Raw genomic sequence first — 120,956 nt, forward strand, 5'->3', positions numbered from 1 at the left:
AGTCATCTCTGAGTATAGGTTGGAAAGGTAGTGAGCAGGAACTTTGGAATTAAAAAAAATGAAAAATATTGGGAAGATCTTATAGGGCACGAAGTATACTTATATATCAGCTTAAATGATTAAAGCTGTATTTTTCCTGGTATCTCTTTATTACAAACTTTTTCTGCTCATTTTTCATTTTTGGAGGTTGATGGAACCAGCATTATGTTTTGATGATGATCTTAGCTGATCTCAAACTTTCTTGCTTTGCTGGCATCAGCTTTTCAACCTCTATTTAAGTATTACAATGAGTTTTATATCGGGCTGCTCACCAAGCAGTTTCAAACTTGAAATTGTACATCTCTTTCTCCTGTCTAATCATCCTAGCAATTTGAGAGCTGGTCACTTTTCTGTAGAGGAAATGGTTAACACCGGGACATTGTTAACTCTTTATTCCTAGCTTTCTGATCCTGCTAGTTCCAGCCCTCACATCTGTCCATCATTATATTATTTGTTCAAGGAAGATTATAAGTGTTATGATTGATGCTAAGAATGAGCCAGGCATTCATGTTGTTAATATTTTCATATGAATTGGCTGGATTTGGGAGCTGGAATGCAGTTTTCCTTTGTTTTTCACTTTTCTCTGATTTTGGCATATTAAAAAGTGCAGGAAAAAAATCCATATTATCAGGGAAATTACAAAATGCTAAGGAAAATAGGGAACAGAAAGGGCATGAATCACCACATAACTAAAATGCATATAATTTTTCATGTAAATTTTCATAAACGAACCCCAAACTATTTTTTAAAAACTGCAGAAATAGAACTTGAGCTAAAATTACACAGATGGGAAAGAAGTTATGGAAATGAAACAGATATATTTACTTATTAAATAAATGAAACAGATTTATCTATTTGAAGCATGTGTACACCAAGGGCACATGAACCCCTATTCTACGTGTTTCATCTGTTCTTTTCCCATCCCTGTGGCATCTGCCAGCCATTTCCATAGGTATTTATGTACGTGTTCTTTCTATTTTCCCCATCAGTCTTATTGCAAGGTTTAATAATCTCCTTTTATTGTCTGCCAACATTGTTAAGAGTGAAACATGGATTTATATACTATGTGAAAATAATCTGAAAAAAAAATTAAGTATTTTTAAATTCAGGTCACAATAGTAGTAGATTTCTTGTAACAGCTGAGACATTGACAAAAGACTGGTATTTTCCTGATTATTCTCTAATGAATATAATTCCTTGGTCAGCTCCATCAAGAATAGTTTAGTATGCATGCAATCCATTTATCAATTTGCTTTGTGGACATTGGTAGGATTGTATGAGCTGCAAGACATTTAGTTATTCTGAACTTTAAAGCTGGGCATTGTAACTTGCTAGGGATTGGGTGTCTTGCTCTTTTGACAGGTTTCTTTTAAAAAGTCTGCCAATCATGTTTTTTTTTTTTAAAAAAACTGCTATCTCAGTAGGTAAGAATGTTTTGAAAGACCTTTTGTGGCACTCCCATTTATTTCTTAAGTGGCAATTTGTTGAGGAACTACTCTTTTGGCACAGAAGTGCAGAATTGCACATAGTTGTTTTCCACAGAACTTCCAAGAAACAACTGGGTTTTTTTTATCATTCACCCAGAAATGTAATTTATGGGAGATTTGGCATCAAACAGCATTGTGTTGCTGTTTCTTGTGTTAGGTTGGCAATTGCTGCAAATATGAACCATGCCTTTGGCCTCTTGATCTTCCAAGAATATTCTGCGGTGGAATTCATATAATACCAGACAAACCACTACTTTCCAATGCTGGATTATTTAAACTGTTTTGTCAATATACTGAACTACCATCGCTATGTATCTGCAATGCTCCCAGAGTCCCATCTGAGCAGATTCTAGCTCAATGCAAAAGCATCTACATACCTTACAAGGAAACAATCCCATTTCAGTCTCTGACATGATTTCCAGATAAGAAGGAGGTTATGTTCACCTATTTATTTTCCATTGACCCAGGAATGATATCATTGCATCTTTACATGGCCTTTTTTTAAAAAAAACTTCTAGTTTAACTGTGGCACAGGAGAAATCCCTATGAAAATAATTCTGCAATCATAAAATGGGAGCTTGGGGCCAGTGATTCCCTATTGGTGGGACTTCGTTAGGTACAAAGAGTCAGGGTAATTTGTAAAGTTGCAGCATAGAAAATTTATTCAATCCTCTACATAAGAATCTGGTCAATGGATGGTCAGCACTACTTTGATGCTAGATAAGAGTCAATGTAATTCAAGGGGGGGTGGACTTTGATCTCTTGTGGCAATACAAGGACTCTAAACCAGGGGTGAAATGCTTCCGGTTCGGACCAGATCACCCTATCTGGTAGTGATGGAGGCGGGTGGTTTGGAGAACCAGTAGCAAAAATCCCTGTGCCCCCCCCCAACCAGGCCCAGCTGAGCCACGCAATCATCAGAGGCTTTTTTTTTTACTTTTAAAAACATTTTTTTTGATGGAAGAGGTTGTAGAAAAAATGCTTTTAAAAGTAAAAAAAAAGCCTCTGATGATTGCGTGGCTCAGCTGGAATCGTCAGAGACTTTTCAAAGCATTTTTTTCTGCAACCTCTTCGGCTGAAGCGATTGTAGGAAAAAAAATGCCTTTAAAAGCCTCTCTAACGATCCCAGCTGAGTTGCCTGATCGGCAGAGGCTTTTCAAAGCATTTTTTTGCAACCTCTTCGGCTGAAGAGGTTGTAGAAAAACTGCTTTGAAAAGTTAAAAAAAAAAAGTTGGCCACGCTCACCGTCACATTATCCCCCCACCAAGCCACACCCACAGAACCGGTAGTAACAAATTTTAGATTTCACCCCTGCTCTAAACTGATGACATGTTTAACCCAGCTGCCCAACTCTGCCTCTCTTCCCCTACAGAATGTTACCTTTGTCCAACCTCCTTAACTACTCTTTTATCTACCAGGAAGCTTCTCTAAGCATTGAGCTATGATCCATTATGGACTTTTAACTAAGTTTAGGATTCCCTGTCCAGACAACCTGTCCATACTTTGACCAGATGTGAGGCAATTTGATCAAGAGTAGGTGGGTGATGCAGAACGAAATATTTTACAAGAAACGATGCCTGCATGATTAGATACGAAGAGAGAAAAAAACCACTAAGCAAAGACAGATCCTTCTTGGGACCATGGCCAGAATAACATCCAGAAGGAAGCAGATGTGATGCAAAGATCAGTGCGCCAGCCAAATGTTAGTTACTGCCTAAGAGCATACTTGAATTTCTGTTGGGGAAAAAAAGTGGAACATTTTCACAAACTCTAAAAAGGTTATATAAGCAGGCATGTTAGCAGAACTGTGATACTGTACTACTTATATTGTAAAAATAAGTCATTTACAGAACCAATAAAGAGAGAGCTAGTGGAGCTAAATATATATATATATAGTGCCAAAATGAGAATCCTTCTTGGAGGTGATGTCCGTTTAGATGAAACATTTAAATTATGCATATGCTTTGCTGTTGTAACATCCATCACCCCCCCCCCCACTCTTTTGGCAAAAGTTAGTGTAACAGAACAAAACAGATTACACATAGACATGGATACAATACATGGGCTTATTGAAACATTGCACCCCATTTAATTTACTGTTTCAATTCTGTGAGGAATTCCATTTTTCATTTTCCTTTCCCACTTAAATGTTCTCTGAAGGTGCAAAGGTTGTAGAGATAAGCAGATGTAAAGGAATCCTACAGCTCTTTTGTTTTCCACCGCTCCCTTCTGCCATTTGTTTTCTTGATTCATTTGCAGTTTCCTTTGAGAAATATCATGGAAAATTCTCCCCCCCCCTTCTGGTCTGTCCAGCTCTTGTGGGGACAGCAGCACAAGAGGCTGACTGGGATGGAGAAAAAATATATTGCGGCTCATCAGCATAACTCAAGAAGCAGCTCTTCTGTTGACTTCCATTACAATTTGGTCTGTAGGGTTGCAAGAATATCACATGCCTTAAGCAGAAGGCCACAGGAATTTGGTCTCCCATAGTTAATTCTTAGGACTGTAATAATGAAGTTTTGCTTCCCAGAGAAAAGACAGATTCCATAAACCTACCCAGCCAAAAAATAAAGCATGCATTCCTCCTCCTCCTCTTCCATTGTGATGAAGGAAGCCACAGAATCACTTGAAAGTGAGATGGGCAGCATATAAATTTAATAAACAAAGATAGAAGAAAAACACAAAAATCTTACTGCAAACCCTCTGGCCAAGGTAGACAGAGTTGGGTCAGAATAACTGTTCTTTTTTAAAAAACCAACTTTGACTTGTCACTCCTTTTTAAATTTTATTTCTCATTGACTCCCAAAGAGTTTAGTGATGCAGCAGGAGCAAATGAATAGTTGGTGCTACTTCTCTCTATGGCTGAAGAACCTTCCTAGAGAAGCCCTTTTTCCCCCAACCAAATCTTGCAGTCCTCTTCAGTTGCCTGCCACATAGCCCCAGATTAACTGAATAAAAGAGTTGGAAAGGACCTTGGAGGTCTCCTAGTCTAGGAGTCCCCAACCCAGGGCCGCAGCCTATTTGGAATTGGTCCACACGAGTGGCTGACAACTTTACTAGTACCTTCTGCCTAGGTCTGAGACAGGGTCACTGGCTCAAGATCATGAAGACAGCTCTATAGTCAAAGCAAGACTAGAACTCAGTCTCCTGATTTCTAATCCAGCCTTAACTATTGGACCAAACCGACTCTTATAGGTAGCAGAAAGAAATGCCAATCTGGAGTTATTTGAATGCTTCCATAACTCCTGATATGCTCATCCTTGAATCTAGTAGTTACTCTAGCTGTGACTTGGCAACATGTTTTATTACAAGCCTGGGAACTCCAAACTACTTCCCAGGTTTTGTCCTTCCTACACATAAATCCCTTCCATATAGAGACAAGTTCAAGGCCACCCTAAGGTTTTTTTGTAGCCCGCTGAGAAAAATAACAAGATGAGGCCAATATAATCTACACAAACCACAATGACACCAAGCTGATGACATTTGCAATGTGATGTCTTCACAGGAATGCTGCCCTTGCATACTTCCATCCTGATGTCTGGCACAAATACAAAAGTTGATGTTTCCACTGTGCCATTCTGCACATTTTTCATTTGCTTCCCTGGCCTGCCACTCATTCAATGGATGCGTGGATTTTCCTGATTCTTTGTACCAAGACAAAGGAGTCAGGAGGTCGACTCTTACATCATCAATATTGACAATAGGAAGGTGTCCAGTGCCACACAATAAGATAGTCTTGAGGAGTGATTTTTCAAACTTGGCAACTTTAAGATGTGTGGACTTCATACAAAAGTATGAAGGCTATTGCTTAACGCAATAAGTAAGCCGCCCTGAGTCTCTGGAAAAGGGTGGCATATAAATCGAACCAATAAATAAATAAACTCCTAGAATGCCTTGTTATGATCATGCTGGCTGGGGAAATCTGGGAATCCACACATCTTAGAAGGTGTCAAATTGAAAAACACTGGGTTAGAGGGTGAAAGCCAAGCTGTCTAGCAAATGCCTCTTTGCTCTTCCAAATATCTTGAAGGCATCATTGTAATGTAATGTCCTTTATGTCAGTATGAGGAGGCAATTTCCTCAGCTATTGTACAACACTGGAAAAATTTCCTCTCATCTATAGGTCAGCCCATTAATAGACTTATGTTATATATTTCCTGCTGTGTAAATGATACTTGAGAACTACCATTACAATTTTTACCCTTCTTACGGGAATGATTTTAGCATGAATGAATAGTTGGTTCTACTCTCACTGTGCAAGACATTACCCTTCTGATAAGATGTTGTTCTGCTGCCTAGTACAGGGAAACATGAAGGGAAGTGTGAGGAAATAAGTTTTGTAGTCTTCAAATTCCCAATGTTTAGTCTTAAAATTGCATATAAAGTCCATGACCGAAGACATTGCATTGATTAATAATGAACCTGGCTCAGATTCATGTACTATCTGATGTTCTAATGAAAAGGAAACTTGAGGAGGAGGAGAGGGGGAGGGGAATGGGTTTTTGAATATATCAACACAAGGCTGAGAGTAATGATCTGCTCCATAATTTTCCTTCAATTGCATCCACCACAATGTTGTCCAGACACTTCATAAGCATTTGTAACTTATCGTTCTTGTACAAGATGGATGAGAAGAAATAATAGGGAAGTGAATGGATAAATAAAAGCCTTAAAACCTGATATCTATCTATCTATCTATCTATCTATCTATCTATCTATCTATCTATCTGAGATAGATATACCGCCCTGAGTCCGAAAGGAGAAGGGCGGTATAGAAATTTAAATAATATCTGTCTGTCTGTCTGTCTGTCTATCTATCTATCTATCCATCCACACCTTCTTTTGGGCCCCACCTTAGAGCTTCCTGTCCTGTGAAAGAAATGTATTTGGATTGGTTGTTAGACTCCCATGGGGCCATGCAGGGGTAACTTTGTAGGTTGTCTTGAGTCCCAAGCTTGGTTGAATCTTGCTGGGTGATGTACTCTTACCAGCAAGATTCTGTGGTGAGATGGGTAGAGGACTAATCCTATTAAGTCCTGAGGGTGTAGGTAAACTGGCCCAGCCTTTTGTCTTGTATATAGGATGGCCCAGTCTTTCTGGAGCTATTAACAAAGGTGGGGGCTGCTTTCCAAGATCATGTATCTCCTTTTCTCATCCAGGGCGGTATAATATTCTGCCTTTTTAATATTTCCTAGAATATTTCATTTTTCTAGAAGGGTGGTTGCTAACTTTCTACACAACCTTAATAATTCCCAATCCTTCTGCCAATTCAGTTCTGATCACACCCCTTTTTGTAGTGTGCCATCAACATTAGGATTAGCCATCCAGATTTTGGGGGAAAAAGTCTAGTTAAACTTGATGTGGACCCTGAGCTAACCGAAAATTGTATTATTTTTGGTTTAGCAGTATGTTTAATTATATTCCATATGCAAAATCTAGCCTTCTCTAGCCCTTCAAACCTGGAAACTTTTAGTTTACTATAACTTAAAGGGTGATAGTAAAAATTACTATAGCCTACGTATTTGAATTTGCTAAAGAACCAAAATCACAGGGGTACAGGACTTTAAGAAGAAAACAAAACAAGTCAACAACCACGATTAAAACAAGTCAGAACTTTGGCCTAGAAATTTAGCAGGTTCTTCTTGTTTTACAGAGTACTTTGCAAGGTTGTTGTATGGATAAAAGTTTGGGCCTGTTATGTTGTCCTTTAAAAGAGGAGCAATCCAAATGCAACGAAATGAATTCCGAAAACAGAACAGAAAAAGGGAACATCGTGTCCCTTGGTGTACTTTTGCCTTTCACATTTTTAAAAACTTTTGCCTTCAGACCTACGACTTTCCTCGCCTGCAGCCTCTCAATTAACACGGCAAGGAAACCTCCTCCGCTTAGCAGAGCCATTGCTTTGGACGGCTGGTCTCTTTTGGTTGATTTTGCGATGGAGAGATTCCCCAGTGATCACATCATCGTAGATCGATCGATCGATCGATCGATCTCTGGGCGATTCTTGTCCCCAAAGGAACCCGTCGCCGCCGAGCGATCTGTTCCTGCGTCTTGTTTCGTTTACTTGACTTCACTTGAATCCACGGAGGTTGCAATGGCGCTACCGGCCAGCAGGAGGAGACAGGAGGCCGCCGAGGCGGCCCCGAGGAGAGAAGCGGGGGAAAAGGCGATGAAGAGAAGGGGCGAGCGAAGACGGCAACGGAGGCGAGGCTGATCTCTGCGAGTGGGGAAACCAGAGGGGGAAGCGCGGAGGAAGAGCGCGGTCTGTGCACCGGCCCGTCGGCGTCAACTCCCAGCCACCTTCTGCGGACACCGCTTCCTAACCTCCCCCGTTTGGCAGCTTTCAAGGCGCCCCTTGGCCCCTTGCGCCCACCGGCTCCATGGCTGCTTCGGCTTCACGGATCTTTTTGCTGACCGTCGGGACGCTTCTGGTGCTCCTCGTTGCCTTGCTCCACTCTGCCTCCCCAGGTACAGTCCCCGCTTCAATTCTCTCGACGGCGCCCTTTTGGAGAGGGAGGGAACTTGGGAGCCCCCTGGGGTAGTTTGTGGGACGTTTTTCTCTCTCTCTCTTTCCTCCTCCCCTCCGGTTGAATTCCTCAGCATGGCACCCCAGGATGCGTGGGACTACAGTGCCAATGCTCCCCAGCTGGCTATGTTGGCCAAAGGAGGACGGGAGTGGCGTATCTGGAGGACCGGCGCTCAAGACAGTCGCACTTCCACCCTAGGAATATACCTTGCGTGAGAAATGTCGCGCTTCCCAATTCTTATCACCCTCTCTTACTCCGCAACGCTCTTATCTCCACCTGCTTTGGGGGGGTCTTGTCAGCCAATTGGGATTCCTGGGTTTTTTTTTTGCAAAATTCTGCTAGCCTGGACTTTTTTTTTTTTTTTTGGGCATCCCATAGAATGAACATGCAAAAGTGATTGGCCAGCATTGTCTTCTTTTTCTTTTAAAAGGGGATTGATAAGAGCATGGCTCTCCATAAAGTTTTTGTTTTTTTAAAAGAAAACCTCCTTAGGAATGCAATGGAGCAGGGGTCTCCAACCTTGGCAACTTTAAGCCTGGAGGACTTCAACTCCCAGAATTCCCCAGCCAGCAAAGGTTTGCTGGCTGGGGAATTCTGGGAGTTGAAGTCCGCCAGGCTTAAAGTTGCCAAGGTTGGAGACCCCTGCAATGGAGCTAATGTTTATTTGTGTACATGGGATCACAGCTTAATACACACGCACACACAGACTACACACACATTCTCACTTCTCCAAAGCTCAGATCTCCACCTCTGTAATCCTTCCACGTCTGTTTTGGTTGTGCCAGTCCCAACAGAGATGCCAAACCTGACCCAGTTGTTCCTAAGTGTAAAGCAAACACAAAATACAAACTCTTCCAAGAGGAACTCAGGGAAGGTTCTGAGCTGTTTATAATGCAAAGGTTGCAATTCAGGGATAGCATTCCTCAGCGAATGCTGCAGGGTAGATTTGCAGTAACTGTGCATAGGCTAACTCCAGAAGAGAAATGCTTCGTGATTGGAATTAAGATTTGAAGGAAATAATAATAATAATAATAATGAAACAGTAAGGAGTGACTGAGGGAGAACTTGCCACGCATGCTGTTGGAGAGGATTTCCAGGGTCTGGATTGTTTTCCCCTGCTCAGAATGTTCCCCCTATCATTTTTTAAAATAAAATTACGTATCATTGGTACATGTCATTGGAAAAAATTGTCTAGAATGTGTAAAGATACTTCAAAGTTGTATTGGAAGTTTAGCCAGCAAGAAAGATCTTTTATCATGTTTGGTGGATGTGCAAAAGAGCTAGAAAGGTTTGGATTCGATTACAGACATTAATTCAGAAGATTTTTAAGAGGTATATACAACTGAAACTAGTGGCTTTTCTTTTGGGATTGATTGATAAACCAGTTCATGGAACTTCGTTTTTATATATGACTCCTGCAACAAGACTATTATAAGGACAAAGGAGATAAGATTTAATACTACCCACGATGGAGGAATGGATGGCAACTCTGATCAGAGAAAAGACATTATCTAAGTTTAATGCTGACTGGAAACCCCTACAGACTTTGTGTGAAAAGAGGGGGAGAGGGAAATGAAATTGTGACATATGGTTTTAATGACTTGGGGAAAAAATAGATTGTAGAAAAAGTCATGTTGTAACCATGAGTAAGAAGTTAATTTATAATTGTTGTAAAGAAAATCAAAATCCTATTTTTCCTTCCTTCCTTCCTTCCTTCCTTCCTTCCTTCCTTCCTTCCTTCCTTCCTTCCTTCCTTCCCCCCTTCTTCCTCCCCTCCCTCCTTCCTTCCTCCCTCTCTCCCTCCCTCCCCTCCCACCCTTCTCCCTCCTTCATTCCCCTTTTCACTTTGTCTTTTTCTTTCTTTTCCTCACTTTTTTCCTCTAGTATATAGTTCTTGCTAGTTTTTTAAAAATAAAGTTATATGTATAAGAAAAGAATGTTCCCCACCTCCCACTCTTTTTTTTTCTATTTTTGATCCTTTTGATCTGTATATTAAAAAAAAAAAAAGCATGTACTTTTCTCTTGCAGGGAGGGCAGAAATGGTAAGTAGCTGTATATGCCCATACAAGTTGAGCTGGGAGTAAAGTACAGGAATTCCTAGTGCATATTTGCCCACAGGGCCAGTTCCTTGCCACGATATGATGATAGGGTTGTTAAGGTAGGGGCTAAATCCTAAGCAAAACAGAGTGCTTGGAAGCAAATCCCTTGAGAATCAAGGAAACATCAACTTGAGAAAATACAGTAAGTTCATGATGTCAGGTTGGAAAGTTGAAACAAAAACGAATGGGTCTTGTTGAGTGGTTTCTCCTTTCCCAGGTTTTGAATATCAGCTATTTCATGGTGGTTAAAAAAATGCACTGTGAAGTATCTTTCATATGGCATAAATTGTGTCAATACAACTGTGGTTGTTTCCAGCAAGATGCCTTAGATCATAAAGGTAGGTGTGGCAATTCCTGAAGAGTTCCCACTGCATTTTTTTCCCGGGGCTCTTCTGTTTCTTTTGGAAAAACAACAACATTGCAGGACAGTGGCTTCCAGGGAGTGGCTGCTGGAACAGCCTAACATACTGTAATATGGAATGTCCTGTCCAGAAATTCCACAGTTAAAGCACCTGCAACTCACTCAGAGGCCATTTATTGGTTCTCAGAGCATATATATATATGTATTTCTTCACATTATTCTTCGATCTGTATATGTTTGGTCTTTGTCCAAAGTCTCGTGGTGAACCTCAGCTTCGTTCCGTTAACCCAGTTACAACAACTGGATGCACAGATCAGAGAATAATGTAGACAAAACCAATTGGATGAGCAGGGATTTTATTTTATTTTTTTTGTCTTTGCTGTTGTATAGAAACAGTCACAAGATATTGAAGGTGTTGGTCATCACCTTTAAAGCGCTCCATGGCATAGGACCTAGTTATCTTTGAGACCGCCTGCTGCTATCGATGACCTCCCACCGACCTGTGAGCTCCCACAGAGAGGGCCTCCTCGGGGTGCCATCAGCCAAACAATGTAGGCTGGTGACTCCCAGGGGGAGGGCCTTCTCTGTGGGGGCACCTACCCTCTGGAATCAGCTGCCCCCAGAGATCAGGAGAATCCAGGACCTCGGTACCTTCCGCCGTGCCCTTAAAACTTTCTTTTTTCAGCAAGCTGGGCTGGCTTAACGTATTTTTTAACATATTTTTAAATATTTTTTAATTGGTTTGTTATCTTAAATTGGGGCCAAATTAATATATATCCTTTTAATTGTTTTTAATGTTTGTATTGTATGTTTTTATCTGGCTGTACACCGCCCTGAGTCCCTCAGGAGAAGGTGCGGTATATAAATTCGAAATAAAATAAATAAGAATAAAATAAAGGTGGAACAGTTTGCCTGGGATAATATAATTGCTGGCTCTATTCTGTTCAGTTCCAAGTCAGTTCTAAATGAACTTGTTATAGGTCAGGGGTGTCAAACTCAAGGCCCGTGGGCTGGATCCGGCCCATTGGGTGCTTAGATCTGGCCCACGAGGCTGCCCTGGAAACGGTGAAGGACTGGCTGACAGTACCTCTGCCAGCAAAAATGGAGCTGGGGAGGATCATGCACTGCCCTCCCGAGCTCCGTTTTCACTGGCAGAGGGCTGCAGGAAGCCGTCACAGCCGAAAAACCAGGCCACCATAGGCGCCCCCAACACGAGTGATGTTGAGTTGGCCATACCCACTGCAGCCATGCTTACCCCGGCCACACAACCCCCCCCAAGGTCAAACACAACCTGATGCGGCCCTCGATGAAATCGAGTTTGACACCCCTGTTATAGGTAATCTTCGATTTACAACTGGTTGCTTAGCAACCATTTGAAGTTATGACCTATCTAAAAAAGGGGACTTAAGATCTGGATCCGAAGTTTCAATGGGCGCCCCTCCCCTGTAATCATATAACTGCACTTTGGGCTCTCAGCAACATGGCTACATTTGTGTGTTGCATCCTGTAGTAATGTGACCAAGTTTTATAACCCAACAGCATTATGCAAAACTGGCAAGTTGTTTCTGGTTTTCGGCAAAAACTGTGCCCATTGTGATCCATTGATTTGCTTAACACCTGCTGCATTTGCTTAACGACCGCCGCAGAAAATGTAAAATTGTGACTGCCCCGTTTGTTTGACTGTTAACAATTTACAATGGTAATGGGAGGGCTCTATTACAGTCATAATCCAAAGACTCCCTGTACAGGTAGTCCTCAACGTACGACCATAATTGAGCCCAAAATATATGTTGTTCAGTGAAAAATTCGTTAAGTGAATTTGTCCCCTTTTACAACTTTTCTTGCCACATTAGTTAAGTGAATCACTGCAGTCATTAAATTAGTAACACGGTTGTTAAGTGAATCTGGCTTCCCTATTCACTTTGCTGGTCAGAAGGTTGCAAAAATGACTCCTGAACACTGCAACTGTCATAAATAGGAGTCAGTTGTCAAGCATCTGAATATAAATCACCTGACTGTTGGGATGCTGCAATGGTCATAAGTGTGAAAAACGATCCTAAGTCACTATTTTCAGTGTCGTTGTAACTTTGAACAGTAACTAAATGAACTGCTGAAAGTCAACAAATACCTGTACGCGCTTGGAAAGAATTCTAGAATTTCAGAAATCTGGAATTTAGTTAAAGGACATCTGCATGAATAATCATTGCTTATATTCACCGTGACATTTTTCACCTGAGCAGCCTATCTTGGTCTCATCTTTCCTCGCCAGCTGCCTTCCAGAGTTGTAATTCTTAATCTCACATTTAGAACAATACTTAGCCATGCTAACCAGGAATGATGAGATAATAGTCCAGCACATCTGTAAGGCCAGTCTACAGTCAGAAGGATAACAGCACAATCTTATACAGGTAGTTTTCAACTTGGAACAGTTCATTTAGTGACCGTTTGTATTTACAACAGAACTGAAAAAGTGACTTGTGACCATTTTTCACACTTATGACCATTGCAGCATCCCTATGGTCACATGGTCAAAATTCAGATGTTTGGCAATTGTTTCGTATTTAGGATAGTCGCAGTGCCCTGGGATCAGGTGATCAGCTTTCGCAGTCTCCCGACCAGTAGAGTCAATGGGGCATCTGGATTTGCTTAGCAACAGTGCCAAGAAAAGTCGTCAAATGAGGCAAAATTCACTTAACCAATGTTTTGTTTAGCAACATAAATGTTGGGCTCAATTGCGGTTGTAACCCGAGGACCACCTCTACATGTCCACTCAGAATTAAACTCTGTTAAGGCAAACCCACACAGTCCCATTGCATACTAGCTGTTTCCAAAGGACTATGCCCACATCCCACCCTCTCAATCTCATCGACCACCTGCAAATCAGATGGTCCAAGCACAGCTTTAGATACTCCACTCTGGAAATCACTTTTCCACCTCCAGATGTCGCACATAGTCAACCAAGGGCACACCGATATGCCTGGGAGAGGTGACGAAAAATGTGCTATTTGCTGAGCTCTGTGTCAGTACATTTGCGGCTTCGATTGGTTCTGCCAGTTTCCTGCAGAGCTGCACCCTTTCATCTGATTCTTGACTGATCTTATAGATGTGCTGGACTATTAGCTCATTGTTCCCAGTTAGCATGGCTAAGCATCATTCCCAATATGAAATTAATTTTACTTTTTATGAGCCACCCCGAGTCCTTCAGGAGAAGGGTGGCATATAAATTTAACCAAATAAATAAATGAATGAATGAATGAATGAATGCATCTCTGGAAGGCAGTTGGTGAGGAAAGTTGCAGTAGACCAGCGTTTCTCAACCTCGGCAATTTTAATATGGTGAGGAAAGTTGCAACCGACCAGTGTGGATTTCAGCTCCCCAAATTCCACAGGCAGTGTAGGAATTCTGAGAGCTGAAGTCCATAGATCTTAAAGTTACCTAGGCTGACCCAAGGTTCTTTTTCAGGAAGCAACTGGACTTCCTTGCTTTCTCTTTTGAAGACGTTTCGCTTCTCATCCAAGAAGCTTCTTCAGCTTTGATAGGCTAGTGGGGAATAGAAGGATTTATATTCCTTGCAGACAGCTGGTAATCTGAACACCCTTTGAATGGTGTGGGAGTAGGAATGGATTTCCAGAGGAAAAATTGCAGACTACAGGAACCATCAACAGTACTCAGGTGACCTTGACGACACAGATAAATCTCCAAGCGCTTCAACGACCCTCTAAAAGGATGTAAATGACCAACTGTCTGCAAGGAATATAAATCTTTCCATTCCCCACTATCCTGTCAGAGCTGAAGAAGCTTCTTGGATGAGAAGCGAAATGTCTTCAAAGAAAATAGAGCCTTGATAGTACAGTGGTTTAGTGCACCCTGTTATTAACACAGCTGCCTGCAATTTCTGCTGGTTCGAATCTCTCCAAGGCTCAAGGTTGACTCAGCCTTCCATCCTTTCTAAGGTAGGTGAAATGAGGACCCAGTTTGTGGGGGCAATAAGCTGACTTTGTATAAAATATACAAAAGAATGAAGGCTATTGCTTAATGCATTGTAAGCCGCCCTGAGTCTCTGGAGAAGGGCGGCATATAAATCAAATTAAAAAAAAAAAAAAAAAGCACCTTAGGACAACCATGATCTGGATCGGGGTCTCCAACCTTGGCAACTTTAAGACTTATGGACTTCAACTCCCAGCTTTGCTGGCTGAGGAATTATGGGAGTTGAAGTCCACAAGTCTTAAAGTTGCCAAGGTTGGAGACCCCTGATCTGGATGACTGAGGATCTCTACAGACTTTTACCTAGGTTGAGAAACATCCCTTATTGAATATCTGTCCTTGATTTGCTTGAAGGAAATGTTAATGAATGAAATACAAGTAGTTCTCAATTTACGACTGGTTGCTGTTCAAAGTTATGACAGACACCCCCCCAAATAAAGGTATTTATAAGCCCAGATTCAAAGTTCTAATGGTCAGCTTGTGCATTTTATGTGCTTGGCAGCTGACCTGCATGTATAACCATTGACAGCATCCTGCGGTCATATGACCATGATTTACAACGCATTTGCCAAAAACCAGTGTTTACAATGGGCTCACTTAACAACTGCTGCATTCACTTAACAACCACTGCAAAAAGGTCACAAAATTGGGCTTGGCCATGTAATGACCCCTTTAGTGACAGTCACAGCTTATGACCATAGTTTCAGTCTCAATTGTGGTTGTAATTTGAGAACTACCTGTAGTTTTGAGAAAGGGATTAAATCCTTGGCCATTTTTTCTTTAAAAAATTGTTTGTTTTCTTTCTTTCCGAAAAATGTGAAAGTTTTGCCAACTCTCGTAATGAAACATTCCTTTAATGAATAATTGCCCCATTAAAATTTATGAATGAAATAATTTTCAGGAAGAAAATACAGCATACTTTATTTTTGGATGGTGCAGGCTGTAGCAAAAGGTTCCAAATGCTGGCATGCATTGACATGTAAGGGAAAAGAGAATTTTCTAATAACATTCCTTCCATAGCAGTTTCCATAACTATTGCAATTAATATTATTATTATTATCGTTGCAATTACTGTTTCTAAAAAAAGGAAAAATAAAACATCTTGACTATTGGAATGTCCTTTTCTTTGATTGCCCATCCAAGTGGCAGCCCCAATCCAGTGTTTCTCAAACTTGGGCCACTTTAAGAAGCGTGGACTTTATACTGCTTGGGAAATTTTGTGAGTTGAAAAATCTATTCATCTTAAATGTCTATGGAAATTCTCAGTCATCCATGTCATGGTTGTCCCAAAGGTGCTTTTTCAAGAGGCAACTGGACTTTCTGGTGTTTCTTTGAAGATGTTTCGCTTCTCATTCAGAGCTGAAGAAGCTTCTTGGATGAGAAGCGAAATGTCTTCAAAGAAACACCAGAAAGTCCAGTTACCTCTTGAAAAAGCACCTTTGAGATACTCATCTTAATGTTCCAAGTTTGGAAAAACACTACCTTGGCCTATCTTGTTTGATCTTGGAAAGCTAAAGAGGATCAGGAAATCCAAGACCTGTAAACCAGATTGAGAAAATCAGGGAAAAGCAACATTTATGACTCTGAATCATGTTCACCCTATTAGAGGCCCAATTCCAGTGGCAGAGACTGTTCAGCACTTCATGACCTAGTGACCACAAGGGAGCAGTAGGGGATAGGTAGAGAGTTATGGATTTGCTCTGTGTCACCTCTGTGTCTTTTGCTCTTCTTGTTTTAAGAGATGGCTAAACTCAGAAAAAGAGGAAGAAATGAGAAGAAGCTCCTGCAAGAGAGTGACTTTGGCTCTTGGCAACTGGCTGGACTAGTATTTGCAATTTTCTTGGCAACATTTTGGAAATAGTTTGCTCTTGCGTCCTTTCCAAAGCTGAGAGAGAGTGTCTAAATCCAGATCATCCAGCTGGTTTCGTGTTTAAGGTGGGACTAGAACTCACAGTCTCCTGATTTCTAGCCTGGTGTCTTAACTGCTGCTTAACTTGGCTTTCCAGATGATATTACATAATTACATGATCTTTAATCCTTGTGCTCTTTGCAAGACTTTAAGAAGGCAGATCCTAGCAAAATCTGTTAAATTTAACAAACTACCCTATGAAAAATTACACAGTAAAGATCAGAAAAGGTCATCCTCTGGAGTGACTTAATTCAGGGGCTTTCCAAATCTCTCCAAAATGGAGCAGCCTTTCTGCCAGCCAGCATGAATCCTATTTCTGAAGCTTCACTAGTATTTGGAATGATGTATGGTTGGGTGATCTTTGAATAAGAACCGTTCAAGAGCTTGAACAAGAGAAGAGATTTTTGATTGAAACATTTAACAACTAATCTTAGTGAATTACTAAGGCTTTGTGAAAAGGAAAGGAAAACAACAGTAGTTTTGGATCGGTCTGCTAAACAACGTTGTTACTGAAGCCAGGAGCAGAATATTGAAAGGGTCTTAAAGTTACATTGGATTCTTATTATGAAAAATGGAAATTTTCTGCTTCTGCTACTATTTACTTTATTTCTGTACTCTATTCATGTCCTATATTGCAATTTCCATGACTTTGGAGTTTATTGACTATAAAATAGAGCAAAACAAAGAATCCTTTAACTGGCTTTAGATTCATCTTTTTCCAGCTTTAAATATTGTTCCAAAATTGCAATGCTTCTTGTCTATAATGTACACCCTTTTTTATTTTCATGCTTTAAAAGAAAAGGATAGGAGAGAAAGAAGTAATGCCACTGTCCTTTGTCCGACCACATCATGGTTTTTTCATTAGCTGTACAGCACATAAAAGCCTTGGCATCGAAGCTGGGCACATGGAGAAGCTATTTGAAATTTGGAAATAATTTAGGTTTTTTTAAAACAGATAAATATTTTCAAATTTTGTTTTGATGGGTACTTAAAATCCTAACCTACATCTTTGTTTCAAATTTATGACTTTGCTGATGGCAATGAACTTTAAACTGATCCCACATTAGGTGGTGGCGTAAAGCCAGCCTGGTCTAATCAAAAAGCTAAGCAGAATCAGACCAGGGTAATGTTTGGATGGAAGACCATGAGGAAATATTAGGAATATAAGTTTGATTGAGGCAATAATATAAAGTCAAGCATGACTCAAAGGAAGGGTAATTTGGAAGGTTCTCCTTCACTGAACATAGTTAATGTAGGTGGGATGGTTTCCACTGGGCAAGAAAATCTCCAAGATATTAAACTAGAAAATTAAATTACATTGTGCAGTTCTATGATTCTGTCCTTAACAATGGGTAACCCGAGGCATCTGTCTCAGGCAGGCCTTGGACCTCTTTTTAAAACTCCTAACTATGCAAATGTCTCACTAAAGCCACTGGCTCCCCAGAGTTTTCACTTCACAAATGACCAGGCTCAAATTATCCATTTTGGCTACATTATGTGAAGACCTAGCTCTCTAGAGAAGGTTCAGATTTTTGTAAAAGATGGAAGGAAAAAGAAGAGAGTGTCCAGCCACAAGGAGGATAGACTCAGTGACAGGGGTGATGAGTGTATTGTCGAAGATTTGAAAGACCAGGTTAGAGAAAGATTCTCAGGAAGAAAATTTATCCATGTTGTCGTGAGGAGTTGAAAACAATGGCACATAATCAATCAATCAAAATCACAGTATATTTATTTCTCCTCTCCTTCAAAAAACCCGGTCTTTCTTTCTTATGAAAAACTGCGGAATATAACCTTAAATTCAGTGGACAATATCTGTCATTTTCTTAAAACATTTTATCTAAGAAATTTATTTTTGTCTTGAAAACTTATAACACAAAATATTAGTTGTCTTTCAAAGACACCGAAGAAATCTTGCTTTGTGAAAAACTGTTTTCATAAGTCTCACTTTTATAAATAAATAAATAATGAAATGTAAATAAATACATAAAATATCGAATGAAGTATTGAATAGGGTGCATTTTTAAAAAATTTAAATACTGTGACATATAAATGCATTATTGGGTAAAACATGTACCCAAATGCATTAACATTCATGCATTGTGAAAGTAACTTCAGGTTTTCTATGTTTTAAACTAAAACTTGGCTTTAAGGAAACAACCTTCAAAATTATCTCTGTAAAACTAATGGTTTTGTGGCTACTGTAAATAGCAATACAAAAAGGAACAAAATGCATGTCAATTTACATTTTACAAAGATAATTTTTTTTAATATATAATTTCCTTATTTTGATATTTTATAGTTTGGACTTTGTCAAAGGAGGATGTTTCCTAAACCTTAGAAAAGTTGCATCTGCTGATTTGTTGGTTGTGTTTGCTGTTAAAAACACAATTAAGAAGGATGTTAGATTTCTTCATCAAGTGCATGTTAAAGCTTGAATATGTGTTCCTTGACATTTTTTCAGATTTCTGAGAGAATGTTGGCAAGAACCAGTGGAAAATCCAACTTGCACGGTAGAGATGGAGTGGAAAACCTTTCTATAAACATGAATCTTTCTTAGGTGGGCAAAAAATGTCTTCTTGCAACACAAATTGGAAGAATATTTTGCAGTGTGGTCTTATCATCATAACCCAACATGGTCTTGAGGCTTCTGTAAAATCTGCAATGGCACATCCTTGATGGATAAAATGCTCTGATGTTCGTTTGCCCTTCTGAAGTCTGAAGTTAGACTTTTGTCCATTAATTGTTTTGGGTAAAGTCTTAGGGAACAATGTTAATTTTCTTCTAAAAGGACTTGAAGGAGAACATTTTATAATTAATTTTGCTCGACACACGAATGTGCGTCACTGAACACACAATATTATGCCTCTTCTTTCCCCCCACAACAGCAACGCTGTGTGGTGAGTAGTACTAATTAGAAAACTTGTGGATATATATCAGTGGTGAAATCTAAAATTTGTTACTACCGGTTCTGTGATTGGTCCATCAGACAGATTTGATATACTGTGAGTCTCATCCACTAAACAATGCCATGAGATGGGAATTAGGAAACCTACATTCTCTCTCATGGCACCTGCCCCTGTAACAGCATCTTATTAGGGTTTCCAACGACCCCAATCTTGTTCTTTTTTGGAAAAGCATCATTGAGCTGACTGTTTACCCAGGATGTGGGTTAGGATGGGATGTAAACTAATTTTGCGAGAGTTTTTATGACTGCTTCTATGGAATGACCATTTTAAATGCCTATGGCACCCAGAATCACTGAGAGCTGGATGCCTTTAGAAATATGACTTCTTCCTTCCTTCCTTCCTTCCTTCCTTCCTTCCTTCCTTCCTTCCTTCCTTCCTTCCTTCCTTTCTCTCACTCACTCTGAGATGATCTGAGGATGCAGAATCAGCATATGTAGTATTCACCCATGGCAGCGGTCAGTGTCTATTTACCAGCCTAGACAAGACTTGATACAGAGAAGCAAGCTTTCTGAGTTCTGTCCAAAATACAGTGCCAAATAAATGGATGGATTATAGAACATACAAAAAGAATTTCAAGACATTGAAATTACTTGATTTACCAAGGAAAAGTTTCATCTGGTTTCAAATATGTTGGACATCTGGAATTTTTCAGCTACTATTAGTATTATATCACAACAAATATATGTTGTAAGGTTCTGGAGTCAATAAAAAAATTATGAACCAGAAGGAGTTATCAGCACTTAAAAGATATGACAGCCAGCTGGATGTATTGATTAAGGTACCAGGCTTGAAAACAGAGGCCGTGAGTTCTAGTCCCACTTCAGGTACTAAGTTATTCTCTCTCAGCTCTAGGAAGATGACATGGGCAAATCACTTCTGAAGTCTCCCCTAAAAAATCTCGGAAGCTTAGCCAGGCAGTTGCCAGAATTGAAGACTGACTTGAAGAGGGAAAATAAATAGATAGCAGAAATGTAATTTATTCATGGACTGAAAGATATATTATATCAAACAAAGTATTTTTCGACCAGCTTTGGGCCTAGTAACTAGTAATAGGGAAGGAATTAATTTCACCCATTTTTTAACCTAATTTGAATTACTGTGACAAATGGAATATAGTTATTCTTTGATCCAAATATGATCCAAATATGTATAGCTTTCCTTACTGTTTTGGAGACAACTGGCTCAAAAATACCATGCAAAACCATGTATATTAAGAAACATTAAATACAAAATAATACAGAATAAATGTTGCAACAAAGCATGTGTTGTTAGAGGTGAAATTTTGTGCTGTTTAAAATTGCAGACGGATGGAAATGGGATGTCACTGATTTATGAATTAATTCATACTTGATTGACACGAGTCAGTGATTACCTACTAAGAAGGCCACAGGCCCTGTCACTTCCATTATTATTACGGTTGATCACACAATCAGCAAGACATTTGGATTGGATTTTGCATTTTTGTCCATCTATTGAGTCCTTCTCAAGGATCTGGGATAGGCAGATGTTGCTTAATAATATTAAATGTATTGTTGCAGGTTGTAAGCTCTTCCAAGTAAAGCTGCCTGTTGTAATTGATGGATGGTGGTTTTGTCAGTGCCTATAGTGTTCAAGTGGTGCTCCAGAAGTTTTGGAATTGCATCTCAGGTGCAGTATAGTATAGTATCAGCGAGTATTAGTACTAGCTTTGCTTATTTTGCCAGTCATTTTATTTCTATTTGCAGTGGTTTATATTTTGTTTGTTTGTTTGTTTGTTTGTTTGTTTGTTTGTTTGTTTGTTTGTTTATTGCTTTAATTTATATGCCGCCCTTCTCCGGAGACTCAGGGCAGCTTACAATGCATTAAGCAATAGCCTTCATACTTTTGTATATTTATACAAAGTCAGCCTATTCCCCCCACAATCTGGGTCCTCATTTCACCTACCTTTGAAAGGATGGAAGGCTGAGTCAACCTTGAGCCTGGCGAGATTTGAACTTGCAGTAATTGCAAGCAGCAGATGTTAATAACAGTGCTTTAGTCCACTGTACTACAAGCTCTTATATCTTTTATGATTCCCCCCTCCCCCCAGTTCTTTCTCTTCTCTTCTGCTGTCTCCAGGTATTGCAATGTCCAATTCTCCAGACCTTTTTTTTTGTTGTTGTTTTTCTTATCAGCAATTGTTAAGTGTGGAGTGGTGTGTAGCAGAAGCTTGCCTGTTTGAATTCTAAAGTCCCAAAGCATTTAGCTTCTTCATTTTCTCTTCATCTATTTTGTGGTCCCCCAGTTGTTGCTTGCAGGCATATGGTATTTCTTGCAGATATTCCAATACACCATTGTTGCAACTTCGTCATGCTATTGTTTGTAGTCAGTTTGTGTGATATTCTTGCAGCAGCTAACTACTGTAGATTCTTTACCATTATTATTTTCAGAGGCAACATTTGCTGTCTGTTATGGTCTTCTCAAGCCTGGCTTTCTATGCATTTGTTCTTAAGTTTTAGTTTTGTGCAGTGAGAATTAGCCCCTCTTTCTTTTTCATCAGCCATCCTGCTCTTAGCTATTGCCAGGTCTTGTTATTATCTCTGTTGCCTGCTAGTTTTTATACATGTAACTGGCTATGTAATATTTCATTTTGCCATATCTTCATTTGGTATTTCTTATAGACCAGCTTGGTTTCTTTGGTATTCAGTAAACCTTCATTTTCTGAATCACCTTCATGCTTTAGTTTATATCACAAGATGGCAAAACAAAATGTAAACCTGCAGTGAAGGGTATGAAGATCGGAAAGAACATAAAGCGGTATTCTAAAGTCTAAGATCACCTTCACTGCTACATCTAATTGGCTCTATGTATCTCTGTGCAATTTCATCTTTTCATCATATAGCCCTCAGCGCTAGAACCAGCTGTGAAATGCACTTACCTTTGCTACCGGTTTGGAAATGTGAGCGTACGCGCCTCTTCTGCGCATGCGCAGAGCATCAAAAATGGGATGTAATGACATCCCGGTGGGTGGGTGGAGCCTCTCGCTGCCGGCCCTACTGGTTCGTGCAAGCCGGATAGGTCCGGTCGGATTTCACTGCTGGTGAGAACCCCTGAGATGTATATAGGACTTGCTTCTGAGCTTGAAAAACAACCAGGAGGAGAAGATACCATTCCATGAAGAAGGTCCACAAGCATAGGAGAGCATGTTCCTTCTGGCTATGAGGCTAAAATCATAAAAAGATCTCATTCTTAGGGAATATTTCTTTGCATGATATATCATTGGTGTTTTGCAGTAGGAGCCCTATGAATGGTGATGCTAGACTTCTAGCAGCTATCATGAGCTGTTCTCCACATGTGTGATACCTTTGTGAAGTTTTTCCCCCAGCATTTGGTTTTAGCTACCAGTTTCCAAAATGAAAGTTTCCAAGATTCTTCAAGAGAAGACTTGAGAGTTATAAACCTGTGCTTTTTTAGTTTATAAGATTAGACTGCTTCTTAAAATAGATTATTTCATCTACTCTTGTGGAATTATTCTGTGTAGGCCTGTTCCACAGTATTCACTATATTTAGTATTCACTGTATTGAAGCAGTTGCATTAATACTGCAAGCAGGGTGGATAAAAATCAATGATTTTTTTTTAAGAAATCAAAAAAATCAGATTTTTTTTATTTAAATTGGATTTTTTTTATTTAAATTGGATTTTTTTATTTTTATTTATTTATTTTTTTATTGAAAAGGTTTTCAAATACAAATTTTTCCCCCTTTTTCCCCCCCCTCCCCCCCTCCCTAACCCCCCCTCCCCACCCTTCCCCCCCTGTGACTTCTTCGTAACAAAAAAAAACCCTAATTCATAACAGATTACTTACTCCCTCCTCAAAATACTGACCTTTACTTACTAAAAGTATTATAAATCCCCCTTTATCCATACATTTCAGAAAAGAAGAAGAGAAAAAAAACAAAAAAAAAACAAACACATTATACTATAACTATTATAAAATAACTTCTAATTTAGCATAATAGTGTTTTATATCTATACATTATTGCAACAATTCAAAACCACCTTCCACTTTAAAACTATACGATAAGTCCTACTTTAATAACATTTCAAAGCGGGCTCCCCATAAAATCTAATTTAACATTTATTCCACTCTATCCATTTCCTCCACTCCCCTAAATGTATCACTTAAAAATCCCTTTTCTTAAACTAATCAGTCTGTAGCTAGCTTATTCACCCAGTGTCTTACAAATTTACCATACACAACAATTCTTGATATCTTTAATTCACTGCCCACACTACTTAAATATATATATATATATATATTCCATTATATCTAAATAAAAAAAGAAAAGACAATAACTTTAAATTTATAGTCCATATAATATCTTCTTGAAGTCTTTCCACTGGATTGTTAAAACCAACATCCATAATAGGGTAACATAGCTTGCTGATGCAACAGTTTATTCAAGATCTCCAATCATATCTGCCCCCATCAGTAGTAAACATCTTCTTATATATATAAAAGTAAAAACAACCACCCGAGTGACATTATAATTATATTCCATATAATAATAATTGTGGGTTTCATCAGGATTATTAATTTCCATCATCGTATTGGGTAACAACCCGATCTTCTGCATGTCCCAATGTGATTCTCTTGCCTTATAATTCAAGATAATTATAATATATTTATCAACACAAAAAGAAGTTTCAAAGTAGATAATTCAAAACCATCAATTTGAGGCTCTTTCCATGTCCCAAAATTACGGCAATGCAGAGATCTGCCACTATCCTCAGGATGATATTGACCAATATGTCGCCTCCTCTATGTTTTCACATAATCATTCATATTTTAAAATCACTGGCTTCACTGTTGCTTGGGTTAGAAATTTCTATTTTTGTACAACCTATTTCTTTTTTTGTTTTCTTTTTGTGGGTTTGACTTCCATCCTAATTTTTTGTGTCTCGCATTTCTTTTTTATCCCTTGTATATCCTCTAATTGGTTTCCATGCTTGTCCTTGCCTTGATAAGTCATCACATTAAAATCAGATGGCACTTCTCTCAAATTTGTAGATAATCCAGCTGGGGTATCCGATAAATCCAAAGGCAATTTATCTGGTACAGTCTCTGTCTTTAGTTCCAGCTCCTTCTGCTTATCCTGTATTATATCTGAAGACGTTAAATTCATTTTCAACCTATTTTGATAAAATTCTTCCGCTCTTTCAACAGTATTTAACTGGTATCTTTCTCCTTGATATCTCAATATAATACCAACTGGGACGTCCCACCGGAATTGAATATTTCTCCTTTTTAACTCAGACACCAGAAAGCCAAATTTCTTCCTTTCCATTAATATCTTAGGTGGGAGTTCCTTGTAAATCCAAATCTTTCTTCCATACAATTGCAAATTAGAATTGAAGGAATTTTGCACAATTTTATTCCTAATTTCTTTATCTGAAAAATAGATTACCACATCTCTAGGCAATTGCCTTTGCTTGGCAGTCCAAGAGTTTATTCGATAAGCTCTGTCAATCCTACAAAACACTTCCTCAGGTTGAATCTTTAAAATCCCAGCTAGAAATTCAGAAGATATTTTCCTTAAGTCATCTCTGTTATTTTCCTGCAAACCTCTAAGTCTTATTGCATATTCTGTGAAATTATATTGTATCTTTAGAACCTCTTTTTCAATCCTCTGTTGCAGATTTTCTACATTACCAGACTTTTGGTCAGCATCCATTTTAAATTTTTCTTCTGAACTATAATCCTGAATATTTAACAAATCATTTTCAATTTTTTGAATTCTATTGTCCAATTTATCTTGAATTTCATCCATTTTTGACTCTAGTAAATTAGTATTTGTATCCAACCGAATCATGAATTCTGACACTTTTAAAAATTTTTGCTGCAAAAAGTCAAACTTGGATTTCACCAATTCCTTAGTTTCCTGCTTAAATTTTTCAAGTTGCTGATTCACAATCTCATCCCTTCTTTCAATCTCCTCTAAGAGAAATTCTATTATATTAAAATCAGGTTTCTGGGACTGAAGAGTTAAAACTTGTTCCTTTAAATTCTTAGTGGGGGAATCCCCCCCACCTATTTGTTTGTCTGACTTCACAAGCCTCAGTGCCATGTTTCCGCCTAAGCAGGCTTTGTTAGAAGAAAAAAAAAAAAAAAAACAAGACAAAAGACTTCCAGCCAGCAACAATGCCTCCAGGGGAAAAAGAGAAAAACAAAAACAGGAGCGGAGTTTTGTCTACAAATGTAGCCAGTGGTATTTATTCCGCTACATTGTAATAATAAAAAACGGAAGAACTTTCCCTCTCAAACTCTTCTCCAGCCGCGGCAGACGCCATTTTAAAAAGAAACTTTTTTCCTCTTTCTCTTCCTCTATTCTCTTAAGTAATTTTTAAAAGATAAGTAAAATACTTGCGCTTCAGTATTACAGGTCCAGCTCACATTTTCTTTGAGTAATCTGTCAAATTCGCAGGCTTGCTTTTGACGCCTGGCTCTGCATTAGCAGAGGTCTCCCAAAGCCCGGAGCAGCGGCTGGGGATATGGGGCATCTCATCCGCTCCATCCCAAAAGTAAAAGAAAAACTTTTGGGACTCTGCAGAGAGTTCTACCCACCCCTGCCGGCTCTATCTCCGTTTCCTCATGGGAACGGAGTTTTTTCGAGCCGCCGTTCCGTTGTGAAGGCGGCTCTGACAGGCAGTGGAAGCTGACGATCCCAAAGGAACGTCTGGCGGCGGCCAGCAGCAAACAGGACTTCCTGGATTTTTTTATTTTTATCGAATTTATTTTAATAAAAAACTTTTGGGGTAAAAATCTATCGTAAGATAGTTTTCTATTTAAGATACACAAATAATTTAGTTTATTCGGCATGAAATGGAGCTTAGTTATGTAGCATGAGGCTGTATATTCTGCAGCACTGGGACTATCGGTGAGTCAACAGTGGGTCAAAGGAGTAGCAGAGATGACAGTTGCTCTTTAACAATTATGATTTAAATCGAGTTGATTTAAATCAAGCCTTTTTACTAGTGTTTTAAATCATGATTTAAATTGTGATTTAAATCAACTCGATTTAAATCAAATCCACCCTGACTGCAAGATATTCTACGTCGTTTCTGATCTTCTTATCTTTCACCACAGGTCTTCATTCCGTTTTGTTTACTTGTCACATTAAATATTTCTACTTTTGAAAATGTGGTGGTCTCTGTGAGTCAACAACTATTGGAAGGTGGTTAGGTTGGCTTTCTAACTTGCTAGCTCTACAGTTTTTCTGAGTACTGGGTGATCTGAGAATCCATTGGATCAAATCCCTGAGCTGGCAGACCTTTGAATCTAATGACTAAATAGCTGTGGTATGGCTATTGAGTGATTTAGATTTTTAAGGAAGAAGGTATAATTGCTCTTTTCAGAAAAACAAATCTTTGGGAGAAACAGATGTACAAGTGTGGTTTATAAATAAAAGCTGGAATAAATCCCTTTTCTTTATAAAATAAGAGATATTTTTGACCTAGAATACCCTCAATAACAGTTTATAACACCACCCTGCAATTACTGTGGCAATGTAAACTGTGTCTGCTTTAGGCATGTACTGTATCTGCACTGTAGTGGATGGATGGTGCTAGAGATCTATAATGTCAATAGCCTTAGGAGCCTAAGTGATCTAGTGATATGTCTGCTAAGTGACCTTAAATTACTGTGGGTTGATCCATTTCTTCTGTCCTACGATTCTTCTTGTATTGGCACATTTTTACTTAAGGGTACATGCCACTGCATACGAGGGGGTTTGCGCTATGTAAAAATTCATAGCATTTCAGTTCTAAGTCATTCTCTTTTCTTCTCTTCCAACCTATCCTTTTATTAATACTGTTTTTCCCCAAAAATACAACCTATTCAAAAGTAAAGCCTAGCCCAATTTTTTTTGGATAGGCCTAATATAAGCCCTACCCCCAAAATAAGCCCTATTGAAGTAGGTGTGCGTGGCCAGCACAGGAGGCAGCCTTTCCCTTCCCTGGTCACCTCAGGGCTGCTCAGCCCCTTAATGAGAGCCTGCAAATTAGCTGAGCCGCTCCGGCCGCTGCCTCCAGTAAGTGTGGCTGCTTTTGCAGCCGCAAAAAAAGCCAGAGGCCAAGCGATGCACGCCACATGCCTCACGCCCTCCTTACCTAATGGTGACAGTCACAGCAGGCAATTCTGTCCACAGAACAACTGCCTTGAGGGACTGCTCGCCCTGCCCCCACCTCATACTGGTGCATGGGGGATGTTAAGGATATTGTTGTTGTGTTACCAACCAGCAGAGTGTAGAGCACAGAGAAACGTTGCTGAGAGCAATGAATAAGAGATGTGCAAACTGGTTTATCAAAAGTTTACTTTATAGTGAAAAAACAATCTCATAGTCTTTAAATCAATCCAAGTCTTTGCCAGTTAAATCAGTCCAGTGATACAAAAATTCTTCTTACCACACAAACAGTAGTTGGTTAGAATAACAAACTCACTCTGGTTCACGAACCACAATGGTAGCAGATCCATCCAACGATGATAGCACAATGATAGCAACTCCACACACTATGGTAGCTTATCATCAACTGAATATGTTATAGTACCTTTCTTAAATATGTTTACAACTAGTGATTATCTAATTACAGCATGACTCAGCATTACAATGAATCAGCAGTAAAACTTTAAAGTCACACAATACATATTCATATTAAAGTCACAGAACACATATATTGCCTGGACAACTTGTTAGGCTCAAACCATATCCTAACATGGGAAAAAAATAAAACTTCCGAAAAGAAGCCCTAGTCAGTTTTTCGGGGGTCAAAAGAAAATACTTATTTTCAGGGAAACACGGTATTGTGGTGATTTGCTCTGAAGCCAGTACAGGACAGAGGAAATATTGAATGTTGAGTAAAGAAGTTCAGGTTCAAATCCCTGTTCAGTCATGAAGGCAAGAACATGACCTAGCCCAACTCATTTTACAGTTATATGGACCTCCAAACCTTGGTGCATAACAAGAACTTTCTAAGCTTTCTTTGCTTTTATTGTATATTTCATTACCTAGTGTAATTTTGTGATATATAGTGAATTGAAAATTCAGTTTGCTGGCTGAAGTGGAACAGAAATGGTACACCCATTACTGGGTTTAACATTTTTCAAAGGTTGTTTTGGACATTCATACTCCTTTCCTGCTTTCATCTTCCCCTTGTGGTGTAGTCTATAGCATGTCGGTTCAGCAAGTTACATTATCAAAGATTTGTTCATGGCTTAATTTTACTGTAAAAATGGATACTTGTAGGCCACTGGGGTTGATATCTGCATTACAGAATGACGTCCGTGTTCATCTCTGCAGCAATAATGAAGCTTATTCTTCAGAAGTAGTTTCTGGACAAACAAGGTAGAAACTATACAGGTTTGATAATTCCATAAACACAGAGATAGTACAACAATTAGCCACCTGAACTTTCAAAAGGGAATAATCCTGGTGATGCAGCCTATGGAAACTGTGGCAAGTGGTTCAGGACCCAATGATATTTCATATTCACAGTATAAAGGCAAACTGTTCAGAGTTACTCATGCCCTATTTTACTCCCTAATGGATTACTGTAACATGCTCTGTGTGGAGCCGTCCTTGAATTCTGAAGCTTCAACTGAGACAAAATGCAGCAGTGCAGGGAGTTATGTGTGACCTTTAAAATTTTACATGGATTGGAGCCAGTGTATTTGAAGGACTACCTCTCCCCAGTCACATCTATTCATCCCGGCAGGTCAGGTAGGAAGGGCATGTAACATATCTTGTCTGCTAAGGAGTTCCATCTTACTCAGGAGCTGAGCCTTTTCTGTTGTGGCACCTGCCCTTTTGAACATTATTTCCCCTCTCCTGAGTTGACATTAGCCCTGATCCTATTGACCTCCCAGAAAATTCTTAAACTGTTGTTTTTGCAGAATACCTGGGAATGCCTTGGAAACAGGCAGCTTACAAGATAGCTATATTATGAGTCTTTCAACATCACCCCCATGACCTAGCCTATATTTAATTGTTTTTAGTGGTTATTTAAGACGTGCTTTCATTATTTTGTTTTCTCCCAGAGTCACATTCATGACATAGACAGCTATATAAATTTGATAAACAAACAAACTGGTGTCCTCTATAGTCTGGTCAATATGGTAAAAAAACAACAACTCCCCAATATATATAAAAAAACCCCTATCATACTATACATTGAATAGTATCCCAATTCTACTGAAGAGACAACACTTAGGGTACAGTGCAGAACAGGTGACATTCTACCCTACTTCTCACCTTAACATCTGTCTCTTGAGACAGCTGTTTTACTAATGATTGGGTTGCCTTTGTGTTATAGGATGTTGATGAGATAGATATAATCTGTGAATGTCTAGAGCTAATTCTTAGTAAGAAAGGATAATTCTGTTCATGTTGGTTTCCCTAATTTCTTAACATACTGACTTCCAGTCAGTAGTTTGCAAATTTGGCAGAAAAAGCTTAGATCAATATTGATATTGATGCTCTGATGTACATATTTAATTCTATTGCTGGAAATTCACATTTTTATCTACAATTGTCCTAATGTGGGTGTTTTGTTAACCAGTTTTTCTATATGAAAATACATTGCTTTTTCAATTTTTGGACTTTGAAGAAGCAGGATAGAAAGAGTGTTGGCATTTTTGAAATTTGGTATTGAAGAAGATTCCTGAGAATACTACGGATAGCCAAGAAAAACAAACAAATGGATCATTGAAAAAGTCAACTCAGAGTTTGAGCTCAAGGCACAAATAACCAGGCTGAAATTATTCTACTTTGGACACATTATGCCTTGTTCTCTGCAGAAGTCTGTAATGCTGGAAAAGGTGGAAGAGAAGAAGATGGACTTGGTTACAGTGGTGATTGGAAGACCTAAAGGACCAAGTTAGGAATATATTGCCATGAAGAAAATCTGTGTTGCTAAGAATCAACACCAAGTTATTGGCAGAGCACTGTGTTTTCATATATACTTTCCCTGAATGCATGTTTTAAATTTTCAAATATTTTGGAAAGTTCTGAATGTAGATTTCAGCTTATATGTGCATTCCAAGTTCTACATATTTAGTGGAATATTTTCCTAAAGACTCTGTTCAGCAAAATTTCTCTTCCATCTTTATTTCTGGAACCTCCTTCTAATTTCATTTCCTATGATTTGCTGCTCTTTCCTCTTTCTTATGTAGTGACTAAGAAAAAGGCTTAAACCCAGGAGAAGATGCAGGTCTGAGAGAGAGACAGAAACAAGTGGTTCTTCTCTCATCTGTCAAGCAGCTTGATCCATGGTTCATTGGGGTGGGTAGGAATGCCATGTCTTAGATACCAGATTAGCAAACAAATGCAATGGGCAGTAAATCCACAGGGAGGAATGTTGAATTTATATTTACTGACAAAGAAATAAAGGGAGACTAGTATAGGTCTATTTCAAGCTATTTAGCTCTCATCAGCTAGCTATACCCTTCTGGGATTAGAACCCGGGTTACTTACTGTATTTTTCGGATTATAAAACACACCAGACTATAAAACACACCTAGATTTAGAGGAGGAAAACAAGAAAAAAATAGTTTTTGGCCTCCACATGTGCTGTTTTCACCCTCCCCAGCCCTCAGAAGTACTTTGCAGGCCAAAAGGGGGCCTCTTTTTGGTGAAAACGGGACATGTGGAGAGTAAAAATGGGATGTGCGGAGGGTTCGGGAGGCCAAAAACAGGCCCATATTCAGTCTATAAGACGTACCAAAATTTCACCCACTTTTAGGTGGGGGAAACGTGTGTTTATATTCCAAAAAATATGATACATATTAGGTAGATGTATTAACCTCTAAGCCACAGGCTTGCCTTGCTTTGTCAGCTATACCAGGGAAGAGATTAAGGTTCTTAATTTTTCAACACAAAAATAGTTTGTCGCGAAAGCAACTGCCTGCGAAGACTGCTGTTTGGGGCTGAAAGGTGAAAGTGGAAGCAGTATGCTTCACCCCATAATTGGGTCGACCAGATAGACTGATAGACTGGTCTCACCAGGAAAAAACACTTACAGGGAGGATTGCATATTAAGACCCACTATACAGTAGTAAGCTTCATCCTTTCCCTTTTTAAAAGCCTCCAAAGAGAACTAGGATAGAGAAACAAATCCTTGTCTATAGCCACATTTGTTTTAAATGGATTACTTTCCATATGGATTTTTGGCTGCTGTAGTTTTTTTCATGCCCTCTGTCCCACGAAGAGTCTTTATACTAGTTCCAGTTGGAAAAGAGTGTCTATAACTGGTGCAGAAGAAGCTGATCGATTGCAGACTTCCTTCCTGCCAAACCAGACCAGCAGAAGTTCAATTAAATTATGTGGCCGGTAGCAATGTATTCAGTCTTTGTCAAGGATCAGTAATAAGTCTCATTTATTGCAAAGTGAAAACCAGGGAGTTACAGCAGGATATGAAAGCGCCAAGCCCATAGAACTTTCAGATATGGCTATTTAATACCATAATAGAAGGTTGACCTAATAGAGTTGCCAGCAAAATTACTCTTTAAGAGGATTCACAGCTACTGCTAAATCCAGGTGAGATATATATTATGAGCCATAGCATCTTTAAATTCAGTTTCACTGGCAGATGAGCAGGTTTATTGCAAAATCTCTGTGGGTTTTTGGAGGAGTATCAAATGGACTGATATTTAACAGTCTGCCTGTGGAACTCTAGTTTTTCAAACTATGCATCAGTTAAAAATCTTACTGACATTTTTTCTTGTGTGCAGAAAAGTCAGTAATCACTTTTATGACTGATCTGCTTGCCAGTTACATGGATACAACGGTGGTTGAGCCACTTGCCAGGAATTTTTTTAAAAAATTAAGCTGCTAAATGTACACACCAATGGTTAACTGGATTCACATGAATTGTACCCCATGGGAGTTTCAGAATATTTGCTGATGTGCTAAGGAGGGAGGGAATGTGCACATTCTTTTAGGCTTAAGGAGCACTTAGTTTTTTGTTATATTTTCCAGGAAAAATAGAGCTTTTCCACATGGAGCATTTATACCAATCTAGTATCACCTCTCTGCTGTTCTTTCCCATGATGTCCTCCTTGGCAGCTGAGTTCAGCCCCACCCATCCCCGGCTTTGTTCCAGGTACACAATATGTGCACTGCAGTTTCATCAAAGGAATCCTTTACAGTAGTGGCCCCCCAACCTTTTGGGCACCAGGGACTGGTTCCATGGAGAGAAGTTTTTCCATGGACTGGTGTCTGGCGGGGGCGTGATTTTGTGTGCTACCTGCATCCTGTGGATGGGACTTTGCTTATTTGCATGGCCTGGTTTCGGGCATACTGCGGCTTTGTGCCGCTTCATGGACCTGGGGTTGGGGACCCCTTGCTTTAGAGATTTGGTACTCCAGATCCTGTGCAAACAGTTTAAGGCAGGGCTAGATCTGGCCCGCGGGGTGCTTAAATCTGGCCCACGGGGACAGCCTGGAAATAACAAAGAACTGGCCCCCGGTGCCTCTGCTGGCCAAAACAGGCTACAGCAATCCGGCGGCCAAAAACAGGTTGCAGGGGGCATTTCCAGCCCATTTTTGGCCTTCACGGTGTACAGCAATCTGGCGGCCGAAAACAGGCCACGGGGAGGGTGCACAATTTATATGTTTTTTTCTCAGCCCCATGCACTCTATCTTCCTTCCTGTTGGCTGCTTTACACATGATTCCTGGTTTCATCCAGTTTAAAAATATGGAACAAGCCTAATACAAAGAGTTTGCTCACTTATCTGTGGCTGTAATGTAATTTGCTTGTTTTTGAATTACAACTGGATTGTGTTATCTCCCCCATAATGGTTTGTAAACAATATAGTGAGCCTAAAAACTTATAATACAGAAGGTGATTGGATGTAGGATATGGTAGTATGCACAAGCTGTAAGATTTTTTTTAAATGCAGTATGTCATGTGAAAATGTCCAGTGGTTATTTCTAAATTGTGATTTACTGTGTAAAGCACAAATGGCTGAATTTACAGAACACACAGAGTCAAAATCAAATCATATTATGACTGGATAGTGTGCAAATCTGGCAGATAGAAGGCAGCTTTTGTCAGGTATGCATAAAACTCAGTGAAGTCAGTGAGATTTAGTTGTGTATCTAGTTGTAGTCCAAATAGACCTGGAAATGTTTCCAGCATGCATATTTTCTGAATCTTTCTAGACATTTAGCAATATATTGTGATGATTTTGTTGTGTTGTACAGTGTTCCTCTTTACAATGGATATCTGGAATAAAATTTTAATGTTTTCAAAGAACTCTTTTAAAAATGAAAAATGGGAGGGTCAGCTAAAGTATTCTACATAGAGTTAGAGTTAGAGTTAATATTTCAAAGAACAGATTCAACAGGGGAAAGGGAAACCTGGGCTGATATTGCCCAAGCAATAACAAAGAGCATACAATTTTGTTATTTGGGGATGGAGAAATGGCATAAACAAGGCAGAACGATTAATACATGAAGAAGACAAAAAAGGAGATATGAATTGTTTTGTTTAAAAGTATTTTAAGGTTCTAAATGTTAATTTATCATTCAACCCAGTAAGTATAAATATAATAACCTAGATTTTGTTTAGGTTGTCTTAACTCCTGACTAGGTGGCTCAGTGGCTAAGACACTGAGCTTGTTGATCAGAAAGGTTGGCAGTTCGGCTGTTTGAATCCCTAGTACAGGTCTCCTGTGTGAGCAGAGGGTTGGAATAGATGACCTCCAAGGCCCCTTCCGACTCTGTTACTGTTTAATTCACATTAGGCTTTTGAACATCTTTGTTCTGACAATATTATGTACAATATTCAGATCTGCTCCTGTACAAAAGAGTCAAGGCCCATAGCAGCTGGGGACTCTACATGTCTTTAATCTCTAAATTATGGAATTGAGACTATTTGTGCCAGAAAGTAAGTCTCCCTTTGTCTGGAATAGCTGTTTTGAACGCAAAGGGGAAAAAATGCATCTTGAGCCTATGTCAAACGCCCACCATGGCCACGCCCACCCCAACCACGCCCACCCGGCCCTCCAAGGTCAAACACAACCCTGATGTGGCCCTCAATGAAATCGAGTTTGACACCCCTGGTTTAAGGGATCAGGACGATCTACATTCCTTCTTTTGCATACAGGTTAATAGCAAAGAAGAATAAAGATCATACTGAATATCTTAATAATTGCTTCATGCCTTCCAGAGGTTCAGGTGTGAAAGTATGGATTTAAAGTTGGCTTGATGGATTCTGTTTAAAGGCAAATCCCTGATTACTTTACAAAGGTAAAGCAGGGAAGCTGTGTAAAGCGTGAGGATTTTGGGTGGGAAAAGGAAGAATTTGAATAGCAGAAGGCAAACAAGGTCTTGTATTGATGCCTAATTGGACAAATACACTGAAGGAAGTGAACACATGGCATAGGTTCTAAGACAGAGTTTCCCTGCTTGGCAACTTGGAGTGTAGATTGCAAGACTTGGTAAGTGCTATTCATTTTATCCGGTCCTGGTTTTTTTTTTTTAGTGTATGGTTTTATGGTGGAATTGGATGTATTTCTTCTAAATCAAGGGTGAGCAATTATGGTCCCTTTACGACTTGTGGATTTCAACTCCCAGAATTCCCGAGGTAGCATGGTTGGCTCAGGAATTCTGGGAGTTGAAGTCCACAGGTCATAAAGGGGTCATAGTTGCCCATCCTGTTTTACATAAATATGTGCATTTTTGTTTGTTTTTACCTGAATTTAAGCCACCCACCTTCAATGTTTGGGATTGCCTATAAATAGCCTTTAGTTGAATAGCCTTTTCAGTTTAAAACAATATGTTTGTGCTCTTTTCTTTTCTCTGGCTACACTACATATGACTTGCAATTTTCCTACCGCTTAATTTACCATCACTGGTTTCCACATCCAGATGATTGAGCCCTTTCAACTTTGCTCCACTATTGCAATATCTTAATGGCTTAGATCTTGAATTCATTATATTGCCTCTTATTTCATCTCTATTGTGTGTGCTAGTGTTTGTGACTATCTACTTGCGGTTAGAAGTTTACATGTCAAATCTTCTCATTAACAACCTGGGCTGGTGATGGGTTTTTTTCCCTTCAATTCATGTGGTTTATTTCTGTAGCTCAGCCAATTTAAATGCATGCCTTGACTCTCAATTGCTCTTTTTTTGGCCTTTTTTCATTGTGGTTTTTCATCATTTGTACAATATTTCAACTAACAGTTTTATTATGGGAAGTAATGGTATGTGGATATATGCTTGGCAAATACTGAAAATGCAGCTAATGTATCTTGGGAGCTGTTGTAGATTACAGACTCACCATATAACCGGTGTTTACTTAGATTGCCTTTAGTTACATTATACAATGTTCCTCAAGTAAGTCTTTTGTTGCTGTGTAAGCACGTCGGCTCACTCTTATGTATTTTGTAGCATATCAGAAATGTATTTGGTTCTTTGATTCTTACATTGTGCCAAAAACATATTGGTGCATCTGGGTACTATTGGTTCCATCTGAGCATGCATGCTTATTTCATAGAGTAGACATGTTGGAATGTCCCACATCAATCTTCATTTATATGTATAAAATAACAATTTATTCTTCTTGGAGGAAAAACTACTCCTTTTTTACTGTTAATTCTTTGATATCTAAGAAGTCTTTAATTTCCTATTCTGAAAACCTGATTTTGTGGCAGCTGATTTTTATCATCTTAACAGACGCTTCGCTTATTTCCACCAGTTTCTTTTCAATGATTTGGTCATTTGGAAGTAACTGCTATTCTAGACTTTTTCTAATGTTCTTTTCTACTTAAGATAGCCAAATATAACTGGACAGCTACAAAAACAAGCCTCTTGTCATGTGACCAATTAAAGCCAATTCATACTGTATTTTTCAGGACTCCCTTGAACTGATCTTGTCTTCTAAGAAAGAAGGGGCATGTTCAGATAGTTTTCTTGGCACAATACAAAAGTGGTTTGCCATTGGCTTCCTCTGTGATCACTATTCCAGTTGTCAACAAATCCAGTATCGACTCACAACTTTCCAATTTAGCTTGCATCTTGGGATTTCATAACGGTGGCGCAGTGGTTAGAATGCAGTATTGCAGGCTACTTCTGCTGACTGCCGGCAGAAGAAGTTTGGCAGTTTGACTCTCACAGGCTCAAGGTTGACTCAGCCTTCCATCCTTCCGAGGTTGGTAAAATGAGGACTCAGATTGTTGGGGGCAATATGCGGACTCTGTAAACCACATAGAGAGAGCTGTAAAGCACTGTGAAGTGATATATAAGTCTTAAGTGCTATTGCTATTGCTATTCAGGAAACTAAGTACAAATTAAGAAGCAAAACCTCCTCCTTCTCCAATGAGATCTAAGATGGTTGACTAAACAGTGCCACCTCTGTGACTACATATTTGAAATATATCAAGTGTACACTATGGAATGCTGTCCTAGGCACAATAATGGTTTGAAAACCTTGCAATAGGTCCCATGCTCACAGGGAAGACATGTTGGTTGAATGAAGTTGAATTCGGGGCAGCTGCTGTGAACTACAAACACAATAAACAAAGCACCTACCATATCAGTTATCCAGGTAGCTCTTCTTAGTAACCCAGCAAGCTCTTCTCTTCTTCAATATATTCCACCAGAATACAGTTGTTGGTAAAGAACAGAGCAAATGAATAAACAAGCTAAAACACAGTCTAAAAATTTGCAACTTTTTTGTAGTGTCTCTATTGCCTAATAATCTGAATTTGGGAAAGGATGGTTGTGATTCAGTGGGACAAAGTGATGTCTCATATGAACCTTCAAAAAAGATCTGTATAATATGTTGCATAGTTGCAAAACTTTTTGTGTTGTATTTAGATATCCCCAGGGGTAGCTCTGATATGGACAGTTTGAAATCCTGGGACTGAAATTATCTAGAACTATATCAAGTAATTACAAATTTGCAGATTTTTAAGATCTTTAATAAGAAATAAGGCAAAGTAATTAGAAGTGGAACTGGTTATGTCTGATATTTCTTTTTATCTTATTATATATCTTATTTTCATTATAGCAATGTAAAAATTGGCAATTATGCAGTTAATAGCAGGTTTCGTGTCTTCTAAGAGAAAATTCATGTGGAGATATGGGACCTTCCTGGAAATCTATTTATTAGGGCCAGTAAAAATAGACCTACTATCTCTGTAAAATGTACAATGTAATAATTCATGTGAAATGTTTTTTCTTTGTCACTACACAGGCAGGTGCGCTTGATTTAATGGGATTGTAGAGTATCTGCCTTGCAATGTGAGTTGTAAGCTAATTGTGCCTGGCTTTAAAGAATGCAGTTCTCAGACTGGCGAAAATAAGGTTCTGAAAATATTTTGTTTGTTCCCAAACGCTCTGATTTATCCAATTTCTGCCATGGAGAGTCAGCTTGTTAATTTGTTAATGCCATATATTGTATTTCTTGGGTGAGCAGTTACTTAGCTTCCTAGGGCAGGGGTCAGCAACCCACAGCTCTGGAGCTGCATGCGACTCTTTCATCCCTCTGCTGCCACTCCGTGTCACTCAAAATATGTGTCACAACCACACCCACAGGTACGCGATTTATTGAGCTTTTCGACTCCTGGTAGGCCAAGCATGGATAAATCCAAGAAAAGAAAAGTTTCAGAAGTAAAACAGAATGTTAAATTCAAACACATATGCTAATTTTGTGGCCGCTCAAGAAATAATCAGGCACGGGAAGGGTTTTGTGGCTCCCGGTGTTTTCTTTTCTTCGGGAAATGGGTCCAAATGGCTCTTTGAGTGTTTAAAATTGCTGACCCCTGTCCTAGAGAGTTTAGGAATGGTGTAGAAAATTCATATAGTGCTAACTCCTGCTGTACAGCCTGTTGCTTGGAGAAGCGAAATTATCTGTGAAAATTAAAGGGGTCAGTCCAGCTGAAAAAAACCTGGTTTTGCAACCAGGAGTTTATCCCTATCTTCCAGGCCCTTACCTGGATTTTGGACATCCCTCTCTCAACTTTTAATTGGACATTTGAAGTTCCATTTGGTGTAGTGAGATTTCAAAAAATGTGTTTGCATTACTTCTAGCACATTTTTTGTATAAATTCTTACTTCTGCACTGCAGTGGATTTGGCTTCAGAGTTTGGTGCCATGGGGATTTCTACACCTTCATCTGTGTAACAAAAAAATGTTTAATACATTTGAGGATCTTAGGACTAACTGCACTACGTGATCGGAATTCCAGATGTCTGTCTTTGATACCCTGAAATATTTAAAAAGCAGCAGCCTGCTCTATTTGTATCCTTCTGCTTTCCAGAGCAAAATTCTTGGCAAAAACCACTAGAATTGTTAGTTTGGTTTGGTGAGCAATTTGGAAATTTGATTGATAAATAAATAGATAGATAGATGATTGATAAATAGATAGATGATAGATAGATAGATAGATAGATAGATAGATAGATAGATAGATAGATAGATAGATACTGTAGATAGATAGATAGATAGATAGATAGATAGATAGATAGATAGATAGATAGATAGATAGATGATAGATAGATAGATAGATAGATAGATAGATAGATAGATAGAGAGAGAGAGAGAGACAGACAGACAGACAGACAGACAGGATAGATTAGATAGATAGATGATAGATAGATAGATAGATAGATAGATAGATAGATAGATAAATAGATGACAGATAGATAGATAGATTTCTCTATTTTCATTCAAACCCCCATGTTAGCAGTTCCTTTTTCAGCAAATGAATACTACAATTTTGAAAAGTTGATGTTTCAGTGGACGCAGAAAGAATGCATCAGAATAATTGTTTACTTGCGTGTTTGTGTGTTTTTTACATTTTTTTAAGAAAAGAAAGTGCCAAACAGACCTTTCAGAACACGCTTCCGTTCATCATCTGGCAGGTCGTCCATTCAGTGGAGACCATCCCATTCGGCAAACTCAAGCCCGCGGAGATACCCAGGTTATCGTCATGGATATGGGGAGAGCAACAGGAAACTGAGTTTTAAATCTCTGCCAAAAGAAGAAAGAGCCCATTATGCTAAAAAAATAGGTGTGTGTCTATGTGAAAGATTTTGACTATCTGCTTGCTGTTCTTACTGTTATGTTGTTTTGTATTGAAAAAATCATTTTATATCTTCTCCTTGATAATGCGTTTGTAATTTCATTCACCTGAACAAATGATTATATCTACTACAATCAATATTATGATCAATCATAAAATTGATTGTAATGGTTCTAAACTGCAAAGGACAAAGTTAAGCCAAATTTCTTCCCTGGCCACCAAGCAATAAAATTAACAATGTTATGTTATAAAAAAGAGAAAATATGATGGGGCACTCAGAAAGGAAGGCACATACATTGCTAATAAAAGACTTGATTAAAATTGCAGTGACTTGAAAGAAGAGGTATTTTTGCAGTGTTACAACTAAGTGAAACATTTGCAATCCAAGTTTATTTAACTTCTAACTTACATCCATCAGAAATAAATATTGGCATATATTGCTAACTATTTATTAAATGCATTAATTAGTTGGGGGTAGACGGCACTCATATCATAAAAATGTAAATAAATGAAGCTTCAGGTTGAGGCTTTTTTTTTCTTTTCTTTTTTAAGTTTTAACTGGAGCTTCACCTCAGAATGCTGTCCCTAAAAATGATATGTGAGGATTTGACATTGTTTTACTCTTACCATGGAGACCCCTGGCCATAATAGCTGACAAAATTGGTACTAGTGCCTGGTCTGACTGCAGTTTTTGTCAAGGGCAATCAATTTTTTTTTTAAATTTTTAAATGTTTAATTGGTTTGTGGTTTTTTAAATTTTGGGCCAAATTTATATAGATTTTAATTGTTTTTAATATTTGTATTTCATGTTTTTAATTCTGGCTGTGCACCGCCCTGAGTCCTCAGGGAGAAGGGCGGTATATAAATTGAAAATAAATAAAAAATAAATAAAAAATAAAAAATTACAATTCTTTGAAACAGAGGCTTTCATCCATAAGGGGCCAAGCACTGTTGACATTTAATCTTTGCAGTAATAAAAATATTAAAATAGTGTATATGTTTCTTGTTATGTGCAGCATCTGAATCAGTATATCTGGTTTCACCACATTCGAGGAACTTCCAAGGTCGGACTCAACCGGTACATCAGGTTGTATTAACCAAGAGGAAAGTCCCAGGTAAGTTTGGAAATCAGTGTGCAAACTGGAAAGTCTTTTTTTTGTTGTTGTTGTTAGTTGCAAAATCATGTCCGACCCATCGCGACCCCATGGACAATGTTCCTCCAGGCTTTCCTGTCCTCTACCATCCTTTGGTGTCCATTTAAGATCACACCTACTGCTTCAGTGACTCCATCCTGCCACCTCATTCTCTGTCGTCCCATTCTTCTTTTGCCCTCAATCTTTCCTAGAATTAGGCTCTTCTCCAGTGAGTCCTTCCTTCTCATTAGGTGGACAAAGTATTTGAGTTTTATCTTCACAATCTGGCCTTCTAAAGAGCAGTCAGGGTTGATCTCCTCTATGACTGACCGGTTTGATCGCCTTGCAGTCCAAGGGACTCGCAGGAGTCTTCTCCAGCACCATAGTTCAAAGACCTCAATTGTTTGGCGCTCAGCCTTTCTTATGGTCCAACTTTCACAGCCATTGGCAAGTCATATTATTGTATAATGATTTCCTTTTTTTTTTTTTTTGCTAGAAAGTGAAACTCAAGTTAACACAAGGGAAGACAATCTAGTGACCTTGGAATATATTGGAATAATGACTCTCAAGAAATTATCTGTGTTGCAGCCTCAGTTCCTCTGGAAGCATCAATTAGGACAATTGCTATTCAGAAGTTGGAAGTGGTAGATACTAGAGGCAAAGGATGGCTTTGTTCACTTTAAGTGAAAAAAAAATCTTTTGTCTGCAGAAATTTTGTAGCTTGTTTAAGCCTTCAAAGCAGTGGTGAAATCTAAAATTTGTTCTGTGGGCATGGCTTGGTGAGGGGGTAATGTGACTGGGTGGGCATGGCCATTTTTTTTTTACTTTTAAAACCATTTTTTCTACAACCTCTTTGGTGAAGAGGTTGTAAAAAAATGCTTTCAAAAGGCTCTGACGATCCCAGTTGAGTTGCCTGATTGGCAGAGGCTTTTTTTTCTTTTAAAAGCCTCTGCCAATCAGGTAACTCAGCTTGGATCGTCAGAGGCATTTAAAAGAAAAAAAGCCTCTGCCGATCAGGCAACTCAGCTTGGATCGTCGGAGGCATTTAAAAGAAGAAAAGGCTTTTTTTCTTTTAAAAGCCTCTCCCAATCAGGTAACTCAGCTTGGATCGTCAGAGGCATTTAAAAGAAAAAAAGCCTCTGCCGATCAGGCAACTCAGCTTGGATCGTCGGAGGCATTTAAAAGAAGAAAAGGCTTTTTTTCTTTTAAAAGCCTCTCCCAATCAGGTAACTCAGCTTGGATCGTCAGAGGCATTTAAAAGAAAAAAAGCCTCTGCCGATCAGGCAACTCAGCTTGGATCGTCGGAGGCATTTAAAAGAAAAAAAGGCTTTTTTTCTTTTAAAAGCCTCTGCCGATCAGGTAACTCAGCTTGGATCGTCAGAGGCATTTAAAAGAAAAAAAGCCTCTGCCGATCAGGCAACTCAGCTTGGATCGTCGGAGGCATTTAAAAGAAAAAAAGGTTTTTTTTCTTTTAAAAGCCTTTGATGATCCCAGCTGAGCCGCACAATCATCAGAGCTTTTTTTTTTTACTTTTAAAAGCATTTTTTTGGCCGAAGAGGTTGTAGAAAAAATGCTTTTAAAAATTAAAAAAAAAGCCTCTGATGATTGTGCAGCTCAGCTTTGCATGGGGGGAGGGGGGGCAGGGATTTTTGCTACCGGTTCTCCGAACCAACCACCTCCATCACTACCAGATCGGGCGATCCGGTCCAAATCGGGAGCATTTCACCCCTGCTTCAAAGTCTCTTATAAACAGCTTTGATAGTTAATGCAGGTGCTGTCTGGTTATACTGACTATTTTTTACTCTTTTTTTTTTTTTTTGCTTTTATCTCATATTGTTATATAGTAAATCATCCGGAGGCTTTTGTAGAATACTTTGCTGAATAAACAAATAAATGTGTAAATAAATAAACGTTTTTCTTAGAATCAGTTAAATGCTGCCACAGCAATTTTTGGTGGTTTTAGAAAAATGGGAGGGAATTTGATATTTTTCTATTCTTGAAAGTTAAGGAGGAGGAGAAAAGCCAATTCAAACTCTATTTTTTCACATGTTGGATTCTTAGCCAATAGTCAGAATGCTGACTCTTTGTCTAGAGGAATTTGGAACTAATCTCTATCCCAGTGACTATGTAAGCTTCTCTCTTCTTAAAATCAACTTCCATATTCATGTCCCAAACACTCATAAATCCCGTTGTCTCATTTCAGAGGAAGATGAACTGGAAGAAACGAAAGATATTGCTGTTCGAGTCATGTCCTCTCACTCAGTGCTGGTCACATGGACAGATCCCTCCAGTGAAAAGCAGAAAAGACCCATATCCTCTAGGTACTAGGCATTATCTGGGCTCTTTACATAGGCTTGCGATAGGAATGCCAATTCTAGCTTGTTGCTTGCAGCTTTGGAAATCTAGCATGGCTGGACAATACTTTAAGGAAAAACAAATCTGACTGATTTGTTGCCCCTTAACCACAGAGCCAATATGACTTTACAGTCCTAATGTCATGTCCAATATACCTACAGTAATTGGGTGTGTAAACTCCATTGTGAAGTTTTTGGCAATTGTCTTAAACTGGAAGTATTTCTTCCATGCAAAGATTCTTGTGAAGCACTCTTTAACAAGATTTGTTGAGTTTAAAGGGGTAGGCTTGCAAGAATTTCAGCAAGTCAACAGTATCTAATTTGAAATCATTATCTTTTTTAAAAAATATTTTTCTTTATACATTTTTCTTTAACATATATAAGTATTTAATAAACAGTGTATTGTCTGGGTTATTTTACATATACATAATAATAGTAATAATAATAATATTCTTTACTTGTACATAATAGTATTCTTCCAACTTCCAATGTCTACTTTTACTATTGGTAGAACAAATCCCAAGTATAAAAGTATTTTGTGTCTTCTTTATCCTTTATCTTTAATGTTAACCTATTCATTTCTACATAATCTAATTTTTTTTAATTACATTTTCGTCTGAAGGAGTTTCCTCATTTTTCTAATGTTGTGCAAATACAATTTTTGCTACCATCAAAACATGCAATATTAAATATATATTCCCTTTAAAATATTTTTGTCTGGCAAAATACCTGACAAAAATATTTCTGGCTTTAAATCTATATGTTGCTTTATCATTTTCTCTAACCATGTATGTATTTTCGTCCAAACTTTTTTTGCCTTTGGGCAAGTCCACCACATATAGTACGAATTCGATATCTAGGCTAGCAAAGATGTTTAAAAACATGTCCGCCAAATGTTGGAAATGAAATCATTATCTTCTAGTACAGGGGTCTCCAATCTTGGCAACTGTAAGACTTGTGAACTTCAACTCCCAGATTTCGCTGGCTGAGGAACTCAGAGAGTTGAAGTCCACAAGTCTTAAAATAGACCTGTTCTAGTATATTAAGTTGCAGTCATGTAGACTCTCTTAGTTTATCTTTAACTACTTACTATGAACTTGTGAACAGAGTTTTTTTCACTAACGGAAAAATCTGCAGTTGACTGCTTACAAAGGCATCTCTTGCTGGATGGCTGTAATGTGAGAGGTTCAATAGTCATTAAACTGAGTTTCATTCTGAGATTATTCACATCCTGAATATTCAGACCAAGGGTTGCTATCCGAAGTATTTGCCAAGTTCTTCAAAGGTTGGGTGCGTTGTGTATGTAAAGCTGTGATATTTGAACCCTTGCTATTGTGCTTTGTTTTTAATGATTCTGGTTAATCCTGCATTCTTCTGTCACATTATTTCTAGGCAGTACACTGTCCGTTACAGAGAGAAAGGGGAATCGGCAAGGTGGGATTACAAACAAGTATCCAACAAGCGGGTCTTGGTGGACAAACTAATTCCAGACACTATGTATGAATTTGCAGTTAAAATCTCACAAGGAGAAAAGGAGGGCAAGTGGAGTGTTTCAGTTTACCAAAGAACCCCAGAAACTGGTATGTATTAAGTATTAATCAAAATTGTGCCTGTAAATCTTTTCTGGAATTGTTAAGGTTCCTGTCCAAAAAACAAATAAAATCATCATGTTAAGGTACTTTTCTTAGCAACAATATGAACATGATTTGCCATTACTTCTCCCAGGATGGGCTTCTACTTTCTCAGTCTGGCGTACAAGCTCAGCCTCTGCTTAGCCTCTGTTTTAAGATCAACCAAAGTTGGCTAAGAGGTGCTACCTAGTTGGGCAAAGCAGGCATATGTTTACATGATGTCAGCTTGCTTTTAATTTTCTCCATCTTTAACCAATAGAGCTGCTCCAGTAATTTCTCCATGAAAATAGCTCTCTGGGGCCTTTCATTGGCTATCCGGTCTGTCCTATCCACAAAGCAGCACTATACTGACATGCATGGATGGCTTTAGAACATCTCGGAATTGTTTATACTATACTGTAAAAGGGTGGCATGGAAAGCAAGCAGTGAAATAAATGGGAGTCCACCATCCATATTGCTTCTTTCAGAGTCCCCAGCATTTTGCAAATGGTGGGCATGTTTGGAAATTGAAGGACATGGATTGTGGATGTTGTAAATAACCACCAGAGGGATGCTTGCTGTCTCAGTGAATACCTGCTACATGTTTATAATCTTGCTCCAGAGCCTCATTTAATCAGAATGCTGTTTGCCACCCATCAGCCCCAGTCCATCAGAAAGTCCCCTAGTCTTTAACTAGTGTCCTATTCCTGGCATGAGGGCACATTTCCAAATAAAAGCAGTAGGTTGCAGCCATCCATCACTTTTGTTTTCTAAGAAAAGTTGTGTGCTCTCTTCAGAGTCCAGAGGAATTACTGGAAATAAAAAATTATGAGGCAAATATTTAGGAATGAAGCATCCCTGTGTCATATGAAGAAAGATGTGAGGCAGGAAGCCTATCGGACATTAAAGGAAGTGTTTATTTATGAGTCTTTCTCTCTCTCTCTCTTCCTGCTCTCTCTTTCTCTCTCTCTCTTTCTCTGTCTCTGTCTCTCTCTCTCTCTTTCTCCCTCTCCCCTCCCCTTCTCCTCTCTTCCTTTCCCCCCTCCCCCCTTGTCCTTGTCCTCCCTCTCCTTCTCCTTCTCATGACTGCTATTTATTTTACAGCTCCTGCTAGTGCTCCAGAAAACCTCAATGTGTGGTCAATTAAAGGCAAAACTCCTACTGTTGTGGCTACCTGGGATGCCCTTGCAGAAAGTGAAGGAAAAGTCAAAGGTAAATGGGGGAAATAAATCAGAATAAATTAGAGAACTTTATGGGCAGATTTTATTGAGCAAAAAACAAAAAAAAAGATTGCAAAAGCAGAAAACTACAGGCACAGTCCTGATCTAAATCAGCAAATTGAACAGTGCATTGCCATCTGATTCAAAAGCTTCTCCCTTTTTCAAAAGCTTCTCCCTTTTTTAGGGGGGTGCTAAAAACCTGAAACAATATTAGCCATTCATACAGTTGTTGGGGGAGATTCATATGCCGGAAAGCGAAAGACAATGGTTTTATTTTGAGCTCTGGTATCTATAATCTAGGTCAGGATGAGATCACCAGCTTTAGGATTGCAATCCTGAACTCCCTGCCCCTCTCCAACTCAAGTGTCAGCAAGCTAAAAATGAAAAAACTTCATGGCATGCCACCAACAAACTGATGTAACCTCCCCCACCCCCAGGAAATAACCACTTCCACCCCAGGACCCAGCCCTAAGCACAATGGCACAACAATGGAAAGCCAGGACTGCAGCTGGTTGTGGAGTTTATGGCCCACAACACAAAGCAACAAGGAGAAGTTGCAGTCACTTTGTGTTCAACCACTACAGCGTGGAGATGCAGGGTTAGCAAAGAGCCAACTTCCCATTCTAGGCATGGAGACACACTTTCAGAATTAGGTGACTGTGAGAAAGAGGGCAAGACAATCAAGTTGAAATGCAAGAGAAATGGGGAAAATTTTTTCATTCGTTTCTTTCTTTATTCATTCATTGATTCATTCAGAATCTGAGTGGGGATTTCCTTTTAGAGTTTTCAAGATTATAATTTTAAATTCAGACTTGCATTTCTGAAATCCATGTGGCTCTTGCTTCTTTAGTTTGCCAGTTGTATGGGGCTTGAGTCCATCCTTAGGAAGGACCTGCAGTGCCTAGCCAAGATCAGCAAGTTGCTGGCCCACCTGCCCAGGTGAGGTTCCCTCCACAACTCTGGCCTGCTCCTTCCTTTTAATATCAACTGATATTAAAATTACATCGAGCTTAAGTACTTACAACTAGCTAGCAACAGAATTGGTTCATTCTGTAATCAGAAACTCCTTCCGGGTTTTAACATCATTCACATTTTTAGCTATAAAAATGAGAAGCCAATTATAGAATGTTCTATGTCCTGTTCAATTTTCATGTGCAATCTGTTCTTTGATTGTTTGTAACTTAGGTGTTGGCTTTGTAAAAGCCATAAAAGGATGCACAAAATTATTTATAAATTATAAATTACGTTTATAATTTAAAAATAATATCTAATCCAATAAAGGCAAGCTGTTGCTAATAGGTATCAATATTATATTCTGTTAGCTGCAAAATTAGCTCTTTTCATATTGCAAGATCAACATGAGAAATAAACAGAAGGCAATCTTTAATATGGAAAGGGGAAACTGTCATTTTAAGAAAGTTATAAGACAAAAATAAATAATGCATAAATATAAGGTGCATATTCATTAGTCTTATTATGATATTGATGGATTGAGAATGGTAATTCCATGACTTGAAGTTTTATTCGAATAGTTAATTAATGTTGCTCTCTTGCTGTTCAAGTTTCCTAAGATTTTCTTCATATGAATTCTGAACGATAAAACTACAGGCTATAGGGAAATATTACATGGATGAATATTTTTTTCCCATACAGAGGGAAAAGATTCTGCCTGATGAATAAAGAACTGTGAATGAAAACCAATCTCCCTTATAGTTTCTTCTTTCTAGTGTTCCAAATGCAATTTTTTTCTTAATAAACTTAATAAACTTGAAAAGTCATTCAGTCATGCTGTATTATAAATTTGTGAAAACAAGTTCACTTAGCATTGTTTATTTCACAGAACCATTAGCAATGCTAATGCAAGGCTCTTGTGCAATCAGGAATGCAAAGGGAAGAGCACTTTTCTAATGAGGTAACACAAATTAAGCCTTAGAAAGTATCCTAGATGTCACCACTGGTGGCACAATCCTTGTGCATCTTTAGTCAACATGAAGGTGTCGTCTTTGTTTTGGTTTTAGTTAGTTTCATTCATTTTGTATATACAATAATCTTTTCATGCTTAAAATAGCAGTGGCAGTATCCTTTCTAAAGCACTGGGCAAGTGAATATGTTCATTTTAGTGTATGTTCACCTTATATTGATATATACAGTAGTAGCCAAAATTGTGGAAATCTTTTGGGAAAAGTGTATTTTTGAGGTTTGATGGCTAATAACACCACTTTTTTTTTTTTTTGAGTTTCAAGATAATCATATTCCACTGCTGGAATGGCCTGGGAATGGCCCAGACCTTAACCCAATTGAAAATTTATGGAGCCAACTAAAGAAACTTGTTAGTCAGAAGTGACCCAGCAATAAACCCCAGTTAATAGAAGCAATCATTCAATGTTGGTTTCACATTATACCAGCTGCAGAACTAAAAGACTTGGTTCACTCCATGGGAAGATGTTGTAAGGCCAGAATTCATGCTAAAGGTTACCCAACTAAATATTAACTGACACGGTGATAATTTTTTTATATCTCGTTTCTTCTATTTGTTTCACTTTTCTTCTTTATACTGTAACTGCTATTCTAATAGCAAATCCTTCATAAAAGTTATTGCATTACACTCTTGATTACAATTATCTTTCCATTGATATATAATTTTATGGTACTACTTCCCCCCCCCCCAAAAAAGTGGTGTTATTAGCTAGTTTTAGAAAATGCACTTTTCCCAAAAGGTTTCCACAATTTTAGCCACTACTGTATAGTACATACAGATAGTTGTCGACTTATGATCACAATTAAGCCCAAAATTTATGTTGCTAAGTGAGAAATTTGTTGAGTGAGTTTTGTCCCATTGTACGACATACAAGTTAAGTGAATTGTTGCAGTTGTTAAGTTAGTACACCGGTTATTAAGTGAATCTGGCTTTTCCATTGAAGGTTGCAAAAAGGGATCACATAACCCCAAGACACTGCAACCGTCATAAATATGAATCAATCACCAAGCATTTGAATGTAAATCACATGACCGCAGCAATGCTGCAACAGTCATTAATGTGAAAAATGGTCATAAATTACTTTTTTCAGTGCCACTGTAACTTTGAAATGTCCCTAAATGAACTATTGTAAGTCGAGGACTACCTGTATAGGATAGTATCAATTATAATGCACTAAGTGAGTGAATCTGATCATCTTGTTAATCTGAACAAGTTCGTTCTTTCTAAAGCTGGGCATTGGAATTTCATGTTAATGTGTGCCACTATGTAGGTACATGTATATGTATGTGTATCAATGGTGGGTTGCCCCCGGTTTGCACCGGTTCTATATAACCGGTAGTAAAACCGGCGGGAGGCTCCACCCACCAACCCCGGCGTCATCAGAATGCATCACTGATGACCCCAACGTCATCAGTGGCCCCGTTGTGAACCAGTAGTAAAGGTAAGTAAAACCCACCCCGATGTGTATATATGTACACACACATATTCACACACTTGATACATTCTTAGTACACACACAGTGTTCATTTTATACTAATATATTCAGAACAGATTCACTTGCCCAGGACATTAGAATTGACCACAACAGCTATCTATATATAATGCAATATCTTTTATACCCCAGCTTTTGACTTGACGTGCATTGCCAGTGTATTAATTTTAGTAATGCACGTTCTAATTCATCCTACCCATACAGTCTTTCCGCTGGAAACAGGATTGTTTTCAGTTTCCTCCTTCCAACCGTCTGCCAAATTGTTTCAGAATACATTCTCTCATACGCTCCGGCACTCAAACCTTTCGGCGCAAAGTCCATTTCCTACCCGGGAGACACCACATCTGCTTCAGTGGAGGGTCTGCAGCCTGGAGAGCGCTATATTTTCAAAATCCGTGCTGGAAACAGGAGAGGCCAAGGCCCTCAGTCGAAAGCCTTCAGTGTCGCCCTGCCAGCAAGTAAGTACAGTGCCTCCATTGTTCACACCCTTCTTGTTTCCTTTTTAAATTTATCACGTCTCGATAATTTTGGAACAATCCCTGCTCCTTTCCAGATGATTGAATAGTTTGAGGAGTAGGCGTAGGAAATCATCTAAGTCAGATATGGCTCTTAAATCTCTGTAGCCCCCTCTCCCACTAATTTCAGACCCCTTTGTTGGCCTTGGAGGTTTTTAAAAGGGAGACAGGTAAATGAGGTGATAAAAAGAGGAAGAGTGAAAGCAGCGAAGTGGACTTTGCCTATATAATCAGAGGGGTGCTGCTAATATTTAAGAGCTAATTGCTGGCTGCAGCAACCATGCTGCTCCATCGGACATCTGACTGATGTATTAGGCATTGAGGCTCATTTCTGCTGCCAACTGGCTCAAAAGATTTTTTTTAAAAAAAATTAACAATTGACTCTCCCAAATCAGCTCCTGTACACCCTTACTAATGCCTTGCCCACTACTGGCTTCAACTGTACCTCTTTTTACCAGGAGGTAACTGTACCTCCAGCACATAATCTCTGAAGAATTTTTTTTTTTTTTGACAGAGCAAAACTTTCTCATGCAGGCTCATTCAGCCCTTAATTGGATGGATCCTAAAACATATCCTTTTAGGCATCAGATTCTGCAGGGATTTTCAGTTAGATTTCAGAGTCTAGATGGTGGCAGAGGTTGGGCATATTCCATTGGTTAATCCAATTAAGCTATCTCTGTACCATTTCCATCTTGCCCTGGGTAATTAAAATATAGAATGACTGTCACAATCAGAATGTTCAGAAACAAATTTATGTCATCAAAATGTTTTCCTTTGTTTCCTGATTCCAATGTTTGACTATATTCTCTAAATTAATATCTGAGAGTTATATTTGAAACTGATTGATACTTTTACTTTGATAGTGACCATATTGCGTGGCGTTTAACGTCAGGTATAATTTCTAAAAGGACAGCTGATGGCATTTAGTTTGTCCCAATGCTGAGTAACTGACATTTCCCCCCTCCCTTACTCTTCTCAAGAATAAAAAAAGTAATAAAGTCTAAAAGTCTTTAAAAATTGACGTTAAGCTAAATTTTCATGTCCAAAACACATATTTTAAAATATTTAATTAATATTCATATCAGCTTTTAATTTTAATATTTTATCATAATTATTATTTTAAAAACTATCTTGTGATAATTACAATGCAATATGTTATTTCTTTCTTTTTCTTCCTTCCTTCCTTCTCTTTCTTTCTCTTTCTCTCTTTTTCTTTTCTTTCTTTTCTTTTCTAAAATAATTTTTTATTTTTTTGTTCACTTCTCTCTTGTCTCTTTGTTTAGCCAATACAGATGAACTGAAGACAAATCAACAAACAAATATTGAAGAAGATCCAGTTTCTGATCCCAAGAATAAAGTTTTAGACAGTTCAAAGAAAGAAGCAGAGCTGAAAATGGCTTCTCATTCTACAGAAGACATGGTTGATTCTGTCAAGGCAATATCAACAATGCAACCCAAAGTTCAGAATGTTAAAGGGAGTGCTAAGTCCCATTCCACCATTAAAACTGCACACACTTTCACATCCTCAGATAAAGCACTTCACAGGACACGCACATTAGTAAGGGCACGGCAAACAAATACTGATAAGCCATCTTCTTCCATTCCCAAACATACAGAGGATGAAACAAAGAATCTAGGACAGGACAGACCTAACCTCTCTCCTGTCCCTAAAGCTACTTTAGATAATTTGCCAATAGATAATGAAAATAACAACCAACTAGACAATCTGGAGGATAAGCCAACAATGTTTCCTGGAATTCCAGAAGAGAGTCAGTCAGTTTTACTTTCAAATAAACAACTGTCTGCATCTCAGAAGACAATTCATAATAGACCCACCAAATTGCGTGTTCCTTCTATATCAATTAAATCTCCCTCACCAACGGCAGCTGCAAAGTCTCAAAATCATTCACATCACTTCTCTTACAAACTAATTACGCCTGATACCAGTGATAGTCCTGATAGCGATAAGAGCAGAGGAACAGAAAAAAGAGAGCAGAAATTAAATTCCAGGGCATCTTCTCCTCAGGGAGGTTCATCTCCATCTGTGCAAACAAAGCCTCTCACATATGCTAATCGCCATGCATTGAGAGATCCAAAAATAACTACCTCTGCTGTTTCTGCTGCTGCTACCCATACTTTACCTCATTCACATGTTTTATCTTCTGATAAACATAAGTCCAAGGGAAGAGAGAATTCTGATGATAGTGAAAATGAAAAGAGTGAAAAAGAAGGCGATGAAGAAGACAAACAAGGCTCATCATATTCTAGACCAAATTTTAGGCCCTCTTCAGGTCTAGCAACGTCAGAACGCTTTGATTTATTAAAATATAGATCTGTTATTACTTCTAACAGATTTGCAAATAGAGCTACTAATAATCATGATGCAAGAATGCAAGCACCCAAAGATCCTTCTGCTACACAGTCTTCCAAAGTTCATCCTCAATTTAGTTCTCGTTTAGCATCTGGCAGTAGTAGTCTTAGGTCTAATTTCAATATCAATAAAAAACAGGGAAGTAAAAATGAAAATCCTCTACCATCCACTCCTCTCCGTAGTTACTCACCACCCATTTCTAAGCAGTCTTCTTCAGTAGATGATTTCAAAAGGAAATTTGTGGTTGAAACTAAGAGTCACCACAGGGTTATGCCTACTAACAAACCTAATCTTGTAAACACCCAAGAAAATAACCATAATCAAGAAAAAGGAACCACAGATACATATTCCTCAAGAGTATCTACAGAAAAATCATTTCCTCGACATTCTCCTACTTCCTGGTCTCAACTTGATGACCTCAAGATCAAGACTACATCTCCTAGGACAAAACAAACACCATCTTTGTCAAAGAAACCAAGCACTGCTTTATCCCGTAAAATGGCAGAATCCATTCGTTCCTCAAAAGCATTAACTGATTGGGCACAAATCCGATCCTCCTTAAACTCAAGAAGTGATCTGACATCGCTTTCAAAGAATGACAAAGAACTTACTGATAATGACAGTTCAGAAGACAAGGAAACAAATGTTAAAGAGGAACAAAGAGGATCTCTTTTAACACCTGCCAAAGAAGTTCCCATATCTAGAAGAATACCTACATCTTTGTCTCAGGGAAGAACTCGCTCTCTTTCAAAACATTTTAATTCTCGGTTTGATAGAACTGATGAAAGATCTCCAACTCAGTTGTTACCAGAAAAACAAGCTGGGTCAAGGGATATAACTTCTACCGAAGTTACCTCTGATATGTATAAATTGCCTTCATCTTCCCAAAGATCTAAATATGTACAGCCAATATCTACCTCTTCCAAAGACACAATCAGAGATTATCAATACAGTAGAGAAACTTCTTTGAAACAAACTCGCCTTTCAGAGCCCCATTATCCATCTGGGTCTAGAATTTCAAGTAGGATAGCATCCCAAATAAACAAAAAGCATGGACTTTTCCAACCAACCCCTACAAAACTGCCCTCCTCAAAAATACATCAGTCGGTTTCAAATAATGATGATGATTATGAAGACTATGACCAATCGGATGTAAACAAAGATCCTATTTTGTCTTCATCAGCCAAGACTTCACAAATTTCTAACAAACTGAAATCCTTGCCGAAATTAAACTTGACTTTGCCACACATATCTGAATCTGTGTCTTCTCATAGTCACTTGACTTCTAGTGTTTCTCCAACACATCCCTCAACTTCTCCCTCAGTGCCTCCTATTCAACGAATACAGAACTCAAGATTATTAAATCCTTCTCAACGACATCAGTTTCGATTTCCTCATAGACAAGGTGAGATAAAATTCATAACTTTCTATTTAAATCGAAAGAGAAAAGTTTTACCTTTGGGCTGTAAGAATCTCATTAGAGGAAACTAGTTTGTTTTGGAGCCATTCTCTTAGTTTTGTGTCATAAAGATTTGGCAGTCCTTTTGAACATATGCACAGTTCTTCCCACAGATATCATGGAACTGGTCTTTCACTGAAAATCATTTTGTCATCCTCTCTCACTAAGAAAGCCATATTTTTGTCTAGGAATCAATAATCATATTAGATAGTCTTGATTCCTGGTAGATGGGTGTTTCTTATGTTTTTTAGATGTTTCATATGCTAGGTTAATTAAAGAAACTTATTTATTAGAAAGCACATAAGTTTTATGTATTTAGGTAGTATACAGAATTGTAAAGCAAAGCAAAATACAAATACAATGTGTAAATGAACACTAAAATAGTACTGGCGATATGAAACATGCAAACACACTTTGTACAGACATTTATTAACCCAATATGATTAGATAACCTAAGTTAAGCAGTGTACTGTATGTATACCTGAAAGACACATTTATGCATAAATACCATTTATGAAGGGTATTTTGTCAAGTTGAAAAGATTTGAGTTTAATGCCGTGAATTGTAATTTTGTCTCCAAATGTTTGAATGCTGTATGTTTTCACCATGTGTGTTTTTCAGGTAACAGTGGGAGACCCAACCTGAAGACAAAAACAGATCCAAATAATAAAATAGTTCCAAATAATAATGGAAAACGAAATGGACAAAAAATAATAAGTGGTCCGCAAGGAGTAAAGTGGGTAGGCAGATCTTTTAAAATATCTGAAATATTTAATTTTATGTTCCTTTGAGTTGGAGGACATTTCAATCAACATACTGCTTTTAGATTGTAGATCTTGATCGAGGGTTGGTGCTGAATGCCGAAGGGAGATTTCTCCAAGACTCCCAAGGAAAACCTCTCAGAGTAAAATTAGGCGGAGATGGCCGCACTGTCGTTGGTACGTTGTATTCTGATGTTCTACGGTATGATTAAGGCTTATTTTGTCCAATAAACTTCCCAAAGAATTCTACAATGTGATAAAACCTGAAAGTAAATAAATTATTGGTTTTCTAACTTGATTTATATACCTGCCCATCTCACTTTTATGTGGCTCTAGGCAGCTTACAATAAAACAACTGAGAATGTGAAATACAGGGAATCCTTGGTTCATACAGTGACTATTCAAAGTTACAACGACACTGAAAAAGTGACTTGTGACTGTTTTTCACATGACTATTGGAACATCCCTACAGTCATGTGATCATAATTCAGATGCTTGGCAACCGAGTCATATTTATGATGGTTGCAATGTCCCTGGGTTATGTGATCACCTGTTGCAACCTCCCGACAAGCAAAGTCAATGGGGAAGCCAGATTCACTTAACAACCATGTTACTAACTTAACAACTGCAGGGATTCACTTAACAATTGTGGCAAGAAAAGTTGCAAAATGGAGCAAAATCCACTTAACTATCTTGCTTAGCAACAGAAATTTTGGGCTCAGTGGTGGTCACAAGTCGAGGACTACCTGTAATTGAGAATCAAAATAAAAACACATAGCAACTGGGCATGATCTAATTCATCATCCATACAACCAGGTGATGGGCTCTAACTCGTGCCCAGGGATCCTGGCTCAAGCATAAAACCAGGTTTTCACAGCCTTTAGATTGGATGGAGCCAATCTAAACTTAGGGGCAATGGGGACAACAGCAGAAAAGGCTCTCCTTCTGGGCTCTGCCAGCTGTCACTCTCTAGCTGATGGCACCTCTTCCTACCAGGGGTGAAATCTACTTACCTTCCTTACTGGTTCAGAAGTGCATGTGCGCATCACATGCGTGCGCAGACCTTCTGCGCATGTGCAAAAACACATTATTTCCTGGTTAAAACCAGGAAGTAATGACACTCGGGTGGGTGGGCGGAGCTTTGCTCCTCCATCGCTACTGGATCACTGAACCAACGGCCAAGAACCTACTGGACCGGGCGATCTGGTCCGATCCGGGAGCATTTCACCCCTGCTTCCTACCAGATTGGATAAGACAGGTAGAAACAATCATGGAGTGAGATAGCTCTGTAAATAACCTTGTCCTAAGTTGTAAAGACTTTAATGGTGGCAATCATTAATTTGAATCGTACCTGGAAGCATACTGGAAGCCAAGGCAACTCCTAGAACTAGAGATTACTCACATTATTCAGATAACATACCTAAAACAAGGCAAAGCGATCTGATCATATGAGCCTTTTTTTTTCACTTCTCAATAAAACTCATCTATCAAGCAAAGTATGTATCTAAAGTATGTACATCAGGAAGCCATCAAAAGATTTTAAAATGTGCTTCTCTGTTTACTGTTCTTTGGATGTCAGTTCATTGTTGGCTGAAATGGAACCTCTACACCCAAAATAAATGATTTGGGTAAAATGTGTCACTGTCTTGAAGTAGCGTTCCTTGTGAAATGTACCACTTGCCTTTTTGTAGTTTGGTAACACAGCTTGGTCTCTTGACAACAGCTGATGCATTTAATTGAGCAACAGTGGTAGCCTCAACAGTCTGCTGTTTCTCACAAAATTAAATAGGATTGAGAGGACTGGTGATGGCTGCTGTGTGTCTTACAAAAGGCATTTTGATCTAAATGAACAATTGCCGCATCAATCTTTTTATTAAAAGGTTTGTTCACCATATGGAAAATAATAATTGAAGCAGAAGAATCAGTAGTTCTGTTGGGCTTCCTGGAAGAAGTCAGTATATTAGGAAGGGGTGCTAAGGATATTAGGAGGGGGTGCTGAGCCGCGATGGTGCAGTGGTTAGAGTGCAGTACTGCAGGCTATTTCTGCTGGTTGCCGGCTGCCAGAAGTTCGATTCTCACCAGCTGAAGGTTGACTCAGCCTTCCATCCTTCCAAGGTGGATAAAATGAGGACCCAGATTGTTGGGGGCGAGAGGGCTGTAAAGCACTGTAAAGCGGTATGTAAGTCTAAGTGCTATTGCTATCTAAAGATTTTGTATGCAGGCAATTCTCGACTTACAACATTTTGTTTATTGACCATTCAAAGTTAAATGGCAGTGAAAAATGTGACTTATGACCGTTTTTCAGTTATGACCTTTGCAGAATCCCCATGATCATGTAATCAAAATTCAGATGCTTGGCAGCTGAGTCATATATATGACTTTGGGCTGTGTCCCAAGGTCATGTGATCCCCTTTTATGACTTTCTGACAAGCAAAGTCGATGGAGAAACCAGGTTCACTTATCAACTAGATTACTAACATGTCAACTGCAGGGATTCCCTTAACAACTATGGCAAGAAAGGTCATAAAATGGGACAAAACTCACTTAACAAATGTCTCACTTAACAACAGAAATTTTGGGCTCAATTGTGGTCATAAGTTGAGGACTACCTGTAGTATGTTTTACAGAATGGAACTACAGCCCTGAGAGTGATTATTTAAATGTTCAATAGTTCCTGCATCTTAAATTGCATGTGTCCGATTTTCTAGACAATGATCTCACTGAAATCCAGTACTTCCCAATTCCTAATATCATACGGCAGTGGTTGAAGTACAATTCCCTCTTCTTGTCTTCTGATAGATTCTAAAGGAGCTCCAGTAGTAAGTCCAGATGGCTTACCTTTGTTTGGACATGGAAGATTTAGCAAACCTGTAGCAAATGCACAGGATAAGCCAATAATAAGTCTTGGAGGTAAGCCATTGATAGGCCTTGAAATGGTTAAAAAAACCACCACTCCTTATACCACAACAACTACAACAACTCCTGAACCTACGACGACTCCCGAACCTACAACTACAATTAGTACAACTACTCCTGAACCTACAACCACTGTGCCACCAACAGAGAAACCACGACCTACCTGTCCTCCAGGCACCCACACAGAGAACGATGAACAGGGGAATTTTGTATTAGACTCGGATGGTCTGCCTGAATGCTACTCAGAAGGTACCCTCTCTTATGTTGGCTAAACATCAGCAATATCTTTGAGTATATCTACAACAAAAGTTGTGACATGGGGGAAAGGTGCTTGCTTTCCAGCAAGGCTTTCCAGCTGCTGGGCTAACAAAGCAGGTAAGATTCAAGCTATCAAAAGCTTGAATTAGTAGTTGAGGAAGAAGAAATGATTCCCTGTTCTCTCACATCGGTTGCAATGACAAATTGTTGAGCTGTGTAAACCAGCAAAAGGGGGAAATAAGACCAATTTTTTTAAAAAACATGCTTTAGGTAGATAGAGACCTTTATGCAGATAGAGAGTTTTTAAGCAAAAGTTAAAGGAGAAAGACATTAACTATACAAAACAATTTATTTTCAAGTTGGGCTCCTGTTCTGTGATTAAGCTTGTATCACATCAGCACTGAGGGTATGTGTACTATATGTGTATGTTGCATATAATAATCTCTCTCAAACCTGACTGCTCTTCTATTAATATAATCACTGTTTTAACTCTCATGTACATTGATCATACAGAAGTCACTTAAAATTCTGTGAGTCCCTGTAATGTATAGTATCACTTCCCACACTGACATGGCATCAGTATAATCAATTGTTTATCAAGGGTAAGTTCTATGCTGTGTATCCTTAATTAAATGTTAAGGAAAATGCTTCAGATTTTAGAAGAAGGGAAAGATTTTCTTCATCATTTTCAGACACAGAGAATTTTTTTTCCTCTCTTCAGTTTTGAATGCCCACTTAGTTTGCTTTTTATCCAGAAACCATCTGACTCCCTGCTAGCTCCTTTTTTGGGTAGGATTTCACTCCTCATGAAGGAGCAGGACAGCAATCTGATGGTTCTGGACCTGCATAGAACAGCTAGTGAAACCCAACTTTTTTAGATTTTGCCCAATTTCAACGAGTTTGCCAATTAAAAACATTCTTGGAGCAAATTTCATTTAAATTGTTTTAGATTTACTGTATATCCACCTTTATTATTTTTATAAATAACCCAAGGTAACAAGCCAGTGGTGAAATTCTATTTTTTTTTACTACCGATTCTGTGGGCGTGGCTTGGTGGGCGTGGTGTGGCTTGGTGGACGTGACAGGGGAAGGATACTGCAAAATCCCCATTCCCCCCCAACTCCTGGGGGGAAGGATATTGCAAAATCTCTATTCCCACCCCACTCTGGGGCCAGTCAGAGGTGGTATTTGCGGGTTCTCCAAACTACTCAAAATTTCCACTACTGGTTCTCCGAACTACTCAAAATTTCTGCTATTGGTTCTCTAGAACCTGTCAGAACTTGCTGGATTTCACCCCTGTAACAAACATACCTAATACTCTTTCCTCCTCTTATTTTCCTCTGTTGAGTGGGTTGGGTTGAGAGAGACTAATTGCCCCAAAATCATGCAACTGGTTTTCATGCCTAATGCATTAGAGACTGACTTTCGTGTCTTGACGACACTGCTTGAATTGTGATCATGTGCAATAGTCTTACCTTTGACTCCTCAGAAACTCCTGTTGGAGCAGAATGTAATGCAAGAACCATTTCACCAAGGTAACTCTGATACTGAGTAGGTTGCCAATATGTTTCCAGTGTGCTAGTTCTGACGTATAAAGCTCTTATGCCTTGGATCCTTATGACCTCAGGATTATCTTCCCCAAGTGGACACTAAACTGTGTGTGTAAACTAAGAAGCTGTGTTGAAGATTTCTACCCTTATCCCACATGCCCTTCTCTTGCCTTAGGGAGAGTTTATACCAGTGGTGAAATCTAAAAGTTGTTACTACCGGTTCTGTGGGTGTGGCTTGGTGGTGGTGGGGTAATGTGACTGGGTGGGCATGGCCAATTTTTTTTTACATTTTAAAACCATGTAAAAAATGCTTTCAAAAGGCTCTGACGATCCCAGCTGAGTTGCCTGATCATCAGAGGGCTTTTAAAAAACCCTCTGCCGATCAGGCAACTCAGTTGGGATTGTCAGAGCTTGGATCGTCAGAGCCATTTTAAAAAAAAAACTTTTTTTCTTTTAAATGGCTCTGACGATCCCAGCTGAGTTGCCTGATTGGCAGGCAACTCAGCTGGGATCGTCAGAGCTTGGATCATCAGAGCTTGGCTCATTAGAGGCATTTAAAAGAAAAAAACCTCTGATGATCACGTGGCTCAGCTGGGCATGGGGGGCGGGGGCAGGGATTTTTGCTACCGGTTCTCCGAACTGCCCGCCGCCATCGCTACCTACTCACCTGAGCCGGTCCGAACCGGGAGATTTCACCCCTGGTTTATACTCTAGGCCCAGGATAGCCCCCTTTCTGTTGATTTCCGAGAAGGCAGAATGGACCTTTGTGGTGTAGAACGCAAAGTATTGGGCCAGCTGCATTTATTTATGGATGGTTTTATTGGTTGGTTTTATTGAATGTGTTAAGATTTGATATGTAAAATGCCCAGAGTCTTTCATTGGAGCAGCATATACTGTAAGTGCTGTAGAGAGAGAAAAAAGTGATAAGTAAATGCTATAAGTAAATAAATATAACATCATGAAATGGTTACTTACATTTAGCAGGGTGATAAACTATTTCCAGACCTTACCTACAAAATTGCCTCTAAGTGTGGGATCTGGAATCCTTTAAAGGCAACACAGAAGAAACTAGAGTCAAAGGACCAAGCAATTGACCATGATTTTGAAGGATAAACCAAAACTGCAAAGTGAAAGCAAGAGATGGCCAAAGTTTTCTTATCTCCAAAATGGTGTTAGGTAAGTCAGCTATATTTGTATGTTTTATTTTATTTTTTTCTGAATGGCATTACTTATTGTTTTTTGTACTACTGACCAAACCCTGTGGGGTTAGTTGCAAATTCTAACAACCTACCCAGTATAATCTATGACAAAGTTTACTAGAAACTGGAGATTAGCAACATCTGCCATGGACTTTGCTGTTCCTAGAAACTGCCCCTCTGTGCTGCACTGAAAATTGTTTTGAAAGTTGCCTTCCAATTCTACATGCAACATAATGCAATCCTCTTCCATGCAACACTATTTAAGTTATGAGTATGTAATTTGCTCTGCTAAAATATGCAACAGGAACAAAGAATGACCATTATTATTAGAAGGGCATTATAGCAGTAATGATCATAGGAAGAAAGTGCTAATTCAGCTTTCCCAGCGTGATGTGCTGGTCTACAAATCCTAAGTGTGGCCATAGATCAACACATCTAAGAAGAACCAATTTGGTGGTAGCTTTTCTAAACCTAACTGGGTGAGTAAGAGAAAATAATGAACTTACATCTAGTAAAAGTTTAAAAACAAAAAACAGCGAGCCACAAATAATTCTTTAGCTCTTAGAAATCGTCATCATTTGAAATGGAGTTTTTCAGTCGAGAACACACACCCATACCTAGTTTTTGTAAAAAAAAAAATGCTGAAAACTTTCTGAAAAAATTATATGCTTACTCTTTCTGAAGAGAAATTTCTGAAAAGTTATATGCTTACTCTTATGAAAAGGCATTGGCAGAGATTTCCAGTGTTCATGACAGAGAATAGATTCCTTTTAAGCTGTGGGCATCATCATGTTATGAGTATAAACAATAATTAAAAGTGACTTTTAGAAAATTATGGTTATAAAGAACCTACAGATTTTGTTCTCTCATGATATCTTGAACTTACGTATCAATATCTGTCTGTCATGAATGAAGGCAAAATATACATGTCCCAGGGTACTGTTGCAGGATCCAATCTGGATTGGTCACCTCTGGTCCCGGTGAATGACCCAGATTGGATCCTGCAATATCTGTCTGTCTTTCTACCTATCTGCCATGAGCGTTGTTGATCTGGAGCATATTTTATATTTTATGAGATGTTACAGTGGCTAAAATAGAACAGGGACCACAGGGGGTAGAATGCTGACATGGGGCATGATGTGTATGCTGCAATTCATCTACCATATTTCCATCAGCTGTCCTGACAGAAGTCTATAGTGGCAGCTTTTATATGATTATAATGATCATAATGTGCCATGTCAGCTTAAGTTGCCAGTGATTTAAGAGGAGTCTACTATGTAGATTGTCTTGAATTCTTAGAAGAAAGGTTGAATAGATATTGTCAACAATAGCAGTACAGTAATAATAAGGGATGGTTCACAAAGAAAAAAAACTAGTCTTACACTGATATTAGACTTGAAAAAGTCAGTGTAGTATACTTGAACATTTCATGACTCATAGGTTAAAACTTCTAGGATTGGGCAGTACATACGTATTCTAACTTAAGAAAAAGAATAAAAAGGGGTTTGTCTGTAGATGTAGATGTAGAGAGAATAAATGAGAACACAGATGTCAGTGGAATTCTCTCTGTAATAGAAATTATTTGTGTATCTATGCAGAGATGTTTGTTTTGGTGATGCATATGCAGAGATCTGCCTAAATCATATTTTGAAATGCAATCTCTCTATCTCTCATCTTTCCAGCTACCACTTCTCCAACAGCCCTAATGTTGCTCTTTACATGCTGTCATTCATGGTTGAAAGCACAGCTGTTCAAGAACCAGTCTGGAATATACAAAACCTGACTCTGTTCAAAAGACCAGGATTTCAAGAGCTTTGGGTTTGCCAACCATTCAGATGGACATGCCGACAGGCCAGATACTGAGTGAATTATTTTTGCTACTTACTTTGCTACTTTGCTACTTTTTGCTACTTACCGACCAAGCATCTGGGCAGCTCTCGTTGAATGTGATGAGCATCTTCTGAATGCCGGCTAGTTGGCAGAAGCAGTGGCCAATGTGTTGCAAGAATGTTACTTCTTCCTTGTGTGATGCTGGAAGATAGAAGATAACAGCCCCGCCAAATATAATCAATATAATCTTCCAGCGGCCCTTCCAGAAAGTTCTCTGAGGATGGAAAAATGCAGCAGTATTTTGGGTCAAGTACTTTGTCATTTCTCAGGAATCCGAACAATTGACGGCTTCCAAATGGACTCAGGAAAATGCGTTGTGAAAAGAATGCTGCTGTGGGTTTCACTCAAATCCTTTGGTCCAATTTTCTCCTTGGGGTTTTATAAAAATGAGTTTAGCAGAGACGGTTACGTTTCACAGACAAGGAACATTTGGGAAGCCCAAATGATGCGGCAGTGAAATCCCAGACGGTTCAACATCTTTGAAGAACTATCGACAACATTAAATCCACTTTTATCCACTTTTAACATGCTATCATGTTACTGGAAAATCATGTTATTGGAAAATAGAGGCCCGTAAACACGAACAGTAATGAGCGTATTAAGGAACCAGTACTTTATAGACCGCATTCTTTTTTTTTTTTAAAGTTTAGTAAAGGAAGCATTCTCTTGAACTAGCTGTACTCAGAATTCACGAGACTGTGAACGACCCTTTAGGTTACCTTTTATGATTAGATGATCCTTTTTGATCCTTTCCACATGTTGAGTTCAGTCTATGAAGAGATCTAGGAAGAAAGATGAAGTGGGTAATATATGCCAAAGAAGAATTATTGGCAACTCAGCTCTAGAACAATGATTGGTCAATTTTGTTTTGCCCCTTCCAGGATTTGCTTTGGCATGGCTCCTAAAATTGTATTTTTCTTTTTAAGTCTGAAAGTGACCCAAGATGAAGATCTTAGGCTTAGAAATGAGGTTCAGGCTGTGTTGCAACTGATGTTGAATAATCGAAGTGGACTAGTTTGGATTTACCAGCTTCCACATCGTAATATCTTCTAGTGGTGTTGGACAACATTTCCCTTCATCCTTTGCCAGTATGCTCATTGATCTTAGCCACCACATTGGAGAATATCAAATTGAAGATGACTGCCTTAACAATGATTCTGATTCATGTGAATTTTTTCTAGCAGTAGATTGTTGTTTGGGTGGCAATGAGTATCTTATATAGAGCTTTAACAGTGTAATATAGTAGTTACTCCAGACAGATACGATATATGTTTCTAGGCCTGTATATGCCATCTTTTGTCTCATTGTGCTGCTTGATGATCAATATCTGTAGCTTAATGTTTTGAAATAGATTTCTGATAAATGTGTTTAATTATGCAAAAAAAAAAAATCTAAACTTTCTTTCTGTAGACTGATTGAGAGAATGCAGAAAAGAGTTATTCAGGCAAGAGCTGTGGGTGCTTCTTAACAATCAATAATTAATCGTGGAACATCTTTCCATCCCTCTATTTATTAAATTCCTATAAGTGAGTAGCTAATGCTAATTCCTATGAGAAAACAGATATATTGCAGTGAGGGGAAAAGTCAACAAAATGTAAACAAAATGTGTCTTCCCCACCCAAGTTTTCACTACCATATTGGCATCTAGTTAAATGAAAGGTGATATTTTGGCAAAAATGATGCATCTAAATTTATCTCCACAAATTCCACCTTGTTCTTTATCCTTCCAAAGCAGTTCAGCGTAGAGATCCATTTGTTGTTTGATCAGTACTTTACAATAAAAGCCACTGGCTTTAGATAGGGATAATCAATAGCCATTGAATGAAAGAGAATCTGTTTCACTGTTTGAATGTATTCTTTTTTCCATAGATGTATTCTCAGGGTTTGATGCAGATATAACGGGAACTACAGAATCGTATGTGGTTTATGATGAAGGTACTGGTTACTTGAAAAATCCTTTTCCAAAATGGGTTTTACCTTTCTTGTTTGCGTCTAGAAATGCATTTCCAGAAAGATATAATGCGTTTCTAAGAACCCACTGGTAGCCTAGACAGAACTCCAATCTAAATATGTCTAAACAGGAAAACTGACTTCCAAATTCTGATTTTAGTGTCTCCAGGCCAAACAAAAATTAGCAGGTCTGCAGGCAGCATGACTTTCTACATAAACATAAACTTGACAGACAGATTTGTGTGTTTAAACAAAGTTTTAAATGACATTTGTTCCAACCATGTAGAAACAGGATGGAGTAAGCATATTTTAATAGCTGGAGTGGCGGGGGGGAGGGGGGTACTGATTGAGGGTTAGCTCATTCATTGCTTTCTAAGACCTAATTTTTATTCATGCTCATTTTTTTTATATTAAGCTTGGATAATGCTATTAGCTTAATGGAGAAAATAAGTAAACAAAAAATTACAGACCAGGAGTTTCTTAATCTTGTCTTAAATGGACGTTTTGTCATTGAAATTTGGCATGAAGTTTTTTTTTATTATTTTACATAACAGAAGGCAAAACAGGTAAAAATAATCAAGAGCACATATCCCAGAGATCTGTTTTGCTCCTGTTAATAATATTGATCATATTTTTGTGTCTTGTTCTTCCAGAGGTTGTGCCCTCTGGAAAAAATATCACAATGCTGCTTTCCTTCACCAGTGGCTATCAGATTGGCCAAGGACACTTTTTGTTGTGTTTCTTTTATTCCTTGGACCATTCAAGCGAGAAATTTAAAGCTCTCTAAGTAAACATTTCAAGCAGGAGATGAAAACCGTCTTATATGAGTAAAGTTGTCCATAAAACAGATCACTGTAAAGTAAGCAACAGCAGGACACCTAGGAGGAATCCCAGCTAACTCCACACAACCATGGTGCAATGCCAAGAACCCTGTCCAACTTGCACACATAGCTAGAAGTCCTTCTGGGACTGTTTTGGTTGCGAACATATGTGAGATGGCAATTCATGGTGGAACTCCATCTCCATATCTTATGGGCCTTTTGGCCAATTACACTTGATGTAATTGAACTTGATGGGTTCCCCTATGTCATTGTAAACTTCTCCCCAATTATTAACTATCTGTCCACTTGTAATAATATTTAGTGGAGGTCTGGACATACACAGTATACTTTGGATTTCATTGTCATAATTTATATATCACTTCCCAGCTCAGAGGAGTTTACAGTGAAACAATTAAAATGCAATAATATAAACATGTTTAAAAGTGCTATAAAAACAACATACTTATTAAACGGAAACTATTTATGCAACATTCATCCAGGAAGATTTGGGTAAAGAAGGAGTTTTCAGCAGTAATCTACTATAGTAGGTTCCTAATACTTTCAAGGGCAGAGCATTCCAGAATGGACATGTTTTGCCTCTAAAAGTTGTAGGTGCTCCATCACTGGAGATTTTAAAGATGAGATAGGTATAGGGCTGTGATGGTGAACCTATGGCATGCGTGCCCAAAGTGGCACATGAAGCCAAGTCGCTTGGCACATGCTGCCTTGCCTGTTTGTCTTCCGGGTTTCTGGTGCACATGCATGCGTGATGATCAGCTGTCCTTCGTGCATGCCGGCCAGCTGATTGTTGAATGCACATGCACACTAGAACCCAGAAGTTCACTTTTTTGGAGTGCGGCCCTGATGAGTGTGCACAATGTTTCCATGCAACCTTTTCGGCACCATCACTGGTATAGGGTCTCCTGCTCAACCCGGGGGTTGGACCTCCAATGTATCTTCCAACTCTGTCATTCTATATTTGTATGTTAACTTAGAGAAGTAAACGCAAGATGCAAGAGGAGTTCTCTGGCCATATTAGTTATTATCTGGGGCTCTAACAGAGAACATACTCTATTAGGAAAGGTCTGTATGTGCTGGTAACACCATCTTACTTTTACCAGCTCTATTGCTCTATATAAGGCCAGAGCCCAATATAATAACACTGAAGACTTAATATGTATGGTGAGTCTCTTGTAGCTTTTATAACCAGACCCATCTCTTTCCAAATACTGTTTACTAAGATAAATGACCTAGTTGGTCATATAGCAGTTACCTGTATATTGGCCTTGGGTCTTTTCTAGTCACTAATCAACATTCCTTGTCACTTCATGAGAAACAATACTGAAGCAGGGTGATATGTTCAAGACAGCATCTTCTTCACTAAGCAAGAAATTCTTTCCAGTGCTACACTGTAAATTTTAAAAGAATGTCCATTTATTATGAAATCTTATGCAACCCCACAGTTAAAAAAGATCAGTAACAATTGGAACAAATTTAAAATAGGGCTACCAGGATGGTGAGTGTTCCAGAGAGTTCTGGGATCCAAGCACTATGAAAAAACAGTTAAAGGATCTTGGCACATCGAGCCTACAGAAAAGAGGATGAAGGGGAAATATGATTGCAGAAAAGCGAGTAGATTGTTCTCTGATATCCTGGAGGGCAAAATTGGAACCAGTGGGTTAATAATAATAATAATAATAATAATAAAAGAGGTTCAGGCGGGACTTCCTGACAGTGCAAGTTGACAGTGGAACAGACTGCACATAAAATCATGATTTCTCCTTTACTAAGGCCTTCAAGCAGAGGCTGAATGGCCAGAGATGTTGTGTAGGCTTCTGCAATAGAAGTATGGACCAAAGAACTTTTCTGCTTCTTCAGTGACCTATGTTAAAGCTTGGGTACTCTTCAAACAAATGCATCACATTTTCTTTCTTTCTGTTTTGTCTAGATTATGAGCTTTTTGAAACTACTTTGCCTCCTTCCACCACCACTACCACTACTACTACTATTACCACCACTGAAGCATTGCCTGAAAACAACTTTCCAGAGTTTAGTGTGACAGGCACAGATCCTTTATCAGAATATGATTCTGCTGGAAAGAAACGATTTACTGGTAAGTCTGTAAATTCGGTTAAAAAACAAAGATGACCAATCCTCTGATAAGGGCTTCCGAAGGTAAACATTTGACTGTCCGTCTTGTCAGCAAGTGAGCTTAAATGGTGTCCAAGGGATGGTAGAGGACAGGAAGGCCTGGAGGAAAGTTCTCCATGGGGTCGCGATGGGTCAGACACGACTTTGCAACTAACAACAACTTGTCAGCAAGATTGTTTTGTTAATGGCAAACACGTCCTGTGCACATCAGCTGGGAACCATTTTCTTTTTGAGATCATAAGAATCATTGTCAAATAGAGGAAATAAAAATATACTTCTCTACACCATTGATAAAGTTACAAATTCATACCTTAAACATCTTTCAGAAGGACTGGCATAGTGTATCTGTGAGCATCAGAACTTTTGCTGAACCCTCCTCCCTATAGAAATTCTCCCTCCCCGCGCATAAGATAAAATAAAGTAAAACTTTAAAATTCTGAATTCTTGCAAAATTGGAAATCCTTGTGAGATTTTTATCATTTTGTACAAGGATTGTAAAAATCTAAGGTCTTGCACTAGAATGCTGATTTTACAAGACTGACAAAATCTCATGAGGTTTTCCTGGTTTTGTGCACTTTCTTTTGAAATGTACATGTTCTTGCACGAGAGGACATGAAAAGCTCTTGCAGTCTTCTCCCACATAAGTTTTGACAATGGAAAAGACCTGACAAAGGTTGTTGGCTTTTAATCAGCTCTGTCCCTTTTTACACACATTTCTCCCTAAACTAAGTAATTCAAACATTGTTGCCTTTTGTTGTGAAGAAATTATTCTGATCTTCATTCTGAACTTGACAACATAGTGCTCCCAATTTTGACACTCTTTGAAAGAACTTGGAGAAAAATAGAGAAAAATTGAGTCATTATCTGCTCCTTCTAAGAATAAAGCATTTTCTGTGGTAAACATTAAAGATATTTTCTCCCTGGAATTGGCAAAGAGAATGATATTTTCTCAAAAATCTGTACAGTATTCTTCAACCTCTTGAAAGTGTGGAAATTATACAAAACTGCAGTGTCTTGTTCCAATGTAGAAGTTGGCCTATATAGGAAGAATAATTCTTTCAGTCCAGTAAGTGTCTTTCACCTGGCAATTCATTTCCCTTCTTTTGACGTAGATTCAGCTTCATATGGATTTGTGATTTTAACATTATGAATTATGTTGCTGCTCCACAGTCTTAACTCTAAACCTAATTTGAGAAAAGAATAGTCGGAATGAATAAAGTTTCTTCGGGGTTTGTTTGTTTGTTTCATAGATGCAAACCTTTGTGCATAACAAAGAGAGACTGGAAGGACATACCCATAGTTATTAAGTGATGGACATCACGTTCTGCTCTTTCAGTGTAATTGCAAGCCTTTGATTTTATGTTTTATGCTGTGGTGCATAATTGTTTTTTAAACTTCTTTATAATGCAGTAAATGGCACACCCCTTGAATGTCTAACTTACATCTATGAACAAAACAAATCTAAACTTGCATTTTTGAAAAATAATAGAAAAATGTTGTACTTCTGGATTAAGAACTGCATCATGTGAAAATGAAAAGAGGAACTGTATCCAAAGTTTATTATTATTATATCAGAAGGTGATCCTTTGAGGTTCAATGCCAAGTAGAGAGATTTCTCTCAAAGCAAATGTTCTCTTTAAAAAAAAGAGCTTTTTTTAAAGGTTTGCAACAGGAGAGGAAATAGCTGAATTTCCTTTCTTATGAAAGCATTCAGTAACAATCTCTCGCTCTCTGAGTGAGAGAGAGAGAGAGAGAGAGAGAGAGAGAGAGAGAGAGAGAGAGAGAGAAATGATAGAATTACTTTCAGTTTTAAAATGCAGTCTATATAACAGGATATGAAACTGTATGTAAGCTAAAGTTTGTCCCCGAAAAAGCTGTTTTTAAAAGAGAAAAAAAAAGTGCTTGTAAAAATGATTTTTAGGTGGTAAATTTGAATCAGTTTGTTCCTTTGAAGAAACTGCTTTTTGCTTTGGTTTCAATCAATTCTTTGACTAGGTATGCCTATCAGGCTGTCAAGAAGTCCTCCTTTACTCTCACCAACTGAGATTAGATCATTTGGGAACAAAAAGCAACGTCAGTGCTTAAAAATAAATGCACTCTTGGAAATAATTCCTCTAGAGTGACAAAATCTAATAAGATTAACTGACATTTTTGTTATAAACATTTTATGGCATTCACAGGGAGAAAGGGAAGAATTATTGTTCTAACAAAACTGTAAACTGTAACAGAATAAATATTTCCACTGACTTGTGCAAAGAGATTTTTCAACCTCAAGCTGACCTTTTGAGATAATATGTGTGCCCATTAATTTACAAGTTCTGTTTGCGTGAACCCTTCTTATGGCTATAAAATATAAAAGTGATAAATTGAGCTGGAGTAGCAATATTCTTCATAAAATTTGGAAGATGAACTTCGTGTCTCAGTAGAAAACCAACTGGCATTCTTGCCTACTTGCTAAGACTACTATCTTCATTATTTCTGTAGGTTGCTGCTTAAGGCTGTTCACAAGGTATAGATAAAAAGATAAGTCAAGATGGCAGCCATTGAATTGAAGCCTTGTGTGTTTCCTATGTGTGATGCAGCTAATCAAGGATCTTTTAATCATTTCACATTAGAGTTGTAGAGAGAAAAAATAACCATAAAATTGGTTTAGGTCCATAGTGTACCCTCTGCAGTATTCTGAGCATTATGTTTAACCTTTAAGTACTCAGATTCTAAGCAGATATTTGAAAATATAGTGACCTCTAGTTGAGACTATCATAATCATAACCCTTGTACAATCCATTCTCTTGGCTTTTAATTACTTTAACAGAGGGTTTCTTTGAGTTGCAGTCGGTATATATAGAGAAAGGGGGGGGGACTGTACTAATTGTACAGGTATCTGATGTGATTTTCCCTAACTTCACCTGCTGCTTCCTGTCTGTTAGAAAGGTTACATACCACTTACAAGTGTGGTCAGGTACAGCTAGCTGAATCAGTTTAGATAGAAGAATATCTGGAATGATGGTATTGAATGGACAAAAAGGACTTTGCATAGGACCTTGGAGATTCAAGATGTTTTAGGATATAATGCAGAGCCATATCAACAGCATCATCTGCCAATGGTTTTCAGGTGGGCCAGCACTAACCTTTCTAAGGTTTTCATAACTACGGATATTAGAGCAACTGGCCTCTAATCATTCATCTCCTTGATGGAGGGTTTCTTTGGCACTGGAATGATAGTAAAGTGTTTGAAGCTGGAAGGGACTTAACACATCTCTAGTGATTTATTAAAGATGTAGATGAAAATGAAGGCCAGTTGGTCAGCACAAGCAGAAGGATTTACCTTCTCTGGGCCTGGTGCTTTGCCAGGCTTTTTAAATATTCCTTTATATATGCAACATGTTTCCAGGGCTCATTATTCTAAACTTACAGAAATTTGCCTGCTCCGTTCATTGCTACACATAAGTGCAGTGGCTAAGCTCATTTTTATGCATCTTTTAAATAAATCCCCTTAAATTTTTGTGTCCTCCTTTTGCAGACATAAAATAAGTCTTTTTTTCCAATTTGCAAAGTTAGCAAATGATAGGAAAATAGATAATTTCTAAGTTCAGGGACTGTCTTTGGTATATTTTAACCCAATTTGCACTTTCAATTAGTCTTGGAAACTTGTCTGAATGTCAAGTCTGACTTTTCCTTTTACTAATCCATCGTCACCACAACCTTTTTAGACTGAATGGTCTCGTCTTGCGATTTCTTCCAGCTCCTTATGTGACTTATCTAAACAAAGACCCAGCGGCTCCATGTTCTTTGACAGAGGCACTAGATCACTTCCAAGTAGAGAGCCTGGATGAACTTGTTCCCAAGAACTTGAATGCAGGGATGCAACCTCAGAAAACTCCTCACAACATCACAATAGTAGCTGTGGAAGGCTGTCATTCTTTTGTGATTGTTGACTGGGCTGCACCTACCCATGGAGATCTGGTCACAGGTACATTAATGCTTGCCGCAATGGTTAGACTGGTTAATGGAGGCTGAATTGAACAGAACTTTTTTTTTTCATTTTTTGTCTGCATTTTATTTTTCAATAAATTCTCCATGTCTTTCATTCAGTGGTATTCCACTTGGTTTCTTTCCGATAAGAAATAAATGTTGGTCTAACAGAGCTAATCTTTTTTTAACATGACCAATAAATAAAATGCTACTGAAAAATCATAATGTGAAGACCAGTCTCTCTACTTTATGTTTCTTGAGAGGCTTTATTGATTGATCTATTAATTGAGAGGCTTTTTTCAAAATTACGGTGCCACAATAAAAAGTCTCTGCCTCTTATAAATGTATATCAGATACCCACATTTGACAGTACTTGGAGAAGGGCTTTATTTGAGGATACATAGCAGTCTTGTATGTATTCTATATTTTGCTTTTATAAATACTGCTAATTTATTTCCTGGATTCAGAACTAAAATGTGTAGTTTTACTTGATGGGAAAGTCTAAAAGCTGCTAAAGAGGTAGGAAATTACAATGTTGAAGGATTCAGTGCCCTTAGAAGCCTAAGATCTCTTATCTATGGCTATTACTTTCTTCCTCCACTAATAAAATTTTATTTATTTGCTCCATCAAGTCAATCTTAACTACTAGCAACTTGTGGCACAGTGGTTAGAATGCAGCACTGCAGGCTAACTCACTGCTCACTCCAGGAGTTCAATTCTGAGCGACTCAATGTTGACTCCATCCTTCCCAGGTCAGTCAAATGAGGACCCAGATTGTTGGGGGCAATATGCTGACTCTGTAAACCGCTTAGAGAGGGCTGTAAAGCACTGTAAAGCGGTATATAAATCTAAGTGCTACTGCTATTGCCTGGATTAATACCTGTGTTTTTCTTGGTAAGACCTTCGGAAGTTGTTTGCTATGGCCCTCTTCTGGGGGCTGAGACAGAGTGACATTAGGAATGTGAACAGTAGGATTTTTCAAAAGTTTATAGGAGCCATATAATCTTGGGAAAAGCTACAGTTGCTTTAATGAGTCATAGAGCAGTGCTGTATGTGCACTCATGCACACTTTGAAGCATTTTTTTCTGGTAAAAAATAAAGTGTTCCATATCTTTATTAGAAATGGGAAGTACCTAGCCAGATAGCTAATGCATACTTGCATAATGTTGATTGAGCCCTATTCCCCACCTAGCTTTGCTGTCATCTCTTCTTGGCAGAAATGGGAATTCCCTCCAGCTTTGAACATACTAATGAAATACTTTTGCCACATGATGTTGTATGATGTATTAGGCTGCTGAAATACCCTGGGGTCTAATATATCCATGACATCTTTCTCTTGGCAGGTTATTTAGTTTACAGTGCATCCTATGAAGATGTCATCAGGAACAAATGGTCAACCAAGAGTGCAGCAAGCAGTAATTTGCCCATTGAAAACTTGAAACCAAATACAAGGTATTATTCCAAAAGACATGAGATAACAAGCCTGATTTAGAGGGGTGGGGAGGGAAAGGTATATAGAAACATTAATATTCCTATTGTGAGGAAACAAATAGGGGCATATGAGCCATGGTGGTGCAGTGGTTAGAATGCAGTACTGCAGGCTACTTCTGCTGACTGCCGGCTGCCTGCAATTTGGCAGTTCAAATCTCACCTGGCTCAAGGTTGACTCAGCCTTCCATCCTTCTGACATTGGTAAAATGAGGACCCAGATTGTTGGGGGTAATATGCTGACTCTGTAAACCGCTTAGAGAGGGCTGTAAAGCACTGTGAAGCAGTATATAAATCTAAGTGCTATTGCTATGAGAACAATGGCATCACAATGCAAAATATGCCATTTATGTACTTACATCAAGGACTATGATGTCATAATGTAATTGATGTCATTTTGTATATTGTCATCTTGATACCATTGTGGCTTGTTATGAACACCACTGCTTGTAGTCCTCCTTCCCACTAAAGCTCCAGTGCTATCAGCCAATATTCTCCACTTGAAGCCTTTCATTGGAGACCAGAGATGCTTTTCAAAAGGCAACTGGAAAGAAAGTCCAGTTGCCTTTTGAAAAGCACTTTTGGGACAACCATGATCTGAATGATTGAGAATCTCCATAGACTTTCATTGGATCATTTTGTAGCTGTTAGGCATTTTCCTTCTGCTCCTTGTTGGGAACAATAATTTTTGTGCCCACAGTGCTGAGAATAAGGCTGAGCATCTGAATCTAACAATATCCAATTGTGGGAGAACATTGTAGGCAAAGATGTTCATCTTTCAGAATCTGGTGAACAGTCAGGAATCACAACAACAATAAATTAAAAAATATAGCAGTGACACTAGCATATGAGGAACTCATTAATAATATTATAGAGGAGATTCTTAGTAGCTCAGGATTGAAATGAGGGGCCCTTGGTGCTCTCTGAATTTAGTTCAGCCAAGCTCAGAAAGCACCAAGAACTTACTTGTACTCAAGATCTTTTGCTCAGTTGCTTATATTTCCTAACCAGAAATCCCCGCTCTCAGGGCCGGATTTTCCTATAGGCTAACTAGGCTTCAGCCTAGGGCCTCAAGATCAAGAGGGGCCTTCATTCAAATTGTTAGCAAAATTAAAATTACACTTTCACTATAGGTGAAAGGGCCTCATAAGTGGAATAGCCTAGGGCCTCTTTTCATCTAAATCCGGCCCTTCCCGCTCTAGATTATATAATAAGGAAACAGAATTTTAGAATAGGATTGAAGCCTTTGCCTTTTCTTTGACAGCTAAGTATCATCTGCATCACTTTCTCCCAGAACTCCCAGGCAAAAGTAGCTCCTTATCTTGTGACTTTAAAATTGCCCCTCAAGCACTGTAAAATTTCTGCAATTTAGCAACCTGAACTGGGAGATTAAGCTAGCTTCAATCCATGTGTTCATGATTATACGCAGATTGTGAGGAAACTGATTCACAGAAACTGAGCTGCCTGTAGTGCGTTCCTCAGGCTTTGTTGTGGTTCCTGCTTGAAGGACCTTATGTCTACTTGTTCAATTGAACTTTAGGCTGTTGCTTGACTAAATACCTGCCTAAGGTATTTTACACTGTACATTTTATTCATTTAGTATACATTTTAATATAGTCAGAAATAGGTTAAAATATAGAAATAACCGACACACCATTGTTTTAATACATGAGTTAAGATTTTATTCTTCTTTTATTATCTCTTAACTATTATTATCCTCTGTACCTTCTAAGCTCTGCAACTGTTTGATATCTGCCTTGTAACACCTCAGATCTTGCCTATTTAAAAATTCACACTTAGAAAAATGTAAAAAAATAATCTGTAGACACTAAGGTAGAAGCATAAACACCCTCAAGTTGAGCTTAATTCCTGATTACTCTTTCCTGCCGACGTTCGTGGCAGTGTTACAGAAGTAATTTGCAATGTTTTTTCAACTTTCCAGTCTAGTCAGAAGCTCTGGAATTCCCAGGCATTCCTCCATCCAATTTCTAATCAGGGCCAATCCTGTTTAGCCAAGGATGAGCCAAGGTTGGCTAAAGAATTTGGAACTCAGAATTATGATGGATTGTGATTAAAAAGATTGCTAAATCTCGAGCTATGTTGCAAATTGCTTCATCTATCAAGTTTAAAATACTTTGCCATAGTGTTTATACTGTATTTATTTCTCTGAAAGGAAGAGTATGGTTTTATTTTTAATATAATTTACTATTAATGTGGGTAGGGTTGTCTCAGCTATCCAGAGCAGCTATAAAACATTTTATTATTTTAAAAAGTTGCCCTTCTTAAACAAAATCAGTTGCTTTCTTGTGAATAGGACCCCCCAATTTGCAATTTTGCAATAGCAACTGAATGCTGCTTTATTTATTCAGATTTTGGGTAAAACTCAGCTTTAAATACTCCTTAGAGTTTTCTTATTCTGCTATGATTCTTTCTTAATTTTTATTTTTACAGTAATGGAAGACAAGGAATATTGTGTCTAAGCTGATCTGTATTTTTTCTTTTTGGAAAACAGACCACATGATACGTTTTACAGTTAAATCAGAACTGTGACTCAGATAATATATTTTAACATTTTCTTCAATTAAAATTAAGGAATTTGTTTTTGCTTTCCATCATATTGAATCTCTGGTGATATAAAGTCACTGTTACTGAATTTCAGAAGTAGTAGTCAAGTCCAAAAGCAAATAGGAATGATAATTCAATTAATTAGATGATTTATCTTCTAATGTTCTGGCAGATTTTTTCCTAACAACTGAATGTAGTTTTTGTCCAAAAATGAATCATTGATGATGTCAGCTCTTTTTCAACATTAGCTTTTGTTTTTTTGTTTTTTAATTTCTCTTCAGCCCAACTTTTAGTCTGAAGTCCTAGGACCTGGCCCTGAAATCATATCAGATTTTTCTGTACAACATTTAATTAGAAATTGAAGGGGATATTGCCAATGGGATTCATCCAAATTTGGATGGCATTTTCAGTGTCAAAGACTGTTATTTAAAAAGATCAAATGGGAAATTATGGAAAACTTTCTCCAAAATTTCTATATTGATGAGGCTACTTACTAGAGAAATGAAACACCTGTAAACCAAAGATCAAGCTTAAAGAACCCCAACAATACCACATATGTTCTTCTATTAAAATGTCCTTATATTGCAGCATGATTTTTATGTGTGTGCCTTCAAGTCAGTGTTGACTCCTAGTAACCACCTGAACTAGTTCCTGCAGTTTTTTGGAAAGATTTTCAGAGGTAGTTTGACATTGCCATCTTCTAGGAGCTGAGAAAGAGTGACAACTCAAAAATTTACCTTTCATAGTTTCTCTTTTCTTTCAATATGAGAATTTACGGCCCTTTCAAGTCCGTGGTTCTGAGAGTTTTGAAAGGACGCCTACCTTTCATTTGGATATTTGACAATATGGCAAGTGTTAGTGTCAATATATAATTCATTGTTCAAGGGATGTACTTCTCTTTCTTCCAAACAATCTGAAGTGGCTGGGCATAAACACATGTGCAGGAGCAGCTGTAACAGCATTCAAAATATGCAGAAGAGGCAAATGTTTTAATTATTTCAAGATTGGGGCTTCATTTATGTTCTTGCATTTCATGAAAAGCAATTTTTAAAGGCTTTAGTTTCCAAATTCTGGCATAACTTTTTGTTCTGCAGCTTTTTAATATTTTATCAAGTGCTGGACATTTAACAAAATAATATATTTTCCTACAGTTAATCACAAGTTTCATTGCATGTCTTGCCATGAAATCAATATCCTTGGGAAACAAGACTTTTAGTAACATATTATTGTTGTTTTTCCTCAGAAATTGATTGATATTTTAAGTCTTTGGTAATTTTAAAAGAAAAAAAAATGGTAAAGGTAAAAAAAATGGATGGATGGATTAATACTTTTAGAATTTCATTCACATAAAGTTATCTTGGCTGTATGTGCCCTGGTTAGCTAACAGTGCATGTAGAACAACCGAGGGCTCAGTTTAAACCAGACATCAGACAGTTTATCTTTCCAACTCAGAATTGCTATTAAAATAAGGCCTGCAATTGGAGCCAACTCAAATTGACAAGGTGGCTTTTATATACATTACCAGGGTTATGAAGAAGGCTATTTTTATTCACCAGATTTTTCTTTTGCCCCCAACTCTTTGGGGAGATATTCATACATCTCCTTCCAAGGAAAGTATGGTCTAAATCATGGATGTGCCCATGCCACAGAATTTAATATGGCTGTTTAACATTTGATGACTTCCATCTGTCTTCATCAACCAATTTCACAGAAAGTAAACATAGTGCTTGAGATAATGCTGGATATTTAAACACTTCACCTATTGTGTTTCACCACTGTCAGCTCTTTGCTCATTATCAAATTCTGTTGGTTCTTGCATGGTTTCATGACTGAATAAAACATTTTTGATGAAGCTATCATTAGAGGTGCCTCAAAAAACAAGTTGTATTTAATAGCTTTTGTGGAACTTTTCAGAATTTCTTCTAAAAAAGCCTGTTTGGAATTTATCTAATTTTATTACCACAAGCTGTTGTTATTCTGCCAGTTTAATGGATGCTTGTTTTTTTATCCCTCTTTTCTTGATTTAGGTATTACTTTAAGGTCCAAGCAACAAATCCTTATGGTTATGGTCCTATAAGTTCATCCATCACCTATGTCACTGAATCTGGTATGGTGGTTTAATATAGTATTAAAATACAAAACATTTTTAACTACAAATTAGAGCACTGTCAACAAGAATCCAGTGGATGTTAAGATTTCAGAATAAAAACAACAAATGACAACAGGAATGATCAGGGAACTACCCAGTAAAAGGAGGAGGAGGAGGGGAGGATCTGTTGGCATGTTAGGAAATAAAGACAGCTTTGCCCAGCCTGAGTTTTCTTCAGATATGTGGAATTATTTCTAAACTTCTCCAGACAGAATGGCTATTGTTGAGAATTCTGGGATTTGAACTTGCACATTTGGACAGAACTGCTCAGGGAGGGCTGGTTAAGAATTGAATTAACAAAAATCAAATGATGAAATGCTGATCGTCTCTGGCCAAAAAGGAGTGAATTTGTGCTTCAGCTGTCGGTATTTTGATGCAGAAAGCCAACATCAATGTTTTCTAACAGTTTCTCAGGTTGCCCGATGTGGATTTAGTCTTTAATTTTTCTACCTTGATAATAAAGCAAAGGAATGGCATATCACTTCTATTTTCTCCTCAGGAAAACTACATGACTGTTTCCATTAGGTCGTCAGGGGTCAAGCTCAGCACAAAGAAAAGTTTACCTTTTACCCTGATAGTGGGAGTGGGGGAAAAGGTTACATTAAAAAATGAAAAGAGGAAATTCCATTTCTGTTCCTTGCTTGGCAAGACACTTAACAATAGTTTTTCTTTCTTTCTTTTAATCCTGAGCAGCTGAGTAATTGGAAACAATTGTGTCTGTCAAAAAGTTTGGGAAACAAATTTTCTTTTAGATTTTTCCCCTTTCTCAGCTGAAGCTTGTTTTCATTTCATAAAGCTGATTTTGTTCTTTGAAATTAAAAGCTTTTAAATAATTTTAAAAAATGTCCAGCTATAAACATCCCATGCTATTTTTACTTGGAAGGTTGATCATAGGTAGGTCATTTGGCACAATGTAACAACAAAATACAATATGTATTTTATAAATACATATTGCATTTTATAATACATATTGTATTTATAAAATATTTATTTATTTATATAAATAAATATATTAAATATTTATTTAGAAATACAATATGTGTTTCTCAGTATATACACCAAAGACAAATTCCTTGTGTGCCCAATCACACTTGGCCAATAAAGAATTCTATTTTATTCTGTATGGTTAATACCTTAAACTAACTGGATAACTCCAAGGTTATTTTTTCCCCCCATCCTTAGATTCCTAAATTCATGACTTGGAATTCATGTACATAACCATATTTCAATAAATCTGCATCCAAATGAACTCAGTTCTTCTTATGGATTTAGAATAGGAATCTTTGCATGTGTAGGAGGTAAAAATAATGTCCAATTGAGTACCCTCACATGGATTCCTGGAAAAATCGATTGAAGCCTTGATTAGTTAGCAGCTATATCTGCAAGGAAATCAACATGTCTGCTTGGCAAAAAGAGCAACTACATCGTTTTATTACAAGTCCTGTCCGTTTTGAATACCATTGGCATTGATAACATTACCGTCAGTCACTTGCAAAAGGTAGCTTTACTTAGAACAGTTTACATCCTGTGACAATACTTTGAACATAATCAAACAACAATACCTACTTATCCCGGGTTCTTGGGAAGGACTCAGTAGGTGGATAAAAATGCCAAATACAGTCTGAACATCTGGCTGACTATGCAACAAGCTTTCTAATTTATTAAACTTCTATCTTGCCTAACTTCCAATGACTGGGCAACTTTCAACAATAAAAGAAATTACAATACAATCAATGAAAAATAAAGATAAAAGATGTCAAGTGCAATGAAAAAAGGGGTTTCACTTATAGATATAAGCACTAGTATAATGTAGAGACTTTAAAAGGAAAAGAAAAGAAAGGAGTCAAAGGAAATGTATATCCTAAAATATATGGAGAAATTACAAAGGGGCAGCAGTGCTTTGGGTCCTCTTCATCAGAGATGTTAAGATGAGTGAAGCATAGAATAATTTATCCTTGAAGTCCAAATGACCTTCCAGTGTAGGAAGGTGGTAAAAACACTGCTGTTTTGTCAAGCTCTTGAAATATGTCAAAGTGTTTGTAATTACACTTGTTGCTTTAATTTCTATATGATATTGTATGTAAGTCATTCAGAGTTTATGAAGCAGAATATAAATTATACAAATCAACAAGAAGATTCAGAAACTGCTTGTCTTATTTTGGCTGTGCATGCTGATTTCTTGAGTAAATCATTGAAACATTTCATTGTTATTTCCTTACAGATAATCCTCTTCTTATTGTAAGACCACCAGGTAAGTTTCAGTTTTGCTTTCTGGTGCTTTGTTGTTTTCTCATAAGCGCAGCATAGATTAAAGTTGTGATTTAATATCTATGATGGAGGGGAAGGAAGGAAGGAAGGAAATAATCAGTGAAAAGCAGCGCTTGGAAGAGTATCCTCATCTTAAGAGGCCTTACAACATAAATGCAGAACTTCATTCAATCTGAGTGCCATGCTTGCCCTTGAAATAGCATTACTTGAGGCTGAGACAGGTGTTAAGTCAGGACAACTTCTTCACAGCTCCCTAACCATTGCTTAAATATACTGCAGCTACTCCTTTTTTCTGCTGTGTCTCATGATGTTGCCTTTGTCTCATCCTCCTCCAGTATCTGAGGGAACCTGTTCCAAAGTAATATTTTTTCTTTTCTCCCAATATATATCAGGTTGATCTGGCATGCTTCACTGATACATTGCATTCAGGAATTAGGATTTGTTCAGGTCCTATTGGCCACTTAGGCTTCTGAGAGCCACACGCCCCTGCCCTCTGGTTGTATACAGTAATGGGCAGGCAGTAGGAATAACCTTGAGGAACCAGTGGAAAAGCCACAACTAAGACAATGTTTAGATAAAAGAAATTTGAGTCCAGGGTAGAAATATAATTTGAGTAAGCATCTCAGACATGTTCTTCCCTAGTTCTCATAAAGATAGAGGGGAAACACATTCAGAGTTGCAAAATTCTGTTACCATCACCTTATAATAAAGTATTACCATTCTTAACCCTAATATCTTAGTCTAGTCTACCTTAAAAAGGACTACTAGATAGCACTTTAATCAGGCCATCCGCAAAATACCTACACTTTGTTTAATCCAGTTTATTGTAATTAAAATAGATTAATTAAAATTTAAGTACTTTCAGTATAATTGCTCTCTGTATAATTAGTCATTTTGCTTTCTGTCATGTTAAAGTTCCAAAATGACATCAAAATTTGAAGGAGTGGCTACTCCAAAGAAACTCCAAAGGGTTTATCAGCTCTTGGAGTAGAGAAAGAACAGAATTCTATATTTGTCAAAGTTAGTAAACAATATTTCAGGCTAGTGACTTTTGTGTGTTTGCTATAGTTCTAGAAGTGACTTAGATTAGAATATTGCAATGCATCTTTCCTTATTCAATTCAAGTCAATGCCTGCTTAGATTACCCACTTGACATTTAATACATTTTAAACATAGTGTTATTGTACAATGGATTAAAATTATGTCTTAGAATCATAATTTGTCCCTGAGTTTTCATGTTTAATATTTAAAATGCAGAAAGTGCCAAATAATTCTTGCAAGTTGCTTTTGAGTGCATAAGAGAAACCATATGGTTGGCTTCACAACAGCAACTGTAGTGGTATATGGTCGATTTCACTGGCACCTCTTTATGGGAAACCACACTGCTGATGAACAGTGCAGGAACGTGGAGTGTTTGTGATCCAGATTCATTGTATAGGTCTTTTTCTTTTTTCCTTTTCCTCCTACTCCTCCTTTTTCCAATAACATTGTGGCTGAAATGCTAGGAAAAGTGAGAAGCTTGATGTAGAAATTTCAGTCAGAGCTCAATGGGCTTATCTTTGCATGTTATTCCTCATTTGATGGGTGCTTAGAGGATTATGCCTTTTTTCAAGTTGAAAAGCCCATATAGTGCTGTGGTAGGTGTTTCCCCTCCTTTTTTAAAAAATATGTTTCTCGTGCCATGGGACAATTGACACCAGTGTAGGAGATCAAAGAATGTAAGGAAAGCTCATATTTTAGAAGCAAAGGCCATTGTAAGCAAGAAGGCACTTTTATGTGCTATTATATCATCTGCTAGAGAGCCTACTAAATCAGATGCTTAAATTTGAAGTATTTTGTGCAAATTACTCTAATGAATTCCTGTTTTTTCTCTGGTAGGACCTGTCTATCAGGGCAACATGGTCTACCCAATTATAGGACTGAGCATACTGTTTCCGTTTTCGCTTTTCAGCCCCAATCCAGGGGCCTTCGCAGGCAGTCACTTTCACAACAAACTATTTTTCTGTTAAATGTATGTTTTACCGACAAAGTTATAAAGGGAGACTAGTATAGATCTTTTTCAAGCTATTTAGCTCTCATCAGCTAAATCTGCCTGCCTGGGTTTGAATCCCAGAAGGGTATGGCTAGCTGATGAGAACTAAATAGCTTGAAATAGATCTATGCTAGTCTCTCTTTATTTCTTTGTCAGTAAAACATAAATTTAACACTAATGAATTCCTGCACTGGTGCAGGTAGTGGTCTCTCACATATGGACTATCCTGATTTTTAAGGCTGAGAAGGCAGTCCCTTGGTGTTTTCTTTTCTACTTCAAAACTGTAATTATTTTAAAATTTTAGGAAAGTCCATTGGTGCTTCAGTTTACATGTCAGAGCACACAGGTTGTAAAATAAGGACAGTTGATTTCAAAAAGAAAGGTAGATAATTCCTATAATCTTTGGGAGCACATTGTAGAGTATCAGATTTTGTTGTGAATGTTGAATACACACTGAAGTGTTTTTCTAATCCGTGGTGCCCAAATTGTGGTTTGCTATGTAGCCATTCAGACTTTGAATGAAGGCAAATATATGTGTCCCAGGATAATGTTGCAGGATCCAATCTGGGTTGGTCACCAGGATCAGAGATTTAGCTTTCTGAGCTTTTGGGCTTGTGCTGGAGCCCATTCTCAGAGAACTTCTCTCTAGTAGAATGGGTTATTCAGATTTATTATTATTATTCTTCATTCAGACTTCTTCTAGACATTTTGCAGTGGTTGTTGTTGTTAGTTGCAAACTTATCGCAACCCCATGGACAACGTTCCTCCAGGCCTTCCTGTCCTCTACCATCCTCTGGAGTCCATTTAAGCTCACGCCTACTGCTTCAGTGACTCCATCTAGCCACCTCGTTCTCTGTTGTCCCCTTCTTCTTTTGCCCTCAATCAATCCCAGCATTAGGCACTTCTCCGGTGAGTCCTTCCTTCTCATTAGCTGACCAAAGTATTTGAGTTTCATCTTCAGGACCTGGCCTACGGAGAGCCATAATGAAGAAAACAAAAGGCTTCCTCAGCATTTAGTAATCTAGTTCCACTTATAACACCCTGTTTGCATGATCACTTCCAAATCAAAGTAAATCTGTTTTAGTAAATCGTGTACTGGTCTGGTCAAGTAGTAACATTTAGTAAGTTATTGTTAAATTACTGTTGTTTAATATTATCACATTTAATAGTCGAGTCTTTAATCTGTTTTGTAGGTGGTGAACCCATCTGGATCCCATTCAATTTTAAATATGATCCCACATACTCAGAATGCAGTGGGAAGCAATATGTGAAACGAACGTGGTACAGGAAATTTGTAGGTGTCGTTCTTTGTAATTCATTGAGATACAAGATTTACCTCAGTGATGATCTAAGAGGTATGTATTTGGGTCATCTGGCAGTGCTGAAGTAAGATACAGTAAAGACTCAAAAATAAATTGACTACCTTGCATGATTAAAATGCATCTGAGCTATTGGCTGGCATACAGTAAATAGCTCTGTCTTTCTTTCCCCATTTCTCCCTTTTAATCCTATCCAAGATATATATTGAAAACACTTTGGATTGTCTCCTAGTCTGTTTTAATAATTTGGGGTAATCTGAAATTCTATTATTTGAATTCTCTATCCACTTTCAAGTGAATGAGATGCAGCAGGAAGAAAAAAGGCTATATTTTGCAATGAGCAAGGGATGCTTGCTGATTTTCCTCTTTCTTGTTAAAACTGTGGTTTGAGTCCCTTCAAAAAGTAACAAGCCTGTATCTTAGTAGGCTATTGTGTCATAACATAATGCTTTGCTTTGAACAGTGCTATGCCCTAAGTAGGATCATTCAATGGATGCACTATGCATTATTCTGCATAATGCAAAATATCAGTTCAGTCTCAATCATTTCAGTTACACAGTTTTGGAAATTTGGAGATTTCTCGTTTCCTCATATCCTCAAAAATCAGAGAAATACTTCATTTTCCACAAGTGCATAAAGAGATGCCATAATATTTTAACTCAGATCTAAATGGAGTCAGTGTCACTTTTTAAAAAAGAAACATATCAGAACCAGACCAAGAAACAATAATCATGTTTTAATTTTTAAATCATTATAGAAAACATTTTAAATGGGTTAGTTTTAGGGGGAAATGCTTAATATAGTATGCATGTAACTTAGAAGTGATTTTTTTTAAAAAAGTACAGTCGAAATGTGTAAGCCTTAAGGGTTTACACATGGGGGGAAAACGCAGTCTGGGAATAAACTCATTTACTCATTTCAAGTTGTAATTTTCAGACTCAGTTCAGTTCAGTGAGGGAGAGAAAAATATTTCTCCATGCATTCATGTATGGCTATTTGTACCATCTTCTTCTGTTTTATGTGGAATAAAATTCTGCTACCTAATTTTAGTGCAAGTTCTTTATTATATACATATTAATTGTTCCTAATTCATTGAAAAAAGATAACCACAATACAAAAAGACTGCTGCCAGCTCAATGGCAAATGTGCCACTTGAAGGCAAGATAACTTTTAACTGTGATTCTCAGCCAACTATTTTTGGCCGAATGCAAGAATGTTGGCAAGGTCCATTGGTTCACTTTCATACTGTGACAATGGATTATTTCACTATAATGCTCCTATTATTGCAGAAATTCATAAACATAATAAATAAGTTACTACCAAGGAAGGGACAGAAAATTCTTTTCCCTGGATTTATAGTCTTGGCTGCAGCAAACTCATTCTAAGTGCTTTTCACCCTCCTTTTTTCCCAGATACATTTTACAGCATTGGGGATAGTTGGGGAAGAGGTGAAGATCACTGTCAGTTTGTAGATTCATACCTGGATGGACGAACAGGACCACAGTCCTATGTGAATGCTCTGCCTCCTATTCAAGGTAAAAATAAATAAATAAATAAGTGCAACATTAATTTGATGGGGCCCTGGAGATTTACATTGCATACAAGTTGTAAAATAAAGCAGCTTATGCCCAGTTCTTCAAAAACCATGATTTTGTAATACTAAAGTTGGAGTGTTTTTTCTCCTGTGGGACCAGTCTATCAGAGCAACCTGGACTACCCAATTATGGGATGGAGCATACTGCTTCCATTTTTGCCTTTTAGCCCCAATCCAGGGGCCTTCGCAGGCCGTCGCCTTCGCGACAAACTATTTTTATGTTAAATTTATGTTTTACCAACAAAGAAATAAATAAAGGGAGACTAGTATAGATCTGTTTTAAGCTGTTTAGCTCTCATCAGCTAGCCATACCCTTCTGAACCAAGCTGCTTACATATTAAGTAGATGTATTAACCTCTAAACCTATGGCTAGCTGATGAGAGCTAAATAGCTTGAAATAGATCTATACTAATCTCCCTTTATACTAAAGTTGGACTTTCTCTTCCCAGATCCCCCAACACATCAGCAAATGTGTTCAGGCAGTTCAGTATTAAAAGCCGGTCTTCCTTCAGTGTGCTCTCTCTAAATCTATTGGGATGTTAACTCCAGGGGTGAAATGCTTCAGGTTCGGACCGGATCACTCGATCCGGTAATGATGGTGGCGGGTGGTTCAGAGAACTGGTAGCAAAAATCCCTGCGTCCCCCCCATGCCCAGCTGAGCCACGCGATCATCAGAGGCTGTTTTTTTAACTTTTAAAAGCATTTTTTCTACAACCTCTTTGACCGAAAAAATGCTTTTAAATGTTTTTTTTAAAAACGGCTGAAGAGGTTGTAGAAAAAAAATGCCTTTAAACACCTCTGGCGATCCCAGCTGAATTGCCTGATCGTCAGAGGTTTCAAAAAGCATTTTTTTCTGCAACCTATTAAGGTTGTAGAAAAAATGCTTTTAAAAATAAAAATAAAAAAGTTGGCCATGCCCACCCAGTCACATTACCCCCACCACCACCAAGCCACGCCCACAGAACCGGTAGTAACAAATTTTAGATTTCACCCCTGGTTAACTCCCAACTAGCAACAGAATTAGAGATGGAACACATTAGCAAAGTACCATGCTGGGGAAGTTTATGACAAATTATTTCATTTTCAGTCTAGGCAGAGTTTTTAGAACCCTTGGCATTTTAGCACAGAAAAGGAAATAACTTAATTACCAAAATCCTAGCTTCGTGCTGTGCTTTGCTTTCTGTGCAAGAGTGAGTGATCCAGATAAGACCTACTGTGGAGAAGAATCACAAAATACCATGAAATAATGTTCCTAGCACAGAAGGCAGAGTTTCAGGTAGCCCTCTATCTGTGTGGAAAGGTTGTGCTGAGAATTTGTTAACATTTTAAAGCATTCCTCTTCTTTCTACAGGCTTGTCTATCATTTGAAAATGGTTATCTTTGATTCCTTTTGATTTCTTAATTTTACTCTTTTTTTAATGCTAGCATTAATATTTCAGCCTTCTCTGTTCCCTTCTTTCCATTGGTCACCTCTGATTGGTGGAGGGAGCCAGAATACACCTCTGGAACTTTTTTTCAGATTGCAGGAAAAATACTATGATCTGCTAAATCACTAGTGTAATTTGTGTTTACGTGGCAAGAGCCATTTCTACTTTAATAGAAATTAGACATGAAATTGGACATTTAATAGACATGAAAGCGTTATTGGCATTAATGTTACATCAGAACAGGACACAGTTGTCTCTGCCTATTAGTTTGGAACGAGTCCTACTAACATGTGAAATGGCAGGCTGTGTTATTATGTGATACATAATGTTTCTGTCTGTTCAAATTGGCATATATTACTGTGGGTTGTTCTAATTCTCACAATAATTCAGACAGTGCCTTGGAATATAGCCACTCAATGCACTCAAGCAGTTTTGAGAATGGAAATGTGGTTATGCAACATATTTCTCTGGCCCTAATCTTGTGAGACGCAAGCAACTAGAGCTACATGTGAAGCGTGTATGTTGGCTACTTTATTCTATTCTACTTACAATACAAGAATCTGCTCAGACTGCTTGCCTTCTCTTGGGAACAAACAGATAAGGTGCCATGGAATTTAGGAAAAGTCAATCTTAAAACTTAGAACTGGCAGATTGGTAAAGAATAAATATAAAGGTCCATCTGGTTTCAACAGCTTTGAGGTACAAGGCGCCACTTCTTGCAGTAGCCAAAAAAGGAAGCCCAAACAATTGAATAATGAGTGAAAGAAGTTCTACGAGTCAGAAAGAAATTAGGCTGGCCCCACACCAAACCCATTTGTTTCAGACAAGGGATCTTCAGTCAATAGCAAAACTGAAAATCTGTAATTTAGAAAGAGAAGTAACCAAAGACCAAGTGAAGCAGGGGTGAAATGCTACTGGTTCAGACCAGTTTGGCCGAACTGGTAGCGATGGCGGTGGGTGGTTCGGAGAACCAGTAGCAACGGCAGCACAAGGCTCCGCCCACCCACCCGCTCGTCATTACTTCCTGGTTTTAACCCTCTGCCCATGCACAGAAGGGTTTGCGCATGCACAGAGGGTCCGCGCACGTGCACTTCCATACCGGTAGGGAAGGTAAGTAGATTTCACCCCTGAAGCGAAGCACAGGATTATTGTTGACATAGGCTATGCAGCAAAAAAGATTAGAAGAAGAAGAGTTTCATGCCAATAAGAGAGTTCACAAGGAGAATTACAGGCCAAGAAATTGTAATTCCTTTCAAACCTTCTGTATACAAGCAGAGCAGAAAGAATTCTATTTAAGCTGTTTCTAGAACAGGATAAATTACATGCCGTAAGGAATAACAGAAGGAGACAATTGGGTATTTTTGAAGACTGCTCAGCTAGCAAGGTGTATCTCACTTCTTTTCCCCCATCTTCATTTTCTTTACAGAAATTAAATTAAGTAATTATTGAACTAAAATTAAAAGTATTAAGTAAAGTTAATAAAGTGACTACATCCCTCTGTTACTGTTAAGATACTAACTTCAATACTTTGGTTCCTTCAGGTTATTATCGCCAGTATCGCCAAGAGCCTGTATCATTTGGACGCATTGGATATATGACACCCTATTACTACGTGGGCTGGTATGAGTGTGGTGTAACAATTCCAGGGAAGTGGTAGCTGTGTTGTGGTCCTCTGCAGATCTTAATCACAACTTTTGAATAACTACCATTGAAGGACTTGAAGCAACTGCATCTGGGAATGAAAGAAAACAAAAAATCCCTCAAAGAAGAAACATGAGAAGCTCACTGGAACTCAATGATGCCCTTATCCTTAAATCAATGGTGCTGGTTGGTTATTTTGCTTCAGGACATATATAGGATGAATTTGGGGTTGTCCTGCCTTTTCCCCCTTGGTTGTAATAGGCCTGGAAATGTAACTGAAATGAGCAGTTATCTATGCTCAGTGAAGCCTAATATATTCGATTAACCACACAGAAAAAAAAAATGGAATTGTGATATATCTTGCAAGAAGATGACTTAAGCATGCTGTGCTTGCATTATGGAATGTTAACCAGTTTCCACTGCTATTAATAGAATTCTTTGTTGTTATCCATTTTGGGTTGTGAGCTTCAGAATGTTGGCTTACAGCTGCACTATGTTACAAAACACCCCTGAAAACCAAATGGAAGGGTTGCTCACAGCTTCTTCTGGGGGTTTGCACACGGCTGAACAAAATACCAGGTCACTCTGTAAATTCAGCTAGCACAAACAATCAACAACTGCAACCAGTACGGTCTGGTTGCAGAAATACTTTTTAAAACTGAGATTTTGTAAAGAAAAGAATTTAGATAAATAATGTTTATGGGTTAATGTTTATGTAAAAGGTGCTATTCATAACAAATCTTCTGAAAATATTCTGTGAAAAATATACTATGCACAATACATTAATCGCATATGACTCAGGCTTTTATTCTTGTGGGTGATGTTGAACTCTAGTGAAATAGAAAACGTAGAAAAGGGGAAAAAATGGAAAATTTCAGCATCAAATTCTGAGCATGACATGTTTCAGCAACAGTGGATTATTAGGTCCATATTCTAATGTGGCTGAGGGTCCAACATCAATACAAATTTAAGCAAGTGTACATTAAAGGTACTTTACAGTAGATGCTTTTTGTAGTCTAAATCACAAACTTGTTTAAGTGGAAGAGAAAGAGTTTGATTTCAGTGAAACCAAAAGCTGCTTAATCTGCCATATTATTGCACAAAAGGAGGCTACACAAAATTGTAATGTCAGAAGGGTTAAAAAAATTAATTCCACCTTCTTTTCCCCTTGCCTACATAGCCTCGGTTATACCCTCCCTCCCTTGGTGGTTATTTTTAAAATACATATTAAATGCAATATAACATGTATAATATCACAACTAGAACACCCTGTCCCCTGGCTGCACAACACGTGCTTAAATTTGAAAATTTAGATAACTTGAACATCAAATCTTCAGTTGCTGAAACCTTTTTAGACTTTTTCAGACACATATTTGTTTAGCCTAAAAGTCAAACTCTGAGAATGAATTCAATTGAACCTGGTGGATTTGAGGCTTATTTTTCATGAAGAACAGTATCAAGTTCCTTTTGATGAGATGAAAGTTTCAAAACAGTTCACAATATCGCTTGAAGGTCACATGTTTCAAAAGAAGAAGAAAAATGCGGGAACTCCAAACATAGCTTGAGTCACTCAGATTTTGAGTATCTCATTATTTCTTTTCAGAAGCAAAGCCCCTCACCAACAATATTACACAGACCTGGGCATTTTACTGCCCGCAGGCCATAACTGGCCCTTTTGGCTGTCCCTGTCTGGCTTGTAGAATCAGCGGGGCATCAGCAGTGGGAGCTAAGTGGCATCATCATTGGCAGGAGGTTGGGGGTCAGTGGTCCTCCACAACAGTCCCAGTTGCTCATGTGACCTCTTGGGAAAATCAATTGCCCACTTCTGATTTAACATATAGCCAGATATTATGCAGGATTTATTTGTACATTTTAATTTATGTTGTTAACATCCTAATCCCATCAGTATGACAATACTTTCTTGTTCTTTAAGAAGAGATAGTTGAGATACTTTGCAGTTCTCCAATGCACATGTGGAACCAAGCTGTTTTATGTCACATCCTTCCTGTATAACCAAATTATTAAAAATAATGATGTAGCCTCTGCTCAGATGAACCATGTGAACACACAGAATTCTCATATGTGTTTAAAAAGTACAGGATGCAGATACAGCTGTATAGATACTAAATTGGTATTTTTTTGCTTTCCAATTTGCTATGCAGCTTTTTTTTAGTAGGCTGATGATGATATGCCTTGCATATTTAGACAGAATCCCTCCAACCTAGCTGGATGAAAGTGTCTTCCTTCGCTTTTCCTTTCCATTTCATATGGAAAATCTAAACAGAAAGTATAATTTTTTTTTGCATTGCACAATTGTGGCAGTGTTGGTCAATTACAGTTGTTCAACACCATGTCAAAATTACAGTAATGAGGACAGACTTTACATCTCTGTAGCATTGGTTGGGTGACTACATGATGTTACAAGTAATCAGTAGGAAATTGTTAAAGTGAGTGTACCTTTTTGTACTAAATAATACTTTCTGATACCATTTTATTGAGTAGTGGTCTCTCCATTAAAGACCAAAAGTTTTGGGAAATAAAGCAACTGAAAAAAAATCACGAAGAACACTTGATTTTAAGCCAAACTTGCAGGTTCTCCCAACAATAAACAATAAAGAATTGGAAACAGCCACAGAGCTGGATGTAAATAACCAATTTCCAAAGTGTGACAAAGTTTGTGGTTTCCAGGCTTCCATGTCTTTGAGCCCCAGTTGATATTGCCAATGGACAAATATGGCTACTGTATGAAAACACTGGAAGGCATGATTGTTTATTATTATTTTTGGTTTATGTCCATACTTTACATATTGGATTTTACTTTTCACTTATCTCCATTAAAACCAGAATTGCATATTCCTATGCCAATGCAGTGTTTTTCTAGAAAAAGATAGTTGAGGGTTTGTAAATGCAAACATTAGGCCTGGCACCAATATGCAACACTCTGATAAAGCAACTCAAGCCTTGCAGAACCTTGACATCATTGATATGGCCTTATTACCGACCCGTAGGATTAACGCTAACCTTAGGTCTCTGGGATATTGTGCAAATGTAATAGCAGACAAATCCCAAAAAAAGAAAGCACTGATAAGTGTTTGCAGTATTCCTTCTTGATATGGTTGCCAGGTATATTTTCATGGGTAGTCCTGAGGAAAGCAGAGAAAGTGCATACCTATATCTAGAATGATGCCATGGTGACTTGCAGCCGGAGCCTCTGTACAAGATTTGCTAATGTAGGAAAATGTCTCCTTCAAAGCAGACTTTATTGATCGTCTGTATAAACCTGGAATTCTCTTTTTGGAGCATAAATGGTTCATAACAAGTCACTACTGTAATCCAGAAGTTCATGAACTGTCCCAAATAGGAACATCTGAGCTTTTTCTTGAAAATCACTAGAAAGTTTAAGTCATGGGGGAACTGGGGAATTCTGGGAGTTGAAGTCCACATATCTTAAAGTTGCCAAGTTTGAAAAACACTGGTTTATGTCCTCCAGCACGTGAAACGCTCATAGTTAAGTGCTTTCTGGCAGCCTCCATTGGAGAACTATAATTGTAAAACATCCCTGAGTTGCTAAGACCCAACAGTCTTCCCAAATAATCAACCAAGTTGGCTATACTTCCAAAAGAAACTGGCTCAAGGGATCCCTCCTTTTTAAGAAACCAGCAAACACTTTCTATTCAATAATGTTTTCCCAACATACACAGAACCTGATTCTCTGCATCTGGTGCTTTTGGAGTGCGGTGCAAAACAAAAGAGTAAGAATCCTGGGTGAAAATACAGTAACAGTGGCTACTGTGAAAATTGTGGGAGTTAATAAGCAGCACCAATATAGGAGATCTTTCTCTATCACAACCAGAGGTGGGTTTCAGCAGGTTCTGACCAGTTCTGGGGAATTGGTAGCAGAAATTTTGAGTAGTTCGGAGAACCGGTAGTAAAAATTGTGACTGGCCCCGCCCCCATCTATTTTCTGCCTCTCAAGTCCCAGCTGATTGGGAGGAAATGGGGATTTTGCAGTAACCTTCCCCTGGAGTGGGGTGGGAATGGAGATTTTACAGTATCCTTCCCCTGCCATGCCCACCAAGCCACACCCACAGAACCGGTAGTAAAACATTTTGAAACCCACCACTGATCACAACTGATTGTTATTTTTTCCACCTTTTCTAGCAGCATCCTTAAAAGAAAAGAAAAAACTCTCCTGGAATATTCATCATTTTTCTAGCCAAGCTATTTCCTGCTACCTTCCTGTATTTTATACTGTGGATTTCAATGCATTCAATATATGAAGACAGCAGGCCATTTATCTCAACTACCAAACACCCCAGTGCACTCTGTAATGAAATGACAGTAGTACAAAAATTCCATTTCCTTTTGCTTTGACAGTAGCCTTTCTGGAAGATATTGCCACAATTTATATATTACTAATGGAAATGGCAATTTCTCTTTGAGTTCAACTGTCATTCTGATTGTTTTCAGGCCTCTTTGCAACCATATTCAGCAATATTTCTCACTTTCCCTCTCATCACATCTTTCTCTAAAGAGACCATGGGAAGCCTGCCATTTAAGATGATCTCTCTATTTTCATAGATAAGGGATCTTTTGGAAAGAGACTCAGCGCTTATCCATTTTCCTTATTTTCTTTGAAGTGTCAGTATTGTGTCCATAAGCTCTGAAATAAAATAACTTGAAAATATTTGGTCCTACAATAATCTATACTCTACATCTGATATTATGAAGGATAAATGTTCTCTGTTTGAGAGAAATTGAGATCTTCCAGTTGGAGATGCAGTCAATTAGTTGGGTGAGATGACTAGCCACCCAGAATCACGTTGTAGGGGAGATGAGCAGCATAGAAATTTAATAAATAAAATAAATAAATTCTGATATTCCCCAGTGCCACTGGTGCTAAATCTATGTAGAATTGTAGCAATTTCTGCTCTTGTTTTGGAGAATATTCTTGGTTTGCCACCCTTCTGAGATCACATTAGACCAGGGGTGTCCAACCTTGACAACTTTAAGACCTGAGGACTTCAACTCCCAGAATTCCCCCACCAGCCATGGAAATTGGGGAGGGGGGTTGAAATTGACAAGTTTTAAAGTTGCCAAGATTGAACACCCCTGCATTAGAGCAGCATTCTGGCCTCACTAAAGGAACACAGGTATGGAATTGCTAGCTCAGTGTGACAGCATGAGAAACCAGAAGGCATCAGAAATTTGCCATCGGAGAATACAGATACACATAGAGTTACCAGATTTTTGAACAGGCAAAAGAGAAGATTGGCAATTGGAAAGAAGAACAAATGGAGGAAAGGAAAACAAGCTACCTGTTTAATATTTGTATTTATAGTCACAGGAGAAGAAGGGATTACAAGTAAATAGGAAGGCACACAATGAGTAATACAGCTTGAGAGGAATGTGCCAAGGCCATTTGGGAGACAAAAGCCTTCAGCACCTAACTGGTTAAATTTCAGGCAACAGCTCAAGCCAGCAGTAGGTTACTTAACTAATTAAGGTCACAGAGCATAGCTTGTTAATCTATGGTTAGCACTTTTTCTGGAAGTGCTACACCTCAGAGGAAAGGAGCTCAGGAAGAGATAAGCTTGTTAAATACTCAAAAATTTAAACAAGATTTTCTTTTAAGGCCATGCCTGGATGGAGTTTTGATAACCCTGGATGCACAGGAATATTTACTACTTTGTTTTAAAAACAAAGTTTGAAGAGATGTATGCTTAGTTCTGATTAGTTCCCGATTACGTAGTCAGAAATGGTCTAGCAACTGATGGGCTGGTTTTGCTCTGTACTTAGTAAGAGTAGAAATCTGGCTCAAATGGTAACAGAAAAATATTAACATGCCTAAGTGTGTGTAAGGTCCAGTTTTCCAAGCAAATCTGAAAATAGTCAAAACAATTCAGCATAGCCCCAGGTGTGTTTTAATTTTGATTCAGCAGAGCTGGAAGATGGAAATAGTTAGTCATCTGGAAGAGTTTATAGTTCAGAAATATATTCAGGTGTACGTGATCAAACTCAGAACAAAAGGACATGTAACCTTCAATATTCAAAGCAATCTCCTAAGCCTGAGCAACTTTTTGCAGACTTGCTTCTTATTGCATTTAATTATGACTACCTGCTTTATGTTGACTTGTTGTTTTGCTCTTCCAGTCTTTGATTGTTGCTTGCCTTGGATTATACTCTGGAGAAATAATATTTTGCTTCTATGTACCAATTGAAAATGTTGCCTTCTGGAGCTGATTGGAGCCACATTCAAATTGTTTCAGTTTTGCCGACCCCAGTTATAAGTCCATTAACGCTAATCCTCATCCCTCATAAAAACATTCCACTCGCTTCCATGGTAGCATCAAAAAACTTTCCATTATGGCTCTTCTCAAATCTTTGGTGGATCTTGAGTTTATAGGTTTCACTCAAAATTTTCAAAATATGTTAGCATTATAAGCAGGGCAATAAAGTATAAAATAATCCTGTTCTTCACTTTTTGGACACACTTTATGAAGGAACTGTGGGAAAAGTCATCTAAAGCCTAGTTAAAATCTTACAGAATGGCCGATTTTAAAAAAATGATTATTGAAATGTGGAAAAAAAGAAAGGAAAAAGTCTTACAATCTTTACAAGAAAGATAGAGTACAACAAATCTGTTCATCTTCCAGCTGGCTTGTTCTTATTCTAAGCATTGGCAATATGATTTTAAAATTAGAAATGCTTTAATATATTCTGAATTGACACCAACAATCTGTTCTTGATTATGTTTATGCTCATATTGGCTGTGCAGCTTAATAGTCTTTTTCTTGCTTTTCCATCTCTTCTACTTTGTGTTTTTTATACCTTCATTGAACTGTATTTGTTTCTATTGAATATTACCTTAAATCATGAAGTTATTCAGCTGGCAAAAAAAAAAAGGCAAAAAATTGACAGTTGTTACACATCAGCTGTTCTTTAAGCTTCAAAATGCTCTAATATGTAATCGGAGAATACAAGCAACTGAAAGAACATTTTCAAAATATATATTCTTCCTGTGTTCAAGAAACTTTCCAAGCTGGATATTCTATCTTTTTTTTAATTGGAATGTTTACTATAATTCCCTTGGAGGTCTATTCTTATTAGCTGCAAAACCAGGAATATTTAACATTTGAACATGATGTCCATGCTAACCTAATACTGCTAGTTGTGACCAAATTAGAGCATACTTAGACTAGAGGAGGAAAAAAACCTAGAATTCCAAATACCTAATGCAATAATTAAATTAAAAAACACAGTAGGACTATCGCATGAGTTGGGGCTGGGAAGTGGGATTGCTTGGGGCTGTTTTAATTTCCACAGAATGCAATGTCTCCAGCCTAGTAGAATGAAAATGGTAGCACCAATATTTCCAGGCATTTAGATCAGATAGTCTTGCCAATGCTACCACTAAGCCATCAGCTACTGCCTGTGGTAACCAGTCTGTTAGCTTTATATATATATATTATATATATATATATATAAAATCCACTTAATCAAAACAAACCACTGCAACAGTGGAAAAAGACAAACAAGAAATGGCAGTTAAACCCAGGAAAACACAACTTGTCTAATAGAACTTTCAGCCACTTCCAAGTATCTCTGAAAGAGCCAAATTCCACTTGGAACCTGAAGGTATATTGTTTGTGGCAAGTTGGGCTTCCTTTGGCAAGAGATTGTAGTAGATGGTAGAGCCAAAAAGGCCCAATTGACAGTAAACTAAGGAGAAAAACCTGGCTGGAACACACAAGAGGTTAGTCCTTCAAATATGTGGTTCCAAGCCATTCAGAATCTTGACTTCAGCCTAATAGCAACCAATACAGTTCAAATAACATGTATCAAGAATCCACTCACAACCAGCAAATTGGCAGCAGTATTTTTACCAGTTAAATATTCTGGAAATTATTTACATTTAGGCCCACGTAGAACATGTTAGATCAGTTGTTATAACCTCTGTTCACATACAGATTTTGCTTTTTCAACATCATCTTGTTTGGCTATACTTTGAATTGCATTTAAAACATTGTTTTTAATATATTTCTCTGCTCATTTTTATTGTATTCTTAATCCCTTGCTTGGATGGAAAAGCAGAATATGCATTCATAGATATTTTACAGAACATGCTTTTAAGAATCTATGTGTCTGAAGGATAATATCAATTGCAAGAAGCAACTGAGAAGCTTTGAACAGTGGGGAAATGAAGACATTGCATCTAGTAGAAACAGCTGGAGGTGGGACTTTCCACTGTGTAAGAATATTCATTATTCAAGGGAAGATCACCTGGGTTTCCATAATTATATGAGTTTCACAATCCAACTCCTTTTATTTCCTTCTGTGGGCATACATTTGATTAAAAGGTCATTTGAAAGGTTACATCTGCTTGCTTTAAGTAAACCTTTTTTAACATCCTAATTGAGTGCCCAGTTTAAACTCTACTTTGTCTATGATGCTGCCTGTTGTCTGTAAATCCAAAAGTAAGTTGATCCATTCTAAGTCAGCTTTTTTCTTAAAAGTTTTGTAATAATGTACAATGTGTCTTTACAACCTTATATAAGTGTTAATAACATAAGGGGAATGAATGCAGGGATGACAAATGTAGCAGTCTGCTTTTCAAAAATAATATGGTCATTTTTTTTTTAATTTTGGTATGTGAAAAATTTCACATGAAACATCCACTGGGCAAAACATTTTCTAAACAGAATTTGTGAAGAATATCTACTACCCTGTTTCCCCCAAAATAAGACATCCCCTGATAATAAGCCCAATCAGGCTTTTGAGTGCATGGCAATAAGGCCAAGTGATTATTTCAGGGTTCCAAATAATATAAAACAGGGTCTTATTTTTGGGGAAACACGGTATTTCTATACTGACCTCTGGCAAACTTTCTCAACTTTTGAGCCATGATGACTAGACCCATAATTCAATGTGCCTATCTTTGGACAATGATGTGCTTCCTTGGGAGAGAAAGCATTCTATGTCCTCCAACAGCATATGAAGCCCTAAAGGTTTACTTAAACAACAACTTACTCTCCTATGATCCCATCCAAAGTACATTGGAGTAACATTGGACTGGATACTCTCCTATAAGATACACCTAGAGAATCCGGCAGCAAAAATCAATATTAGCAACAATATACTCCAGAAATTATGTGGAACTAAATGCAGAGCTTCAGCTGCCACCCTCAGGTCCTTAGTACTAGGGTTGGTCTTCTCTGCACTTGTGCCAGTGGTGGGTTGCCCCTGGTTCGGACCGGTTTGCAAGAACCGGTAGTAAAACCAGCGGAAGGTTCTGCCCACCAACCCGGGAAGGTTCTGTGCAGAAGTGCGCGCACACACACAAGTTGTCCTGTTGCGAACCAGTAGTAAAGATAAGTAGAACCCACCCCTGAGCTGTGCCCTTGTATGTGCCCCTACTGTGCCCCTGTATGGCTTAACAACAGCTATACTAGTAAGTTAGATGCCAGATTCAATGATGCCATGAAGATTATACATTTATTTATTTATTTATTTATTAAATTTTTATACCGCCCCCTCTCCTGAAGGACTCGGGGCGGTGAACAGCCAGAATTAAAAACACACAATACAAATATTAAAATACATTAAAACGAAATTAAATTATCTTTGGCTTCTCCAATTTAAAACCCCTTACCCATAAAATTCCCCAATTAAAAATTTTTTAACCCAGCCCGGCTTGCTGAAATAAAAAAGTCTTCAGGGCCCGGCGGAAGGTCCGGAGGTCCGGGATTAGTCGTATCCCTGGGGGTAGCTCATTCCAGAGGGCAGGTGCCCCCACAGAGAAGGCTCTTCCCCGGGGAGTCGCCAGCCGACATTGCCTGACAGACGGCACCCTGAGGAGGCCCTCTCTGTGGGAGCGTGTTGGCCGGTGGGAGGTTAACAGAGGCAGAAGGTGGTCTCGTAAGTAACCGGGTCCTAAGCCATGGAGCGCTTTGAAGATGAGAACCAACACCTTGAACACAATACATGCGGATGTATTAAAACCAGTCCAACCTGCTTCCAGTTCTGAGCCATATAGCACCAGAAGCTTTATGAAGGCAAAATACACTAGTGAGAGAATACAGAAAAGCCATACACTAAATAAATAAATCATGCATGCAGATCATGAATCTGCATCATAAATCAAATCATAAATCAAATCATGCAAATAAATAACTAAAGCATGCAGCTTTAAACCAAATAAATGTATTAGTACCTAACTTTGTAAAAATTAATTTGGCATCAATTTGGGATTTTATGGAGTAAAATTTGGGCCCTACCTTGGCAGCATACGAACAGTTCTGATAATGTCTCTAAATGAACAACACGTGGTAAAATGAAGAAATTCCCTGATAAGCTCACAATTTTTGGATTTTCTTTTCATTCTTTGTAACCTGATGGCAAAACATAGAAGCAGTGTGATAAATGTATGTCACCTCAATACAAGAACTGCTGGTGCTTATAAGTTTGCCACAATTTGATATCCTGGTGCAGTATCCTAGCTTTGTAGCAGTAGACGCCTTCTGGTTTATCTGCAAATCTGAAGTCCTTACATTCTTGCTAATTTGTTCAGTTGCTTACATGTTCCGATGAGTGTTACTTTGCCAGGAATGATTGTCAGTCATTGCTTCCGAGTTCTTGCAAGCTCATGTTACAGAACATCTGGTGATTCTCTGAAGTGAAGTGACCCATTCCAGTCCATTTCAGTTCACTGATTCCCAGAATGTCAATATTCAGTCTTGACATTTCTGCTTTGCCAATATTAAGTTCGCCTTGATTTATTGTTCTGACATTCCACATACCAGTGTGGTATATATATTTTTATAACATCAGATTTACTTTTTGCCTCTGGCAACATCAACAGCTGAATATTCTTTCTGCCATATTACAAGCATCAGTGCCATTTGCACATATCCTCTGCTTAGTGGTGAAATCCAATTTCTTTTACTACCGGTTCTGTGGGCGTGGTTTGGTGGACATGGTGTGGCTTGGTGAGCGTGGCAGGGGAAGGATACTGCAAAATCTGCATTCCCACCCCACTCCAGGGGAAGGATATTGCAAAATTCCCATTCCCTCCCCACTCCTGGGGGAAGGATATTGCAAAATCTCCATTCCCTCCCCACTCCTGGAGGAAGGATATTGCAAAATCTCCATTCCCACCCCACTCTGGGGCCAGCCAGAAGTGGTATTTGCTGGTTATCCAAACTGCTCAAAATTTCTACTATTGGTTCTCCAGGAACCTGACAGAACCTACTGGATTTCACCGCTGCCTCTGCTCTTCCCTAATAGTTCATTTGAAACTTTTTGATCTATGGGATCAATTTCCTGTATCAGTTTGATTTTGTCCTGACTCGTGGCAATGGATTGCCATTTTTTCTTCCAGCAGATAGAACTTAGACTGACCACTTACCTAAAACCAGCCCCTCTACAATAACTCTTCTGGGATGCTCATAGTATCATTGGGATGCAGAAGCCCTTTCAACACTACAAGGCAACAGTCCATCAAGAGGGTCATAAGAATTAGATACATTTAAGTAACTAAGATACTAGAGGAAGTTTGGGTTTATTGAGAAATGCCTACTTAAGTGGTCCTTGCTGTCCTCTGAGCTTGCTTGTTTTCTTTCAGATGTTTCATTCATCCAAACTAGGTAATATCATCAGTGCCCTACAGGAAGAGAAGCTGGTCCTTTTTTAAAACTTCTTTTTTGTTGCTGAAAATCCTAGTAAGTAAGCATTAATAAAGGAGAATATTTGTAGGTCAGTGCACTGATGATGTTACCAGTGGTGGGATTCAAATAATTTAACAACAGGTTCTCTGCCCTAATAATTTCTTCTAACAACCAGTATACCAAACTGCTCAGAAATTTAACAACCGGTTCTCCCGAAGTGGGGCGAACTGGCTGAATCCCAGCACTGGATGTTACCTAGCTTGGGAAATGAAACATCTGCAAGAAAACAAGCAAGCTCAGAGAGCACCAAGGACCCCACAGTTCAACCCTGAGCTACAAATATTCTCCTTTATTAATGCATATTTACTAGGTTAGAGAAATTTAGAAATGTTTTCAGCATTTCAGCAACAAAAAAGAAGTAAAAATGGACCAGCTTTTCTTCCTATAATTAACAGTACAGAGTCCATTCCCATAAGTAAATTTATGATTAGCATTTTTATTGTTCTTTTGAACAATCGTTGCCCACGACAGCCACAATTTTATTAAGTCACTCTTCTTAGGACAACCTTGTTCAAGGTGAGTGGACTTATTTTTCCACTTTCCCTGTGGGAGTGGGAGGAATAATAGTATGATTTAAAATGGAGTTTTTTTTTTAAAAAAAAGCAAAAACTTCCTGTTGAACCTTATGGCTGCCATATTCAAATCAGTGCTTGGAGAAAAGGGTGAGTATTAGGGGAAAGTAGAGATGCTTCTCCTTGTTCGAGTCTACTGTAAAGTTTTGTCCTCGCTTGTTAGGATGAAACACTTGTTTTTAATTTACTTTGCCTTGTGTGGTTAAGGCAGAGGAAATATCCACAGTGATACGCCTTTTGTAAGACATTTGTTGTTGTTTTGTCTTTTGTTGTTGCTGTTTTTCTCTTAGGTTCTCTCCACTAGCATTAGGTAGTGCTTGGTTTCAACTTCATTTGGTATTTGGACTCTTTTGGGGTCCATATGTTTGGTAAGATATTGTCTTTTTTCTTAATCTTTTACTTCCAGGCTTATTTAAATAACTGAACACAGTTATTCAAATGCTATTCATTTTACCTCCCTCCTCCCTCCCTCCCTATTCTTTTGTTCGTAGAATAAATTGTAGCCATACAATTAGAGAGCCAGTTTGGTGTAGTGGTTAAGTCATCAGAATCCAGGAGATCATGAGTTCTAGTTCCACTCTAGACACAAATCCAACTGAGGCACCTTGGACCAGTCACTTTTTCCGAGCCCTGGGAAGAAAGAAATGGAAAGGGTGAGGAGAGGAAGAGGGAGAGAACATTTGTGTATTGATGCTCAAGAACAGGCTGGAAAGAATATTACTCTGATTTGTTTCCGTAAATAATTCATGTAGTTAAGGACACTATCTGATATCAATTAGCCTACAGGGGTTAAGGGATTTAGTTTATTGAAATATTAATCACAGATCCCTCTTCCAGGTTCTGTCCTGTATGCAGTAAAAACATACTGATTCCTTTGATTGGCAATGCTATAGATTAAGCTTGTTCATGCTTCAAAAAATGATTTTTAAAAAGCGCTGAACTGAATTAAGGAAATAGTGCTTCTTTTATTATTTATTTATATTTCTTTAATGTGCCATTTGATTTATTTCATTTTGTTCAGGCTTACCCTTTCAAAAAAAAAAAGTTGTGATGCTTGAATGATTAACAGTGACTCGCATACATGTACATGTGAGGTCTAAAACACTTCATCTGAATCATTTTTGAAATCTGTATGTTGCTCCGCTATAAATGTGCAAATATTCATAAGTAAAGCTAGGACTGTTATTGCTGGCATGCACTTTTGTTCTCATACTAGGGATCGGTTTGTGTTCCAGTCTCTGTCTTTGCAAAAATTTCATCAGAATCCACAGTTTATTGCTCCTTCTTAAATAACTACCAGCCCAATAATCAAAAGAAATTATTTTGGTTAACTCCAGCAGAAATCCCCAAAGAACAATATCGAATAGAACTAACTGAGCAGAAGTTAAACCATTCTTGGCCTGGTTCCCATTATGGCAGCAAGCATAAAAAGGTTTTCATATTCAGGGAAACAATATTTTTTTTTAGTGAAGTAAGTATAAACATCTAGTGCAGCAGCTGTCAGCACATTTGTGATAGATCATGCTGGATTACTCAGTGTCCAGTGATGGGCACCCTGAGAGGATGTGGCTCCCAGGATGGGGGAATGTTTTGTTAGTAATTCCAACTGTGATCTAAATCATTTTGATAGGACAATTTACAGTACAATTCCCTCCATACTAGGAACTGCCTGCTCTGAATATTCCAAAGCCAATTTATATAACAAGCCACATCTGTTACTAAATCATCATTACTACTGTATTCAAAGCAATCTTCTCTAGTTCAGGTAGACAATCAAAATCTCCTTAAATTTAATTCAAAGACTGGCGGGCTTAAAACAGTCTGTTTTCTTTCTTCCTTTTTTAAAAAAAAATTAAACTCCACAGACTTACAGGGAAATGTCTACATGCAGCAATTGATTCTGACTCAAAGCAGTTGCTTAAACTCGTTAAAAAGAACCATTTGAGATTTAACCAGCTTCATTGTCCTTATGTCTGTGAAGACCAATCTTTCTTCAGGAGAGATTCATCTCTGATCTGTGAAAGCTGAGATAGGATCAGATAGCCTAAATCTCAAGGCCTATTAAGTCTCGTATGTGTCTATATTCGTATCATCTGTCACTCTTTTTCAATTGATTGAGGTGGTCAGTGCCTTATTTTATTATCTCATCACTTTTTAATTCCGGCTTATTTATATTCATTTTATTTATAAAACCGGAAATGGCTCGGGTCTCCCTGAATCATTGAATAGGCCTGTTCGCTTATCATCTAGCAAGTATATAAAATACACATCTGTTTTCTTTGGTCTTTTTATGTCATAGAACATAAGAGAACTGCTTTTCCTCTTCCTTTTCTGAACTGTTTTAATAAAACTACCAGGAATTTAAATTTATAAAATAGGCCACAATCACATTGCAATTCTCCACTTACATCCTATAGTTATTCCCTGAAGTGTTTCTGAAAGTTCTAGGGATGTTCTGGTTCAGCTCTTGAGTAATTTACCTGGATAAGAAGACTTTGGGGAAGCCTTTTGGGAAGCCCAGAAGTAAATGCCCTCTGCAATGGAAAAATCCTTAAATCCTTGAGTTTATTTTATTTTTTTTAAATAAGGCACTTATAAACTACAGGTAGACCTCCCTTAATAACTGCCCATTTAACAACTGAAGTTACAACTGTGATAAAGTAGCAACTCTATGACTGGTCTTTGAACTTACAAGCTTTGCAGCATCTTTGCAGTTATGTGATCTAGATTCACGCATTTTGCAACTGGCGGGTGTTTACGACCGTCAGAGAAACCCATGGTCATATGACCACCATTTATGTGCTTCAGGGCGGGATTCTCACAAGTAGAGTCAATAGAGAAGCCGAAGGTAGAATTGCAAGTCACATCATATGATGTCTTGCTTAATGAACATGTTGCTTAGCAACAGAGTTGCTGGTCCGAGTTGTGGTTGTTAAGCAAGGACTACCTGAGAAGCCCAGTTTGTTTCAAAATCTTTTCAGTTTGATCTCAATTGTTTTATATCAAATGAAAGAGAGGACAACAGTAAATTTTAGCAGGGCAAAAGAATGAGTGAAACTTGATAAGCCAGTTTCCTGTTATAGTTGCTTTTTTTAGCACTATTAAGATTTATAAACAAGCACCAATCACTGCCTATTTTACTTTACATTTCCATCCAGAAATGTGGACATATTCATTAACAATTGTTACTGAGAGGTTTTATAAATGTATTGAAATATACACCATAATCATAAGAAGAGTTTGTCAGGATTTGTTCCAGCTTCCGTGTCTGTCTTTCTGTCTTTCTCTCTCTGTGCATCTACATGCATGTGCTTTCAAGTTGTTATTGAGTCAGGACAACTTCATAGACTAGTTCCTATGGATTTTTTAGCAAGATTTTTGGAAGTGGTTTACCCTTCCCTTCTTTCTAGGGTAAGAGAGCAAGGGACTCACTGGCCAAAGGTGACTTACCTGGCTTCATGCCTAAGGCGGGACTAGAAAATATAGTTTCCTGCTACTAGCATGATGCCTTAACCACTATACCAAACATATAATGGTTAACCACTATACCAAATGGGTACCAATACCCATTAGTATTGCTTTTTATTACTCACAAGAGACTTAAGCATGCATTTGTGTGAAATATGTAGTTTGTTTGTCCCTTGTCATCCTCTGTTTCAAACTCCAAGGACACAGAGAAGTTTAATTGGTTATTGTCCTGCAATTATGGCTTTGTCTGCAGTTTAATTCTTTAATTAAAACCACTGTCTTTTCAGTGCATAAGGAAGCCCATCTAAATATGCATTCAGTTAAGACAATTTAGAGAAGACATACTTTCAAAACACTTAAAACAATTAAAAAATGTACATAAATAGCTAAATAACTACCGAAACAATGTTTTTAATATTTTCCTAGGTCAGGAGACAGACATCACAAGGACTGATGGACTTCTGTTGTTTAGGGTGTAAATTACCAGACTGGTAGAGTTGGACCCCTCTAATACCAAAACAAGTCTCAAGGCAGGGTCATCTTGAGTTTCTTTCTCACCCCCTCTTCTGACCCAGGTTGATCTTTACTTAATGGTTCTTGTTTTCCTCTCCTTCAAAGTGATATTCCTCTACAGAGAGAATATGACTGGCTGAAAATCACAGAGTCGGCTTCCATGGCAAGGAGAGACTAATGTCTGGTTTTTTCCTGCTTCTAGTCCAATACCATAACCACCATAGAGGGGTGAAATCCAGCAGGTTCTGACAGGTTCTGGAGAACCGGTAGCGGAAATTTTGAGCAGTTCAGAGAACCAGTAGCAGAAATGTTGACTAGTTTGGAGAACTGGCAAATACCATCTCTGGCTGGCCCCAGAGTGGGGTGGGAATGGAGATTTTGCAATATCCTTCCTCCAGGAGTGGGGAGGGAATGGGGATTTTGCTGTATCCTTCCCCTGGAGTGGGGTGGGAATGGGGATTTTGCAGTATCCTTCCTCTGCCATGCCCACCAAGCCACGCCCACCAAGTCATGCCCACAGAACTAGTAGTAAAACAATTTGGATTTCACCACTGGTTTATACGCTGTATTCTGATTCTGTAAGACTACAGCAGAGAGTTTCTATTAATCAGGATACTTCTTCCAGTTCAAGCGAATGCATTCCCATGGTGTCTTCTGCCAGCACAATAGATGTAACTGAGGAATAAATGCCTCCTTCTTCTCTATCCCCTTATACTCTCTTTTTTGTAAAGGCAATCTTGGAGTGTCCTGGGGAGAGCAGAAAGAACGAAGTAAAAGCTTATTGTTTCTGAGGGCAATGTTGCATAGTCACCTATCTTCTTCCCTGACCCTGAGTCACAAAATCTAATCAAGTTTATTCATCCCATGTTCATTGTTTGCCTTGTGATGGACATAATTAAAGTACAAAACTAAGTACTATGAGTATATTAAGAGCAAAGAACAAAAAGATATTTATAGTTCTCGAAGATAATTTATATTACAGCCCAGATGTCAGTGAATTTTCTTTCCAACTTGGGGCTATGATTTCTTAACAGTGAAAGGAGGAAAAAGAAGAAATGTAGATAATCTATATCATCTGCTTGGCATAAGAACAATGTCTTTGGTTTCAAGTTTTATTTTTATAGTTCATTATGAAGTTAGGATGAAGTTCATTACGAAGGGTCCCTTGAATATGCTGAAGAATTTAAATTGGCCTTTTAACTTCTAATTTAATTTCTAATTTTTAGGAATTAGAATATAATGTTCAAAGTAAAAGACCTTGAACCCTGCCTGGATTGTGCCTTTCTTATTTGGCTTGATACAGTTTATTTTATGAATGCACATGACACTAATGAATTAGGGCAAAATGTAAGGATAAGAATCCAAGGAAAGAAAGTTAACACTGTTAATGGCAGTCTCTTCTCTAAGTCATTTTTCCTGTAATCAATAATCTCTCCCTACCCAGAGCTCTATTTTGGTAGATCATTCCTTAAGGCATATTGAAAGCCATTTTCATTAGCTGCTTTCCAATGTTTTTAGAGTCTTTTTAAAAATCATTTTCCTTTAAGGGCAGAGGATCAAAGGCAGCATCCCCCTCTCCCTTAAAGTCAGAAAGATCACAGAAGGTGCAAAAATGTGTTTCTCAGTGAATTTTTGAAACAAAGATTAAGAATATTAATTTCCAATTTAGATTCATAAATGAGACAAAAATGTAGTCCAGGAGGACAATGGAATGCTTACAATTAAAAATCAAAGAGAAGATACAAAATAATTCTGATGGAAATGGGAAAAAAATGTTCTGGAAATGGGTTTGGAGATTAAAGAAAGAGTCTTGGGCAATGAAATTTAAAAAAAAGAGAGAGATGATTTTGGATAAAACTCAAGTAAAGAAAAGCTAGACAGATTTTAATGGGACATTGAGAATATGTGTTTGGGAAAGAAGATTTACTAAATGTTGATTAGAGTAAACATGTGGGAAACTAAGTAGACTTCGGTTATGGAATGTTTTGCATGAATCTGGAACTAAAACTGGGAAGTGCTTATGGTGACATGAGATATATGCTTTTGGAAACTTGAATGTATGTGTATTGAATACAGCTCATCTGTCTGGAACCCGCACTGCATATCGGACATAAATATAATTGAGAGAGTCCAGAGATATTTTACAAGAAGAGTCCATTCCTCTAACCGCAATAAAATATCTTATGCCACCAAACTTCAATTTTTGGCTTAGACAGCTTAGAACTACGCCGACTTCAGTCTGACCTAAGCATAATACATAAAATTATCTGCCACAATGTTCTTCCTGTCAATGACTACTTCAGTTTCAACCACAACAATACACGAGCAAATAATAGATACAAACTCAAGGTAAACCTTTCCAAACTTGATTGCAGAAAATATGACTTCAGTAACAGAGTAGTCAATGCCTGGAATACACTACCTGACTCTGTAGTTTCTTCCCCAAACCCCCAAAACTTTAACTTTAAACTGTCTACTGTTGACCTCACCCCATTCCTAAGAGGTATGTAAGGAGCATGCATCAGTGCACCAGCGTGCCTACCGCCCCTGTCCTAATATTCCTTTTTACTTACTCTTTTCATGTATTCAAATTATGTTTATACTTTTACCTGTTATCTTATATATGCTTGACAAATAAATAAATAAAATAAAATAAAAACATTTTGTATGCAAATGATGCTGTGTTCCTAGTTAAGAACCTGAATGATCTGCAATCAAAGCTTTGCAATAAGGAGAATGGATCTGAAAATTGTTGTATGAAAGAAAAGATGGTTGTGTTTGACATGGAAAATGGAATGAATGATGATAAGAGCTACATAAATTGAGAAACACCAAAGTGAATAGATGCGTTTGTGTACTTTGGTAGAATGTTGGGGACATGAATGGAGAAATTTTAAGATGTGCAAATGCTGGATGAGAAGCAATGAATAGTATGTGGTCTTTTCTGAGGAATGAATGTGTAAGAAGTGAAAATGAGTTATACTGTATATAACAGGATCCTTCAAAGAACATCCTTTGTTATATGGTAGTGAGCATTGGATTTGTCAGAAATATACAGATAAATTGAAGACAACTAGAATGGTTTGTTTAAGAAGTTTATATATAAAATAAGAAAAAAGAAGGTCAAGAATGGGCATTGATTAATGCATATTGAATGCAAAACAGTGACCAGTATAAAAAAGCATTTGAGGAGGTTTGCTCATATAAAAAGAATACAAATGGAATTGCAACTAATATAATTAGCCAAAGTGATTAAAATAAAGTGAGTGACTGAATATGAATAATGGGCTGGAACCTGTGGTTAATTAAATATATGTGTATTTAATCCAATTAATTTTAGTAAGGTAATATAAATGAAGATCTGTTCCCAGCAGGATTGTTTACTTTTTGTGACTGTGGTCAAGGCTTTTGGGTCATGAATGAAATAATGACATGAAGTTGTAGCAAAATGATTTTTTTTAAATTCCCATTACTCCAGGAGCAGTTTAACTTTGGCAGATCTACCCACCTATAAAGCCCGAGAAAGGACAGTGAAATTAAGTAAGGCCAGATATATCTGTTCTCCTTCTATTAGCCAGAACTCTGGACCACATAAGGTGCTATGTGATCTATTGCATGACAGGGATTATGTCTCAGCAAGACAAAGCAAATGAGCTGATTTGTCTATTTTCAGAAGATAGAGTAGACTTAATGCACTGACAATAATTCTGCAAAGAAGTGAGTTTTTCTCCAGCATGACTTCCATGGGGTTTGGAGAAATAGCACTGTTGACCTGCTCCATGAGAGTTGGCAGAGATTAAGAGGAAGAGAGGAAGGAAAACAAGTTAAGAACAGCAGGAATGGTGAATTTCAATATTAATATGAAAATATTTTAAAACTACTGCACCAGAGGTGGTATTCAGCAGATTCTGACCAGTTCTGGAGAACCGGTAGCGGAAATTTTGAGTAGTTTGGAGAACCAGTAAATACCACCTCTAACTGGCCCTGCCCCCATCTATTCTCTGCCTCCTGAGTCCCAGCTGATCAGGAGGAAATGGGGATTTTGCAGTAACCTTCCCCTGGATTGAGGAGAGAATGGAGAATTTACAGTATCCTTCCTCTGCCATGCCCACAAAGCCACGCCCACAAAGCCATGCCACGCCCACAAAGCCACACCCACAGAACCGGTAGTAAAAAAATTTGAAACCCACTACTGTACTGCACCAAAGATCTTCTGTTCTTAGACAAAGATGTTGCTGTTTTATTGGTTTGGGGTTTTAGGTTTTAAATTCAACCAAAAACTCCCAGAGGAGGTGGGTTAGGCTCAATGAGGAGGGAAGAGTTGCGCTGTCCTCATGCCTTCTCTGGCCTTTTGATATACGTTATCTTGAGATTGTGTGCATGGATGAAATGGGTGAAACTTGCAGCATGACAGCAAACACTGCCTCCGAGTCTGCAAAGCTTTAGACAGAACTTTGAATACAGGTAGTCCATGACTTATAACCAGTTGCTTAGCAACCATTTGAAATTACAACAGACATCCCAAAATCTACTTACATCCTGGTTTCTTATCATTTTTATTAGTTTATAGTATAAAATACAAAAATATAAAAACAAATAGTAGGAAAAATAGAGGAGGGGAAAAAGGAAAGATAAAGTGCAGAAAAGGAGGGAAAAAGAAAGAAAAGTTGTTGGCTTCCAACTCCCTTTGGTGCAGTAAAATAATGTAGTAACATCAAACCTCAGCTTTTTACTTTACATACTAGTACAAATTAGCCATTTCTATACCAACAAATCTATCTAATCGGTAAACCCCAAAATCAAAGTTTCATTTTTTTCCACTTCAAGCACAAAGTCCAGAAGTGGTTTCCAAGAAGAAACAAAAGTACCTATATTTTTTTCTTTTATCAAAACAGTCAATTTATCCATCCCTGCTAACTTCATCAACTTTTGCAGCCATTCGTCCATTGTGGGAATTGAAATGTCCTTCCATTTTTTGCATTTTTTGCATCTTGCTGCTTACAACATGGGTTCAAGGTTCTGTCATGCTCACTCCATGGTTGTGTGACCTCATTTTGAGCAGTTGGTCATTGGCCTGCATTTACGGCCATTTGCAGCACCCCACAGTGACATGATCACGATTTATAATAGTTTGGCCTGAAACTGGTATTTACTTCTGGTTTCCAGCAAAAAAAATCACCCCATAATGAATAATGGGTTCATATTGTTCTTAACAATCTCTGCAAAAAAAACCTGGGTCTGGTCAAATGGTGGCCTGCTTTATGACCATTGTGCCTTGTAACTGTAATTGCCAGATTTAATTATAGTCATAACTCAAGGACTACTTATAATCAGTTTTATGCATGGGATATTAGGACCTGATTCAGGTCTCATTATAAGCAACTAAAGTTGTTCAAGCTTTGTATTTCCTGTTCTTGCAGGATATTCATAGGCTGCAGAGACCATGTGAGAATGGGATGTACCTTGAGCAGTTTTGAGCCTCCAAAAATCGCATGAGGATGGGGTGTGCTTTTGAATGGTTCTTGGGGGCTGCTGCAGAGGCTATGTAAAAGCATTCTCTGGTGCCATTTCAAGAACAAAGCCTTCGTGCAACCCGGAGCTGCCTCAATTTGTCTGTAACTTTAAAAAAAAAAAGAATATTTTCTCTTTTGTTTGATGGAGGTGACACACCAGCTGAGTCATGTTAGGGATGACAAATTTTTGACATACCAATCCCAAAAGGTTTGCCATCTCTGTTCTATTGTCCCTACAGATGGAAATACTTAGGAATAATAAAAAATAAGATCCTTTTTCCTTTAAACGTGGAAGAGTGACAATACTTTTGGTCTTTGTTCCAGTCCATGCTCTCCTGGGTTAAAGCAATTGTTTTTATTCCTGGAAAGTGCTTGGAATATGTCTGATCGTCCATCAACTACTTTGCTTGAGACTGTCACTCAGTAGGATGAGGTCATGTCTTTTCAACCAACACAAAGAAAACATGTAACAACTAATTGATTTTAGTGTCCAAATCCTAACCTACATTGTTGTGACATTTTTCTTTGTGCTGCTAAATCAAAAGTACATGTGACATTTTTTCCCAAAGGCTTTATTCATCATAACAACATTTCCACAAATGACAAATCAAATGTTTTAAATTACAATTCTGAGTCATAACTCTTATCCAACTCCACCGATTTATTGGGGAGTTGAGCATGTAGTTAAGCTTTTCCTGCTGGAATCAACGGGACCTAAAAATGACTAATGATGATGGCTGGTGGACTATGGGAGTAATCATCAAAGTCAGTCTGAATTATGGCTAGCATTATTTGTTTTCTTAGGTTTATATATCTCATCTTTATTTCAAGAACTCAAGACATTACATGGAGCAATTCTTCACAATAACTCAATGAAATTGGTTGATAGGACAGAAAATTCCTGGCCTGGACTTTTTCTCTGACAAAGGATGACTTGATCCTGGATCATTTGAATTTTACTCCAGTACACAAAGCGCCACACAATACAAATAAAATCTTGAAAATGTAACCCTAGATACAGCGAGGGCTTTTCTAGATAGCCAAGTTAAAATGTTATCCAACAATCCAAGAGCTGACAAAAAATATATCCTGGTTTAAATATACTGCATCCATTGCCTATCCTACAATAGAAACTGGACTGGAATGTCTGTGTTCTACTCTGCATTCTCCCACATCAGCGGTGGGTTTCAGCAAGTTCGGACCAGTTCTGGAGAACCGGTAGCAGAAATTTTGAGTAGTTCGGAGAACCGATAGTAAAAATTCTGATTGGTCCCGCCCCCATCTATTCTCTGCCTTCAAAAGTCCCAGCTGATCAGGAGGAAATTGGAATTCTACAGTATCCTTCCCATGCCACTCCCACCAAGCCATGCCACACCCACCAAGCCACACCCACAGAACCGGTAGTAAAAAAATTTGAAACCCACCACTGTCCCACATAGTTTATTTTCACTGAACCAAACAGGTTTTTTTTTCCCCACAGTTCCTAAAGGACAAGAAGAGGCCTTTTTTTTTTTTTACCACCCTCATTTCTTGAAACCATGCAATGCATTTGTATGGATGGACTGGCAAACTCCAGATAAAGCAATTTCTTTGGATCTTCTTCACAAATTGATTTCCACAGAGAGATTGCCTCTTGAATCCCGAGTCAATCTATTGAAATCAAATGTCAGCCAAGGTTAGTGATACAGTGCAGGGGTGGGTTCTAAATGTTTTTACTACCGGTTCTGTGGGCGTGGCTTATTTTGTGGGTGTGGCTTGGAGATCATGTGACTAGGTGGGCGTGGCTAGCTGGTCAGTCATTTCTGGAAGGTCTTTGCACTTATGACCAGTCCTCGCACTTACGACCCGACTCATTGGTTTGCTTTTAACACTGATCAGCTGTAGGACGGCCCTTTGAAGCCCCGCGGCAAGAGTTTAAACAGTTTTTTTCCCTCTAGTCATCAGCTGGGACTCAGGAGGCAGCAATAGATTGGGGGTGGGACCAAATAAAAGGTAAGAATAACGTGGGGTGGGTGGGGGTGGGAGGGCGGGGTTGGGAGAACCGGTTCGGTGACGTCATATCGTCACCGCTACCGGCTCGGCTGAACTGGACCGAACCGGGAGGAACCCACCACTGATACAGTGCGAAAGAAGGGGAATCAGGGGTGAAATTCAGCCAGTTCTATCCAGATCGTGTGATACGGTAGGGCCGACTGCGCGAAGCCCTGCCCACCCACATGGATGTCATGACGTCCCTTGTTTGTGGTGATTTTCAGCCTCTACACATGTGCAGAAGGCTTTGTGAGTGCGTGGACGATGTTGCATGTGAGCGAAGCGAGCATGTGCGTGGCGTGTGCACATTTGAGAACCGGTAGGGAAGGTAAGTGAATTTCACCCCTGAGGGGAATGTTGCTGTCTTGACAATGCTTGTCCAGCTCTGTGAGGCAGCCCTACTCAGAAATGAAAAATTGTGTGGTTTTCTGAAAAGTTCTTTACTGCTTGTAGAGTAAACTGAAAAAGCTTGAAAGCTTCCTAAAGCAATTTTTCAGATCAACTTATACGTGACATAATTAAGGCAAATTTACTGGGTCTCTTTCTCATGCTCCCTTCTCCTTACGGCTGATATATCTCTTGCAGTAGTCTGGTTTCCTCCCCTGTATTCTTAGAGACTGCTAGACATCCCATCACAGTGCCATTAGTTGGAAAATTGCGTGAAGGAGCTGAGCTAGGCCTATCTATTCAGCCAATGGAGACTGATATGTCCAGCATATGCTACTGTTTAACATCCTTGAGTATCAATCCAATTGTAAGTACATGGAAATTAAATTGACTATATTATTGTCAGAAATTGGCAGACGAGCTCATTGATAAGAGCAAAGGTGTGACCAGGGCTGTAGGACAAAAGACAAATTGCTCACATGAAAGTTACAAGTCAACCAGTTTCTATCACAAAAGGTTGAGCATGTATCTGCCATTTTCAAGGAGAACACGAGGAATCACTTGGATGTCCTAAACCTCACTGATAGGGAACCAGTGAAACTATGGAATAAAATCAAATACATTGTTAAGGACAACTGTAAGAAAAGACTGCCAAAGACCAAGAAAAAGAAGAAAGCGACCAGGCTGTCAGAACAAACCACAGAAATTGCCAAGAAAAGAAATCAAAGCCAGGAAAACAAAGATCACCAGGAGGAATCTAACAAAGAATTTCAGAGAGCTGTTACTAGAGACAAGAAGCAGGAATACAGTGACATATGTAAAAGCATCCACCATGGAAACAAACACAGAAAAATAAGGAAAGTTTTCCAAAAGATCTCTAACTCCCAAGATGATTTTTCAACCTGAAATTAGTATGTGGAGTGATGCTAATGGATAGAGTAAATTTAAAAATCAAAGATGGGAATAGTATAGATAATCCTCAATTTACAACCACTATTGAGCCCAAACATTTGTTAAGTGAATTTTGCCACATTTTACAATCTTTCTTGCCACAGTTGTTAATCACTGCAGTTATTAAATTAGTAACGCAGTTAAGTGAATCTGGCTTCCCCATTGACTTTGCTTGTCAGACGGTTGCAAAAGGTGATCACGTGACCCCAGGACACTGCAACTGTCATAAATATGAGTCACTTGCGAGGCATCTGAATTTTGATCATGTGACCATAAGGATGCTGCAATGGTTGTAAGTGCAAAAAACGGGCATAAGTCACTTTTTCAGTGCTGTTGTAACTTTGAGCGGTAACTAAATGAACTGTTGTAAATTGAGGATTACCTGTACTGAAATTTTATACAGTAGAGATATCAATATCCAAAATACTTTAGAAGATATTCCCTATATATATTAGATGCAAATATGAGTCACTTGCCAGGCATCTGAATTTTGATCATGTGAGGAATAAGCAACGTCCTTGCTGAAGTAAGCTTAATAACTGAGAAGGTCAAGGAGTACAAAAAAGAAGTTAATGTGGGCTTCATTAATTATAGAACAATTGATTGTGCTGACCATATCAAAATGTGGAATGTGTTCAGAAAAAATGGAATTCTGAAACATTGTCCTTGGGAGAAATCTATACACAGGACAGGAATCCAACTTTAGGTGGAACAAGGTGAAACAGATTAGCTCTGGGTCAGCAAAGGAGTGAAATAGCCTATATGTAGAATATATATTGAGGGAAACTGGATTGGAAGATGAGTGCGGTTTTAAAATTGGAGAAAATAAAACCAATAATCTTTGGACTATGATGATGATGCTACTCTGATCATTAAAAATGCAAATGATCAAAATAATCCCGAGTTCAAATTAAAAAATCAGGCTCAAGTTGTCATATTTTGAGCACATTATACAAAGACCCAGCTCCGGGGTGAAATTCAGCAGGTTCTGACAGATTCTGGAGAACCGGTAGTGGAAATTTTGAGCAGTTTGGAGAACCGGCTAATACCACCTCTGGCTGGCCCCAGAGTGGGGTGGGAATGGAGATTTTGCAATATCCTTCCCCCGGAGTGGGGTGGGAATGGAGATTTTGCAGTATCCTTCCCCTGCCATGCCCACCAAGCCATGCCCACCAAGCCACGCCCACAGAACCAGTAGTTAAAAAATTTGGATTTCACCACTGCCCAGCTCCATCATGCTGAGAAAGAGAGAAGGGAGGAGAATGATTAGCAGAAAAGTGCATCTTTGAACTATAGTAAGATACAGCAATCTGAAAGGCCACACTTCCTATCTTAGAGATGATGTATCCATAGAGTCACTGTTGCAGACTTTATGGCACAGAATCAATCAATCAATCAATCAATCAATCAATGGGTTTGTCCTTCTTAAATATGCTATAGGATAACAACCTTCAAAACACATTCCTTGTTTCACTCATGTGAAGAAAGAATAAGTGAAAAAGCATAAACATTATACTAACGAAACTAACTCATTCATTTTGTGTCTTCCCCCAAATAAAATATTTATATTTGGCCTCTTCTGGTCCTTCTCTTCCAAATATTTTTTATAGTTCTCCACAGTGTATCATCTCAAGAAATGCTTCATTTTTGTAGAATTAAATGCTCTATTTCACATTGTTCAGCATAAATGCACACTGAATTCAGTTTACACTGAATTTCTCAGAACCTCTTTCATTTGCAAGTGCTTTTTAGCTTATGTAGGGATCTAAGACTCTTTTGGAAGAGTTTATGATGCATGGATATTTAAATAGATATTCCCTAGATAATATGAATTTTCCAGATATTTTACCATGCCAAGTGCATACTGTTTGGTGCAGTTTCCTGGCAACATCTCAAATACTAGTCCAGTTCAAATCCATGTACATATTTATCTTCACACTGCCATCCCTTACTTCATTAAAGTGGAAAATAAAAAGAGGCAATATGTCTGTAGAGAGTTTAATAAATGGGAATGTGCCCAATCTAATGGATACACCATGGTGCCAATGTAATTTATTTCTTGGTTATTTCCCTCTGGAAGTTAATTCAGCTCATCTTCACTGGAATCTGACTAGCTAATGTTAAGGAATCAATAGCAAAATTCTATGTAAAGTTTACCCAAATGGAATCAGCATGCTAACTGGAGAATTTTGGGAGTTGAAGTTCACACATCTTCAAACTGTCCAGGTTGAGAAACATTGTCTTGGGTCAATGAATGAAAGTATATCAGAACAGCAGTATACATACATTAAGTCACCATTTAGTGTAACAAGCAGTAAGCAATAGTAGCAAAATACCTGGCCCAAAATTTTGTTTTTGTTTTAAGTTAAGTACTACAATAGCAGAAAGAAGAAACTACCTACCTGTATATACAGTTGGAGTTAGTGCTGCATTTATTTATTTATTTATTTATTTATTTAGTTAAATTTATATGCCGCCCTTCTCCCAAAGGACTCGGGGCAGCTCACAAAAGGTTAAAAACTGAAGAACAATAAAAAATATATAATTAATTTAGCATAATTAAAATCCCACAATTTAAAACCCATATTAAAACCAATTAAAAACACCCCGCAGATCAGATGAGTTGTTTAAAAAGCCATGTCTTTAGGTCCTTGTGGAAGAAGCGGAGGTTGGGAGCCGTTCAGAGCTCGGTAGGTAAGGCATTCCAGAGGGTCGGCGTGCTCACCGAGAACGCCCTCATCCTGGGCGCCATCAGCCGACATTGCTTGGTCGACGGCATCCCGAGGAGGACTGCCCTATGTGAGCGCGCTGGTCGGTGAGAGGCAGGCAGTAGGTGCTCCTTCAAGTACCCCGGGCCCATGCTATGAAGGGCTTTATAGGTAAGCACCAGCACCTTGAAGTGGATCCGGAGGATCACTGGTAACCAGTGCAGCTCGCGCAGGAGAGGTTAACACGGGAATAACGGGAAGCTCCCATAACAACCCACGCGGCTGCATTTTGGACCAGCTGGAGCCTCCGGGTGCATATTTAACCAGAAGTTCATTCAAGATTTTCTTGTCTTTCTGCTATTCTTTTTTAAATTTGCAAGAAAATGACCTTTTATTTTCAATAGCAGTTTTTCCTGTTTTATATATTAATGATGGGATGATCCACCTGGTTTCCTCCCAAGATTTTCTAATATGATTCAAAGAATCCTGATTCATTGGCCATGTTGATTGGGCAACCTATACAACTTATAAGTGTGAAATGTAACTAGAAGGATTGAGGTATTAATATCTAGTTATTGTTTATGTATATTGTGTTGTACTTTTATTTTGTTATTTGTTCAGTACTATGAGTTGCTTCAAATAGTGCTTAAGTTTTAAACTTGTAAAATAAAGAAATTAACAATTGAGTTATTGAGAACTGACGCTGTTCAAAATACAAATGAAATCAGTTCTCCAGAGTTGCCTATAATACTAGGTCTATTCTAAAGAGGGGAAAGATGCATTAAGATAATTAAGTCCCAAAACTATTGAATAAGGGTTTATTCTCACATCCAAATCATGGTATTAGCATATCACAATAATCATTTTCATATAATATGTCCTTTGATTTTGCCTTCTTCTCACTCGCAGCACAAAACTGAGGCAGCTAAAAGTTATTTGTTGGTCTAGTTTTACAATAATATTCTCTTTTTTTTCCCTTTCCTTTCCTTTCCTTTCCTTTCCTTTCCTTTCCTTTCCTTTCCTTTCCTTTCCTTTCCTTCCCTTCCCTTCCCTTCCCTTCCCTTCCCTTCCCTTCCTTTCCTTTCCTTTCCTTTCCTTTCCTTTCCTTTCCTTCTTTTGTACAGACAATCCAGAACACCTCATAGTGTAATGTATAGCTCTTATTGGCTGCTGCAGACACAGTGTGTCATTTGTAGTCCCTGGATGCAGTTTTCCAAAATCATTCTGTCTTGGGTAAGTCTGTTTTTTTTTTCAGAAGAGGCTTTCCTCCTGTACTTCTGAGCCAGGGGTGGGTTCTACTTACCTTTACTACCGGTTCGCAATGGGGCTGCTCGTGTGCGCTTGCGCTTCTGCACATACACAGAAGCTTCCTGATGACATCGGGGTCGGTGGGTGAAGCCTCCCGCCGGTTTTACTACTGGTTCTATAGAACCAGTCTGAACCGGGGTCAACCCACCACTGCTCTGAGCTCATCCCCCCTTGGAGTCATGATCAGTTCAAACGGCAACAAAGTAGTAAAAAATCTCTCTCCTACTGCTGCTGCTTCAACACCAACTCACTCCACCTGTCAAATATTAAATGTGTCAAAAGATAGATTAAAAATATCTGACAGATTTAGCAATTGTGAGATTAAGTGGAAGGAATTTCCACTACACTAGAAGACCATCCAACCATCTAATGCAGTGTTTCCCAAACTTGACCCTATGAAGATGTATGGACTTCAACTCCCAGAATTCCTCAACCAGGCATACTATTCCTCAACCAGGCATACTGGCTGGGGAATTCTGGGAGTTGAAGTCCATGCATCTTAAAATAGCCAAGTTTGGGAAACACTGATCTAATGGAACATCTTGCCTCCTTAGGTGAAGCTAGCCCCACTCTTCTGGCCTTCCCAAAGAGTGTTAAAACTTGTCTGTAACAACTAATATGGGGATCCTACAGTGGTATGCAACTATTGGTATTAATGGCTTGAGAACTCTCTCTGTGTCTTTCTAACTTTGTCTGTTTCTGTAGGATTTTATGGTTTTTATTCGTAAACTGCTGGAGAAGAGCCGCAGCTGATGAACCAATCCCTTTCGGCCACTTAACTACATTTTCCTCTCTCCCCCTTTTTCCATTTTATGGGGCAATGGAAACAATATAGCTGAGTTTTGCAGTCATGGTTTTGCCTTTTTACACTGGCTATAAAGCACTAACTGGTCTGCTAAGCTTTCTGGTTCTGTTGTTTTATGGGAATTGCTTTTCTTCAAAAACAGTCCGTTTCAGTCCAAAAGAATCCATCTCGTTTCATATTTCAGGATCTGTCTTAAAGTTGGTTTTATCAGCTACCAAAACCTTAATCAGTTTATTTAGGAAGACATCCCAAATGTGGAAAAAAAAAAGCAGTATGGTTTGTAGTAATGAAACAACTGATTTTGGGGTAAAAAATAGTTCTTTTCTTTATACAGTATTCTCATCAGACTCAAGCTGTCAAAATAATTTGGATTCTGATAAAAAGCTTATTTCATAGAAGTAAAAAAAAAATAGAAAAGACTTATCCCAATTCAATTTATTGATAAGCATCTGATGGTTTTTCATACAATTTCTGGCCTGAAGCAGAAACACTCCAGCAGAAACATCATAATTCCTATTTTTAATCAAGACATTACCATTGCTCTCTCATAGCAGCAAAGCAACAATTCGTACAAATTCCTGGCCCATAACAACACTGTATTTCTTGTGATCCCATTTGTTTTGGTTGGAGACAAGAGCTACTAAGTAAATTTCAGCAAGCATTCAGGGAATTTTGACAAAAGCAGAAATTATATCATTGTCATGCCTCTTGCAACATATTTCTCCATTAACAGAACAGTAATACTGTACATTTAATTTCAAGCAAATGATCTGTTTAGAGCAGATTGCTAACAAGTTTCAGATGCTCACTGATAATGATACTTTCTATTTGCTTAAATTTACAGGAATATTACTTTCATCAGTCAGTTCCTGATTTGTCAGTTAAGACTTTTACTAAACTTTTATTAAGTTTAGAAATGCAAAGGGCTTCATAGAATAAACCATGAATAGAGTAGAGTAGAGTAGAGTAGAGTAGAGTAGAGTAGAGTAGGGTAGGGTAGGGTAGGGTAGAGTAGAGTAGAGTAGAGTAGAGTAGAGTAGAGTAGAGTAGAGTAGAATAGAATAGAATAGAATAGAATAGAATAGAATAGAATAGAATAGAATAGAATAGAATAGAATAGAATAGAATAGGACTATTATACTTTATCCATTGTCTACCTCTATATTTGGTGTCTTTTCAACTACACTATAGTGCAATCCTCTGCATAATAAACTTTAAGGGTGGAAAATTTTAAGCAAAGGAATTCCCACCCAGTTCAGAGTATTCCAAAACCACAGATGCGTATAAGAAGAAAAGAAATAGATTTTATTGTACATAGGGAGACTTGGTTATTTGCCTATAGGAGCTCGGTGCACATAGCACTCAGTTCTGGGGCTCATAGATGAGTCTCAAGACTTGATTAAGCTTTTATTCTATTTGAAAAACTGTATGACCCAACACCCCATTTCTTTCTTACACTCACTATTTACAAGATCTGCTTCATACCATGTAGAATTTTTGACAGTCATTCATTGTTTGTACCAGGTATATTTGAATAGCCCGCTTCCTATCAGATATCTTTCAATTCTCCCTTCCAGTGATGGGAATTAGTTGGACTGCAAGGTAAACATTTAATCCTAAATGACAGAATTGAGATTACTAGCTTATTTTGATTTAGCAATGTCTTCAAACAATGTCACATCCATTTTCATAAATGGGCCACTTTTACCATGAGAAATGTTGCACTGAAAAAAATATTCAAAAATGTCTAAGCCCACTAATAAAAATACATCTTGATGAAGTCAATAAATCTTACTTCCAAGGAAAGACATTTTACCAATACAGGAGAATATTTGAGTATTGAAATGAGAGGTCCTTGATACATTCTGAGCTTGGTTGTTTTCTTGCAGATGTTTCATTACCCAAACTACTGTAGGTAACATCATCAGTGCTAGTGATGACTCAAAGACATTTTAGCTCAGGCTGTTAAACTGAACTCAACATTCCTCTGTGGTTTTCATTTCATTTCAGCTTCATCTTTTAACAAGGAAATTAGGCTCTGCGCTGGGCACACCAGGTTCAGAATCCTTACCTTGGACCGCCTTAAACTTATCTTACCTTAAATTCCAAGGCCACCTGATTTCTTTGTAGACGTGGTTATTTGTCTTGTACTCTTGCCTTCTCTGAAGTGAATGGTAGGAAGGTAGTAAGGCAATTTATTACCATGAATATGGTGAACACTTCTCAATACTGCCAAATGCACCAATACCTCATCAGCTACCTGCAGATGATTTGCCCTATAGTTATAAAGATAGTCCATATATATATATATAAAGGAAGGGGAAAGGGGAGGGGAATTTATTTATTTATTTATTTGTTTGTTTGTTTGTTTGTTTGTTTGTTTTTTATTTATTTATTTATTTATTTATTTATTTATTTATTTATTTATTTATTTATTTATTTATTTATTTATTTATTTATTTATTGGTTCGATTTATATGCCGCCCTTCTCCAGAGACTCAGGGCGGCTTACAATGCATTAAGCAATAGCCTTCATACTTTTGTATATACCTACTTAGTAGAGCTTTCGCCTCCCCCCCCCCAAGCGGTGTTCTTTTATTATACAAAGTCAGCTTATTGCCCCCACAATCCGGGTCCTCATTTTACCTACCTCGGAAAGATGGAAGGCTGAGTCAACCTTGAGCCTGGTGAGATTTGAACTTGCAGTAATTGCAGGCAGCTGGCAGCTATTTAACAGCACTTTAGTCCGCTGCTCCACCAAGGCATGCATTGCCTTGTATTATGCATTTTGTGTATGAATAATGGATGAGTAATGGATCTTTCCTTGCATGCAAACCAAGGCACATTCACCTAATCCCTGTCTTGAACAAACAGTGTGAACTAAGAAATGTTGGTAGAATAAGCATTCTAGATATTGTAGCTAATGCCTGAATCTAAACTTGAATGAGATTAGGAACAATTTAAAATGAGGACATGATAGATAGGTAGGGCTGATGAATGATGGCAGATGTCCCCATTGCCAAATGTTCCTATTTAGTTCAAACCACAAATCAAAAAAAAAGAAGAAAGGCTACCTTGCCACTATGAACAAGGAGTATTTCTGGCCACACTGATGTTCTTTAATGAACTCTTTTTTAAAAAAAAATGTCTGAAATTTTTGGAAAATGTATTGGGCACTATTATGGAGGAGATCAGATTTAAATCAAACAAAAAAAAATCTGTTCTTACATTGAAAATATGTCTTGGGTAATTTGCAGCTGTTTATTTATTTCATTTAAATCCAAACTCCTCCAGAATCATGCCTAGGTACAAAAATAAGAACTGCAAACATCAGAGATGGGTAATAAATACTAACAGAGTTAAGCTGAATTAAGATATAGTTCTTTGAAGAGTAAGAAGGTTGAGTGAAAGCTAGAGGTATATCAACATGACCAAATTTTTCAAAAGTACAACAAAAATAGAATCTGGACCATT

The 120,956-nt window shown here is 38.1% G+C and overlaps 1 protein-coding gene across 1 annotated transcript; it reads left to right on the plus strand.

Annotated features, from left to right (window-relative positions):
• Positions 1-7,350: 7,350 nt before the first annotated feature.
• On the plus strand, positions 7,351-88,286 carry FNDC1 (fibronectin type III domain containing 1). Its single transcript, XM_034428546.3, has 20 exons — positions 7,351-7,994; positions 39,202-39,405; positions 40,434-40,532; positions 42,754-42,871; positions 44,297-44,484; positions 45,619-45,726; positions 49,474-49,662; positions 51,003-53,495; positions 54,171-54,289; positions 54,376-54,487; positions 57,110-57,475; positions 63,993-64,058; positions 66,843-67,007; positions 70,788-71,015; positions 72,361-72,469; positions 77,098-77,177; positions 79,441-79,470; positions 82,713-82,874; positions 84,251-84,373; positions 87,401-88,286. Exons 1-20 carry the CDS (start codon positions 7,907-7,909, stop codon positions 87,514-87,516), a joined length of 5,163 nt encoding a protein of 1,720 aa, XP_034284437.2. The 5' UTR covers positions 7,351-7,906; the 3' UTR covers positions 87,517-88,286.
• The last annotated feature ends 32,670 nt before the right edge of the window (positions 88,287-120,956 follow it).

This window comes from Pantherophis guttatus, chromosome 1 (genome assembly GCF_059756535.1).
Source record: "Pantherophis guttatus breed Tessera chromosome 1, ASM5975653v1, whole genome shotgun sequence".
NCBI lineage: Eukaryota > Metazoa > Chordata > Lepidosauria > Squamata > Colubridae > Pantherophis > Pantherophis guttatus.

Excerpts from the sequence above, each read along its gene's own strand:
- FNDC1 (XM_034428546.3), top strand. The coding sequence starts at position 7,907 with ATGGCTGCTTCGGCTTCACGGATCTTTTTGCTGACCGTCGGGACGCTT. Across the intron at positions 44,485-45,618 it reads CCAAAGAACCCCAGAAACTG|CTCCTGCTAGTGCTCCAGAA; the intron begins GTATGTATTAAG and ends TTTATTTTACAG. Across the intron at positions 67,008-70,787 it reads TGGAAAGAAACGATTTACTG|CTCCTTATGTGACTTATCTA; the intron begins GTAAGTCTGTAA and ends GATTTCTTCCAG.